The sequence below is a fragment of the Ambystoma mexicanum genome, chromosome 1q (assembly GCF_040938575.1).
Source record: "Ambystoma mexicanum isolate Mex_15411 chromosome 1q, UKY_AmexF1_1, whole genome shotgun sequence".
Lineage (NCBI taxonomy): Eukaryota > Metazoa > Chordata > Amphibia > Caudata > Ambystomatidae > Ambystoma > Ambystoma mexicanum.
Window position 1 is genome coordinate 623,775,122 of NC_090922.1, and position 115,071 is coordinate 623,890,192.

Here is a 115,071-nt window from a genome sequence, read left to right on the forward strand (position 1 = left end):
TAGCAGTCTAGGAAGTTGTAGAGCCCTGAGATTCTGGCCGCTAAAGTGTGAGCTTGAGAGCGTCAAGGTCTCGAGTGCCTCGGTTTTGTCACAGGGGGCTCAGCCAGTGGTGTAAATGAGTATCTGAACTGTTCTCCAGGCAGAGAATAATAATTTGAAGTCTTCAAACATAAGTGGGGGACACTTCCGAAATAGTCTACATTTCCTGCAAACCGCCCTCAGTCTGAGTACAGAAGGCTGTGTACTGCACCCCAGGGGATAATTCCCGATTCCACAGAATGGGAGCCTAGTCCCGGGAAGGTGCCCCACCTCTTGATGGCTATATTCCCAAAGCATGCGCTATGTAGAAGAATGGAGCGAGTGCCCCTTTGGTGCAAGGGTTGATTTGATGAACGGTAGCTGCCTTAGCAAGAGCCAAGGCATGTATTGTTCCAGTTGGATCCAAATAGGAGAATCCCCAGTCTGTGCCCATGAAAAGATGTGTAAAAGTTGGGTGGCTAGGGAGTAGCAGTACACGTCTGGAGCCCCCAGACCACCCGAGGAGGACCTTTTTCACTATTTTAGGTTAACGGTATTGCCAGATGAATGGGAGGATTATTCCCCTGAAGCAAGTGTAACCATTGTGGTGGGGTCCGTATTGGTGCTCTAAAATCCTTGGCATGATTGTCATTTTGATTGCCGTGACCCATCCCAGCCATGAAATGGTTTGTCCCAGTGTTTGAGGTCAGCTTCCACCTGGGCAAGAAGAGGGTGATAGTTTGTACTATATAATGTTGGGGGTGGGGGAAGGAGTGTCTCAGTAGTCTTCTAAAGCGATTTGCCGGCGGGGAGGGGGGGGGGGGTTTGAGGAGGGTGGGCCCAGGGGAGTGGGGGTTTCGGAGGGATGGGAAATTATGCAAAGTATTTATTAACCCAGGCCAATTTATCATGTTCTGTCAGCAGGAGCTATCCCACCCCATCCTGCAGGGCCCTAATGTTATTCCAGGTTTTATGCTTTGCTAAATTGCAAACCAGGATATTGTTAGCCTTGTTGCCCCTGCTGCCCCAGCTGTAGTTATACTGCTTGGCCCTTAGGAGAGCCTGGGCTGTTTTCTCTGTCAAGTGGGCCTCAAGCTTGGCGCTCTAAATTTTCAGGTGGTGCCCCTGCTTTAAGGGAACCCGTATGTTTATGTGCAGTCTCCCTGGTTTTAACCCCCCCTTCCAATTTCTCCCTTAAACATGTTCTCCCTTTGTTATAGAACGAAGTTATGCTCATGAGCGTCCACCCCCACCGCCTTCATTGCATCCCAGACCGCCTGAAAGGCCACCCCCTCGGTGAGGTTGGTCTCAAAATGAGTGTATTATGTTTTTTAGCTCTTAGTTTGGTGGGTGACAGATTCCTTGTGTATTGGGTTATAGAGCCTCAAGGGACTACGAGGAGAGAGGGCCCTGAAACCACAAGGGACATCACCACCAGGGTGTGATCTGAAAGGGCAGCTATATGTATAGTGGAGTACAGGATACTAGGGACCAGCAAACAAGCAAGAAGTGAATAGCCCTTGTGTACATGTGAAAAGTGTGTGAAGTCCCTATGCGCCGGGTTCCTAAATTGCCATGTCAATCAGGTTTAATTCTCAAAGAATTTTAATGAGACCAGATGAGTTCCTGAAATCCCCACTAGAGGTGGGCAGAGTCTTGTCAATATTAGCATCGGGAGCCAAATGGAAGTCCCCACCAATGAGAAGGTCATTCTCTGTGAAGGTCTGAAGTTTGCCAAGGAGATCAGGCTCGTTATTGGGGGCATAGACCAAGACAAAGGTGAAGGCATTCCCCATAAACAGGCCGTTGACCCCTATTATTTATCATTAGGATCCCTGACTTTAAGTGAGTAGCCTGCCATATCCCATCTTTTCACCCTGCTAGAGGCAAAGAAGACAGGCACAAAGCAATTATGGGCAAATACTCCCCCAGGAGGTGGCTCTGCTGTAGGAAGGGGACTGCTGTGGAGAGATCCAACAGTTTGGCTTCACTTGTGAATTCAAGCCCTGGATATTCCATGTAGAGATGGAGAGTACAATCTCAAGTGAGTTGATCTGGCCCCGATATGAAAAAGGTACAAAAAATAAAAGCATAAACAAAGTGAGAAACACAAGCCTGTCCAGCTATCAAGTAAGCATGCAAAGGTCCTGCAAACCTTTCACCTTATGTTTCATCTAACAGACACCCCCCTACCCCCACACCCCTCTCATCGTCCCTGAACCAGGACTACATCACTATAAATCCAAACAAACTAAAACAAGGTCATGGAGTGACCCAACTATAGCCTTAGGGCTAAGAGACATTGCACCGAGTAAGTAGTAGAGATTGCCTGTGTCACTTAAACAAGTGAAAGAAATTGGAGTAGCAGGATGCTTATCAGCAGTACATGTTTCAGACATTGTCTGCTGTGAATGGAAAACAGTGGTCACGCAGGCATACAATCTCACAGAGATCAGCCTGGGAGTCCAGAGCTTTCTTCTTGCAACTCAATCCCCCACCTTGGACCAGAGCCCCACCCTAGCTCCAGGCCTCTTTGGCAGTGCCACAGCCGGATCCGAGTTGGGAGGTGTTACTGCCCAGTTTGACGAGAGTTGATTAGCTTCCTCCAGGGCAGGGTGGTGATCCTCCATGGTTGGGTTCCCACAGGTGAAGGGCTGTGGGAAACCCCATCAGTAGCAGACAAACCTTTCCTACAGCCAGTCCGTGAGGCATAAGAGCTCTGCGTTTGGCCAGGGTGACGCCTGCCACATCTTGATAGAGGGAGCGAGCCAGGTACCAAAAGAGGATTTCATCAAGGTCTGTGGTGAAAGTCAGAATTCTCTCCAAGTTTATAAAAGTTGTCATGAGTGAGGACATCACGGACCAGGCCCTGCCACAGCCGGCCAGGCCCTTTGTGTCCTGTCCAGCTTGATCAGCTCTTTTGATGCAGAACCAACAATGTGATGAGAGGCTGGGGGCATACTCCTCTATCTCCTGGTCAGTTACCACTCCAGACAGATCTCTCCAGATCCCTTTCCTCAGCCACCCCTTACTGGTTTTTTCCTCCCCACACTCCCCCGCCCCCTCCAGCACTATCTGAAATGTCGTCAGGCCTAGTATGAGTCGCTTGTTTTGTTCCTCCCCTACCTTTCTGCACCCCTCTCCCTCACCTCTTGTTTTTCTTCAGCTCTACCAGAAATGTCGTCAGGCCTAGTACAGTAGTCACCTGTCTATTTCCATGTTCTTCCCACTCTCCCCCTCCCTTCCTTATCTATGTCTTAGCTTTTGCACTATCTGAAATGTCGTTAGGCCGAGTACAATAGTTAATTTCACATCCTTACTGTTCATGGCCTGTAAGAATGTCATTGTGTTTTCCCTTGTTCCCTCCCTTGCCTTGAAGTACTTTGAAACACATTGGGTATAGGCGCTATATAAATAAACTATCATATCATATCATTGTTCAGTGGGACTGGTTTTCTGAGCCCTCAAGCATGGTTTCATTAGGCACCCTGTCTTCCAGGGCCTCCATATGATATGGCATTTATAACGTGCCTATACACAAGTGTTTCAAGGCGCGAAGAGGCAAGGAGGGGAACAGAGGGAAGACAAAGACAACGATCTTACTAGGCCACGTGACATTGAGAATGCGCAAGTGCAGGGGAGGGGTAGGCCGTTACATAGGATAAACAGCAATAAATAAAGACAATAAATAAGAAGTGCGGCCAGCTAGTGGCAGGTGCATGGGTAAGTGCAGACATCAGGTGTCAGGTGCCAGTAGGGGGCTGTAGGGATACAGAACAGCCCCACAGTGCAAGGGTTGCCAGGGTGGGGGGGGGGGCAGTGCAGGTGTGCAACTGGCAGGGAGGGGACCTGGGCACGAGAACAGAGGGTAGCCAGGTGACCAGTGCTGTTTCAATTTAGTCAGGAGTTTATCAGGCAAGAGGTGGGGAGAAAGCAGAAGCAAAGAGTAATGTATTGAGGTGCTTCCGGAACCAGAGATAGTTTGCTTAAAGTTGCAGAGAGGCTGTTCCAGAGGGAGGCCCCAGCCGAGGAAAAAGATCTACCACCAACTAGTTGCTTGGAGAAGCAACTGACCTTGAGGGATTTGGAGGCGGATGAGCAAAGAGCTAAAGAAGGAAGAGAGAGTTGAAGGTATTGGGGGGGGAAGGGGGGGGCCTTGTGGACAATGCAGAGGGTTTTGAACTAATCCTCGCAACCTCTGGAACCCATTGCAGAGATGGCAGTCTTGCGAGAGATACAATCCCTGGGCTTGAAGCCAAGGACAAGCCTCACAGTCCTGTTCTGGATGAGTTGCAGAGAGTAGAGGCAGGCAGATTTAGAAAGAGGCTGTTGCAGTAGTCCAGCCTAGAGGGAACCAGAGCTCTGGAGACAGTGAGCTTCTGGGGGAAGGAGAGGAAAGGAAGAATACCTCTGAGGGGGTATAGCTGGTAGTGAGACTTCTTAGAGATGTGTGGAGAAAAGGAGAGTGTGGAGTCGAGGATGACCCTAAGGTCATTTGCCTCACAGGTGGGAGCAGGAAGAGGGCTGAGAGAGGCAGCTAGAGAGACAGGGAAGAGGAGCAGGTGTGCCGAAGGAGAATCTCAGTCTTACTACCATTAAGGCAGATCTGCTATCCAGGAGTGGGCACACCACTCCTGGATAGCAGACAGTCAGAAATGAGAGAATGAGAAGAGGTGGCTGAAGGGAGCCTGAAAATGAGCGGAGTTATCCGCACAGCACTGAAAGTTGGGCCAGAGAGTGGCAATGCAGTGGGCAAGAAGTGCCAGGTATTGGTTGAACAGCCTGGGAGAGAGGTTAGACCCCTGGGGAACACCACAGGTAGAGATAGTGGAGAGGAAGAACCCAAGTTGGACCTGGGAGGGTCGATCAAAGAAGTCAGCCAAGCCAGGCCCTGATCAATGATACCGAGGTTATCAGAGACGGTTGAGCAGTATGGCATGGTTGACCGTGTCAAAGGCAGGAGATCGAGTAAGATAAAGACATGGTGTTAGAATCAAGGTTGGAGAGCAGGTCTTCACAGATGTTCAGGAGAGCAATTTCCATGCTTCTGGCAGCTCTGAAGCCAGACTGATGTTCATGGAGACAACCAACAGATTCAGTATAAAGATTAAGCTGGGAGATGGCCAGCTTTTCCAGGAGTTTGCCCAGGAAGGGAGTGATGGAGTTTGGGCGATAGTTAACCAGGCAGGATGGGTCAGGAGAGGGTTTCAGAAGAGGGTGCACAAGGGAGTGCTTCAGGGGTGGGAGCGGGGGAGGGAAGACTCCCGTGGCAAAGGAGTGGTTGCAGAAGTCAGCCAGAGCAGAGAGACAGGGTGACCATGTGGTCCTTGATGGTTGGAGGAACAGGGGTGAACCCATTTTGATGACATTTATAGATCAGACTGGTCTAGAAACCTAGTTAGGGGAAAACAGGGGAAAGGCTGAGAAGGAGGGAGGCGATGAGGCCAAAGAAGGGCCAGAGGAAGAGCAGGGAGCAGAGGGGGAAGAGGACAGGATGTCCTGAGTTTTAGAGATGAAATGAGAAGCCAGAGCTGTGCAGAGGCCCCGGGAAGGGAAAGGAGAAGTAGAGTGCAGCAGGATTGGCCAGTTCCTTGCAGATTATAAAGAGTTTTGGCCAAGTTGTTAGATGCTGCAGAGATGCTGGCTTGGATGAGAGCTCTCTTCTTGGTGCAGAGCCGGTATTGCCTTTGGAGCAGGCCAGTTTGTCGGAGGATGAACCAGAAGTAGGGCATTTCCTCTCAGCCACCCTGCACTTATGTTTGAGGGTGACTAGGTCTGAGTCGTACCAGGAGTTGCATTTGGCTTTGGGCTTCAGGTGGATCCTCATAACCGGGGCAAGAACATCAAGAGTATCAGATATAGCAGAGTGGAGCATGGACAGAGTTGTGTCAGGGTGTGAGCCAACCAAAGGGGGATTGGGGTGAGAAAGTGGCAGCAAAAGCCTCAACTGCCACACGCTTCATGGGCCAGATAACCGCCAAGGTGGGTGGCAGTGCTGGAGGTGGCTTGACCCAAGGGGTAGAGAGGGTGAGATGGGAGGAAAGTGATCACTCCAGAAGAGAAGAGTGGCAAGGGGAATAGAAAGTGGAAGGTCTGAAGAGATGAGAACATCCAGTGTGCCCTGCAGGGAGAGTCGGGCCAGAGGGGAGAATAGAGAGTCAGAAGTCGTGAAACAGTCCAGAGGAAGGACAGGAAGCATCCAGGTGGATGTTGACGTCTCCAAGAAGGAGGAGTTGAGTGGTTGAGACCAAGAGGGAAGAGGAGCAGTCCGCCCACCCAGAGGAAGGAGAGCTGACCAGGTGGCCGATGCATTGTGCCAACTCACTGACCTAATTTGATGGTTCACACAGAGCTCCTCCATACAGCGTTCATACTCATAAGCGTTTGTCCAAGAAGGATATCATCCCTGGCATTTCAGAGATGCTAGACTGGAGTTACCCCTTGAGCTCAGTCATCCATTGCTGCATATCCTCCTTCGTAGCCAGCTTGGGGTTAGCTGATGTCAACCTGTCCTCATGTATTTGGGCAGCTGTGCTACAGTGACCTCCCCTCACTCAATCCTGGGTCTGTAGCATCAAAGGTATTTCCTCTGATTTCTGTGTTCTCTCTGGCCATGGTGGGTGTCTTGCACTTAGACGCAAACAGGGAAGGGAGGGCCAGCAGCAATCCATTGTGGTCCAAGCATTGAGAAGGCGACAGTACCCTAACCGAGCCAGTCAAGCCAAATATCCTATGCTTCCAGGGGCCTCACAGAGTCAAGACCAGAGCAGCTGTCAAACATATAGGCCATACCCAGGCCAGTTTCTTGGCCCGGGCGAGGCGGGCAGCTGCCCGGGGCGCATTTGCCCCAGTCCCTGCCCCTGGCTGGAGGGCTTCTCATGTCTGGGTTTTTGGATGCAGCGATTGCCGAGGGCAGAGAGTTCGGCTGCGCAGCATTGTAGCAGGTGCTGCCTCTTTTGACTGTAATGTCACGTAGTACACAAGTACTACGTGACATTACGGAAGTCAGAGCAGGCTCCCAGCCCACCCCCTCCCTTGACTCGCGCCACTTGGGGTGGGGGCATAAAAAGGCACCTTTCCTGCTGGCTGCCCACCTTTGCTGCTGGCTTTATCGAGACGGCGTTCTTGGACCCTGCACTCCAAAGACTTCACTGCTTTCCTTGCAGCATTCCTCGAAGAAACATTTATTTGCAGCTCGGACTGGTTTGTGTGCACGCTTCATCAGAAAGAAGGTAGGTGCCTGCCATGTTTATTTTAATTATGCTTTGTGCTTCTAAGTCCTTGACCCCTTTGTTTGTGTTTTCCCTGTCAGAGCTCTCGTGTGCGTGTACTGAGTGTGTGTTTGTGTCAGCGTGAAAGTATGAGTGTGTGTTTTCACTGGTACCCTTTTCCCACTGTGTGCCCCCCCCCGTCTCCCCGTGTCCCAATGTGTGCCACCCTTGTGTCCCCATGTCCCAATGTGTTGTCCCCCCCCCCCGTGTCCCAATGTACTACAGTACACGGATATAGTGGGTTATAAATAGGGCTGCTGTAGTGGCAATGACGCTTCCTACCAAAATGCCAAAGTAGTTATGTAAATAACAAATGTGGCATGTATTAAAGCAGAAACCACTATTACCAATAACGGAACTAGTAATAGTGCTTCATTCGTAATTGGCTGACCATTTTCCTATAATCCATGAGATTTGAGGTGGGTGTGTGTGCCAAAGGGTTTTCCAACACAAAGCCCACCACCTATGCTAGATAGCCCAAGTCCCCCCTGCCCGCCCCACTGCAGAGTATGCAGGGAACACCCCCCAGCACCGAATGGCCTGAGGTCCCATTGCCTGAAGTGATGTGCTCTGACAAACGGAACAGCTCCTTTTTGCATTTTTTTGTGTTACAAATCATTTATTTTACAAAATGTGCTGACCTGAGCGTAATTAGACAAGCCAATCTTACACGTGTGTCATTCATGTGTACATTCCCCGTATGTGTACATTAAAAGAGCCACTTTACTTGGAGACATAAAACCTAAAACCGTTCTATTGGATTACTTTAGATATGATACCTGATGCATAAAGTACCATCATCTTATAGCGGTAGGTTTCTACTTAACCAATAGGAATTGAGAAATGGCAAATGTATTTTTATTGCATACAATATGGAAACTCCCAACTGGCTGTTCAGTCAGTCAGACACAGGGGAGTTATTTACTAGGCACACTTTTTACGGGCCAAAGTTATAACTACACATTTATCAGTGTTATTCACACAGCATTAAATCCAAACAGGACAAACTTACTCACTGCTGAAAGTGTTCATATTTTCTGAAACAACATTTTTAAGAAGGGGCCTTCCATGTGTGTGGTTACACATTAATTAAGTGTCAAAAGATGGTTTCAAAAGTACTACCTTTTGAATTCATGTTTAGAATGTGGCTATTACATGGCCAAAATTGTTCAGTGTACTGCGAGTCTGAAGAGGAGAGGATAGCATTTTAGGATGGATACAAATACTAAAGTGCTTTGACCATATCCACACCTCTTCAACTTCTCTCATGTAGGTACTAACAATCACGTCACAACAAGACAGGGGCGACACCTGATGTTGTTCAATTCATGCTGTTATACAGATTTAGAAAGTACTGAAGAAAGCGGTGTTGAAATTCAACTTTTGTTATCTGATGGTTTAGCTCTTGCTATGCACTGGTTCTTGTGTCCCAATGTGTGCCCCCACTGGTCCCTGTGTCCCAATGTGTGCCCCCACTGGTCCCAGTATCCCAATGTGTGCCCCCACTGGTCCTTGTGTCCCAATGTGTGCCCCAACTGGTCCCAGTGTCCCACTGTATCCCAATGTGTGCCCCCACTGGTCCTTGTGTCCCAATGTGTCCCCCCACTGGTCCCAGTGTCCCAATGTGTGCCCCCACTGGTCCTGGTGTCCCAATATGCACTCAAACTGGTCCCTGTGTCCCAATGTGCGCTCCAACTGGTCCCTGTGTGCCCCCACTGGTCCCTGTGAGACGCTTTGGCTATAGCATCAGGACTAGCAAAATCCTTTACCACCTGAAAGAGCTCCCTTTCTGTTGGCATGTTCATTAATACAGGGGGGGTGGGGGGGGGGGGAACATATGTATTGTGGAAGAGAGTCTGACAGTTATTGTAAAAAACGTGTCCTCCGCAAGATCATTTTTGCACCAGTTAGTATCCAGAGCACAGGTCCTAGATTTCAGTGTGAGTGTACCAAGGCAAGGACCTTTTCTTGGTCTTACAAATCTTCTCAGAGAATAGAACATGGTAGGCATATCCAACTGTCCTATTGTAGAGGTTAGTTATATTCGCGATCTCATTGTTGTGACTCGTCTCATGGCACACTGGAGGTCTTGAGTAACACCTAGAGATAGAGCTTTTCCTGTAGCCTGTCTTCTAAGAGAGCCCCAGAGCTTCTGGTCCTTTCCGTTCTAGCCTCCTAACTTCGACGAGGCCAGAACCATACTACTGATCTCTTGAGAAGAGAACGTTTCATCACATCCAAATATGGGGTCCGATGAGATTTATATGGACAAACTGTTGTATGCATAGTGAGTACGTACCTTACGAATGTGCGTCTATATACACACACACACACACACACACACACACTTAGCGAAAGCCAGCCACATGGGAGAAATAGTTTTTTTTTCATGAATTTTAAACATGAGTAGTGGTAATTGGGAGGCACTGGAAGATAAGGTGTTATACCTGATTGCAGAGTTCGGGCAGGCGGGCAGTCATAACTCATTTCTACAAGATCATCAGCGGACAGCTTAACCATTAGACCCCCAAAGTAGGGAAGAGGAGGAGAAGGTGTGCACGTTGGTTGGTCATGGCCAAAGGGCTGTGGCTCATTCCCCGTGTCCCACTGTTGCAACACACCCCGCACTCGCAGCTCAGTGCCCCCGGAAGTGGCATCTGTAAGCCAGGCTTGGGACCGCTATGCGCTGCTGCAACATGACCTCGTGTGCAGGTGGCAGCACCCGTCAGCGCAGCCCCGTGCAACCTCGCACACTTTCAAATATCAGGCTTACATCGCTCTGCGTGCCCGTAATTCTTTCAAAAGACACCATACAGTGAATCGTAGAATGTGTACACAAGCATCTCAGAACCAGGCACAAGCAGCTGTTGCACTGGAACACTTTCCTTTCCCCAGGTGCAAAGCACTGCGAAAATTCCCCAGAACAGGTTCACGCTACTCATCAAGCAAGTTGGCAAAAGTCAAGCCAACTAAGTTGCTTGGCAATCGATGTATCATTTAAACTGAAAACCCTTTTTAAAAAAAACCAAAGAAAGAATATTGCAACATGTTATAATTGGGCCATATTTTCTGGCTATTTCTTTTACTTTAGGCATTTGAACGTACTGGCAATGTCGAAGCCAATAAGACCTTCGGGAGCGCAGAACCGACAGAGAAAAAAAACAAGAAGTGGCGCAAGGTATCAGAAGTGCCAAAGTACTGGCTTCATTTTTCAGGAGGGAAGAGACTACTTCAAAAGAAGTAGATAAGCGCCCTCCCCAAGGCCAGGCAACAGGTATTCCTGAGGAAACGGTACGGCCTGTTGTCATGCCACAAGTTTCTAGAGATGAGGCAAGAACCCAAGCACTAGAAGGCAATATTGACCAACAGGAACAAGGCACTAAAACATGTTGGTTTGAAGACATTTCCTTATGGCCCAAATCAATGCCTGTATGTGTGCGTGACCAAATTGTAATGGAAGGGCCACAGGCTTTGCCACCTCCTAGTTATGCATACCCAAAGGATGACAAAAATAGGCACTTTTCTAATTCATGTGTGCTCAGGGTGTTACCCAACAAAGAAACAGTCTCCAGGCCATCGTTGCAATATTCTATTTTGACTGATCGAGTCTACTGTTTTTGCTGTATGCTTTTTGACCCTATGCCAAAATCAAAACTTGGTAGTGATGGCATTAATAACTGGAAGCATATTGGTGACTATTTGAAAATGCACGAAGGGTCTCCTGAACATGCCAAATCCAGTGGCAAGTGGGTGGATGCTGAAAGGTGCCGCACCGGACATGTTGGTATTGATTCTCGCATGCAAGATCAAATACAGGCAGAGATCAAGCATTGGCGGGCTGTGCTTGAAAGAATTATGTCAGTTGTTGTCTTTCTGTCCAAAAATAATTTGGCATTTCGTGGCTCTTCAAACACATTACTTACTGCAAACAAAGGACATTTCTTAGGCCTTGTTGTACTACTAGGGAAATTTGATCCGATCATGATGGATCATTTGCATCGAGTGACCTCACAAGAGAGCCACAGTCACTATTGCGGAAATGTCATTCAGAATGAACTTTAGTCTAATGGGGTCGCAAGTAAAGAATGCAATTTTACAAAGGGTGAAGGCTGCAAAATATTTCTCTGTTATTTTGGATTGTACTCCAGGTATCAGCCACACGGAGCAACTGTCGTACACTGTAAGAAATGTGGATATTACAGGCACAGACATTTCTGTGAAAGAATATTTCATAGGGTATCGCCCTGCACAAGAGACATCTGGTGAAGGACTTGCAAACCTGTATTCTGAAATGTCAGAATGCGGTCTAGAGATGGACAACTGCCGTGGTCAGGGGGTATGATAATGGTGCAGACATGATTGTGTCCAAGCACGAGTTCTTGAGCAGTACCCCCGTGCATTGTTTAACCCATGTGGCTGCCACAGTTTAAATTTGGTGGTTGGCGAGGCTTCCAAATCCTCTGTGAAATCTGTCTCTTTTTGGTGTTCTTCAGAGACTCTATAATTTGTCTGCAGCTTCAACCAAACGCTGGAGCAGTGATCATGTAAAAAAATCTTTCCTTGAAAAAGGTCTGTGAAACACGATGGAAATGTAGAATCGAAAGATTGAGAGCTGTGCGGTATCAATTTGTCGAGATACACACAGCACTCATGAGCATTGAGGGGAAAAAGTCAGTGACCCAACATTGTCTTCGGAGGCCAAGTCCCTTGCTTTACACTTGGAACATTTCATTTTTATTTGTACTTTAGATGTGTGGTATGACCTTCTATTTCAGGTGAACATTGTAAGCAAATCCATGCAGTCCAAACAAATTGATTTGCCGGGCTGCAATGGCCTGCTTAAGAACTGCATTGCCTTTGTCAAAAGTTATAGGAGTGATGGTTTTGAGTCTGCTGTAACAGCAAAAGAGATAGCCTTACTTTTAGATGTTGACCCTACTTTTAAGGCATCTAAACGGCATAGGAAAAAAAAGAAAATGTTTGCATATGAGACTCGGGACGAGACCCCTAAGAATGAAGAACTTTTTAAAGTGACCGTTTTTTTAATACCCCGATTGATGCCATAGCTACTTCCCTTGAAAGGCGCTTTTCCCAGTTGTCTGTGCACAATACAAACTGGGGTTTCCTGTACAACATAAAGCTCTTGCCTGGAAAAGAAGAACTTATACAACTGTGCAATCACCTGGAGCAATTGTTGGTAAAGGGTGGTGATAGTGCACCAGAATCTGATCTAGATGGTTTCCAGTTGGCTGAGGAACTGAGACATATCCAGCCATCGCTTCAGAAGAGTTCTATTACGCCCCTTGAGGTTTTGCAGCACATTTATCGTTCAAAAACACATTGGTCGTTTCCAAATGTGTGGGTTGCCATAAGGATCTTACTAACGATTCCAATTACAGTGGCAAGTGGTGAGAGGAGCTTTAGAAAATTGATGCATAAAGACATACTTGCGCTCCACAATGGCAGAGGAAAGGCTATCAGCTTTTGCAATGCTTTCAATTGATAGTGAACTTGTTGAAAACATTGATTATGCAGCAGCAATAAATGCTTTCGCAGCAGCAAAGTCGAGGAGAGAGCCCTTAACATAGACTAAAAATGGACAAAACTTTAAAAAGTAGTATATACGGTTTGTGTACTCTGCTTTGTCCAAGGAGTTACTTCAAAGTTATGGAATCATGATGTAATAAAACCGATTTTTGTTTGGGAGTGGCACGCGGTGGGAGTGTGGTTGGGGGAGAGGGGGCACATTACTAGTGTTTCGCCCTGGGCACCAAATGGGCTAGAAACTGCCCCAGCCATACCTAATACAGGAGGTCACTCACCCAGCCATATCCCGGTTCCATCGGGTACATACTCTTGAAACCAGTCCCTCAATGCTCAAATGTGTATACCAGTACCCCCAAGCAGCTGGGCAATGAAGGCAAGTAGGCTAGGGCCTAACCCCAGCCTCCCACATCAAGGGTTATGAGCCCACACCCGCTGCCCGCTGGGTCCATGTGAACCTCAGGAGCCCTCTCTCCCACCCATATGATTCATAAGCCAAAGAGACTGCTAGGCCCTTTAGCCCAGCGCGGTTCAAGACTCGCAGAGCTGGCGCCCTGGGTGGAGCCACCAGCACCTGTGAGGAGGGCATCAGCAGTACAACCCGATGGAGCCCACCGAGCTGTGGGCCAAGACCATTAAGCATGGCAAAGTGGAGAGAACCTCTCCAACAGGGCAGCAAGCCACATTGCACTAATCTGACCAATCGGCCCTCCAATGGGTTCAGCCAGCAACAGCCCACTCCAGGCATCGAGTCCAGCAGCATTTCACCCCTCACTGTCTTCCCTCACCAATCCTCCACTTTTCTTTCCTGGGGCAGACCTCAAAATCATAACCACATCACTCAAATCCTTCACTTTTATCTCAAGGTTGGAGTTGCACTCTAATCCTTTCAAGGCCATGGCAACACACCACAGCAAACCCTCCGTTTGGCTCCAATTGCTTGTATTATTTCTTACGCCATCCACCATTTGGTAATCAGTCTTCATCCATGCCCGTCACAAAACTGTAGATTTTGGTTATGCACATTGGTGAAGTTTAGTCCGTTCATCCAACAGAGTTCAGCTCATGGTTATAGTATATATCAACCTGGAGGATGGTAGGCGAGTGAGGTAAGAACTACAGCTGGTATGCGTTACCAACCAATAAATGGTAATTGATAACGCCAGTTAATAGAACAAATAATTGAAACCTGCAAGGCACCTCAACAACCCCTGCAAGTTGTTACACTTCCCTTAAGGCATAAAGGGCCAATCACTCCTGCATTGTTTTCATACATAATCGTGGGGGCTCTGCACCGTAGCCAAGACAATCTGGCTCAGCATAATAGTTCAGGGCAACATAGAAGAGCCCAGCAGAACTTTATGGTGTGTACTGGAAACAGCTTGTATCCGGAATCTAGGACATCAACACAATTAGGAATAAGTGCCAGTGAGTACGCCTGGGTGTTTATTCAGCTAAACGGACACATCTGTTTGTTTCCACAATATCCACAGCAGGAGCCCAATGGGTCACTACATGCAAGGTGATAACGCATAGCCATCATAGCATGCAGCACCCAGTCACCTTTTGGTCTTCATAATCTCAGGGAGGCATAGGGGCTGCATTGCAAGTTGCCACAGAAGACCAGTGCCCCGTCAAGCATTAGCATCACAGCTCTGGTAGAGCTGTTCAATACCTTCTCAAGCCGGTCTCAGCACAGAAAGCAACCCAGACTCACTCAGCCCACCAGGTTCTACATCACAGATCACCTTACTGCAGGGGAAACTGCCACAGGGGGCAGGAGGGCATGGTCACTCAGTCATACTTCGATTCCACCACATCTACCATACCAACACTCACCACTGTATCCCAAGCATAGTACCTCAGCATGCAATCTTCCTGAGGCGAGCCACCAATTTGTAGACAGGAAATCATTCCTGGCCTCACGGGGTAAACAGCCTCTTCCAAGGGGTGTCTCCACTTCAGGGGGGCTCCTTCTGGAGCAGGGCTGCATCTAGGCAAGAGGAGCCCAGTAGAACATCAAAATTCAGGATTCAAGTAGCATAGCGATTCAATCTTGGGGAAATGACGTCTAATTGCTGCAGCCGCAGTTCATGTCACCCAGACATACTGTGGATCTACACCTGAATAGTCCAACATTAGCATGCTGTGGCAGTCTATGAGAAAGCTCATAAAATGGGCAATATCTGGGGATCTATCCAATGATCTAACATTTCCATCACTTGCCATATTTGTTCACCACCAACAACTCCCTCTTACCTTGTTTCAGTCATCAGTCTCTTCAACACTTCCCACCCCACAATGACCAACAAACAGGAGGTGGCTCTTGTTAGAACCTTTGATTTTGGCAAAAGTTGGTGCCACTTGCGCTACAAAATTAACTAAAATGTTACACAAGAGGAAATTGGGTTCAGAACTGAGGATATCTGGTTGGCATAGCAGTGGTCAATGCCAAAGGATGAAACTGCCAAATCTTTGAAATCTTTTTTCAAACTCCTGGCTCCAATCAGCAGCTTTGTAAGAAGCAAATAGGGTGCCAGGCTTTCCACTACCCAACTGCGCAGTGATTTCATATTCGGCTATTCTTCGCAGACAATAGAGCTATTTGTGTGCTACTTTGGGCAAATCCATTTGGCCTCCCAAGGTCTTACACAGTTACCCCCACACCCTTTATCACCCCCCCCCCAATTCTCTCTACCCCATCCACCCCCATTACATGTGCTGGTTTTGTTTGGACTATCTTAGCCTATGTTTGACAAGTGCCCCGGAGGCTGATTTGGTCAGGTTTTCTGCCCCCCACCAAATACCATCAACCACCCACATCCTCTCTAACCTCACCGATTCCAACCCACTCCCTCTGCCCCACAGCCAATCCCCACCATCTACCCATACCCACCTAACTCCACCCAGTCTACCACCGTCCACCCAAACTCTCTACCCCCCCGCCCACCCTAACCCCAGCTACCTCTACTTCCACCATAAACCCACACTCTATCCTCACCCAACTCTTACTCCCTCTCCCACTACTCCCAAGCTCAGCCCCCAAATCTTTAGCCTCACACTGCCTCTATCCACTCATTCTTCCTCCCACCTCACTTTATTTCTTACTCTCAACTTTTCTCTCATATTTCCTCTGGTCATCGATGGCACCCTCTCAATGGTTTCCTCCCTTACTCTATCCTCCTTCCTCTCATCCTCTTGCATACAATCACTCCTTATCACAGCCTCCTTTGAAATGATGCACTCTCGCACTTGCACCCTGGTGCCTATAAAATTCAAAGGACCGCAGTAAATGGGTGTTTCTATCAGGAGCCATTTCGTTTTTTAAAATTGTGAAATGTGTTGGTGCTCAGTATGTTGCCTACAGAGCGAAAGACAAAGTATGCTTAGGTACCAATGGTGGCTGCAGTATGTACCAGCTGGCAACAGTGCAGCCTCATGACCAACGTGGTGTATTCAATACTATTATCATAGGTTAGCATGCCAATACCAGCTCGTACAGTCAGTGCCATGGGTGATATTGCCTAAACAATGACGCTATCGAATAGTCTACAAACTTTAGCAGTATTTCCCTACGGTTCAATCGATGTACAAGTAGTTAGGTGTGTGGCATGGTGCTGGGATTGGCAAGGCAGTCAGGATATGTCCTCACACCAAGGAGATTAAAGTCACAAAATATATTTCGAGCACATGGGTACAGTCTTTTAAAAACGCTAGCTCCTCTGAGAGAAAATGTTCATGGCTACTTTTCAATGCTTGCTGCACGGCATTCTTCAACAGTGATGGATGCAAAGAAACTCAATTTTCTTTATGGATTTATTGTTCCATGAGCACCACACACTGGTAATTTAAAAAAAAAAAATTATATAAATAAAACCATTCACGATTTATGCTCAGCCTTCTTAGCTCCAGTTTTGCTTTTACAGCAAGTAGTGCAACAGACACGTTTCCGGCACTTAGAAGGCAACCTGCATGTTAACTGGGATTTTTTTTAATTTGCTTTGAAATGACCCAAATAGAAGCTATTCCGCAAAAGTAATGAAAGTAAGGCATTTGCGATTCTGTCATCTTGGTAAATAAACTCGGCAGGGAGGGCGCTATCCGACCAAAGTGTCTTGCACATTAGGCGGGTGTAGCTGAAATAAGTACGCCAAGCATCCCACAGTGAACGACCCTTAGAGTAGTGCTCGTTTTCCATGTGTTTCCAGATCATGCTAACTACACTCCCACAAACTGGTTGCAGACATCATACAGGCCAATTGTTCTCAGGTTTGGGCCCACCAAATCAAGTATTTTTCTTACGTTCCTGCTGGTTCACCTCCCCTCCCATTTCCCAGCAACAATTGGAAAAAAAAAACATTACATTTCCAAAGTGTCGAGATAAAGTTGGAGTGAATAGCAGAGAGTTCTTGAAATACTACTCAACCAACACCCGTGCCAATGTCCAAGAATGAAAAGCCTGCAGCCAGTGCCTCCTGGGTCTCCACTGTTTTATTTTGGAGGAGCAGTGTAACGGAGATACTTTTTGCCAGAAGGAAGTTCTTTGCTGAAAACTCCACAGGGGAATTTCTTGCTGGCATCCTCCTCGGACATGGTTGGGGGCACCATGACCCTATCACCAGGCTGTAAAAGAGCAAAGACAACATCAACTTTCAGCTAAAGCCACCTTAACTTCTCACCCCACCTACCCCGTTGCAGTGTATTGACCACAAGATGGCATCACTGACGACATCATATGGCATCAGACACATGACTTGACCAATAAAAGCTTTGCTTCCAATAATTAGATACGTTTTAGGACTATTGTATTACAAACATATTTTTTCCCCTTGTAATTCTAAGGTACATTGAATTCTGCCTTCAATTTCTTTAAATATACTAATGGTGTACAGTTTGAAGTACATACACAAATGAGAAACGAAAACGAATATATAAAGATTCATACATATATTAATAGTTTTTAGAATACCATTACAATCCCAATGCATGTACACACTCATGTTTTACAACACTGCTCATTTAGAAAAAACGTTTATACCAAGACGAATGGAAAAAAATAAACCTATACAGTTAACATTCAACATTTTACCAAGCCAAATTCCCCCCAGAACTCCCCCCCCACTCGAAATGCACATTTTTTTGGGGGGGGGGGAGAAAAAAAAACACATTATAAAATAAGTTAAGGAAACAAACCAACACAGTATTCAGCCCAATCATTTTCCCATAGAGAAAACGTGCAGTTTTGGGACAGCTGTGGCGCAAAAAACGCTGGGCAGATTGGACCAAATAAGAAACAACTTGGACAAAGCATTGACTTACATTGGTCTTGTTTGGAGTAAATCCATCCAGTATACACAGTATTTGACACAAGGGAGTGTCCCCAAACCCCCCCACCCCCTCCCATCTTCCCCCCAGCTCCTTAAAACGTGTATATATCAGTCTTGGTGCTTTTTACAGCAGAGGCTCAGTGAGGCTAAGAAGGACTTTCTGGATGGATGGATGGATGGATGAATCTAAACATTGTCAAGAGCCCCACTAAACTGGATATTTTAGTAACAAAAAGTTAACAAATGAAAACAGCTTTCAGCCTACTCTTATTAGTTTTCCCATAGAGATAAAGTGCAGTTTTTTAAAAATGTTATCTTTTTTTTAAAAAAAAGGTAACACCAAACAACATGCAATTCAGCAGACTAAAACCATCCTTAAGTAAATAACAATCAGAATAAAAAAAAAATAGCACATTTGAAGCAAAAAAAGGAATCCAAATAACAATGGCTTTCCAAATAACATGAAAGAGAGAAAAAAAAAGGGGACCAGACACATACACAATACAAACAGCCACCCTACCAGGCGACATCAAGCAAATTCTCATACTCGGTCTAATCTTCAGTCATAAAATTCATAGACATCCTCTATGCTGCTTTTTAAACTTTATCTTCTCAAAATTTGAAAGAAATTGTACATTAACTAACCATTCTGCCACACATGGTTTTTTCCTAGTTTTCCCGAACATTGTCTGGTCGCGACCAAGAGGACTAATAATCCAACCTAACGCTGCACAATCAATAAACCTACAATGTTGTGGGGATTTCAAAAGCACTGTAGATGGGGTTCTCAGAAATACAATATTCCATATCAAATCAATTCTATCCAGCACGTCATTCCAAAAATCCCTCACCCTGACAATTCCACATCATATGTAACAAGGTACCCTTCTCCTTCTGACATCCCCAGCAACTTTGTTTCTAACAACCCCAATCTGTGCATCCGAACCAGCGTCCAATAAAGGCACCCCAATATCTTCTGGTGAATATAACGCAAATTCAAGTCAACTTTCACCCTAACAGGAACTTTCCACAGATTCTCCCATTCCTTCACTGTAATAACCCTACCCCAATTCCTCAGACCAAGTGAGCCTCAATCCTGCCAGATGAGTCTCTAATGGAAAAAGTTTCAAAACAGTTGACACCTAATGTGGTGCAGACGAGGAGGTTGCACCCTTCTGGCCTCTGCATCATTGGAACCCCTAACATGTGTTGTCGTTCTGAGATCAAAGCTACCAACAAACCGTATCTCCTCAACTTCCTCTTATGCAAGCCAAATTTCCCTCTCAAGCGTTCAAAAAAAAGTAGCCATTCTACCATCACACCAGACATCCCAATCAACAACACACCCCTATTAATCCAACTCCTCCAACATGACACTTTATTGATCTGCAAACCTGGATTGTGCCAAATGGAAGCTTTCCTATAAAAGAACAATCTCTGTCCACTTCCCAATATCATTAATGTTACAGTGTGCTTGGTAGAAACCACTGTCTGCAAGCCAGATATAGGTTTAGGTAATCTCTCCAGTGAATACAAACTCTCAATCAGGCATGGCATCATTCTTTGATTTTCTATCTGTGCCCATAATGGAGCCAAGGAATTATCCAAGTTGAAATAAGCAACTGATTTTTTTAAAATAAACCCTTTGCAGTAATTTCAAGGACAGGGTAGCCAAAACCTCCCTCTTGCACACTACGAACCAGTATATAATGAGGTATTTGCGACTTCTTTCCAACGCCCCACACAAATTCCTGGAACACCTTATCAATACGCCCCAAGTTTTTCCTTTGTAAATTTAACAGGGAGCGACTGAATGATATACAGGACGTTCGGTAAAAAGCACCATTTTGATCGCATTAATTTTCGCCCAGATGCTGAGCAGAAGTCTTCCCCATTTGCAGATTTATCTACGAAGAGTCTATCATTTTATCTACATTGTATCCAACCAGCCTCCGCAAGTCTCTCACAAGATATATCCCTAAATATTTCACACTATCATTCTCCCATTTGCAGTTCCAGTCCATCAAACAATTACGAACAGGAGTGTCTCTGGCAGGAAAAAAACAACAGTTTTCTCCAAATTAACCTTATAACCTGAAAGAAAGCCAACCTCCTCAATCATTTGATTCAGAACAGAGTCCCCTCGCCCCTCCCCCCCTCGATTGGATTACCAACAACAATCAGGACATCTGCATAAGCTAGATGCTTAATTTCCTCTTCCAACTTTCAAACCCTTCAGAAGCTGAGATGTAAATCAAGAAGGGTTACAGCGCCAGATTAAAGAGGTAAGGAGACAGTGGGCACCCTTGTCGCGTGACTCTGAATAGTTTAAACGAGGCTGACCATTCCCCATTCACCCAGACTTTGGCATTAATGTCCAACTGTAAAGCCCCCACCGCGTTAACAAGGGTCCAAAGCCTATTTTCAACAACGTATAGTTCAGAAAGGTCCAGTTAACCCTATCGAAGGCTTTTTCGGCATCTAAAAGAGGAAACACCAACTTCTCAATTTCTGACTTTGTTAAATTCAAAACATCCAGGGGTGTTCTAATATTATATCCATAACGTTGTTTCATAAAACCAACTTGTGTTTTGTCAATTAGATCCCCAATGTGCCTATCCAATCTGTTGGCCAGAATTTTCATAAAGATCTTCACTTCCACATTAAGCAATGAAATAGGACGGTAGTTACAGCAATTTGATGTGTCTTGTCTTGGGGATCACTGTAATTATAGCATCTTTCATAGAGGGACATAAAGATACCTCTACAAAAAAGCTATTGTAAAGAGCACATCATTCTGGCACCAAATGCCAGAAATAATTCTGTTGGTAATCCATCCGACCCGGCAGAATCCTCAATTAAGACCCTTAATAGCCTGCAAAACCTCTGCAACAGAAATGGGGGCATCTAGAAATAAACAACCTTCAGTAGAAGGCATGGAACATCAATTTTCCCCAGTGTTTCCCCCCCCCCCCCCCAATATCGCCGTTTCAGGTAAAAAGCAACCCTATCCGCTTGAGTATCAATCTCACATCTCAACAATTCCCTAGCCTTGTCAGTCTGAATGTGATCTGCTGCAGACCTCGTTTGAGCATACATTTTCTGCAAGACTTCTAACGCCAATTCAAGTTCACTCAATTTAATTCTTCCCTTTTCATTATTCTAGGGGTCCAATTAATTCCCTCTAAAAAAAGCTTTGAATGAGTCCCATACCATCATGCTATCTGCCAAGCCACGATTCTCCTCAAAGAAGTTCACAACAGAATTACATAGAGCCTTCAAGGCATCTTCCGCTTTCAGGATGAAAGGTTTAAGTCTCCACCTGCCAAAGTCCTTTCTGCTCGACTCCCTTTTTTAAACTTAATCCCAACCAATGATTGATCCGAGAGATGTCGTTCACCAATATCTACCTCAATTACAGCTTCAACTGGTGTATCAGAAACAAGAACATTATCTAACCGAGAAAAAGAGTAATGAACCGGAGAGTAAAACAAAAAGCCCTTCTCCCCATGGTGTGGATATCGCCAGGCATCAACCAAGTCAAACATGTCAAGAAATTCCCGAAACTCCTTACTTGATTTATGTCCAGTGAAGGAACATGTCGAAGATCTATCAAGCTTATAGTTTAATACACAATTGAAGTCCCCCCCCCCCCCACCCGAAGACCACGACATCACCATTCATAGCATTCAACATTTTAACCAAGCTCGCAAAGAAATTAGCTCCTCCGATACAGGGACCATACATAGAACCAAAAGTCTGCCCTCATAAAGAAAGTCAATTAAAATGACCCGCCCCTCCTCATCCATAGCTACCTTATCCACATTGAGACCTAGCCCACTCGCACCAAAATTCCTGCCCCCTCTCGATTTTGACGAATGGCAATTTAACCACTGCTTTGAGTATTTCAAGTTAGAAAAGAAAAAAAAAGATTCCCGGAACCTACGTCCAAATGAGTTTCCTGCAAAAGAACCCCATCAATTCTAGCTCTCCAAAGTTTGGCCAATACTTACTTTTTTTACCGGGCAATTCAAACCTTTTACAGTCCATGTACCTAATGATAACCCCATCTTACCTTACAAATCCATAATAGTAAACCTCTATTTTGAGTCAAACATTATAACCGCACGTGGACTGACTTCCCTCAGCATTTGCAGCATGGAGCAGAGCAGTAGAACAACCCAACACAAGAAACGATGAATTTATACTCATCTTAGATCCAGTTTTGAGACACGAGTTCAGAGTCATCTGAAGTAGGATATTTTCCCCAACAAAAACGAACACAAAACATAGACATACAAAAATCTGACATAAGTCAGACCTAGTCAAAATACTATTATATACAAATAGAAAAACATTCTTAACCATACCCCCCCAGCTGCCTATGCCCTTATAAGAAAAAAAAAAAAGAACACTAGCCTTCCCTCCATATGTATGAACAATTGTGCTCTATGTCTACAAACGCCTAAGCAGCATAGATGACTAATTAATTCATAGTGTCATAGAAGTGTACGCAACTATGCCTGCAACTAGGCTATACCAACAAGAACCGACTAGTGAACAGTGATGCAGCATACTATTGCGCCAATTCTTTCGAAATCACATAAAATAGCAACAGAAGTTATAGCGTGAAAGCCATACCATATATACAGGAATACAAATTGTCAATGTCTGAAATCACTTGCAAGCCTAGGCTAACAAAGACTGTAAAAGTAATGTACACGTGTGGCGCATGTCTAACACCATGGTACTACTCACCCTTACAGAATGTAGGATGCTGTATTCAAACCAACCACCCTGAGTGCAGTTTTTGAATAGCCGTAGCGTGAAAAACACTTGGGAAGATTTGGACCAAACAATTTTGGGACTAAGCGTTAATAGTTTAGGGTAAATCCATCCAGTAGTTTTAACAGACAAGGCCTCTTGCTCCTTAAAATCTTCGATCTTGGCGCTTTGTAGCATAGAGACTACTAAAATGTCCAGGAGGGGTCTGGTTATTCCGTCCAGTAGTTTGACGGAGAAGGGTGTGCACCCTTCTCCCAAAATGCATCAGCAAGACTTTACAGAAATGAAAGACACCATTATTTGCTAGATACAAGAGATACCTGGGGTTAGCAAAAAACGAAAAGTAAAACATTTGATGGAGGAAAAAGCATGAAATGGCACCAGGCTACAGGTGGGGAGAAGAAGACACCATGCGAAATTGCTGAGAGGGTGGGGCGACAGGAGACCAAATGCTCAGATGAAAGGACGTGTTGAGGAAAGAAACTTAACTTTAATTCGGGGGTGTGTGGCACGAGAAGGTGGCACTTGCCGAGTGCATGGGAGGGAATGGAAGAGTTGGGATTTTGCACGCTTTTTGGCAGATAAGTGCGGCCATCTAATACATTCATAATTATTAAAGGGGCAATTTCACAGCTACAGTGAGGTGGGTGGTAATGGTTTGGTCGAAAGCTATGGCTGTTTTACTTTAGGGAAATGGGGCAATATGGAAAGTGGCCAAGGGCCATGGCTAGTGGGACCAGAAAGTTATTGGGGCACCATGTACAGGGACAACGGCCAAAGGCCGGGGCCAATGGTAATAGGTGTAGGCCATGGTTAGCGAGTGGGAAAGAAGGTAGCATTTTAAAAAGGTAGGCATGGCTGAAGGCCCAGCCTAGTGGCCGGAAAATGAAAAGCTATGGTATAACAAAACCCTTGCAATTCACTGAAAAACTTCTAGTTGCAGTGTAGTTCAGTTGAGCAGATTTAGCACAAAAAAAAAAAAAAAAACCTTGAAAGTCCAAGCATGTGGGAAGTCATGACCAGTTTAACTCGGCACATTACAGTTGATGTCCCCATAATGTCATTTTGTAGGCCATAGTGACTCCCTTCTAATACATATGTGTTCATGGCCCGTGCAGAGTTAAGCTGGTATATAGACACACACGTGGACTTTAAAAAAATGAAGTGGCTAAGAGGAGCACTATATCAATATACAAAAATACATCGAGTCACTGGAGGCGGTAGGGAGGATGGGGAGCTCCCAGTTTAGCAAGTAAATGAAGTCGAGCTTCGAAGAAATCCACAGTTGGGCTGCTGGCTTTCATGTTATGGGCAGTGGGTTCAAATGAAGCAGGGCGATTAGGGAGCAAGAGCAGAAGTGAGAGGAGGCACACTGAGGGAAGGGGATAGTGAGTAAAAGGAGAATCAGACATGTACTGAGGAGCAAGACCAACAATCGCTTTGTAGAATAGGAGAACTTGAAAAGATGTGCCTGGAGAGGCAACCAGCAAAGGTAGGAGGAGGATCTGGGTAGTTTGTAGGGACTATCATCAAAGTTGCGTTTAGATGGAAGCAAGAGTAGATCAGAAGGCAAAGGAGTAGGCTTGAGCAGTAGAGAATACTAACCACCTAGAAGTTATCCTGGTACCATTACTGAGCACATGCAGAATATAACATCCAGCAAGGGAGTACAGTCTCAAGAGATGGAGGTCATTAATTCCTTACAAACATAAGATGGATGTTTTTAAAATTAGGGCAAGTGCTATACATTCAATATCTGAGACCAATCAGAAATAGAAGTTTGGAACAATGAGGGCCAAAGGTGGAAACTCGTGTGGAGCCACAAGCACAGATAAGCAGGTATTGCTGGGCTCATTTAGTATGGAGGCACTACATTGTAGTAGGCCCTTTGCATAACAGGGTTGAAATTTTATATTTTCAGCAATTGGTAACAAATTATATTTTTGAATCTAAGAGGTTTAGAGTCTATGGGATTTGAAGGACAAGGCCCATTCAAATCGCTTCACTGGGCAGCCTAAATAGAGAGATTAGATTAGTCCAATAGCGTGGCAACTATGGTTGACTGCTCAGAGTGGTGGTAAGAAGAGGAAAAGGGCACATGGGAAGATAAGCCATTTCAGTAGAAGCATTTTTAAGCAAGGTTATGGAGACTGATCTGTGGAATCTTGCAGCCATCAAACCCTAAATTGCAAACATGGATTGAAATCGGGCCAACCCCCGTCTGGGCCTGTCCGGGGACGCACAGCCCTTCAGCACCAAAACCGGATACCCTACATCATTTTGATTTCCTCTACTAAACATGTGCATTTCACCTTGAGCAATGGCTTTTGTGATGTTTAGCACTCTGATGCAAGGTGACGAAAGCCATACCCCACTCACCCGCCCGCACGTTGCCAGATCAACCTATTCACCTAACTGCGTCCTGCATGATCTGCCACATACCAATTAATGCTGCCCGTTTTAGGGACACCTACAACCCTAGCTATCACCCCTGGACTACTCATGCGATGCATGCCTCTGTACGCACATTACGTCCACTACCCAGCAACACTCTGCTTCGTCAACATTATAGTCTTGTGCAACCAGCATAGCCGCCTCCACCTCTCAGGCAAGGCTTTCCCCAATTTGTATAGGATGACCCACAATATCACGGTTACCTGTGGCTTGTTTATCTTACTCCTAGCGAATGGGCATTGTGACATCATTGACTCTCCTATGGACTGTAACTTGGATCTATGCTGCTTCCCTCATCATGAGAAGAGTCCTTGCCAGGCACTGTCTTGCGTGCTTGTTTGCACGTCAGTAGCAGCCGTGTACCATGAGATGAGGCTTCCCAGACTGCTTAAGGTTTGCATTTCAACCTTTATTTCTATCGGACTGGTCTTATCCCTGTGCTGTGCTTGCAATTTAACCTACCTAAATCTACTGGTTTTGACTTCTACCCTTATGTAGAGCACGCCCCCATACCCCAATACCATGATGCATGGCTTTTCCATACTGTACTTACCCTTACCTGTCTTCTATGCATATATGTACAAGTAGCGCCCCACCCCCATACCATGAAGCGTGGCCTGGCCAGATTATGTTCTCAAGATCCATCTGTATGTTGTAACCCTTATGCGCGATCTTGCACTTTGTAAAATGTCACTTAGCACTTACTGTGACTAGCACCTAGATGGCTGAAGGTTTTATGCGCCACTATAAATGCAATCAACAACGGCAGTCTGGCCAGGGTTTCACATCTCTTGAGCAGACAATTTGTGGTTTGGTCACGCAAGGAATGAATGGTGTAGCAGAGACACGCTTTCCATGCAATATAAAGGATCCCTAGGTGTTCTCCTTTTAGATTAAATAGCAAGAGGCCAAGATGGTTACCAAACGAGTCCCAACATGAGAATTTCCCTTGATTGACTAAAGAGCTTTTTTTTAATAATAAAAATAAAAAATATATTATATATATATATATATAAAGCAATGAGGAAAAAAGGTACTGCACTGAAAATGGTGTAGTATCAGAAAAAGGCAACACAAAACCCAAAAGCAAGCATGAAAATGGAGATCTGCCAAAGAAGTCACAGCAGATGGAAGCATCTGCGCACATACTACCAAATTGGAAGCAAACGATTAAGCCACAGAACATGGTTGTGCACCACTTCAAATTACGCAGGTTACATCTGCAATAGGTTCATAGAGGGAGCCTAGACCTGCAGGGCAGCGCTTTGAAACGTGAATTAACCCTAATTTTACAAGTCCATCGTATGATGCTCAGCCCATCTGTTTACTTGGACGTTACTATGAAGCTACACAGCCAAAACCATGGATGCAACTAGTGCCACATGCATTTCATCTCCATCCACCGTTGTGGTCATTGCCCGGGTTTCTTTTTTGAATGCAAACTCAAAAGATTGTTTGGAACTCGTCTGAGCTTTTCCATGATGGAGGGTCCTTTCAGTTTGAGCTTTACTATATGCTGTGCAACAATCAGTAAACCTGTAGTGCCAATGCGACAGTCAGCCAGAATAATCTGACTGATTAGACCTTGTACAATTGGAAAAGCCTCAATGCAACCTGGCCTTCACACTACAAACACCATTGTTAATGGTCTCTACAGCCAGCTTTACACGCTAAAGCACAAAACACTACATGATTTGCCATCATGTAAAGTTCAAAGTCTATAGGTAATACGAACAGTGCACAATGAAATTAAGGAATGTGATGCTTCATAAATATGAATATTTTCAGTTAATGGGCAGACTTCACACTTGTGTTTCACTATTAAGTTTGGTTGCTTAGAGTAGAATAGTGGAACAGTTAAGCATCAGAGCCAATATGCGTGGCCGGTTTAAAGTGTTCTCAGATAGAACAGTAGTCATTAACACATTGGAACACTAGCACCTATGCCTACAGTGGCAGGTGACAGATAATAGGACTTTGGGTCAAGTAGATATCAATGGGTGGGCGAGAAATGGGGAGGGGAATGTTGCTGCTCCAAATCTGCATGATACTCCTGTAAGTGGCTGCGGCTTAAGGGAGAGGAAATGGGACAGCCCCTACCTGATATGCCACTCTCAGAAGCACCTGAACCTAGAGTATCTGTGCACCACTGCAATGAGGCGAAGGGATGTTGGGCACACTGCCCCCAGAGTTCTGAACCTGTGCTGGAGATCTACCAGTTGCAGTAGGATTGTGATCCAGTCCATCTGCCCATTTTCTACAGAAGGGTTGGATTCCCAACCCCTACTCTGGTAAGACAACCACATTTCAGGTCCACTAGTGTACAGAGTGTCCCACTTAGTGTTGCTAGATCTGTCCAAGCATTCTAGAGCTAGCAGGCTGCATGACTGAATTTCTGCACATCGAGTTCGGTTATCACACTAAACTCTAGGCCAAACCCTGGATATCCAACACCACTCAGCAAACAGGCCTCTGAGATTTAACTGCCTTTTCTGCACACATCCATCCTTTCAAGCCCATGAAACGGCTTCATGTAGATGCTGTAACCCCATGTTCTGCAAGTGGAAAACGTATCCTCATAGGCCTGGATTTCATCAATAAAGACAATATTTAGCGGACACATTCTCCAACATTCAAAATTAGTTAGTTATTTGGAATTGCTCCAAATGCCATTCACCAGATTAAGAATTGAAGTCATTTTGCCTGGGGTTTAAAACATTTTTTTTTAAAAAAATAAATAAAAAAAAAACAATTTCTGCAGTTATGCTCCTCCCAACCCACTCTGCCTTCTGCTTGCTCACACAACCCGGCTCAGGGAAGGCAAAACCACCTGCGAGAAAATACTGCTCTAGCTACGCTTACCTGCCAATCGACTGGTGTGGCCACACTGTGGTTGGCGGTTAACTGTAGAGAGTCGACCACTCTGAGGATTTCATCAAAGTTCCTGCCAGTCGTAGCTGGGTACAAGATGGACAGCTTCATCTTCTTGTCTGGGCCAATGATGAAAACCTAAATGAGAAAGATAGCATTATGACTGGGTTTCATTTGAAAGTAAACAGTTATATAGGTTTTACAGCAGTAACCTAGCTCAGGAGCAATGGAGCACTGTACAGCTTAGATTAAAACATTGGTAGTGAAACGTTGTCAACATTAGAACCCTGGTGGACAGGAGGGTCGGAGAGCCTCCCAGCCAATCAGGAAACTCAGAATGGGGGGGAAATGTACCTCCTGATAAAGCCCCCACTACGAACCTCCTCAGAAGGGAGGTCGCCAACATGGCTGCCGTGATGAAGATAAATTAGTCCTGGGCCTCCAAGTCCCCTTTCCCCCAACAGACCTACCCACCCATCCCCAATTCCCACAGCCCTAAACTATCCCCAACCCACTAACCTGGCACTCCCTTGTCCCTCACTGGGGCATCCCTGCCGTGGTAATGGCCACAATGGAAATGGAGAAGAGACCACATGTAGTTCCCTCTCCCCTCCATGTTTTATGGCAGCCATCTTGGTTTGTAGGCTTGGTCAGCAGGGGGGGGGTATGCTGCCTTTAGCCTTTTTACTCGCTAGGTTGATTTGTTTCATATTTTTGCAGCTCAATTTTATTGCGCATTTTGGTTTACCGGGAAAGAATTGTCTTTAGACGACAACTGTGGTTCCTACGCATCAAGAAAATGAGATAAAGGACTGAAACACTGAACTTCCCATGCCGATTATTCATGTACACGCCTTTCATTAAAGCCTGTGCAGCTTCAATTAATGCTAGATCGTCAGTAATTCAGAAGCATGGTTTGATTTTAATAGCTGCAATACAGAAACCGGTTAACACTAGGTTTCATAGTCTGGCCCCTCCCAACTTTTTGATCAAGTGGGTGAAGCAGAGGAGTCAAGATTCATAAATCTGTTGGACCCTCAGATTGTACTTGTGGTCCATTACCCTAAATTTGCCCATTTTACTTACCGTAAGGAACAATTAGCCGAAAATCACTATCACCTTGCACATAGCTTGTTATAGTCTTAATGACTTGTTGGCATCTACAATCCTTGGACAGTGATTTTAATTGGTATGATGTTCCAGATAACCTAGAATTGCAGGATAATCCGGATCTTCTTTGGTAACTTCCTCATCCCACCGATTAGGACACAGTCTTGATTAAACTCTCCGTATGGGCACAGGTGTTGAATATTTTAATACCATGCCTCTTGCCTGGTTCTCTCATTTTGCCAGGTTATTTTCATTTGGTCGTGATCCCACCTTTTACTTTGTACTTCAATCTTGATCTGTAGTCAATGAAAGATTCTACTATGTGAACTTACTTGGATATGCGCATGGATTAAGGAAAAAGGGTGGGAATCAAGATCAAAAAGAAAAGTGTCAACACCCAAGCCCAACTCATTTGTGAAAATGAAAGTGATCTCCTCTCCCCCTCCACCCACCCCCCCACTACCCCGCGGTTGATAAAAACCTGTTCCACTCCATTAATCCAAAATCTGCAGAGTGAATACTGTAGTTGTGGGAACATCTGGAATAAACATGGGGCTATTCTCTCTACGGCCAAATCGTCATGGAACAATAACAAAATGCATTTAGAAAGTCAGTGATAACGCTGCCAACAATTCACGAGAGCTTTTTAAATACCAAGAAACCTCTAATCCTTCTGAAGTGCCTGCAGCCAAACTGGCAAATGATCTAACAACATTTTCATAAATAGATAATCCATTCAGCATGACTTGGACAAAGCCTCTCAGGTCTTGCCATCTAATCAGATTATCCTTATATCCAAGCCAAGTCTTAACTTTTCAGTCTCCTCAGAAATTAGATCGCTCCACCAATTCGTGCTTTTTTTAACCCTTTCAAGCCTAATTTGGCCTGCAGGCATTCTGCTGCTCTAGTTGATTTTGTAACCTTTGTCAACGTCTTTATTCTTGGTGTGATCACTAGATGTCTCAAAAAAGCATCTCTTGAGCTTCTGCCAAATTAGTGACCAATTGCGCATCTTCCATATCATAGCCCACAAAGATTTTTTAAAAAGGTGGTTACTACTCCACTCCCGAATCATGTTGAGGAACACCCAAGATATTTTGAAGTCTGCCGAAAACACCTGCACAATGCTTGTTAAGTTGCATCTTTCTGCAGCATTCAAAACAGTGGACTATGATCTTACACTGCACAGGCTTAAAGTAGCAGGCATTTCACAGCAAGCAGTAGCCTTGTTTCAATACAGTACACAAATCAATTTTGGGGGGGGGGTCCTTCTGATTTACTCGGTTCACTGTGGTGTACCTCAGGGCTCCTTGCTGCTGCTCATTTACCTTAGACCTTTGATTCTCAGCTTTTCCTATTTCTAACTACATTACCACTCTTCCACGGATGACCGGTTTACATGCATTAACGCCCCTGACCCTTTAAAAAACATTTTGGACTGAATGAAATTAAACGATGGAGGATCTTTAATAGATTAAAACTGAATCCACAGAAAACTGACATTGTGTTTTTCCCAAAAAGTGACCAATTAAAATCCTTTGCCACCTCTTTGTGGACTCCCATAAGCTTTTCCTCCAAGGTCAAGACCCTTGGCTGTTTGTGGCAATCAAATCTTGGTTGTGAGGCCCAAGTTGGCCTGTCTGGCCATATGTTGCACCTGCCCATCACTGTAGTAGTTTTATTTATTGTTTGCTTGTTAGGCACTTATACAGGAAATAAATTCAGTTTCAAATCACCCACATAGCAGCAGGGAGTGAACATGGGCTAGCAATACAACGAAACAAAAATTAAAGGGAAAGGGACCTCTAAACCTACTATGCCTTGTGAGTATTCAGAACGTGCAAGTGCAGGGAGGAAGGGGTAGTGCAGTGGGTGCTGTGGTGTCCATACTCAAGGGTGAGCCACAGATGAAGTGCAAGGTATGGTAAGTGCTATGCGGCCAGGAGCCACGTTGGGTGGAAAGTGCGAATCTCCAGTGCTGAAGGAAGACGGGTGCTGGGGAGATTGGGTGTGAAAGTAAAAGGCCCAGAGGATGCACAAGGGTCCAAGACACCAATCACAGCAACTGTGGTATTAGCAGAGGAAGTAAGGTGGGGTGCGGGAGAGGAAAATGAGTCTTGAGGTGTTTTCGGAACCTCAGAAGGTCCTGCTTAACATGCAGCTGGAGGGGGAGGCTGTTCCAGAGGACGGATGCAGCTGAGGAAGGCGAGCAGCCTCCTGCTCGGTTTAGTGAAAAGCTTTACACAGAGTTGGTGCCAGAGGAGCGTAGAGTTTAGCAGGAGAGTATTTGGTAAGAGATAGTTGCAGATAGTGTGGTCCCTGGCCCCAGACAGCCTTGCGGATGATACTGAGTGATTTGAATTCGATCCGTGCAGGAGTCAGTGGAAGCTTTTATGGGTAGGAGAGATGGGGTCCCTGGGCTAAAGGCCAAGGATAAGTCTTGCTGCTCTATTTGGGATTAGTTAAAGAGGTTGGGTGTTGCAGAGTGGAAAAAGGTAGATTGAGGAGGCTGTTGCAATAGTCAAGCCTAGAGAAAACCAGGGATCTGGAAACATTGAGCTTCTGGGGGAACGTGAGAAATGGGAGAATTCCTTTGAGACGGAAGAGTTGGAAGTGGGACTTCTTGGCAATGTCCTGTCTGTGAGGAAGGAAGAATAAAGAGGAGTCAAAGATGATGCAAAGGCTTCTGGCTTCCGAAGATGGAGCGGGCAGCAAGCCAAAGGTGGGAGGCAAGAGAGAAGGGAAGGAGGGCGCAGGGGTCCCAATCGGAAGGATCTCAGTTTTGCTAGCATTTAGGCAGAGATCATTGGAGAGCACCAAGCCGGGATGGCAGTCAGGGATGAAGGAAGGTGCGAGTGAGTCAGTGTCGTCTGCATAACACTGGAAGTTAGGGGAGCAGGAGGAGACGAGGTGTGCCAACTGTGCAAGGTAGATGTTAAAGAGCCAGGGGGAGAGGATAGATCACTAGGGACACCACAAGTGGGGAAGGAAGGAGAGAAGGTTCCCAGGATGACATTGGAAGAGCGGTCAGTTAGGAAAGAAGTCATTCAAGTGCCCGCTCCAAGATAGCAAGGATATTGTGGAGCCTTTGTATGAGGATATAATGGTTGCCAGTGTCAAAGGCAGATGAGAGATCAAGTAGAATGAGGACAGCTGGGGAGTGGAGTCCAGGAATGCAAGCAGTTCTTCCAGAGTGTTCAGAAGGGCAGTTTACATTCCCCTGGATGCTCAGAATCCAGACGATTGATGATTGTGGAGAACACCAACCAATTCAGTGTGCGAGTTGAGTTGGGGCAACGCCAGCTCCTCCAGCAGTATCCCCAGGAATGGGGTGGTTGGAATAGGGCGGTAGTTGGATGGACAGGTAGGGTCTACTGAAGGCCTTTTCAAAGGTGGGCACACAATGGGGTGCTTGAGAAAGGGGGGGGGGGGGGCGAAGAGCCAGTGGAAAAAGGGTGGTTGCAAAAAATCAGCGAGTGTGGGGCCAAGAGAGCCAATGTGGTCCTTAAAGTTGTGCACTAGCAGTGGGGGGCGGGGGAACTGGTTTGGAAGAAGCCTTCATAGAGCAAACAACTCTGGTAACTTCTTCAAGGGTGAAGGCGGAAGGATGGGGGGGGGGCAGGGACCAAGGAGAAAGAGGGTGTGGAATGGGTTAGGTCAGTGAGTAACAAGTGTGTTCAGGAAGTCCTGAGTTTGGATGGCAACGTGTGGGGCCAGTGCACCAGTGCATTGAAGAGGGCCTGGGAAGGAAGAAGGGAGGATGAGACTGCAGATTTTGAAATTTCAGCTGGGTTATTGGATGCACCCGATACCCGTGCCTGAATGTGCGCCCTTTTCTTGGCACAGATGGCGAGTATTGTCTTTGGAGCAGGCCGCAGGCCAGTTTGTCAGAGGATGAACCTGAGGTTTTCTACTTCCATTCGGCTGTACTTTTCGTTTCAGGGCTGCAAGTTATGAGTCATACCATGTGTTACGCTTGGAGGCAGGTTTCATGTAGATTTTCATGACTGGGGCAAGGATCAAGGGTATTGCCAATTGCATAGTGAAGATGGCGAGGTAGAGTCCGAGGTTGAAGGGAAGGGGGGTGAAGGTAGAGGCAAAGGCCGCGGCGGACACTCGTTTCATCGGGCGAATGTTCAAGAATTTGGTTGGCCGGGCTTTTGTGGGTGCGGAAGGAGGGCTGAAGGGACCCAGGTGGTAGGAAAGGAGAGCATGGTCTGACCAAGAGAGGGGTGACCGGAGCGGGGAGAGAGGCCAGAGTGGATGATGGTGTCCAGCCGAGTGGCATGGACCGGTGGGAGGGGGTATGGGGGGGTGAGAGAGGTGCAGAGGTCAATGAAAAAGTCACCCAAGAGGAGGAGGTTGAAAGTGGATGAAGTTAAGGAGGAGCAGAAAATAGCCCATGCCCAAAATAAAATAATGTAGAATCTTAAATTATTCTGATAGGAAAAAAAAAACACAAACAAAACTGCCCACCAAAGATAACAGGAGCATGCTAGTATCACATTAAAACAGGACGCAAAATGTGCACTCACTAGCCGCTGGCTAGTACATGGGCTCCTGGCGACTAATAAATGGTGGGTGTGTATCAGAATTCAGGTTGCAAATGACTTCATGGCTGGCTAGTAGCTTACAGCTTGACATGTTGACCCCTGGTCAAACTAATGTGCAGGCGTCAAAAAAAAAGAATTCTCCCAACAGTGCCCGTGGTTGCAAACTAGACAACCATGCATGAGCACACATTTGCCCTACTTTCTGCAGTAAACTGGCACCCGGGTGGAGAGTTGGATATGGTCAGTGCTTAAGATGGGCACATGTGCCACACTAAGAAAACGAGCACAAACGGGTCATGAAGGGTGCGGGGAGTAGAAAATTGCACAACAGAAGAATGGCCCGAGCTAGGGAACCTGTAGGCAAGAGAAGGAGCACTGGAGCGTCAAAAATAAAACGCCACAACTGATGCAGCAATGAGGCGACATTCCCATAATTGTGGAAGTGTCGGTACATTTAGGATGCGTTAAAAGTCGCAGTATTCCTTGCAAGGGAGGGGACATCTCAAAGTCACGATACACTTTCCCAAGCAATGTGCAGTGGAATCTCTGCTACAGTGGGGAGCTAAAGAGGAGGGATTGGGCAGCCAGACAGCAGATTACAGAATGTTGGGGGTGTAGGCAGTGTCTGAAGGCGCCCCCTGTAACCTCAGTGGCAGATTCTCCAAAGACCCTCTCCGATCTCCTTGTCCTGATCAGTGTTTAGCATGTAGCTAGACAACAGAATATCCAAATCAAAAATAAAATAGAACTCTCACCTTCACTGCATCGCCCATTTTTCGGAAAAGTATTTTACCCAGATATAAAAAACGTCCATGCCTAGTGCTGCAATTTAGTAAGCCATTTTCTGAGCCCTTCATGAAGAGTAAAGACCCACAGAAAATAGCATGCTAAGCATAAGAGCAGTCGGCCTATCCTGGGATCCAGTATCTGCACCTAGGCAGTGTAGCACTGACCAAAGGACCGAAATGGGGTTAAAAGGACAAAGATGAAACTTTGAGAGGCCAGCAAGTACACTACAAAATCCGATGGAAGTGTGAAATGTGTCACCTAGCTGCACAGTCTGAACACACAAGTCTTGCTCTCCCACATTAATTGAAGGTGCAAGATGGCAGAAACGCCGTTAGTTGGGCTCAAAGACACTTGCCCTTGGGAGATAGTGAGAACAATGTATTTTCTCACTAGGTCTCATTGAAAGGTTATGGAGATTCACAGATGAGTACGCCTAATGAAGGAAAGTGAATATTCTGCCTTTACTCACGAAGAAATGCATTATAAATGATTATATAGAAATCCCCTGGCAAGTAAACGCTTAGCTTGGTGCACAAAACTCTGCACGGTCGTTCCCCTGGTTCTCAAATAGGCAATTCATCCTCACTAGCAAGATTAAAGAAAAGAAAAATAACAGCCATGATTTCAGGTGCTGCTTCAAACATATGGCACCACTGGGGGACTTCAGGAAGCGGAGGCTCTAGTAAGGACTAGAGACTGTATAGCCCTAGGGACTGAAGTCTTTGACCTTTACACCAGTCACCCCGCCTCCCACACAAACATTCTTCCCTTGAATGCAGCCTCCCACCACAGTGGGCACTAAACAAAGACAAGACCAGAACCAGATCATGCCACAAAAGTGATCTTTAAAGACTCAGGCTGGTTCTGGAATAAGCTAACTTCTCTCCCAGACTGCCTCAAGTTTGGATAGGCTCCATAAACTATCTAGCAAACTCTTCTATATCAGATCAGGATCAAGGATTGGAGGAGCAAGTGTGGCCTTTGGCCGTTACATTGCAACGGCAGAAAATGTGCATGCTGGAAACACAATTTGATGAAAGGAAATGTAGAAAATGTAGGCTCTGTGAAATCACTATGTGGATATCTATGGATCCCAAAAAGCCTCTTCCTCTTGGTCTAAGAGGACTGAGTTTAAGATGACAAGGTTGGACCTCAGTCACCACACACTTTAATGCCGTCATTGTTAGTGGCTTGCACCTAAAGATACCCATGCAGGAGAATAAAAAGCCACTTGCTTGCAAGAATGGGCGACACTCCCATTACGTAATCTCCAAATACTTCAGATTCCCCATCTCCATGATACAGGGTGGGTGCCAGAATGCTTGAAAGGAGTTACAATGAGATTGAAGCAAAACGATAATTGGTGGTTCATCAGAACCTAATGAGGCTTAAATGCAATTAGTGGAAAAACATGTCATTCTTACAGTCAACATTAAGTTAAACACTACATTAGAACTACATTCTGTAAATTTGGGAGAGCGAGTAACAGGGAAGATATGGTTGACCTTACCCATAGTTCTGTGTAAATGGATTTCAAAGAATTCACATGTTGGGGTGTCCAAGTCAGACTCCTATTGAACACTTGCCAGCAAAAAAAGAAAACCCAAGCGTGGTCTATTGTGCTCGTTCACCAAAGGCAACATGGTCATTCTATTTGACAAATTCGGGTGGCAGTCGGTGATTAGCTAGCAACAGCAGTCAGAAAGAACCACTACTTCATAATTAGAAATTAGGCTACTTTTTTCACAATCTTCGTAATCTGAGCCGTGTGGCTCACACACTAAAATTACATTCATGGATATACAACCCTATGGAATAATTTCTTATAATTCGCCCTGAATATACCATACAGGTCAACTGGCGAAATTAATGCACAGACAATTCGACAGAACGACATATACAAGAAGATTAACGAAATGAGAGGCCGCAATCAAAAAACTTAATGCAACCATGGAACTAAAGTGCTGCAAAAGTGCAATACAAGTGCTAATGGCTCGCTAGGAAGCGTCATCAGAATTCAAAGCACAAGCGTCTAGTATGCGGACAGTACAGTAACGGGCAGGTCAACTGGTGACAGCATAAAGCATAGACACAGAATACCCTTATACAGTTTAGTCCAAAATGCCAGATTAATACATAAAACTCCAGTGGGGTCCAAATTGAACTGTACAGCGCCTCATACGAGCCTGAACCTGCAAATCTTTTGTATTTTTTGGATATTTAGTACGTTTTTTTCTTAAACGCCTTTCCCTGATGGACTATTCGACCTTTTGGCAATGGTCCTTTCAACATCTCGACAAATATTTAACGGAGAAGGCCTTCGTGTGGTTAAGTAACCAAATAGCTCAATTTTCACTATCAAACGAATACAAGTAGTAGAGTGATTACCTAACCTGCGTCAGTGTCCCCTAGCCCAGCCAACCATATGCCCAAAAGACTAACTACTCCTCTTAATGAAAGGCACCAAAGTGAGGAGTCGAAAGTACTCACGCAGCGAGCAGTCACCGGCATGCCCTCCAGGTCCTTCTCATCAGGGTCAAGCATGCCCAGCAGGACAGCCAGCACTCGTTTGGGGTCCGCAATAATGGGGAAGGGAAGCTTGTCATTGGGTTCCGCCTCGCCATTGTATGCATTGATGTCCTGAAAGTAAAAAGAAAAGGAAAAACTGCATTAGCAAAAATTTGCAACATCCATCACCCGGCAGATACAGCATAACAGCATAAGTCAAGGAGGGGTGGTTGTGGGGAGGGGGCAGAGTTGAGTTTTTGCCTCATTACTCCACTTAAAACATGATCAGCCAAATGAAAGCAGCATCATCTAGTTCTAGTTTATATGGTGCGTTTCATAGTGCGCCTTCCGTTGAAATCAAGACGATACCAAAGGTAAGGTTCCGTCCAGTGGTGAAAATGACAAATTGTAAATGGGATGCCATAAGGGGAGGTACGAGGGGGGGAGCTGGCAGTTGAAATTTTCACATAGTTTAAAAATTATGCAATCTTTCATGCTGCTTCTTTCCAAACTCGACACTGTAAATCAATTCCACTATTAAATCACTTCCATAGCAGTGGTGCACCCAAAATACAGCGATTTGTAGTACATTTAAGGGATCCAAAGATACGCTCTAGCTCAGCTGGTTGAGAGACATTGCTGAGAGGTTATTAAAATTAAGATGTTATTGCTGGACTACTGTAACAGCCTCTATCTTAATCTGCCTTCCTCCACTCTCCGCCCTCTGCAACTCATCCAGAACAGGACTGCGAGACTTGTCCTTGGCCTCAAGCCCAGGGACCATATCTCTCCAAGACTGAAATCTCTACACTGGCTCCCAGTGGCTGCGAGGATTAAGTTCAAAACCCTCTGCATTGTCCACAAGGCCTTCTGGGGCCTAAATACCTTCAACTCTTTCTTCCTAAATATCTTCCTTCCCGAGCCCTCCGCTCATCTGTCTCCAACTCCCTCAGGGTGAGGCGGTTCTCGAAGGAACGAGCTGGGGGGAGATCTCCCTCTGCGGCAGGGGCCTCTCTCTGGAACAGCCTTCCTGCCTCCCTGAAACGAACCATCTTCGGTTCCGGAAGCACCTCAAAACCTTCCTCTTTACTTCTGCGTTTTCTCCCCCTCTCCCCTGCTAAATTCTTCACTGAAACTGCACTGAACCTGCACCTGGGCCACTCTCACCGACCTCGGTCCTTGGCCCAGCCACTCTCCACTTGCACTGCCTCCCTGGCAACCCCTGCACTGCGGGGCTGTCTCTGCATCCCTACAGCTCCCCCCTCCTAGCACTTGTCTGCACTTACCTTGCACTTGCCACCACCTGGCCCTACTTATTTATTATTTATTTTATTCTACTTATCCTGATCAGCACGTCCCCCCCCTCCCCTTCCCCTTGCTCTTGCTCTTTTTCCCCTTCCCCCTACCCCTGCACTTGCGCGATCTGAATGACACCTGGTCTAGTAGGATCGTTGTCCGTCTTCCCCTTGTTCCCCCCTCCCTGCCTCGTCGCGCCTTGAAACACTTGTGTATAGGCGCGTTACAAATGCCATATCATATCAAAACTGGTTGTTAATCTATGACTTTTTTCAAGTGCAATACAATGTGTTTGACCAGGGACTGGGCTGGTCGCTTGCTTATATTCAGGGCGCAGGTGGGGGTATTTCTGCCCCTGTAGTGAAAAATCAAAAGTGGTCACCCGTGATCCCATTCAATTTCCTGATAACTGCGGTCAGCACAACAGAAGTATTTGAGATCAAGCAGTGACAATAACATCTTTATAAATATAACCTGTGATAAAACACAAAAGGATGGGGCACACACATTCCAAAGTATTTGTGTGGTAGTCCGACAAAAAAGAAACCCAAAGAGAACTAGTGAATGCAAGTTTAAGCAGCATTTTGAGTTTGGAAAGGACTTTTCTGTGAAAGTGCAAAATGCACATTTGGGAAACAATAGTGTGTCAAGCATGTAGCCTGCTTTTAACAGTGGTGGCTGCCACCCCAGTGATGGTCAGGGCCCATTGATTCCGGTGGTGTCCCTTTCAGGCAAGAAGAAAACGGGCTGAGCAAGAGTATGCAAAGGCGCGATTGATGGCTGGGGAAAGGAGGAAGGCAGAGAAGATCAGCGAGCCCCCAGCTTCCCTCAGCGAAGCTGGGGACTCGGTAAAGCCTGGTCAGGGCCGAGTCAGGCTGGAGCGAGATCCAGCATCAGATGTTTGGCCGGATCTCTGACCGGGCAAGAGCCGGCCCATTGACCAGCAATGGTTTTACCAGAGTCAACTTGAGAAAATCATAAACTGCCCCATTTTCAACTACACAGCTGATGCCAACTAGAATGATGAGGATTTAGCATTATTTAGGTCCTAAATGAATCCACTGAACACAGTTACGTAATTTGAAACATCCATAACCACTGAAAACAAACCACCAAGTCCCTAAAAATGCATAATTGGATGCACAAGAGTAATAGATTGCTAACAGCTTAAAATGCTGTAACTGAAAGACCCATTCTACCAGCTTCTTCCCACTTCAAATTAAAGACCTTGCCAAAGAATAAAATGCTAAGCGAACATTTTATGGTCCACAAAAATATGTTACAATTTGTATGGCGTTTTACTTCAGCCTTTAACTTCAGTTGGTACCAATTACCTTCTTCACTAACGTGTGGCCTTTGCTATTCTGGTGAATCACTTTCCAGGTCATGAATCGTATGCCAGTCCACCATCTACTACAGTTAGTAGATGTTTCACAAGGTACGACTGTGCATCTTCCGAGGAGGTTTTCTAGTGAACCAGAAAAGTGATATCTGATTACTAAAGTAGACACACCTTGGGTTTAAGTTCATGAGCGTCCACCAATAGATATTCTTGAGGCTTATTTAGGAATCCAAACCTATCACGTGTCAAGCCGATGGTGTGTGTAATCTTCTGCCTCTGCAGAGGCATGGTTGCGATGCTCTTGCAAGGTCATTGGATGGTCTACTGCCATCTTCAACAGATGGCATCTGCCACACCCTTGATCGGGCAATGAGGGTCATTTGGGATTCCTGCATCTTTTGGTTAACCTTAGGTATCAATCTAATAGAGGAAAAGCACATGCCGCCAGCTATACCATAGGGTGCTGCCCCGAGGTCTGTGCTGTGAGATTGAGATCTATTTGCAAGACCCTGCAAAATGCCAAGTCAGGTGAATCCCGCCCTTCGAACACGCCCAGGAATGCATCGATTTCCCACTTATGATCTGGATGCATTTCTCTGTGCACAATATCTGCTAGACAATGGCCAACCTGGTATGCTTTGTGACAATCGGGTGCCTGCTTCTATGGGCCACTGCCAAACTGAACTGCTTTCTTAGAACGGTTTGTCGAAAGTCTGCCTGTTGGATGCGAAACATTGGAGTGTCGTGGTTGGTCCTGGCAGAAATGCATTGCCCCTTGGGCTGCTTCTGGCACCTTAGAGGGGTTGCTCGATTTATCTACTCTAAATGCCCTATACTTTGAAGGGTTCAAGGGAGGCTCACCCTCCTATTCGTGGTGCATCCTTTATGCTCACGCGTAGACTCAGGGTTATGCAACAGTTAATCCTTTCAGTTTGTAGGCCTTGACAAAGCTTTAAAATCCTGCCAGACCTGCAGGCCAAGTCACTTCGTTTATCTACGTGACTTACGAGAAATGAAACAGACCATGAACTTGAAGGTATGAATATTTAATGATGATGTGTTTCCTCAATCGCCTCGTGGAGCACAATTTCCCTATTGACCAGAGATTAGAAGATCACCCACATGCGAAGTACCATGAAGGTACTATTACTCTTGGGCGACGGGCATAGAGTTGACATCAGCTCGTTGTAATACATTTAAAAGTTGAGATTTCAGTTGGGGTTGGGATAAATGTCACTGCCCATTAAGTGAGACATAGGAATGGGTTGGAGCGAGTTAGTGTTTGGACGACTCAAACTGAAAGGAGCACTAAACCGTGCAGGATGGGGCACAGAAACACAAATGAGTAACAGTGCATGTGTTGTTCCTTTGTACCTCACAGTGCAGCTGCTCACCAATCACTGTTGCATAATACAGTGGTTAGGGGCATGTGGGGCAACAGGCTCATGTCACAGATGGCTCAGGAACTCTGAAGATAAAGGGTTTTATTTTTAAAAAGTTGGACTTGGTCTGGTTCGCCTTGGTCCCGGATACCACACCCCCAACCCCACCCGACCCCGCAACGGCCAGTCTTTGCACTTGCCTCCAGGCCACTGCACTATGTGCAGCCCTACTACACTTTCAGCTTGTGCTCCATGAGTGAGGCAACCTCTCAACTTAATGCAGGGCTATGTTGGACTGGACGAGTTGGTCTCTCACCCCCCTACGCCACCCACTCTTCCTCGCACCTCCGTCTGTACGCATGCATGACCTACATGTACTAGGACTAGTAATGTTTTCTGTTTCGCCCCCGTACCCTCTCCTGTCCCCCTCAACCCCCTAGTTTAGTCTAAACTGATGCACTTACACTAGGAGAAATGCCGTTTAACTTCAAGGCCTAAGGAGGATTACTGCGTTCCTGTGTTCCCCTTCCGCCTTGAAGCACTCCACCTGTGTATAAGCGCTGTATACATTAACAATTACAAATGTTTACATGTCAATAGCTGGTCTCGCTCGTTAACATGCGGGTAGTAATGAGATCATTCGAGGATGCCATGGTCCTTTGAAAATTGCCAGTCCGGAAGATAAAACCCCAAACGTGCTGGGATGACTGGTCGGTCCCTCATTGGTCTGATATTTCCTGGAGCACATTAAATATGTTATCAACACTTCTTGGCAGTCAGTCAGCAAGACAATCAGCCAATTCCTTAGCTCTTCACTCCCAACAAGCGAACCTAAACCCTGCTCAGCACGCTTTCAAATAAAGTGCAAGTTCAATTTCCATATTTGAACCTTGCCTCCTGTCCATTCACTATTCTGTGCCCTTCAAAGCCATCTTTCCACATTTCTCTTGTATTAATATAACGTACCTGCACTGGGAAAAGTGGTCTAGCTCACTCCCTGCACCAAATCCCCGAAAACAACCTACTAAAAAAGGCACTGCCCAGTGCTCTTGATAACTTCCACCCTCAGAGTGTCAGCAGGGTCGGCGCCTTCCAACCTACATAATAGTGCACAAAAAGACACCCACCCATCCCCGCCCCCAAACCACTTATGCCGTCAAAGGGGACTCATGAATTGAAAGGTGCCGCCCGTTTCTGGGACCCTAAAGGTTCTGCAGAACATGGCAATTATTGCTCCATAAAGCGAGCGTTACTTCACTGCATCAGTGACAGTTGTTGCATTAGACTCCAAGCAAATGCAGAACCGTGATGCAAGTCACTACAAAATTGTGATGCATGCGAGGACCTTAAATCTTGATCTGGCAGCATAGCCTCCACTGAGGCCAATTGGTGCTGAAAGTTTGCTCCTAGACCACAAAGGCCTCTTCATCCATCGCTCTCCCTGCCAGTCTCTGGCTGGAGTGTCGCCCCCATACTCATTCTGAAAGGTGAGAAAAACAATCCTCCTTTACCCATGCGCCATGCAGTTTGCCTTCCTTACTAATGGTTAGAGGTAGCCGTGTACCGGAGTGTGAGCCACCATCAGTGTGTTCCGCGAGTCCATTTGTGCAGGTGTTTTGGCAGGGGGGGGGGGTGCTCAAGTGCTACGGTGGCTCAATGGCATACATAGAGCACAGGCAGCATGGTAGAGAGCAAAGTATGGAACCCGCCACACCTCTGGGGGCACCTAGCATTGCAGAAGATTGGGGGGCCACCAATGCGCTTTCCACATGATCATATGGTGTACCAGAACGCCAGATAATGTGCCGGAGCTACCCAATAATACCGTTCTATGTCTGGCAAAGCCAGGCCCCCCTGTTGTATGACTGCATAGCATATGCTGGCCAGTTTTCCAGCCCAGATTAAGTTTATAATGATCCCTCTCAGGTGGAGAAAGAAGCCGGGGGACAGGAACAGGGGAAGGTCCAGAAACAGATAAAGGAATTTAAGCAAGACAATCATTGGAGAGGCAGCCTGGTCCTGAGGAGAATTGATGGCATGACCATAATTCTTGCAGAACACATACAGGCAACGCGAAATCACCACTCCCATGTAACATGTACGGTCGGGCTGCCAGGTGAATTAAAAATTGCAAATGCCTCAGTCCCACTAGTGAGTGGGAAAACCACGGATTTGCTTTGGCCGATCTTCAACCCAGAAAGTTCTCTGAATTTAACACCTGGCGCATCACAGGAGGAAGATTCTGAATGGGGTCACTGAGGAATAAGACCACGTCATTGGCATAGAGAGAGCTGATCAATCTGTGCCGACCAAACTGCAGGCCTCACTGATAGGTTGTTCCCACAAGATAGCCGCCAATGGCTACATTGCAAGAGCAAAAAGGAGCAGGACTAGAGGGTATCCTTGTCCTGCGTCCCATCTCCACAATCTCAGACTGGTGCCGCGCCACAGCTATCCTGGCCACCGGAGCAGCATAAAGATACCACAGAAAAACACGTCAACCAGTCTTCATTTTTTCAAATGACAGCAAAGAGCTGCAGCCATTCAATAGTCAAATGCCTTTTCAGCATCCAATAATACTGCCACAGCCTGAGAGGCAGACTTCGTATCTCAGACACGGCGTAGGCCATACAGCGTGTTAATCCCTGGTATGAAGCCCGATTGATCCGCCAACACTAGCCCAGGCAGCAATGGGAGAAGATAATTTTGACAAAGATCTCGTTGTCCATGTTGCTTAAGGAGATCGGCCAGTAGGAGGCACAATCTATGGGTGCTTCCCAAGGCAGAACTTGGGTTCCAAAAATTGATTAGCAGAGTTTGCCAATTGAAATATTTTTGATTAGCAATGTACTAATTTTGGATGTCACCAGAAAATATTTCTACCTGTGACAAAATTAGCAACAGTAAGACATAAGTGAGAGGAGTGTAAAATATAAAGGTTTGCTGCATGAATGGACACTGGTTTGCTAATTGAAAAAGAACTTTTCATGCTGGCACTCACACAGGTCTTTGGCACTGTTAAGAGTAGAGATGATTACTGCTGTACTCCCTCCATACTGTTGTACTTCCTTCATTAGCCCCTTTGAACACAGTGAACAAAAAAAACAAAAAAAACAAAATGGTGGCAAGGGCAAGAGAGGAATGCAGGGTGACCTGTGCTTTTATTGAACAGGGCAATTTAAATAGCTAGGTTTGCTACACTAACGTCCAATTAGCAAACCTACAGAATTGCCTAGCAAATTGCTACGCGACACTGTTTATTTTATGCCTTGCTTCCCTTTTTATGTAGTAGGGTAATCGTTGCTTCATGCAGCAAGGGATGCAAGAACCCCATCCTGGCTGCTTCAGCATATACCTGTAGGGAAGTATGGTATCAAGGAGGGGTGATTAAGCTTTATAAAACTCCCCGGAGAGGCCCCTTGATAACCACCAGAACCTCTCCCAGCACCACCTGCCCATTGAGAACCTCCTAGAGTAATGGGTCCAGCCAACATAATTATTATCTAGGTATTGCTGCATACTTTTAGCTTCCTGTGTATCCCTAGAAACGTAAAGGAGACCGTAAAAGTCCTGTAATGCTGCTGCAATGTCTTTCTAGCTAGGTTCCCTAATTGCAGCAATTTACTTTAATATATTTGTATAGCGCGGCCATGAACCCGAAGGCGTAAGGGCACTACAAAACACATAAAACAGAAAAACAAAAGACTGTCATGAAGCAGGGCCGAGCGAGAATATCACAGGCAAAAAGGTTGTTTAATGGAACAGATATGTCTTTATAGTCTTTTTTTAAAGATTTCTAAAGATTCGATAGATCTTAGCTCCAGCGGCAGAGCATTCCAAGCTCTGGGACCAACAGAAAAGAAGGCTGAATCGGTTGCTCTGACAGTGTTGCACTTGGGTCCAATTACTTGTTCTTCTTATCTGAACCTAAGTGCTCTTGTGTTGATTCTTATGGGTAATAGTTGTTGTAAGTAGCCCGGCATTTTCCCAGATCTGCACTTATGGACAATAGTCAGGGTATGAAATAGAACTCTAGTGGCCACAGGCAACCAGTGTATCTCACGTCTCGCTAGAGTAACATGATCTCTGTGTTTGAGTTTCATAACGGCTCTAATAGCCCCATTTTGACAGATTTGTAGCCTGTTACTTTTAGATTTGTTAATTCCCATAAGAAGGCTCGAGCAGTAGTCTATTTTAGAGCCTACTATTGCTCTCGCAATAGTTTCTGCATTATCCTGAGAAATGAGAGGCCTTAGATGTGTTTAATGTAGTATGCACAGGAAGAAACAATACTACTAACATGCTGTTTCATCGACAGATGTTGATCAAAGGTTACTCCTAGAGTTTTTACTTTTTTCAAAGGTTTGATGGATTCATCACCCAGCTGGAAATTGTCGTACTGTGAGCCAAGTTTAATAATTGTATGCGGTGAGCCAACTACCAATAGTTCGGTCTTGGATTTGTTTAGTGCCAGCTTGTTATGAACCATCCAGGTTTCAATTATGGTGTGTTCCTTTTGCTGCTAGTAACCTGGACAGTAAAGCACCAGACTGCTGCCCCTCTCCATGCTGCCTCACCATGTACCCCCCCTCCTACACTGGTACCAGACCTCCCTCTGTGCATTTGCGTGGAGGTAATTCAGCTCCTGCCTCAACTGCCAGAACCTCCTACACTGGTACCCGACCTCCCTCTGTGCATTTGCGTGGAGGTAATTCAGCTCCTGCCTCAACTGCCAGAACCTTGGGGTCCACTGAGGAGGCGTACTCAGTTTCATTGTTAGTTCATCCCAGATCAGTCGAAGTAACCAGTTTTCCTTGGCTAAGCAGACTCCCACAAATATTACATTTGACACATTCCGAAAGAACCCCTGCAGAGGTGACGAAGCCCACATTGCGATAAAAAAAATGCTAGGATTTTGTAGTGATTTCTTGCCGGAAATCAGGGCATTGGATTTCAAACGCCAGACCGTCCTTCCCGCTAGTCCCACCACAATATCACAAGCCAAGACAACCAGGGAATGATCGGACAGAGTTCTGGGAAGAATCTGACAGCCATCTAGGGGAACCCCTCCCCAGTTACGGGACACCAGCAGATAAGAGTATGGAACTCAACCCATGAGTGGAAAGTATAATCCCGATCGTCCCAGTGGTGTACCCTCCAAGCATCCACCAGATCGTGGGTTTCACAGGGATTGGTAGATCACTTTTGCCACATATCTGGGGGTGGATTTAGGGCAATAAGGTAGAGGATTTAAGGGAGTTGTGGGGGCAGGGAGGGTGTCTCCCCCTGCATATATATGTGGCAAAACTCCCAGGACCAAATGTTTGATCAAATCAACCCAAACCGGTTTCACAAATATCCCAAAGTCGCCTTGGAGTAAGATCCCCTATTACTACCAGATCCGTTGCCAACAAGGGTCAATCACCATATTCATGTCTGCACGCAACACCGTCGTGGCTTCAGGGTATGTAGCTCTTGTCATCACCCAGTCAAAGAAAGCCCACAGCATCCACATTAGGTCCGCAAGTATTAACTAATGCTACTTTCACACCCTCCAAGATTCCACATACCATCGAGGCCCTCCTTTCATCCTTCAGTGTCGTTTGCAATCAGAATTTCACATAAGAGCAAGAATACCACCTGTGGCAGCCCCAACGAGAAGCCCAGTTAGATTCCCCGGAGCGGGCAAGATTCTGTCTCCTGGCAAAATAGTGTAAAATCTTCCTAGTCTTAGAGGGCTGGTTGCGCCCCCTAATATTCCATGTAGGTACCTTGAAGGTCATCCAACTTTGCTAGAGGCTTGTACCACGTGAAAGCATCATTGCCATCCTTTGTAAAGAAAATCCCAAGCTGGTACACATGAGACCGTGCTGGTTCTTGGATGCTGAAAAAACAACCCCCCTGACACCCCACCGACAACCCCAATCCACCTGGAACACTCCCACCTCCCCAAAATCCACCTTAGAACAAATGCTGTACTTGGGGCGCTGGTGCCCAGTCCAATGCAGACCAGCCCCAACAAACAGATGAATAAGTATCAGAGCAGCTTCTGATCATGCCATCCAAGCTCTACAAATAGAACGTCAGATGTGGCGGCCTGCACTGCAATGACCGTGCAAGCTGCATGGCAGACGGAGAGGTCTGACCCAGCTCCCCAGGTATGTTACCTTCATGTTTTTTCAATTCCCTTGCTACTCCAACCACCCGTTTCCTAGCCCTCACTCTTGGACCAACAGGTCCTGCTGCGGCTTTAACCTCACCAGGCCCCTGCACGATCTGATCCATACCACGCTTTAAATGACTTCCTACTTTAGCAGCTTCCACTAACCAGCAAGCTTATAAGCCTGCGACTGCCACAATGTCATTTCACCTCGCCGCCTCTGGCAAACCCGCACACGACTAGTCCAGACTTCGGCTACTAGCATTGACACCAACGCAAAAACCTAGCATACTCCCACAAGCCACTAGATTAATCTTCCTCACATGGATCTATAAATTGCCTTGACAATGACCCAGGAGGGTCGAAACACGTGTCACGACTAAAATATAGACCAACCCTTAGTTCGCCACTAGATATCGCAGATCAACCCAAACACCTAGCGCATGTGCCAAGAGTTTCACTTCATGAATTGTCATGATCTCCTTGATGTCCGTGTCACACACCAGGAACCATCTCCCAAGGGTCTGACCCAGCAAGTCCCTGGTGTCGAGGAGATGCAAGGCATCCTGGTAGCCGCGCTGGCTTCCAGCAAGAGCTTTTTCTGCGTTCTGTCTTCACCATTTCTGGAAGTTCCAGCGACCAGAGGACAAATATGAGGAAATGTACACAGGCCCAAAGGGGCTACTGCTTAGCACAGGTCACTCACAAGCTGCCCCCCAGTGAGACACAGTAACGTTTCCTTGGGCGGCCCTGCACAGGTACTCCACCAAGGGCAGTCACCCCCTACCTCGAACAAACAGGGGCTTTATTCTAGGTGCTACCAGCCCAATGAGGATTCTTCAGGGTTCCAGCTACACCAGGGATCCCGCCAGCAGCCCCACGAACACCAAGGCCATTGTTGTCTGCAAAGGTAGAGGCAAACATTTGCCAGCACCCGGCCTCAATGTTTGTAGGAGATGGTTTCCCCAGTAAGGGGGCCGAGAGGAGTTAGCCCAGTGCTCATCCAGCCACCGCCTACTGTGGGCAGGACAGATTCTGTGGCTCACACACTCCATCTGAGGGGCCGGCCCCAGCAGTCAGCAGGCACCAGGCACCAGGCATCCCCTTCCTTCATGCTCACACAGTTTACGCTGGGCGCACTGTCAGGGGCCTAGGATGTTAACCGCCCCAACTGCGCCAACCAGGCCAGCCTTGCAGCTATGTGCCCGATCCACTTCTCTGCACCAGCTCAAGGAAGCAGCTTCCACGAGGCCACTCTCCACCACCGGACGGCGCAGTGCACCGCTCCTGCATCTGCTGGGCGGGCCAGCTGAGCGCAACAGTCAGCCCCTTCAACCGCTCCCCAGGGTCCACTCCAATATGGACGTTGGCCTCTGATGGACCGAGCAGAAACTTCACCCTTGGTCTCTCGACACCCTCCAGATTCAGCAGGCCCGTTACAGGAGCACGGCCGACTCAGCCATGATTTAGCAGGATTTATAAAGTCTGGTCCACAGAGCTCACAGGGAGCCCATGCTCGGTTGGGCTCAGTAGCGCCAACACCAGGGTTTTAATTGGGCACAGTAATGGCCGTGTCCCCAGCCCGCGCCATCTTGGTTGTAGCTATTAAGTGATAAAGTGTCCACCTTACAAAAACTACCAGTCCCTGCAATGTACAAGAGCACTGCAAAAGCCTCCCCTCTCAAGTGGAACTCTAATGAAAAGCCTGCAGCACATTCTCTTAAAACCTGTGAAATTTAAAAGCCACCTTTGGCAGAAAGCCAGGATCACACGAATGCCTCTTTACATCAAAGTGTGCCCATTCTTCCCATCCTGCGTGCCAAAGTTACGGCCACAAAGAAGACAGACTTGAGTCACAGTTTCAAGTAAATTTCTTCCATGGCTCAAAAACAGGCCTCTGGATAAATTGAAATACTGACGGAAAATCTGAAGGTAGAGTGGTAGAAGTCCCCCTGCAGGTAATCCACAGGCATGGAAAGGGCAATGCTCCCCAACATGCCCCTATGAGATTATCCACTTCAGAAATGCTCCCTCCCGAGACGCCTTCACTGCCACCCAAACACCACCAAAGTAGATGCAGCTAGGCCTTTCCCACAACCAACAGACCGAAATTGTAGTATATCTGCCATGCCACAGGACATGGCCTGGACCCCATTCCAAACACCAGACGACAAAATGGTTCCAGTGCCAATTGTAGCACTGGAGATTGTTGCGTTTCGTAGGGAGAGCGCCAGTCCGTCATTGCAGAAGAGTGAACAGGTACATGCAAATCAATCTGTTAACTCCCCATGACTGGGTTTGCTTTTGGGATGAGACCTAGCAGTTCGAGCTTTAGGGTGGGAACGTCTGCTTTGCACATTATCTTTCCCCTTCAGGCTGAAAAACAATGGTCATGAAAGTTGCCCAGAACAGTGCCAGTGGTCGAGTCATTCAAAACATTTCATATATTGTGCCAAGCCTTGTGGTTTTACAGCGACAATACAGGCATATATTGGGCCAATGAGCATAATGGTTTGCAAAATGCTCCTGCATAGTGTTGGTGCTCTAGTATTCACTGCTGATTTTCATGTGGTGCCACTAGAAAATAGGAACTGTACGCTTTAAAATAAATGCAATTTTAACACATCAGACAATACTTAAAAGCATATTTCATCACTCCCTCCACATGCCCCCCGCACCCATAAGTGCGATAACATTCACACCCCTCAACAGGTTATTTCACGGGTGTATTGAGAATGACTTGCATATTGCACAGCTTTAACACATTTTGACCCCTGTACTACCGATTAACCACTCCTTCCCACCTATTAAAATTACATTGTGGAGGGTCTAAGATGGCGAGAGAGGTTAAATAGATCCCCAAAGAAAATCAGGGAGCGTGTTGCGGGTTTGTGGTGGCCCCCGCACAAGGCAATACCGCACCGGAGGCACAATCTCATGCGGAATCGAGGGAAGAAACAGATGAAGGGAAACTCCCCCGACCTTGCACCTCAGAGAACCTATGGCATGAGCAAAAACCAGGCTGCCACAGCAGGGAACGGCATCAGGCACTCCTCCAGAATAGTTAGTTTGGGGGAAATTTCATAGGAAGGCACAACGCAAGACCTTACGAAACAAGACTTGCTCAGCTCTAGGAGGAACCTAAATGACGACATAGGGAGGCGATTCACAGAGGGGCTGCAAACCATCACGCACACAATCTCTGCCAAGCTATTGCAACAAGAGTGGACGCCAGTCTAATGGCTATACAGGCTTTAAAGGGTAGCTCATCCAATGGCAAGCAAAGGTAAGAACAAAACGACCAAAATGATAATGGGAAGGATTGAGGAGCTCAAATACATATTGGAGAGAAATCCTCCGAGTGACGGGCCCAACTGAAGCAATAGAGGGGGCGATCTAGCCACATGGATCCATCAGCTTTGAGCACTCACAGCTCCTGAAGATCAGGCAAAGGACATCACCAGGCCAGAGACATTTGTGATGAGTCACTTGTACATATTGAAAGAACAGGACATGAAACAGGCCAAGGAGCTGGACGTGATTGCCGATCAGGGCAAACACTATGGATACAAGATCACCGGTGACGCTCACGAAAAATAGCATTCAGGCGGATTAACGGAAAATTGTGATGCAAAAGTTGGTATCGATTGACATTCCCATTCATGCGGAATGCCAAGAACCAAAGGGTAACCATTGATAAGGCAAGTAACCTCTTTGGAGTACCTCTGGATGAGAGCCTCCCCGATGGATCTCCAGTTACAGCTAACATCCAAGCTTGAGTGACAGTCAGGGCAGACTACACTGAAATGCAAGCCCACAACACTAGCCTCAATCTACTGCCCCAACACGGGTCAAAAGGACATCCAGCGATCCTTCCCCCTTCAGTCAATAGAGGAAGGGCAAATAATGTTGATGGGTCATTTGATCTTAAGGGGACGATCGCTCCAGGGAGGATAGATGGGGATAGACGCAAGTGGCAGCAGATGTTACAAAGGCTATTGCAAATGAAATGGAGAGCCCTGTGGAGGGAGGAGAACCCAGGAGAAAAGGAATTCTACATATTACTTGTGTGCATGATTTGCACTTGCCGCTTGAGCACATGCTTGCTTTGTAGAGGTTAAACAACAAGAGCCATGTCCACAATCATGGAAATTAAGCCTACACATACCCCGATATTCACTAGAGGTAAAAGACTTCTTCCAAGAAAACCAGAGCAAAACCGACCCAACTAGTTGGAGACACCTTGAGGCCAACAAGCAGACTTATTGGGAAAGTGGCTCTGCTTAAAACACTCAAACAGAAGATACCAATCTATGGGAATTCAAAGACCTAAAATGGGCACATAAGAGGAGTAACAATAAAAAAACAGATGGCTACAAGATGCTAGGAAACGACCAACAGCCCCACAATCGAACCATACAGAGTTCCTAATACATGGGACGGGCAATGCATTCTATGAAATGGGAAACAAAACCCACTAAACTGCTGGTCTATCAATTAAAAGGGAGACAAAATAATAAGTACGGTAATGGCAAGTTGCACCAAGAAGCAGACAAACTGGCTACATAGGTCCTTCTATGAAAGCCTCTGGACAAGGAGGCAGGAATATTCTTGGGATAAGTGAAGAGAGAAGAGCTTGAAGGCTGCATCACAAAAGGTTCTGGAGGCAGAGGGGGCAAAAAAAAACTAGTGAAATCCCCATCGCCATCTATAAAAAAAGAAAAATCCAAAAAAGTACTGATCCAGCCCTTTGCGGATACCTACAACCCTTGCATGAATCGGGTGTCTCAGCTACAATGGGCGAGGCAATAATCTGTCCACAGGGGAACATCGTGAACTCTGCGCTTCGTACCGTCCAATCACTCTTCAATGTAGTGAAAATCATGGAGACCATTATTGCCAAAAGAATAGAGCGAAGAATGGTAAAAATGACGGAGACCAATGTAGTTTCATTACAGGTCGCCAGGCAGCCGATAACGTCCATGAGGTGCTGGACAGTGTAGATTTCGTCCATAAACGGAGGACCCCTCCACACTAATCTCCATAGATGCCAAGAAAGCTTTCGGCAGGGTGGAGTGGGATGTTGAGTGTAATGGCCTTCAGGACGCAAATAACTAAGGCCATTATGGAGAGTTATGTAGCTCCTACAGTCAGAATGTGTCCCTATGAACAAATCTATGAAGCCTTTCGCTTGAACAGAGGACGCAGACATTTCCTCTGTACCCCCAAAACCCAATATTTGCATCAATGACAACCTTTACTCCAATATGCAAGGGATTGGCAAGAAATATCAGGAGTTAGATATGGATATCAAACACCAACAAACCCAGACACATCCCTACCTGCACTCCAGCAAGTTGCAAAATAATTTCAGAATGAAGGTTGACTTTGAAACCTAACACTACTTAGAACTGAACATCAACATAGCAGAGAATAGGTGGCACGACATAGCCACTAACGGATCTAGCAGCCATAACAAGGCTTAAGGAAGACTTAAGCCCTTAGCGATTTCATGGATCAGCACACAACTCATTTTTCCAAATCTTTACATTTTCCAGACACTGCCTTTATACATCCAAGATCTTGCCCGTCTACAAAGTGATAATGCAGTTTACATGGCTGGGGAAGAGGCCGAGGGTCAGAGCATACTCTACCTTCCCTAGAAATTTGCGGGCAGGACGTGTCCAGACCTCCTACGCCATTATCAGGCTTCAGCTGCACATTCTTAATGAGTGGCTTTGTCCCTCAATAAATAATGCATGGACACAAGAGGAGGATGTGGCTGAGCACCCGCTCAGCTATGGTTTTTTTATGGTTTTTCCTCCCAGAGATAGAACACTAGCTGTAAGGGGCAAGGGAACGCCAAACTGCATCCACAATAGGAATTTGGGATACATTTGCAAACTGGGGCTTACATCCTTTCCAAGCGCACCTACTCCGATACTTGGAAAACCCCAGTTACACCAGCACACAGTAATCCCTGCTTCCAGAACTGAGAGGCAAGGGGTGCAAGTTTTTTGGCCACTTATTCGTGGGACTCTGATCTTTTCTGCCACATTGTCAACATTCTCCTCTCCCACTCAACACTAGAGGCCTCACGCACTAGACCGTGGCAGAGACTTAGGGCAGACCCTTCCCCCCGAAAGAGTGGGAATTAATGTGGAAGCGAGCTCTTACACCTCAGTTTGCATCCGACACAGGAGCAATCTTATAAGATGCTATATAGGGGGTATCAATCACCAGTCAAGCAATATTTATCGCAAAGAGCTGGAAAGACACTGGCAGAGCAGGGACCTACATGCACGCTTGGTGACCTGCCCAAAATTTCAATATTGAACCTCGTGTTTAAAGAAATAAGGGCTATCCACCAGGATGCAGAGACTTTATACTAGGTCTGTTGTGGTACACAACTCCAAAATAGTCAGACATCAGCTGAACTAGTGGGGAATGTGCTTTTAGCAGCCAGGTTAATCACACAGCTCAGCTGTGGAAGAACCAGAATTGTCCAGACTCAGACTGGTAAAGCAAGGTGTGGAGCATTAAAAAACGTTCCCATTCACTGAAGGGAGAGCAACGTTTCTAACGGTTTGGTGGCCGCTATTAGAGCACATACAATAAAGCTACTACATGGCACACCAGATGAATACTGGGCCTTCTTGATATTTGAAACAATGGTCCGACCTTGGTGAATGATCGCCGACAATAAGCCGTGTGTGAAAAACGCCTAGTCAGTTGAATCTGCAGCATACATGTGACAGCTGAACTGGCTTTCTCTTGAAGCTGAAGCAAGTCTTGTAAATCAACTACCTCACTTCTGGGCAGAGGCGTTGCTGGGGGGACGGTAAGGGGGCTGAGGGTGCTATAGCCCCGGGACTTTTGGTTGTAGCCCCGGATAGAAGCTCAGGGGCTACAACCAAAAGGCAATAGCTAGCCCCAGAGTCCGCCAATTCCAACGTTAGCTTAGCCCCTGATCTTTTGCAGACCTAACACCTCTGGCTCTGGGTGAGTGAAGGGTTTACATGCAGACACATGGGTCAAGGTGTCCATTCAGGCTTGCAATTCTAGCCACCTTGATTGAACCCCTTATTGGATCTAGGTCACCTGGCCTAAGCACCACCCACCTTCTTAGCCCTGCATCTTTCTTCCTGCTCTTAACTCTTAGATCAAGGGCGTCTCTCGCCCGGGCGTCCAAAGTGAAGGGCAGTCAAAGAAAAGGGCAATTCCTGTTCGGACCAGGAGGATCCAGAGTCCGACCCCCCTGCTAAAACAGCAGGTAAGCATGCACCAACATGTGTTTACACCCTCTGTCCCCACAGGCCAACCCCACCCTCTGGTTGCCCCCCCCCCCTTCCTGCACACAGGAGTCTGTCCTGATACATTCTGGTTTCACCATCAGTGTCTTGTGGCCAATGCTAGATTTTACTTTTATGGACTTCATTGATTCACTGTATGTTACCCTTTCTCAACTCTCATGCTGGACATCCTTTGCATCTTGTACTCATGGTGACCCTGAATCATGCTGTTCCCAACTTCATCTTGTATCCAGACTTGCAACATTGTGTTACTACTGACTTCTGCTATTGTATTCTCTCTCCCCTCTTGCTTCTCCACTCTTTTTGACCGCTTACTCTGTTCTGTCCTCCCCTCCCCTCCCCTCTTTCCTATCTCCTACCCTTACTTTCTTCTATGCACTTTATAAGAATTGTTCCTGGACCTAGTATGATAGCAACTTCGTCTGTCGCTCCCCTATCCCCTTACTGTTCCCCCTCCCTCCAGCACTATCTGAAACGTTGTCAGGCCTAGTACAATAGTCGTTTGTTTTGTTCTTCTCCTCCCTTTCTGCACCCCTCTCCCTCACCTTTTGTTTTCCTCCGGCTCTACCAGAAATGTCGTCAGGCCGAGTACGATAGTGAATTTCACATTCTTACTGTTCATGGCCTGTAAGAATGTCGTATTTTCCCTTGTTACCTCCCTTGCCTTGAAGTGCTTTGAAACACATTTGTGTATAGGCGCTATATAAATAAACTATCATATCATAACCACCTTATCCGTCTGTTCATTGCCCTCCCTCCGATCCCCAATTACACCTTGCTGAATCTTCTTAGCTCAGGTATAAGCACTGCTGTACACAATGTCTTACCACAATGTAATAAGGCACTGCACACATAAGGAGCCATCATTTCCCCCAAATATTCCATCTGCATTAGCAAAACAGTTTTTCCATGCATTTCTACGGACATCCCTCCACCCACCCAATTCATACCTAGATTATGAACACTCGGCGGAAAAAACAAATGTACATTTTGTACGACAAGTTGCACCCCATTCCCCACACCAAATACCTTGCTCCATCCGAGATGGTCCTCAACACTATCGATGGAGAGGGCAATCATCTTTACACCACGTTTTTCAAATTCTGGTGCCAACCGCACAGCCCTTCCAAGTTCTGTGGTGCACACAGGTGTGTAGTCCCTCGGATGGGAGAACAAAACACCCCATCTAGAAAGAGCAGCAAAGGCAGCATTAGAAAAAGAGTACTCCAGAATCGGAGGTTAAAAAAAAAAGGCAGTCAATACATTTGCAACTGTGTGACAAGACGCATCAGTGAAGGCAAACCAAAATCTGTGGTCTAGTCTATGGTAAACGAATGAAGGCTGTGGATGTTGCTCAGAGGTTGGTAGACCCCATGTTAAAAACTACCAGCATTGCTTGCCCCATTACAACGAACAAAGCCAGCATTTTACACGCCTGCTGTTCACCAGAAGGGACTCTGCAAATGTGCTGCAATGTTACGCTATTCCTGCATCTGGTACCATTGTACAGAGTGTTGGGGTTGGGGGGAGGGGGGGGGTGTGAGTGGAAAAGCCACTGGTTTGAAATGCAGTACCTCCCCTAGACTGAGCGAGGAGGCTAAACACCAAGGCAGACTATTGAAAAATAAAGTGCAAGTCACCCAAAAGCCATCATTAGCATGGTTTGTTATTCAGAAGACTTGGAGAGGCCTACAAATCAGAGATGCTCCCCAATTTAGTATGTTGTTCTGGTGGGCTTGAAGAGTACTGATGGGCGATTCCCACACAATACAAGAAACCAGCATGGTTTAAAGTGGGAATAGTCAATTTCTCATTCCCACCCCAACACAAAAAAAGCTTTTGCAATAGATCTATCCATCCATACTTCAGGGCCACCACTATGTGCAAGAACCATGGGTTCACCATACACGCGACCCTGGAGATGCAGATGACTGGAGCTACCAATACAGTGCCTAGTGAGCAGGACAAACTTTTTTGCAAGTGAAGGGGGTCTTCATGAACGGTTCCGGAGGCTTTTCTATAGAAAGCATGCTGCCCATTGGCCAACCCTTACTTTCTGCATTTACGTTAAAAATAGCTAGTTACTTGCCCAGCAGGCCAACCCTTTGGATTAAGAGAACCCTTTCTAAAATGGAGGTTGTCTGCAGGAGTACTTCTGCAAATAATAAAGGCCTGAAAGGTGTGGGTTTTGGCTGACTCCGCAAAAAGAACCACAATCGTCAGTGCCCCAGATCGACAGGTCAAGGCAGTAGTCATCAAAACCACAACTGAGGAGCAGCGCAGGTTTGCCAAAGAGAAAGTTAGAGGCCTTGTCACACCACAGTACGTGTTTGAGGACATAGAACTACTCTGGCTCGAACCGCTATGGAAGAACAAGTGCAAGACAAGCCATAGCATGGGTCAGCAGCAGCGCAAGCAGTCAATACAGTATTTATGAGCTGGTGCAAGTGGATATAGGTCATGTGGCCCCCAGCCACCTGGTTAACCCAGCCCTGTCGCCCAGTGCAAAGGAGGTGGGGAAAGGGGCAATTCCTGTTGGAAACCAATATTAGAGCAGCAAGTATAGTTCATACAAGTGCCACAACCTCCCCAAGAATGAGACTTCCATTTGTCTCAAATAAAGTCTACAAAACAAAAACATGGAATATCTAAGGTATTGGCTGCACCAAGTTCTTGGAAATTCAAGATCATTTTATGCATTTGTGATATACTGGGATTCTGATCTTATTCCATGCCCAACGTGTCTTTTGAGAGTCGCGCTCTTCAGGGCTCAATTCAAAAATAATCCTTTGCTGTAGTAAACAAATCATTCATTAAATCCAATGAAAAATAAAAAAAACTGAAATAAAAAAATAATTTAAAAAAGTTCCAAACACCAAAAAGTGCACTCTAAATCGGTGCATGCTAAAACAAAAACAATTTTTCACTTCATTAAATCTCACATCGATTGGCATACCCATGTCATTTTGAAAATCTTTTAATCACATAAGAAAATGCCCATCGTTGGTTGCATTATAATCCACTCTATAATAGAATGCCTTGTTTGGCAAAACTATAGCAGTTGTGTAAATCGTATATGCAAGACAAACACAAAATCACTAGTCAGCGAATTGTGGCCTCAGCTCATGAGAAAAATCGATTACTTAAGATATTATTGCCTGTGTCCACAAACGCGAGTAAAGTTAGACTGAATTTCTGGATGCATTATGTCAGTGCTGTTATTGATAACAGTACAAGGTCATTTCTTTATTTTTCTGGAAATCTCAGTGGACGTTGTATTATTTAACGAACTGCATTGCCACTGCCAATGCTTGTTTTAAGGAAGTCAATGAGGACATGCGCAGTATGTTGCAGAATACAGTGCAAGGATCGGAAGTTTAGGAGCAGTGGATGAAGGCCACTGATTCGCTTTTTTTGGACTATACCGGTTATGCCCAGACTGAACAATGGAACTTTGAATATAAGCGTAGGTAGTTGGTGGACCAATACCCCTATCCTGAGGATGGGACTGATGGCAGCCATGACTAGTTGACCTGGAAATAAATGGTTAAGTGATTAGGGCAGTACGCACTGACGAAAGACTAAGATTGAATATGCATACTTCTGGGTGGGGGAAATCAAATGTAGAAGTTACAAACAGTGGCAGAAGGTCTAGACTTTGCGGAAGGTTTTATGAGAGGAGATGGAAGATGGTTTGGGATGGCCAAGGTAGCAGGGTGGCGTGTTATGCGGTCTGAAACTTGAGAGTAAGTTGCTGGTTCAGAAGACCAATTGAGTGATAATTTCTGCATTTGTTGACACCAGTGCATAAATGGAAATGCAGCATTTAAACCTTCCACTTAGCATTCAATATACCATGTTAGCTTTTCTCTGTGCTACGTTATAACGTATGAGCATTCTGGGTTTATATAGAAGCTGGGGTTACCCCAAACGTGTTAATGTGTTCTCCTACAAAGAAAAAGAATTTATTTTATCAGTGATGGGTACCACAACTATACATTAAAATGAAAAGTTGCCTCTGGTTTAATCATTTTCTGTTGTCGCCGTATGGATATTGTGCAACACAATTCGGTCGTTTCGACAGTTTCTCTTCTTGCAAGATTGTTTTATCCATAATATTGTGCTTCATATGGTGGTTCCCCTACAAGCATGCAGAAAGATCCCTCACCAATTGTTTCTCTACAGCCTCACAGCGTTGAATAAATACCTAGCTCTGTAGAGCAAGTGACGTATCGTGCCAGTTACATTACTCCAGTGATCTCTTAGCTTCACACTATTGATCCCATTGTTAACGTGGTCCACGTGTTCACAAGCGCCCGGGAACCATATTAGTTATGTATGCTGGAGAAACCAATGGAGATATTCATTTATTCATTTTTCCATTTATTACACGCCCAAACCCTGGGGTATCCCGGCATGGTTACAGACAGCTTAGGAATTATTCATACAAGCGGAGAGTGTGCATAATACATTACAGCAAGCAATGACAATTACAATGACGCCTTCTTTGCTTTCTACCATAGTGTCGGGAGGATAGCTCAGCGGCAATGTGCTCGCCTTGGAAGCAAGACGTCACGGAGCAACACAAGTTCGATTCCCAGGTTCGCGCTTAGAAAGCTCTGGGTATTAAGCGTGCTATAAATAACCCATCATATCATGGAAGGACTGGAATGTTAAGTGCCTAAACACTTGATAACACTTCTATGGTGGTGCCATCTTGAAACCAGGTTTCAGCCTTGGAGTATCTTTCTTGTTATCAGTGTTGCAAATGACCCCCGATCCCCCATAATACAAATACATTAAAGTAATGCCATTACAAGGCAATGTAATGCAGGCTACAGTAAACATTTAGAATATATTGGTATGTGTATATTTATCACACGCTAATCCCTAGGGAACCAGACAGGAGACGCTGTATATGGGCGCATATTTCAGAACCAAGAACCAGACAAGACAAACATTAAGTGATCAGTAGAAGAGCACTTTTTTCCAAGACGACAACATGTCAACCTTGCTTTGTGGGACTAATGGGTCTATCGCTCCTGGAACAGCGAGTGTGAGAAATTACCAGGAGGTTGCTGTGCATGGACCTCAATCACCTTACTGGCTGATGCCACTTCAACTGCACAGCATCAGCAGCGCAATCAGGTAAGGCGGAGCCTTGCCAAACTTGCTCTTAAAGACTAACCAGAGGATTTTAAGCTACATCCTCTGCTGGACTGGAAGCCAATGAATTTCTTACTGAAATAAAATGGTGTACTTTAGAAAGCTGAAGGGAAAAAAAATATATAAATAAAGGCACTGTCGAATTTGTAATCTTTTGAAGCCTTCATACTTTGGAAGACCAGCATATTAAGTGCTACCGTAATGAATGTACAAGTTATTAGGGTATCAGTAACCAGTTGCCACTATTTTTGGGGACCAAAGACAGAGTCCTTTCCAGTAGCCAAAGGCGACAGCTCTAGAGACTTCTATGAGGAGAACATTATGTCCCTATACTACATAATCCCCAGATATCTCACCTTTAATGCATCGGGAGCCCTAAGAGTAAAGGAGGGCTAGGAACACAACGAGGGTTATCTAGCAACAATCTCGGGCCAGTCAAGACATTCATTTTGCTTGACTTGAGCTGTAGGCCATTATCAGTCAGACACTCATGACCCTTGGTTAAACCTACTACCAAGGGAGGGAATGGGTCAGAGGGGTCAGACATGCATCTGTACCTTCTGCATAGGAGTGATTATTTTAACTGAAACCTTTTCAATCTGTATTTCCAACCTTTGATCTTAAAAGTGAAGGCGACAGCAGTGACGCCTGTGATACACCACAAGCAAACCTAAAGAGTTCTGCATAAGGACTAATATGGACCTTTAGCTCACCGTCTTAAACCTATTAAGGACCAGATCAGTCATCCTTGTTAGAATATGGAGAGAAGAATGTCATGACAATGTCATGCTTCAGTGTCAAAGGACGCACTGAACTAAACGAAAAGAAAAAACAAAAAAATAGAATCCCAATTTCTTTTTTAAGTCAAAATATGCACGCCAGCACCCCTACCAACCACTCCTTCATAGACAGGCCAGCCCAGAGTATCAGACTTGTGTGGTGCATCCGTGCTCTTGAGGCTCACCATACAGTACTAACATTTTCAAGCAATTTCAGAAAAGAAATGCAATAGAAAAGACAATCTAGGCAGGAACTACACACCCAAGCGGAGCAGTCAAAGAGCATTTGTTACTCCTATTAAAACAAAGTTCTGGCTCAATACTGCAGAGAACTATGTGAATCAACTATTTTTTTACATACCAATTCAGCATTTCATTAGAAAAATCTTTAAATACGTGTGTACCATCTAAAACTGCTTTTTTAGTGACAGGGAACGGCATTATTACATTTTTCTTAATAAAAAAAAGCTCAAGTATATAAAACCTCATCAATTCGAAAATAATTTTGCTTGCGTAGATTGGGAACCTCACTGTTACGTTTCGGTGTTCCTAGTTCTACCAATCTCTTAGACACTGGTCCTCGAAGCGTGCAGTGCGCAATCAAAGCTCTGCCCTAGTATGGGTAATCGATCCACATATCACATCACATAGCTATCACCCAAGTCGACAATTGTTTCGGCCACCTCCTTGGGTAGAGTCATGTAAATGCTGTCCCCTATCAGTAATCATATCAGGACAAAGCTGTAAACGGCTACATGGGCACCCCTCTTGTTCTTCCAAAATTGCCAATTTTTTTAATTACTGTACCCAAGGCGGTGGCCAAAACAATTGTGCCGATATAGGCGATAGCCCTCTATTCTTTCCCACAGATTTTCCAACCATATCTGAACTAGCTGCCAAACAGCAGTTTTGTGCAGAACATGTTTTACTACACTTTCCACACACCTACTATAAAAGAAACTGAATTCTGGTAACGAATTTGATCTTTATAATAGATCTTTCGCCTATCTGTGTGGTGTAGTGTTGCATCCTGCAAACAAGTGCTGCTGCAATGAATACTAGGCCTGCGGTTACCAAGGTCAATGCAGGAGTGAAAATTCCACAAGAAGTCAGTAGGTGACGGGGATCTGAATGATTGCCAGTTGAGGCTCTCCCCGTCCTGTATTGTGCCAGCCTAAACCTACAACATGTGCCAGAATAAAGTGTCCACAAGAAGAACATTGAACCCCCCCCCTGCGCCATCACCCAACCCCTGCAAGAGTCTGGTCATGGACCAGCCCTCTAAATTTGATGACAAGCTTGATAAGGACCCATCTGTACAATCAGCACTGCAAGGGGCAGCCAGAGACACCACCCCGCAACCAACAAACACCATCTACAAACAACCAGGAAACACTATCCAACACCCCCAAACAGCAAAGCACATCAGCATCATTTAGTTCTTCATGTGGCACCTACTCGGGTCATGTTAGAAAGCTGCCCCCTAGAAGGGCCAGGCAAAGAACCCACCCCAATCAACGTGAGCAAGCATCTAGGAGAAGAGGGCAATGGGAGTGCACACACCCTTCTTGATTTATGTGGTTAGTCAGCCCCCACCACAAAACACTGAGGTGCACGGATTGGAAGAGTCCACCCCACTCTAAATAAGAGAAGCCTTCAACTGGGGCACAAGGAACAACCACTCCAATGTCAAGCGGGGAGCATGTAGCGGCTGAAGGCCGAGGGAACAAGTTGGCTCAGACAAAACAAGTGAAAATCAAAAATACCTGTTGCTGCCGAACAGCAGTACAATAAGGGCAACATCAAGGGAACTAAAGGCCAAGGGATTGCCTTTTTTCAAATTTGCTCAGTCCCACCGTTACTAAAAGGCCAGTTGAGCCCACTTCCGAATAGGGACAAATTCAGCAATAGGAGGGACAGGGGAAACAAACTCATTCATAGAGGACGGAAAACAACAACTACCAGAAACTTCTTTGGGCTCTCCAGTCCCTCTGGTGTTTTCCAAACAGCACGAGACTGAGTATTTCAGAGCATTACATATTTTTCATTTTATGCGTTTTGGCTCGTTTAGCCTTTTGCATTTTAGCGCATAAGAGATACAGTTTATAATTCTAAAAATCAACATTTCTAAAATCTTCCAATCTCATTTCAAATCATTTCGTTGTCTCTTTTCTATAGTTCTTAATTCTTGCAATTGTAATTTCTCAAAGCTAATAGTCGCCAGATTTAAAACAAAATGGTCAACATTGATTCTTTGAAGCCACATTTCCTTTTGGTCTAATATGCGATAGCTTTAATGAAACTTATGGTAAATTTCAGTTTGCAATTGGATTAGGCTTTCGCAATATACTAATAAGATGTTTTAGTGATTCATTGGCTGATCCAGAGCTGCATTATCTGCATTTCGAGTTCGGAGTATCTTCTTGTCGTTTTGCAGTAACTCTCGACGGCCAAGGATCCAGCCGTATTCTCAGTATTTTTGCAATGCGTTTGTCTGGATATTTCGTACTTGGTACATTTTTTTTGGAGGGAAGATGGTGGCATCCCAAATTTTATAGTTTTGAAATTTTTCGCGTGTGCCGATCCAATCATAGTTCCACAGTTTTCTTTTAGCTCTGTGTGGGTTTGTTAGGAGAGTGTTTGTATCAATGTCGGTGCTTTTCATTATTGCAGGATTCGCCCTATTCCAATATCTTTGTGAGCATTGTTCGCAATGGCCTCCACGATCATAGGGATTTTGATGTTAACGAATTTTAGTTTCAGGATGTTTGTTTTATCCACATTTATTTCAAGTTTGTTTTCTATGGCATATGTCTGTAAAGCTGATAGTCGTGCAGACCAATGGGGGTTTTATCAGCAAGTCATCTGCTTATAGTAGCCACGCGATTGGTTGGGATCCGATTTTCAGAGGGAAGGATCCAACTACCCAGAGTTATTTACCTATGTTGCGAATATAGAAATGACTTATGTCGCGGATACAGAAATAAGTTGGCAAGTACACAGCCTTGCTTTAGGCCGTGATAGGTCCGAATTGGCTGTGACAGCAGACCTTTCTGGTCCAGTTTCACTCTTACATATGTATTGGAGTATAGCCGATATATTTAATATATGTGTTTTGGGCAGTCTGCTTTTTCTAGTTTATGCCACAGTCTGCAACGTGGGATGGAAACAAAAGCTGGTCTGAAGTTGGCAAAGGCAAGAAACAGGTCATGTCGTCTGGCTTGTTTTAGTACAGCAATAGTTAGTAAATTAGAGGCTGTTCCCACGCCGGGGATTAAGCCCGACTGTAGGGTGTCATTCCTTTTGGTTTGGTTGAGCCATTTATGCGTGTCACAGAACTATCTTTGCATCCAACAAAGACAATGGTCTATAATTGAAAGGATTTAAAAAAAAAAAAGATAAAAACCCCAGAATTGCAATAAGTATGGATTGGTGCTATGCCTGGGGTATGGTTCCTGTATATTCTATCATTTTGTAAATCATGCTTAGAATTTCAGACCATACTTCAGTGTGCCCTTTTAGAGCAGCATTATTATCCCGTCTGGGCCCGAGGCACGGGATGAGCTAAGTTTTCTCATTTGTTTCAGGATGTCCATCAGCATCACATTTGAGGTCGGATGTTATTTTCCTCTTTGATCTTTTTTACCCAGACTCTGCAAATAAGGTCATAATGATTTATCCACGTAGCCTTGTTAATGGCATTCATTAGCAAGGATGAGTTTTCATTGTTTGCATTCTTTAATAGATGCCACATTTGTGCATTCGATTTGGTGGATAAAGTTCTGAACATTATCATCAGACGGCATTTTCGCTGCCTTGTACTGCTCTATCCGGTGTCCGTATTGTTTATTTTGGGAGAGGAATTTGCTCCTCTATCGTGGTGGTTCTAATTTTCTTAAGTTCAGTTCAAATGTCAATCTTAATCTGTTTAATAGTCGGGTCATATGAAGGTTTATGCATTCTCAGAGAGCAGAGACCTTTTAGTGGGTTCTCTTGGAACATGATCAGGAGAGGTTTGTACAAAGAATTTTGCGTCTATTGTCCCCCTTTGTAGAGGTATGAGCAATTAGCCATTACCTTTTTCTTTAGCAATTGCAGTTTGGTTTCTGTTCATTTAATTCTAATTCGTCCGTTATTTAGTGTCCAGTCATTTTGGTAATAGTCTGGGTATATGAGGCTTTCCGTGGCATGTGATCTCTAGTAGATTAGGATCGCTATCCTTGGTAGAGATTACTTTCGTGTCTTGGGAAGATACAAACACACAATTATAGTAGTTAACATATCCCTTTTGCAGGTTGGTTTTGGGGGATAGAGGGGGTTGGTGTCATCTTGTATGGTGCCGTTCAGAATTGTGAAATTCTTTTTCATCCATCTGCCGGCATTAGTCGATTTTGATGCTTTGCCAGTATTAAACCACTGCAGATTGAGGTTGCCTGCTAGGATTATTGTTGAGTAGATAGGATCCATATCCACAACCTCTAGTAAAGAGGAGATGCGTTGGAGGAAGTCATCTGATATAGCAGCAAAATTCCAGCATAGATTCAGAATCGCTATTTGTTTGGACGATGAATCCATTGTGGGTGGCAATTCCAATCTAACAAGTTGAATACATGGATGAGGATTTAGCCGTGCTGCAAGTTTGCCTCCGTTAGAAGTCCCGCCATTGGTCTTCCTTTATGTAGTTTAATGGATGAAACTACATCATACCATAATTTAGTTATGATAGGAGCTGAAGTTATCCAGGTTTCTTGTAGCAATATAAGATCAGATCTGTTTAGTGGTAAATCAGGCTTTATGGTTAGTAATGGTTGCAGCCACGAATGTTCCATACAGCTAGTTTGAGCAAGTGATTGGCTGCAGCAACATGGCTCTAGTAAAGAGCATAGTGGTTGGTTTTTTGATTGCCTTTTTTAGCCAGGACCATTTTGTTGTGTGGAGTTCGGTTAGTCGCAGAAGACGTCACGATTGAGATTGCCTTTTGATCCTTTGCAGTTTATTAGGAGTTCACGAAATGCATATTTGTTTTTACTATCATCTTTCTTCTTGCCGTATGGTAGTTATTGTGTATGCATGTTTATTGTTTAACAAAGTCATGTTCCGCTAAAAGATAGTCCGAGTTCCATATTCTTGCTTTCACAATTAGAGGTCACAATTAGGGTGGTGGTATCCATTTTACTAGTATTATTAATTTGTATTGCCTGGATATCTCTGGTTGCGATTAATCTTAGATTCTGGATGGTTTGAAAAGTTGTGAGAATAGATGTCTTGTTTGGATATGGAGTCTTTCTCCGTCTATCATCGTTATGTCAAGATTGTCGTAGTGATCAAGGTTTACAGGATTTGGTTCCTTTGCTGTGCACCTTCCTTTTTGTGGAATGAGATTAGGTTGTTCAGTAGGTTTAATATATGAACGGGAGCTGCAGTATCTTGTCTTGCTTTAGCTTTGGGATTTCTTTTTTCTTCTAAGAGCCTGTCATTTTGAGACTCATCCAGAGCTAGTGATCTCGCTTAGATGAGATTTATTAGGTTCATGGTTATCAGTTGGTTCTGGATCTTCATTGGATTGTAGTGTCGTTAAGAGTACGTGGAGAGATTCATTGGGCCTCATTACGAGGTTGGAGGTAAGGGGTTACCGGCACCGGTAAGGATGCCGGTAACCCCTTACCTCAGTATTCCGAGGTCACTTAGCGGGAGCTGCTAAGGAACCATGGAGCTACTAATGGGCCCGCTATTTGCGGGCCAGTTAATACTCCTTCCCCATTGTGCCCTATGGGGGCTCGAATGGGCATGGGGAATGGTTTTCAGAATGGGGACTTACCCGGGTAAGTCCCTATTCCGACAGCCCAGACCCGAAATGCGGTAAGGGGGTAGCCATGGTTCTAGTAGCACCATGGCTACCTCCTACCTCGTAATGAGGCCCATTGTTTCCTGGTCCATTTTGTCATACTGGGTTGGAGGCTGATTTTTGCAGAGGCTTATTCCTGTGTGTGTTCATTACATCTTTTCGGGTATTTTGCTGTAGATCATAGATCTAGGTTTCCTGACCAATTGCAGGTATTGACAGGGCATTTATACATTTGAGGTATTGTGTTTTTTTTCATTAGTTTGTTTTTTCCTTTTTTGTTTAGTTTAAGTTTGTGGTTTTCTTTTGTTTCGGCCTAGTGAATACTTCAAATACTGAGTCTTTCAGGCTGTCGGTTGTATTCAGAGCTCCATTAGGGACTTGGTCGTCATCTATTACCAATATAGCATTGTCTTGTACATCCTTGGAGTGTGGTAAACTCAATCTGCATCGGGGTGATTGAGAGAGTCATTCAATTCCTGGTGGGCTGGTCATAGTGAGCTTCATTCTTATCACTTCTGATCTTGTAATCCTGGAAGAAGTTTTCATATAGCCTAGACAAGCTATTTAGACCATTGTTCATAGCGGATAATGTAATTTCAAAAAGGCAAGAGGGGGAGGTGGTCTTGGGACGAAAGAAGGTCTCTGGATGGCTTAATAAATGATGTGTTGGATGCAATTGAAGAGTTTGGGCTACATATTGACTTTATTTGGCTGGATTATCGGGGAGTGAGAGAGTGGATGTGTGGTATCGGAGAGCATAGCTGTGTTTCTGGCACAATCCAATCTATGATCAGTTCATTTGAAGCTATTTGTTCAATGGGGCAGACTTCCTGAAACCGCGATCCGGGTGATCTTTGGTGGCAAGTGGATCAGTTTCCTGATTGTTAATTGCAGGATCCTTAAGCAGAGTGGGATCTTCGGTTATTAATCGCCAGTTTTGCATTTCACAGCTTGCGAGTATAGCAAGGGCATAGTAAGGTTAACTGCGTGTATCATAACCGCCGTTCTCATTGCGTCGCAGTGTCATTCCGTTCAGCTGGTTGTTGAATTTCAGGTTGCTTCATAGTGAGGTAGGGGCCATCTTGTGATGGGCATGCAAGAAACTCTTCTTCAGATAAATGATGCGCGGTGGGATTCGTTGAGTTCATGCTAAACCTTTTCTCAATCGAGAAAGCAGAGGAATGGAGGTATTTATCATGTGAGGGATAATATTTCTTTCAATTTGATCGCAAGGCGATTTCAACTGAGGAAGCCACATAGATCTTAAATTAGATCGAGATTTTGAGCGAGAGGTCTTCTTTAGTTTAGATTTCTGTGCTAATTTGGCTGCTTTTTGTTCAAAAATAGCAATCGCTGCTGGTTTACAAAAAGGCGGCATGTTTGTAAAGTGTATGCAGACATGGTAACAAACGCCTCCTGTGATTTTACATAAGCAAAGTTATAAGGTTCTGGGGTGGTGTGCAGGGGAGATGCTGTATGCTGCCCAGCGGAACAGCACTCGCCCGATGCGCGCCGCCCTTTGAATTTATAGGGCTGGTGGGTATTAGGAGGCAGGGCTATACCAAGTCTGCATAAAAAATACAGAAGAGTCTTTTTAGACGTTTTGAAGTAATGTTAGTCACAGTAGAGGTACACAGTATATTGAAAGGGCACAGTACCAAGAAAGTCATACTGGTGAAGTGAATAATGTCCTTCTTTGGGCTGGAGAAACGCATAGTTCGTAGCAGGGATCAAGAGGTGGGGTGAGCGAAACAGCACTCACCTGAGCACTTACCCGATGTGTTAATAAAAATGTGTTAAAGAATTAGAACACTTCTAGTGCACATTTAAACAGAACGGTTCATACATAAGAGCAAAAACGAAGTTACATCTAAAGTTGAACTTGGATCGACATTTACTTGCTCCTGGTTCCTCTGTGGAAGATCCTGCGTACTGGGTGATGCCTGATGCACACGAGATGGTTTTAGCTCCTGCTCATTGAATCTTAGTTTGGAACCCTGATCTGGTTCAACTGTAACAAGTAATTTAATCACTGATCCCGTTATGAACATAAAGTGCATGGAGGTGACAGACAACTAGGGAATGTTAATAAGCAACAGGAGATGGCGCTTTCTATACTTGCTTGCCAGATGCCTTTGCCACCATGTAGTGAGAAAGACTTCAGCTAGCCCGAGACTGTCCCTTCTGTAAAATGTATCATCATTTCACAGTATGTGCACTCACGGTGTAAGTGGGAGAGTCGATTTTGTTCAGCTTGCAATTGCAGCCATGTTGATCTTTGTGCTATGCTTAAATCGTGCGTAAGCAACCGCCTACAGTTTTGCATCATGTGCCGCGAAGCACTAGTGACTTTCCGCCTCGCATGTGGTCCCAATGAGGCCAACCCTGTGTGCAGGTGTTGCATCCTGTCCCCAGTCTAAATGTGAACGACTGCTGCATAGGCTTGCAGGGAGCTAAATGGAATGTTGAATGGTTGCCTGAATGAAATGTTCCATGGGAGTCAAATTGGTGCATGGGAAATGAACGAGATTCTGCGCCTCGCCCTTCAAAGCCTTGCTAATACACCCCCTCCTTCCTATATTTCAATGCACACCCCTCTCTGGGCCCCATCTTAGAATTACAGTGCCAACGGGTTGTACACTCCTGGACCAGGCTGGTATTGAAGATGTTAATTTAGGGCCATCCGGCTTTTGCTTATGGGTACAACATGCAGGCCAAATCACCATGCGTGCAGCCAATAAAACCCAGACCAACTCTTGGTTCCTTCACGTAACTAACATCCGTATGAACTACAAGTAACCCCAATTCCCACCCAAGATAAAGAGGCCTGATCACTTGGATATTTAACTACCAAAACAGAGGTGCTCTTCCCCGACTCTTCCCCAGCCTATCCAGTTCCAACCAGACTCTCCCCGGCTCCTTGTACAAACCTCTGCATCAGCTATGACCCGTCTCACACCTACTCTACTTTAATCATCAAAACTGCAACAGTATCACCTCAACTTCCTAAATATGCCGAAAATCAGGTACCTCCATCCTTGCAACACCGCAAAGCATCTCTTAACCATTCTTGTATTCTCTAAACTGGACTACTTTGCCTGCATCCTTTTAGGTCGGCCCAACCAGGCTAGTGTGTCCTCGTGACAAGATAAAAATCACTTCGCTACTCCTACACTTCACACCTACTTCCTCGTACTGTCACCATGCTGGATGGCCGACGATGCAAACTAAGGCCAGATTGAAATGTTTTCTCCCAGCTCTCAAATGTATCCACGGTAAGGCACCACTGTATCCATTTCCTTTATTATTGGGCATTTATAATGCACCTTTAAAACCTTTTGCTGTATAGGTGAAAGGCAAAAGAACGTGGGGGAGGGAACAGGGATGAATACAACCAAAACGGTCCTACTAGGCCTTGTGTCCTTCGGATCATGCAAGTGTAGAAGAAAGGAGGGAGATTGGGGCAAGCAGGAGGGGGTGCTGGTTAAGGCAAAAAAGGCCCATGGCTTAGAGGAGTGCTAAGGCCAGGTGGACAAGTGCCAGGGGGGAATACAGAGTGCATGGGAAAAAAGGTCCACGTGCCAAGTGCAAGGGATGGGGCTGGAAGGGATCAATGCGGTGCAGGCCCAGCCAGGCAAGTGCAGGTTTGGGGGTAAGGGACACGAAAGGTAGAGCAAGTGCAGGGGTAGAGGAGGGCCTGGAGCTCTAACCAGAAGGAACCAGGCAGCCAGTCAAAAAAGAGGCAGAGGGGGGCATTAGCAGGGGAGGGGAGAAAGGAGGTAAGGAACAGGGAAGGAGTTAGAGAAAAGGAGGGTATTGAGAAGCTTACCGAACGTAAGGAGATTCAGCTCAAGTCTGAGACGCAGGAAGGCCATTCCAGAGGGAGGCACCTGCAGTGGAGAGAGATCTACCCACCACTCTTCTTGGAAAAGCATCTGATCTGCAAAGAGATGGAGCTAGAAGACCAAGGGGCTCTAGCAGGCCAGAATTTAGGGAGAGTTGATGTAGCGGGTTCCCAGGCCCCAGAAAGCCTTTGGACTGGATCCTTACAGCAGCCGGGAGCCAGTGGAGAGATTTTAGGTGTGGAGAGATGCAGTCCCTGGGCTTGAGGCCAAGGATAAATCTTGCAGTCCTATTCTGAATTAGTTGAAGGGAGGAATTAGGCAGATTGTGGAGAGGCTGTTGCAGTAGTCCAGCCTGGAGAGGAACAGAGCTCTTGAGACAATGAATTTCTGGGGGAAGGTGAGGACAAGGAGAATGCCTCCAAGTAGGTTGAAAGTGGGTCTTCTTGGCAAGGTCTGATGGGAGGAGAGAATGCGGAGTCGGAGATGAAATGTGGTGACAAAAGATTCGGTGAAGTGGATAAGCTGGGAGATGGCCAGCTTCTCTAAGGGTTTGCCCAGGAAGGGGTTAATGGAGATAGGGCAGTAGTTAGTTAGCCGGACAGGAGGGGTCGGCAGAAGGCTTTTTGAGGTGAGGGTGCACAATAGAGTGCTTGAGGAGAAGCGGGAAGGAGCCAGTGGCAAAGAAGTGATTGAAGAAATCGGCCACGGCTGGAGCAAGGGAGGCAATGTTGTCCTTGAAAGTATGGAGGAGCAGGGAGTACCTGTTTGGATGAGACTTTAAAGCAAACTTGTCGAGACCTCATCAGGTGATATGGGAGGAAGGGTAGAGGGGGGCCAAGGGAGGCCTGAGAGCAGGTGAAGCAGAAGGGTGTGGTGTAGAGGAGAGCAAGGACAATGTCCTGAGGTTTAGTAATGAAGTGAGAGGCCAGTGCAGAGGAGAAATGGAGACTGCAGTAGGATTGGAAAATGCCTTGCAGATGTTGAACAGTTCAGTGTGTTAGTGGCCCCAGAGATGGTGCCAAGAAATAGTCCTTACAAAACATTACTACATATTTGTACTTGCTTATTAAAAAGATACTACTGGAATGGGACTTTAATCCCTAAAAATAATTTTCCTTCCAACTTTAAAAAAATAGGGAGTAAAATACTCCCACTTCAAAATCCTATCTGGAGTAATGCCTGGATAGGTTTTCCTGGAGAGAGGTAAACCAGCCTAGGTTTCAACATACAGCAGAAAAAGCAACCAAAAAATAAAAAATTTAAAAAGGCCTTTCTGGATAGGGCTTAAGTGCCCGATATGGACAGCATAAAATTGTGGGGGACGTGCAGCAGATCCAAGAATTTTGGTAAAAGGAATATTAGAAGGTGGGACAGTTTAATAGGGAGCATGAATGGCTGTTCCCCTACCAGCACCTTGCTTACCTGGTCAGTCGCTGCTGGTTGACTGCTGTGCTGCAGGCTCCACCGGTGAACACTGGCAAACAATCTGGAGCCGCTACTGCCATCCTCCAGCCTATGCTACAAGCCTTCCCCTCGCCTCCGCTTGCTCTCCTCTCGATCCACTTGCCTGGAATTCTCCCCCCCCAGATATCCAACAAACCATCCACATCAATTTGTTCAAAACCAAACTAAAGCCTACCTCTCATCTGCCTTCTATCTAACGTTTCCCGACCCTCACCTTCAACCTGCCTCTATCCCAGACTTTAAAACTTCAGTCATGGCCACTTCCCCCAACAGCTGGCCGTAATGCTAACCTTAACTTCAAAAATGTCTAATGTTGACTGTACTATGTACGCCCCTTCCCCAAAAAAAGTACTGTTCCATTTACTCCATAAAATGGTCAGAAAGTGATTAACTCACTGCATAGTAAGAAGCTCACTGCTCCCTGGCAAATCGGAGTTCCTATCCATTGCAAGTTATTTTGTGTTCAAAGAGCATTGTTCCTCCCTGTATAAAAAAAAGGGATAAGCTGCCAAATGTGATCGCTCCCTCCTACATTCCACATGTCCACATTCTCTAGTCCAGATAACTGCCCCAGTCGTCACACTCCAAATGTGTTTTTGTAGGGTTCTGGCTACATCAATTGAAAGCAATTGTGATGCAGCGGACCCTCCGTTTAGCACTTGTAAAGTGCCCTTTCATCTCCACATAGACCGAATAATGTAAGCCATATGACTGGCCACGCCCATGCTGCCACCCCTCCACCAACCCTTTATCTGACCCCCCCCACCTTTACCCAAAAATACTTGCACTCAAATACTTCTAGCGTGAAGAAAATTACTCCATGTTAGGTAGAGGATGAACACTCAGGGGATTCCCGATTGTGTGTTACCATGCCCAATTTAGCACAAACTCGATCCACAATCTTCATTGTGAACTTTGTGCTCATTCAGGGGTGCAGTTCCACGGACTACTTTCCCTATAAATGCTGGAAAGGGCCAATAAAGGGAAACACTTGGGCAAATAATGAAAGTACACGTGAACCGGGTTGCAAAGCTTGGCATGTGGGCTGTGGTGAAAAACCCTGACCATCTGAGGATATCGTTGCAATTGAAAACGAAAGGGTAGTTTCATCTAGACGTGACCGCATACAAAAAGAAAAATCATGACTTCGTCAATTACACATTAACTGAAGATCCAGGTCAGCACGTAAATGACAAGACAGTCCGCAGTCCTAGCCAGTCCATGCCGCAAGTCATTCACTGCATGCAGTCGGAACGTGACCACTCGAACACGCCCGATTACGTAATAACAAGCCTTGCCAGGAAGTCACAATTTCCATACATTGACTGATATTGCAATCACTGCGTGCAAATGGTCAACGTGCTAAGATTGCCTAATTTGTCAAGTACAGAGACCAAAGTCTGAGTATTACTCACTTGAACGATTTCCTAGCCGTTTAGGGGAGGGACAAAGGTTTTTTTTTTTTGTTTTTTTTTTTTTAAGTAGCCTACGATAGCCATTAACTGGTTCCTGGGAGCAAGTTAAGTGAACGGTGTGCCAGATAGTGCTTCGCAATTCACATTGGTGTACAATTATTGGTTACGACTGCAAGCTGCACAGGACACCAACTTATCAAACCGACCCACACTGGTCAGTTGGTAATAGTCCAGCTCACGTTTACTTCAATCAGGGCAACATAGTTCATAGAAAACCCTTATCAGGTTCCTTATAAGGCACGCCAAGCTTCAGTGGAAGGAAGGGCACGCACAGTACAAAAGTAAATTACGTACGGTCTAATCATTTGAGCAAACGTCTGGTCTGGTGATCAGGTTAAACATTTCCAAAGCAGACTGAGCATTGCAAACTACTATCAAGGATAGTATTAGACGCCCCACTGGTAACCGAGCAGTGTGGCACTTGCTCCAGTCCTGGCCTGTCAATTCATGTTGTGCCTTGGTTCTCTGCAATCTAACTTCATCAGCACCAAGTAAGAGGCCAGAAATGAAACATGGTGTCCTTGCTTTCATAAGCAATTACGTGGGATCTCAAACATTAATATGGATTAGCCAACACCCAAGGTGTTGCTCCCGCACAAGGATAATAAGTGTGGGAGCCACCAAAGAGGGACATGCAAGGACACGCTGGCCTAGGTGCTTGAAATGGGGCCTCATGTCTCCCGCCTGCCCTCAAGCCTGGGCAGGGAAAGCACTGCTTCGGAGGAGAGGCTGTGCAGGGGAATATCTGGGTCAAACAGGATACTACACAATCAAATCTTGGGGGAAGCACTGCACTTGTGGGGAGCCATTGAGCTCACGTCGAAGCCGCCAAACCTGCTGAGAGCTTTCTTTCCTTTTGCAGCCTTGATGTCAGTGGCATAGTCCCATTAATGGCGTGTCCTGTTGGCCAGAGGCTGCTCTTGCAACCAGGGATTCCCACCCACTATGTAAAGAGCTACCTGTCAGTAAACCGGTGAGGGCAGGTACTGTCTCCACCAATTAAGAAACGGCCCGGTACTGTGGCTTTCCTTAAACAGTGGCCTTCTCCCCAAACTCCTAGGACCTTGGTGTGAATGGGTAATGAAATACAGAGTGGCTGTAAACGTTACTTCTAGCTGTGCACATAATCCACATCATCCAGTCACACCCCCTCCCAACTGCCAGGGGCTCAGCCCACAGACTGAAGCCTACTCGTTTCTGTACACCTTACAATAAAAACAATACAGCGTGTTAAGAGGGCCAGGTGGAAGTGAGTGACTTGTTAGAAGGAGCAGAGAAGATTTCAGTCAAGCAAAAACTGCAAAATACAAAAGGAATTCATGAAGAGACGGTGATCGGATAGCTATGGATGAGCATTCGAGTGCTTAGAAGCATAAAGAGGGGACAATAGATTGGCATGAGATGGGATTTGGGAACAGAAAGGAGATGTTGAGATTGGGAACAAACGGGAGAGTAAAGGGATCAACGGGAAAGTAAAGGGATCAAAGACTAAAGTGGAATACCATGAACCTGTAAAAGAATTGGAAGATAAGGATGTGAGTCAAACAGAAGGAAAAAAAAAAAAATAAGTGTCAGGAAGTCAGAACATAAAGTGCGAAAAAGAAACCCGGTGGTAGCTAGACAGAGCAGAGGAAGGGAGCAGTGGGAGGCAGGGTGCCCAAGCAAGAGTGCAGATCAATAGTCCAGACGAGGGATATTAGCACGACTGATATTGAAAAGAAAAGCAATAGACAATTACTGGAAATATGCGGGGCGAATGAAAGAATTTACACCAAGAGTATGGGCACAGGAACAGCAAGAACGCAAAGAGGGTGGAAAACAAAGGAGAGAGTATAGTGGTGATAGAAAAGCAGTTTTTTGTGGGATTAAGAAGCATCCAAAGACAGTTCAAAGTATTGGATTGAAGCGCATCAGCAAAGGAAAAGAAATATGGCAGTCATCCTCAAGTGTCATGACAGATGCATGAAGTAATGAGCAGAGAGGAACAGGTTAAACCGAAAACAGCAGGATACCGAGCCTTGCGGAGGAGCCATTTTGGGTCCACGATACAGAGTAGCATTGTCAGAAAGATAGGAGCGGAACCAAAACCACTGGAGGATTAAAATGAGTCCAAGAGAGACCAGTGCAGAAATAGAGTAGGACGAGTGTCGCAGATACATCAAGAATGATCAGTATCGAGGATAGTTGGCATGATGAGCATAGAGGGCGTTTGAAAGCGGAAAAACGGTTTCAGTAAGTAGAGCAAGATGGACAGAAGCTGGACTGATGGGGTAGCAAACTACTATTGCTCATGTATCTTAAAAAGAAAGCCGAGAAAAGAAATGGGGTGGACATTCCCCAGGAGCATGGGGTCAAGTCTTTTTTACTGCAGGAATAATCAACAAATGCTTGAACGAGGAGGGAAAAGGGGTGGAGAGATCTTAAAGAAGGCAAGTGCAACTGAAGTAAGGGATATGTTGGGGTAAATGGGATACGGGAGGATGGAAAGGGGTCAAATGAGAAGCAGCTGGGAAGGCAGTCAGAATCAATAAGTAAATAGAAGGAGGATAGAAAAGAAAGGCAGGGGAGATGATAGGTATTTAAGTGAAAGGTCACAAGACAAAAGACAGGGAACAAAGGGAAGCTGGTGGGTCGGAAGAGTGGGAAGGCGGGAAAAAAATATGATACAGCAACAACATGAGTTAGAAGGAAGAAAACATGATAACAGCACTGAAAGAGTGCCTTGCTCTCTCCCATCCACAGCCGCTGTGGATGCGGCCTGCTTCTGGCAGCCTCCCAGTGGACATGGAGAGAGGTGGTTCAAAAGAGTCCGACTTATATTACTCACTCAAATTTCTTGCTCAATCAGACTGGTTTCACATTTGAAATTGTTGACTTTCTAATGTTCCCATAATGCGCTTTGCTTTTATGCAAATAAAAGACATTGGATTCTACAAAGAGATACGATGATGTGCGACTTGGCCTGGAGCCACACCCCTGCCCCCAACCCCAAAACAAGGGTAGGGTTCTCCCAATACATTCTCCCCTCAAGCCCGACCATTTACAACACTGAGTGCACCAAGTGCCTGAAGCCCCCACGCTTGCTTCATTCAGGACCTTAAATGGGGCTTCCAGCCACCCAATGACTGGCACCTGCTTTGGCTGACTTCTGCAACCACTCCTTCGTCAATGGAGTTTCCCCTTCCCCGTGAAGCACTCCCTTGAGCACCCTCCTCTTAAGAAACCCTCTGCTGACCCCTCTTGCCCTGTTAACTACTGCCCAATCTCAATCACTCCTTTCCTGGGCAAACTCCTGGAAAATCTGGCCATCTCCCAGCTTAATCTTCACAGTGAATCTGTTTGCTGTCTCCAGGACCATCACTTTGGCTTCAGAGCTGCCAGAAGCATGGAAACTGCTCTCCTGAACTACCGTGAAGACCTGCTCTCCAACCTAGACTCCAATACCCCCTGTGCCCTCATCCTACTTGATCTCTCTTCTGCTTTTGACATGGTCAACCATGCCATCCTGTTCAACTGTCTGTGAACCTGGGCATCACCAATCAGGCCCTGGCCTGGCTGACCTCTCCTCTCCGATCAACCCTCCCAGGTCTAACTTGGGTCCTTCCTTGAACCTCTCTCCCTGGCTGTTCAACCAATACCTGGCACTTCTTGCCCACCGCATTGGCGCTCTATGCCCCAACTTTCAGTGCTAGGAGTAGGACACTCAATTTTCAGGCTCCCTTCCACCACCTCTTCGCTCATCTGTCTGTCCGCTATCCAGGAGTGGTGTGCCACCAATGATCTCTGCCTTAATGCCAGTATGACATTCTCCTCATTGGCACACCTGCTCCCTGGCCGGCCTCTTGGCTCTCTTCCTGCTCCGACCCGTGAGGCCAAAAACCCTGGGACATCTTCGACTCCACACTCCTCCCCCCACATCTGATTTCTCCAAAAAAAGTCACAATATCAGCTACACCTCCTCAAAGGTATTCTTCCCTTCCTCTCCTTCCCCCCAGAAGCTCACTGTCTCCAGAACTCTGGCTCTCTCTAGGCTGGACTACTGCAACAGCCCCTTTCTAAATTTGCCGTTTCTACTCTCCGCCCTCTGCAACTCATCCAGAACAGGACTGCAATCAGGGATCATCTCTACAGGACTGAAATCCCTGCACTGGCTCCCAGTGGCTGCGAGGATTAAGTTGAAAACCCTCTGCATTGTCCACAAGGCCTTCAACTCTTCCAAAATATCTTCCCTCAAGCTCTTCGCAGTTCCGCCTCCAATCCCCTCAGAGTGAATCACTTTTCCAAGCAACGAGTTGGTGGTAGATCCCTTTCTTTGGCTGGGGCCTCCCTCTGGAACAACCTCCCGGCCTTCCTGAAACGAGGAGAACCATCTCTGGTTCTGTAAGCACCTCAAGGCTTCCTCTTTGCTTCTGCCTTCTCTCCTCCCCCTGCTGAGCTCACTGAAACTGCACTGTCACCTGCCTACCCTCTGATCTCGGGCCCAGGTCCCCTCCCCCACCAGCTGCACACATGCACTGCCTCCCGGACAATCCCTGCACTTGGGGACCGTTTCTGTATCCCTACAGTTCCCACCAGCTCTTGACACTTGATGTCTGCACTTACCCCTACAATTGCCAGAAGCTGCCTGCACTTTACCGTTTTATTTATTCTATTTATTTTACTATTGATCCTATGTATTGCACTGCCCCCTCCTCCTTCCCCCTGCACTTTCCCTTTCCCACCTCCCCTGCACTTGCGCAATCTTAATGTCACCTGGCCTAGTAAGATCGTTGTCTTTGTTCTTCCTCTTGGTACCCCCTCCCTTGCCTCATCACGCCTTGGATGTGTATAGGCGCGTTATAAATGCCATATCGTATCAATTCCACCCCTCACGTTAAGCATGCCAAGGCCGTAATGGGCAACAAATTGCCTTTGGTGAATTTGTTTTAGGTTCGTATTTTAGATCAGTTTATGTTGGCATATTGTGTGAATGGATAGTTTGCCATAGATCTGCCACTAGTGTTTGAACCCACTGAAAGTGATGTTAAAATCGAATCCGAGTACTGGAGGCAGAGGCAGCGCTGGTGATTGTGCAGGCTCTCGCCAGATCTGAGATCTGTCACCAGATGTGTAGCCAGATCTCGGGATCCGGCCAGAGTCAGCAATGGGAGGGGGCCGGGGGAGAAAGAAAGCACCGGCGAGCAAACTTAATTTCCTCTGGTGACCCCATGCAAGAGGTCACAAGAGAAGTCCTCAGCCACGACCCGGTTTATTAAGTTTATTTATTTATGCAATGTTTGTCGGGACACATGGACCCGGATTATTTATTCATGCAATGTTTGTCGGATACCTGTATTGACAAACATTGCATAAATAAATACCCCTATTAACATTGAAACTATCACACACGATGCAGCCACCAAACTGCTTCCAGAGGGGAGCTGCAGGAGTTGTGCCGAGTGTGGTTCAAGTAAAAGAAAACGGTACTTATAGCAAACAGAAATCTCCCTATTTCAATAGTACCTAAGGGGGAGGTTGTTATAAAATGGGATGCAAATTGTGCATTTTGAAGAATATTTACTCAGCAACACTAGTCAAAACCATTATCCGAATAGTGAAGTAACTCATCACCAGTGCCATGGAAGTGGTTTAAAGTGGAACTGATATATAATTTGGAAAAGCAGCATGAAATAAATAGCGCCGTTTTAAACTATTATTTTGGGCATTTCCTTTGATAGGAGGTCAACTGCCAGCTCCACCCCACCTAAACCCTGCCTCTTAGGGAACCACCCCCCAAAACTCTACCCCCACCCCGGCCTTTGTGGGATCCCCCACCAATTTCTTTTGCCATTTCCACCAATGGGCAGAGGGGTTGGGCCGGGTATATAAAATATGAAGTCCAATACCGTCGTCAGCAACAGTTTTGATGCAGAAAGTAAACAATCTACACTTCTGAACTGCTTAGGGGAGGAGCAGTATTATGGAAGACATTACAGCTCATATTACTGGCGAGGGTACTGGCAATGGACTGCATGTGTTCCAGGCAGCCTTGGCACCCTAGTGGTGGACAGTGGAATGACATCCATTCTTTAGTGCTGAACAAAGCTAGAGGGGACAGCGTATGTAGCACCAGGGACTAGCGAGTTGTGGGACAGATACTGGAGTACTTAGCACGATCGAGGGTTCAAATAACACTGTTGAAAAAAGGGTGAAAATCTTGTAGTTAATAAGATGTGCCCAGTTCCTCGTGCTGCAAGAAACTGAGTGAGGATTTGAAATAGTAAGACAAAATGGGAACATTGAGAATGTGTAATCAGCAGAGCTGATCTCACTTTTACTGTTGCCAAGGGGAATGGCCAAATTGGGCTCTTTGTGGACGTCGGAACTTTTGTTTAAAGGACTTTGGTGTATGGGCATCACCTGCACAGGGATCAAGATGCGAGCCATGTTAGAAAGAGCACGGTGATTTCCAGTCTTGTTCTTTCCAATACATACCACTGGGCGTGACTTTGTTCAGAGTGCAAGCCCCCTGGCTTCCCTCAATTCTAGTATGGGTGTTCAGAGGACACTTCTTGGACTAACTTCAGGGTTTGGTGTTATGAAGGAGTGGTCAATTAAACACATTCAGGGTGACATTCTGATTTCTGCTAGCAATATGTAGCACCATGAAGCAAGTTCAACATTTTAAGGGGGGGTAGAGGTGGGGCAGCCAGATTTATGAAAAAAGGAGACAGCTGAGAGTGAGAAGAGACCTCTTGGTCATGTGGTTAGTGCAATGGAAATTATTCTGAAGGGGAGCTTGTTTGAAGCCGTCCAAAAGTGCCTGTTTTGAAACTACATTTATGGGCTGTTATAGGGCTTCAAGGACCATTACAAAATCTGAAATACTACCTCAAAGAACAGCCCTTTGAGGGACTTGTTAAAACACACCAAAATATTTGAACAGTTAGCAAAACGCAAGCAACGTTGTATTAGAGGCATGACGTGGTCTTTGCGTTGCGCAGGCTCTAGGGTGCTTAGAAGAATCTCCACAGTGGAAAGAGGCTTGTGGGCAGGTAGTTTCCTTCCTGCGGCGCATTCCATTCAAAAATAAGACTGACGACACGGCTCTGGTCAATGCCGCCTGTTAGGTTAGGTCATGGTGTGTCACTCAGGAGGCAGAAAGCAATAATTGGGGGAGTGATTGCCCAGGATGCAGCTCAGATGGACTGCATAGTGTGGAACTCCAATCTCATTGACAGTTGGTAAAAGATATGACAGGGAGTTGGCCGGGTCATGGACAGTTTGCTCTGAAAAAGGCGTCTTTTTGGGAGATTGAGAAATTGTGTGTTAGGTAAATTACAGTATAGGGCGGAGGGGTCTGCTACCTGCGTATCTAGATACTTTGAACTACGACTCCCATCATCCCTCAGCATTGAGTGATAGCTGGGGCCGATGTGAGTTGTAGTCCAAAACCCATAGGTTGCAGACCCCTGGTCTATGGGCAAGAGAGTTATCCTCTGAGGGGAACCAGGGCTCACTTAGGAAGGAGCCTGAAGTAGTGTGCGGGTGGTAGCAAAGCCTAGACCAAGAGGTGAAGGAAACTGACTTGCATTTGCCAGCACCCAAAACAATAGGTCTCGTGTGAGAAGGGAGCCTCCATTGACCAGTAGTTTATTCCTGATGGAGCTTATGAAAAAAGGTTTTAAGAAACTGGGCTCACAGGCTGGGTCGAGGAGTTGGAGGGTTGAGCTGTGTTTTCCGCCTCCCCTGGAAACAAATAAACTATTCCTCACCTTTCCCACCTCGCAACAGGTCAATCACCCTAAGCAAAGACAACGAACAATACAGTTCAAAAGTATTTGTTTCAGCAGCATTTCTGAAATGAAGGTTACTCCTAATGCATTAAGCCCAGATCAAAGAGGAATTTCCGAACCAAAACATGACTAAAGGAATAACGGTAATTTGAAGCCATCTCACCCATGGTACTTTTTTTGTGGGTGGGGCGAGTGAAGCAAAATAAATAAAAAACAATGTGCACCAAAACCCATACATTAGTCAAACAAATAAAAAAATAATTAAATATATATATATATATCCTTAAACGTACTCTGCAAGTAAGAGTGCAGCAATTGTTTGGAATCAGGATACTGGTGGATCTAAACTGCAGTTGCATTTTGGTGCTGTTTGCATACTTTAGAGGCTCCAGTGGGCAAGTGGTCAATGGGGATTTCACAAAGAAATCCTAGTGCAAGTCAAGCCAGCCTAGAACCGAACACGAGAAGATAAGAGATCAGGAAATGGCACAGTGATACAATGGCCTGGTGGGAATAGCTTAACAAACCTAGGAGGTGGAAGAAACTTCTGTGAGAAAGACAATTGGAGAGGACATTTTCATAATTTCATCCTTTACCCTGCATCCAAAACACAGTTCTACCCACCATCCCTAGGCAAAATGATTAAAAAATGTTCAACCTGCATAATATTTGTGAGAAAATCCATAAAATGATAGCTGCTCCAATCACAAATGCCACAGATGCATGCATTAACATTGAAAGCACGAGCAAGACTCAATAGCAGGTGTGCATTTCACTCCGCAGAAATACGCCCCCTTACTGGCCACCCACAGTCCCAAGGGCTTTGTTGCGGGTTTGAAAGTCCCAATACACCCAAACAGGTAGTTACCATTTCGCGTCTGGTGCGTTTCTCCATTCCTTTCTGCAGTCGCAATGGACCTCATTGGGGAAGGGAGGCAATACCTCGATGCAAATGTAGGTGGCTTTACACAGTTGTGTTCACCACCCAGAATCTTGCACAGGACATTTGCAGAATAGTGGGGCATTGTGCCCCCAAGACCACAGGGTCTACCCTCCACTCACTAGCATAGCATGGGGCATTGCCTCGACAGGGGTTCACGCAATTTCCCTGGAAGGAAAAAATGACAACCCCTAACAGGACGACTGATTAATTTCTGCCCAATACAGTTGAATGGCAGTAAAAACATACAAGCTTGAGTACAGATTGGGACTAGAGAAAAAGAGAAATGTGTTGGTAATATCAAAGTGCCAGTCGTCCAGGACCGAACCCTGCAAGCTGGTATGGCCATTTTTCCTCGGGAATAGCAAGCTCTCCAGATGCCATCTGAAATCAAGGTGGTAGGGTGTGGGGCCCATTTACGACGCATACAAAACCCTACAGGTTTTTTGTGCAATTTCTTTTGAGCTAGTGGTCTACAGGGTCATCAGGATGTAACTGCCCAGTAGCATGTATTGAGCACTGCTTACTGCTGTTCAGCCTCCCTGCACGCCCTTCACACTTGGAACCCATCTGCACGTTCCTAATACGACATTGCCTCAATCACCCCACACCAAGATGCCCAAAAGTAAGTTTTAATGCACCCTGATCAAATGCCACAATCTTGCCATTTAAGGAGTATTTGCAACCAAGCCTGCACAGAAACCTTCATACAACTTGCAATAAAAAAAAAAAAAAAAAACACAAGACATCCAAAAGCAAACCCTCTGCCATACAACCTTTAGTTTGTCCCAGCATTAGCAAGTTATGGCCCTTTCCAACCATCCATGGGCCTTAAGACACTATTCCATCTATCAAGGGTAAGGACATGTACATAATGACTGCCACGCTCGTCGGTCATTAACAAGTAAAAATTCCAAGTTTCAAGGTACTAGTCAGACACAGTCACTCAGCCCTTCAGATGTCCACATACACAGCACATTTCCTACTTGCCAAGAGTCAATCAATAGCCAATGGCGAGAGCAGGTTTTGAGGCCTGAATTTAGCACCCACTCCTCAAGGACTAGTCCCCAAAAACACATGCCGTCCCCCTACCTCATTTCTGACTGCACAAATATCACACAGCATACTGAAACTTAGAAACCACTGGAAAAGGGGTTAACGGCTTCAGGAAGTCATGATGTCCAACACCCACAAATCGGGCTTCAGGTTTGCAACAGCCCTAGTCGTCATATGGGACAACAACCTAGCCAACACCTGGCTGAAGTTTATACATAAGCCATGCATTGTTCTGCTACAGGCAATGCACAAAGTCACTGGTGCCACCATGGAATGTATATGCCTCCTAGCAGATGGAGCAAGACGCACAGCTGGAGCCTTGAACCAGAAACCGCCCAGTCATCAGCGGCACCAGCGCCATTAACTCTGCACAAGCATGCTGCACACAAATGAGCTAACTGGTGATCCCCCAACCTTGAACTGAAGCCATTGCCTCAAAAAGGCAGCCATTTCTGCCAATTTCAGTACTGCTTTATGCAATCCCAGCTCCTCGAGCTGCAGCATTGGCAAAGCCCAAAATAGAAGGAAGCAACTGCCCGGGATTATATTGTGTCCAATTAAACTCTTCCAGAAAAGCTGGACTTCATATGCTACTTTAAGGATCAAGTAGCCGAAGTGTGAGCTTATTGCCCCAATTCTAATTAGACAGCATCGTGGTAATCTCATCAGCAAGCATATCCTTTCAGGGTTCAGAGTTTGGAACCCTTGTCCGTGGATATTCAGTATCCCTTCTGTACTTCATTAGATTTAAAATCTTGTGTTGCACAAGCGAGTACACTTAGCCCAGATCAAAGCTGCAAGCTTCAAGGTGCACCGATTTTAAGTGCTTTGACTAGGATCAAATTTAGTCAAAAATGTAATTGGAATTTGAGGCTAGGTTTCCTAGTTTGCAGTGCGGCAGAAAACCCTGCCAGATAGAATACAATTGCTTAGATTACCTATGGTAATGCGGATTACTGTTCGTAATCTAAACAATACCTCCAGGGTCGTTCCTTAGCCCAGTACTTACTTTTGACGAATACCAAATATAGAGATGGGGCCACACATTAACACCAGCTTCCCTCAGTCCGAGCCACAACTCGGAACACCAATACCAAAAGCACATGCTGCCTGGCTGGCCACATTCAGCTGAAAGTGTCTGATGAATGGGTTATGAGTCAACCTAAATAACAGTCCTACAACTGTCCTGCAGAACGACTCCCTGTGCATACCCCCAGTATGTCAACATGCCCAGAGTCAACCACACCTGAATCTTAACCCTCTTCACAGCACCACAGATCATGCAGTTCATCTCCATTAACAAGTGGATTTGGATGGCCAATGGGGCCTTCCTGCCTGCCACAGTCTCCAAATGTCAAACTGGTTTCTACAATGTACAAAGTACTGCCCTCCCAACATCCAACGCATGTCCACTCGTCTTCTGGGGAGGAAGTATTCTTATGGAAGGCTGGAAGCACAACATCCTGTGAGCAAGGGAACTTGCGCTCCACCTTCAGGAGAAAAGCAAGGTCACAGTCGTCACCAACGCCTCGGTTAGATCCTTATACTCCCTACACAAAAGCCCCATCTGCCGGGTAGTAATTATGGCAACCAAAAATACAAATAGTTTGATATCAATCTCATCAATCTCCTCTGGTTCAAAAGTGAGAACGCCAGAGACAACCCAAGCAGAGCACTCGAATAGTCCACTGACCCAGAATGGGACTTCACAAGAGACATTATTAGATTCTCTTTCAGGGGTCAACCTGATGCCCTGGGTTGCTTAGAGATCTTCACAGCAGACAACTATGGCCTCAAAGTAGAGATTCCAATCACTTCTTGAAACCATCCGAAAACGCCAGAAGCAGAATGCCATACATCAGCCCCCCATTCCTGGTGCACCCGACACAAAACTATACCAATGCCACTTATAACACTTGAGGGTTTCCTGCATCGCTGAAGGCACTTGAGGAGCAAGGATCAAGTGCTGCCACCCTTGCCACTCAACCACACAGACCAGGGACAACCCCAGATCCTCAATCACCTGAGCAGCAATTGGTACCCGACCAACATTCATACTGGAGCAGCCACCAAAAGGGGGAATGCAGGATTTCCTTGGCTAATGGGGCACCACCAAAATCCTCTCCTATCTGCTTTCCTCGAGTTTGCACAAGAATGCTGGAAGCAGTGAAGTGAATGGGAAGAAATGCTAACAGAAGACTCTCCCACCCTCCCCCATCCCTCTGCCTGCACACTCGAGGTAACATTGTATCAAACCCAACTTGCTTGAGAACCCAGAGCAGAAAAAAAGGGAACTGGGCATTTTACAGAGTGTCCAAGAGATCCAGGTAGAGGGAACCAAACCTTGCCCCAAACCTCCGGAAAACCCCTGGCTTAAGTAACATCACCTGGAACAATGGAAAAAACGACTTTGTTTTCCACACCGTTAACTGTCTTCAGGGACTCCAGATGTCACTATGTCCATTCCCACCCCTGCCCCGCCTCCCAAGACCATGGCCAACTCCTCCAGTGACAGACAGAGTGCCTCCTTGCCGGCTGACAGACTACTGCTGTTGCACTGCGCTTCTGGATCACTACTTCGTAACCCAGCACACAGATCCAAAAGGATTATCAGAGCCATGGCACTCTGTTTAGGACGTTTTTCCCGCATATAAAGGTTTGAACCTTTGGTAGTAGCATAACATTTTTTTAAAAAACCTCCGCAGCCCTCCGTTACAAAATAAAATTTTAAAAAAGAAAAGAAAAGGACCGTGCAGCACCAGTTCCCAATCACGGAACTGAAAGGGAACTGGCGCTGCAGGAACCAGCGTGAAGATGAAGGTAAGTGGGGTTTATGTTGGGGGTGTGTAATGGGTGTGTTGTGGGGGTGAGAATGTATGTGTGTTCGCATGAGAAAGGTGCAAACTTGTGGTAGTTCGCACCTTTCTCATGCAAAGGATTTTCCCGCGGTACTTTCAGCCGCGGGCAAATCACTTGGATTCATGGCACTCACTGCCAACATCTTCCAATTGGAGGAACACCTCTTTTCAGGTCCACCTGATGCATGAACTCTGATCTCTGAACACCGTGTGCCACTGGCAGTTGTAAGAATGAGCCACAGATTACACCAGTGAGACTTTAGCAGCATGCCCAAATACAATTACCAATGAAAACTGTCCCCCACTACTAGTCACAGGCACTAGCAGCTCAAACTCAAGAGGCTGGACACCACAAAGTTGATTCAGGTGGCACACCAGAGGCCTTAGGTCCGACCTTGCCCACTGCGCCATGAACGCACAAGATGCCATACGCACCTGCACCTGGAGCAGTATTGTGGCTATGCCACTTCGCATACTGGCCAATCTCCACCACAAGTCCTGAACACTTAATACCCGGCTCATTGGGAGCAGACCCTCATCAGGTCTGTCTGAAACGCTAGACCCCAAGAAGGCAAGTGATGATCATGAGACTGCTCCCCACACACCTTCCCTCAGCAGACTGGATCCTAGGAGAGCATGCATTCTCCAGGACGTTTTCAGCAGCCAATCCTCCAGGCAAGAAAAACTGCCTTGAGGGGATGTGAAGCCACCGAGGGAGCCAAGACCATCACAGCCCCATCAAAATCTGAGAACCCAGAAATGAAGTGGCAATTCCCCACTGCAAACCCAATGGTTTGATGGGATCCCCCGATCGAGATGTGAAAGTATACATCGTGAAGTTCAAAGAAAGCCCAGGCAATCCTCACCCACCAGGACAATGATTCTCTGCAGTGTCCATCTAGAAACGAGTACACCCACATAGCGCTGGAGAGTCCTTAAGTCCAGCAACTGACATCTGCCCAAGCCTTTGGGAACTAGAGAAATAGACTAAAACTCGGGAGCCACCCTGCCCTTGGGCACTCGTCAGATGGCCGCACTTGTCCAGCATCTCCTGTAGATCCCGAAGAAGTACCAATCCCAAGTGTGCCCTTGGGTCATGGAGTGGAAAAAAAATAAAAATAAATCGGTCCCAACTGCAGGGTTGGGAGTAACAGTACCACACTGAGTAGAACTTGGCTGGACCGGGATCAACCCTATCCTTCACTTCATGCCAGCGCCCAGGTTTTGGGGAAGGTGGGCTTGCCAGACTTGCCAAAAACCAGTGTGCAGAGATAAAGAACATGCCAGGACCCCACTGGAGTTTCTCTACTTTAAAGACCCTATACACCTGGTCCCCCAGTGAGTCACCAAACAACGTATCACCTTCGAGATACTTCAATATGCCAATGCATGAGGTGCAGATGACCCCTGGCAGATGTCATTGCACCCACAGCTCAACACGCCATCAAAGGCACACCCGATAAGAACTTCCCCTGAAGCTGCATGCCCCGCACAATAGGAACACAATCAGACATTGCCGTAATTGACTGGGCAAACACCTGAAAGACCGATCCACCTCGCAACACCCCAACAGTGTGCACAGCATTTAGCAAATATGAACTCTCCCCTCCAAGAAAATCGGCCCCAGTATAAGATTTCTTCAAGGCTCCATCAGATCATATCACATGCAGTTGCCCCTTTAGGCACCATGGACGACCCACCCACCAAACTGGGCAATATAGGGTAACTCGCTACAGTCTGGAAAAGACATACCAAGGGATACAATTTGGCCATAATTGAAAGGTGATCGCTATGGGTTCTTCCATTCTGATAATGCTCATTTCCAAAAGCAAGGGCAGTTTTAAGTCCAGTTTAAGGGACATCATAAATTGCCCTACCTTCCGATCTCACGTTGCCCCACGAACATCCTTAGAGGAGAAACCCATGCCACCAGCCACCTGATGCAGATCCCATGCCAGTGCTTTCTTTTCCCAGGTATGTGCCCATGGTCTCCAGGGCTGAAAACCAAGCACTTAACCATTGCAGTTTCTGCCTTCTGGTACCAAAACCCCTCCTCGCCTCTTCCCGGACGAAGTGCGGCTCTGTCGCATAATAGCGCCAAGCACACAGCTCCTGCTCCATAACCGCTAAACTGCCTAGTGTCTACAGTACACAGACCTTTCTGGTTATCCCATACTCGCCCACGCGCAAAGTATTGTACTCCCTGAGGCCCCCAACGAGGTGCCCGTGAAAGCCCAGCAGCAGGAGGTGATCGTGTTCCTTTGATAGGGCCTTTCTTACCGGGAAGCGCGCGCGAGAGAGAGAGCCGCATGGAGGGTAGGGCACTCAAAAGTACTGGGATGAGGAAAAGGACATGGAAGTACTACCCAACTGCCATGTGAAAAGTGCTGCTGCATCAGCACCCCTTCCATGCACAAACCCCAAACAAACACATCTAGATAATTCTAGCCCGCTTACGTACAGACTGGACTATATTTAAAGCCATTTCCTAAACCGCTTGGGGGTGGTGGGGGGGACAAAGAACGCAAATGCAGAGCACAGCTAAGTCAAAACAGGAGCCGCATGCGCTACACAAAACACCCTTCGTACGGATCTACTTCAAGTGCTTGCAAATATACGCACGCCAGTCCTACTGCACAATGACAGCATCAGTTGTCATATACTTTAGTCATCCACTCGAACCTCGGAAGCAACTTAAAGTATGGTTATTACTCACCGCCAAAAGCTGCACCAGGAGTGTAATGAGACCACGGCCCTGTAATGACAACTTTATTTCTGTTGGCATGCTGTAAAACACCTTTCGGTTTTAAGCAGTCAGCAGAACCCCAATGGGACATTGCACACCCGCGCGATCATTTGTTCCACATGTTTAAAACAATTTTACAAAAACTTTTTTTTTTAATTCGACTGTTCTCCATACACGTAAGTATACATAGGCTCAATAGCTGCCCTAAGGGGGTGCAGGGGTGGGGTCTGCGGCGGGCTGGGGATAGCTATTCCGATTCTTGCAAGTCCGGCTCAGCCTTTCATTTTAGAACAGTAGTGAGATGGTTTATCCAAGTTGACTAAGAATAATTATGCCCTTACTCACAACGTGTGATCGATGCTACCATTTTAGCAGAACGCCAGTTTACGGTATACGAGTAATACCGCTTTAGATTATAACTGGGAGAGGTACAAGAGAGGCTCGCGCTTCCTAGAGCTCAACTTTTACAAGGTGATGAATATGAGCAAGTTGTTCGGCGATTCCCCACATATTCTGCAAACGTGGAGTCTTAAGCCTAGGGGCTCCATCGAGATTACTAGGACTGGCTGCGTGTCCACGAGAACCTGCATTCAACATCCTCCATTGCACAAAGGCGAGGCACACTTTGGAACACATCTTTCTAATTGGCTGAACGCAGTTGCACCCACTTATACCCAGCACCAGCGGGTCTACTCACGAGTCTCCGAGAAAAGTATGAAAACTGATCGGGCCGACGGTTGTTTCCGCCTGAAAGTTGGGGATCTCTTCGCCGAGCAGGATACCATGCATTGTGGCGCGAGTCGTGAACTTGGCAGCTAAAGGATTCTTTTCTGTCTCAGCAAAGGCACCCCCAAAAGCAAAATGTCGAGTCTTCCGCAGTGACAGGTGAAAAAGACTTCCCCTTTGCCGTGCAGCGCCCTTATAGGCAAAGAGAGGAGGAGGAGGAGAATGGGAGGGTTCTCTAGAGAAGGCTGCTTCGAAAGTAAGCCCAAAACCCAATCAAAATAAGCCCAAAACAAGAAAAGTGGTCTAGAAAAGTGACCTCCTCTGTCAATAATGTTGCCTCGCTGAGTGTGCTATGGCTTTGACAACAAGCAATGGCAATGCTATCAGTTTGGGCTTTTGTGCAGAGGGGGAAATGGCAAAAAATATGAAGGGGATCCCACTAGGGCCGGGGTGGGGGGCGGAATTTGGAGGTGGGGTTCTTAGGAAGTGGAGCTCAGAGGGGGTGGAGCTGGCAGTTGAACTCTGCTCAAAGCAAATGTTGAAAATAATAGTTTAAAAATGGTACAATTTCTTTCATGCTGCTTTCTTTCCAGTAACTACGATGGCAAAATATAAAAGGTGCTCACCTTTTAAACTCAGCAGTCTATAGTGCAATATTCCATGGAAAACAAAATATCCAAATATGAGACGTGCTTTGATGACAATTTTGGGTGGTCTTGTGGGTAAGCGTCAACACTGGGTATAGTATTAATCACAGTAAAACTGCTGCAGTGGAGTCAATGATTTCATGCTCCTGCTGTAGAGGTCGGTGTTAATCTGCAACCCACAGGCTACAACTGTGCTAAGATAGCTCATGGGATTCCTGCACCTATTGTAAACAGGGCTGGAGATAGCACCATGAGTTCTGCCCCCCCCCCCCGCATACCTTCCCCCTACAGCAAATAGCAGGTGCTATGCCTACAGCTGATGTCATTCAAACTTAAGTATCGTGTACTGATACTTAAGTTTGCATGATAGTGAGCTGGAGGCAATGCGCCCTTTATTTGCTATCGGGCAAGAACAGCAGGGGGCTCAATTGACACAAACACTCTCAGCAACTGAGCCCCCTGCTGTTTTTGTATTGTGTATGCGCAGCAGCAAAACATTTCTCCCTGTCCCTCGGTTCACTGAGAAATGTTTTTTCAGTACACCCCGCCACCTGAACGAAAAATGTGGGGATCTTTGCTGGGGCTGAGGCAGAGGCAAGCTGGATCCCGGGATCTGGCTAGAGATCTGATGCCAGATCCCGGATCCAGCGAGAGCTGGCCCATTGGCCAGCGCTGCATTTGTGGGCTTCTAATAGCAGTGACTGCAAAATGCCTAATACTTTATACAAATGGTCAATCATTGGGTGGGCAAATAACCAAACACCTACAAGCTTTTTGTCGTCTCCAACATATGTTACTCACACAATCCAAAGAGATGCAACAAAATGCACCAAAACGGAAGCGCCCGCAACTTCAAGTAATCAGTTCTCGGCTCTGCTTGGCTGCAAGATAAGCTAGCAGCCAAAGAGCGCGTGCCGCTGCGCCTGCAAGAAAAACATAGGTTTCAAAACGTGATTATACTAATTTTGGTCTGTCACAGATGGATGAAATCCTGATTTCACCTCAATTGGATTCAAACATGTGACCTATAGATTGCATTCTGTGCTCAGTTAGCAGCATTCGCTCAACCCAGCCATCTATCCTAGCTAGCAAAGCTAACATTTTTCCCTCCCCTCTAACCGGCCTCTGTCCCTCACTTCCTCTGCCTCCAGTCTAGCACTTCACCCATCATGGTCACATCCTTAGCGCAGCTGACCGTACTGCCTACCTGCACTTAAAAATGTCCATTGTTGGTTGTCCTTAAAGGGGAAGTTCGCTCAAAAATGTAATTGTCCCGATCGATCGGGCATGTATTTTTAAGCATACTGTAATCAATCTTAACATTTTTTCCTATGCATCTTTGCTAAGTTTTCCTCACTTTTACACATGCGAAACCAACGGGTTTGGGCGCCACCATTTTGTGCTAATTTTATCCGTTGATGCTTCGCCCTAAGTTCAAGTGCCCTCTGTTAGGGAGAATTCTCATAAATGGCTGATTTCCCTAACCTAAAGAGTCCCCCAGCAGCTTTGCTGGATTTCTAGGATTAATTTTTTTCACCTGGTAAGAGTATGAGCCCTTTTCCCACTCTTACATGTGTTTTACTGTGTGTGTTTTCACTTTTTGTTTGATCTTGGGCACTGGAGCCTCACCTACTCCATGTGCACCACTTTTTGTGTGTGTTACACAGCACCTTCAGTGCAGTGACACAGGATTGTCTTTGAGACTTCCCACTGACTCCATTTTTCTGGGGCTGACTACTGTCCCCCCAGGTAAAGTTGCCATTAACTTTATATAGTTACTTTAAACCACAGACCCAGTACACCCCATCTTACATGGAGTATTGGAAAGGGTTAACTCTTATCCCGTTTTTGTCTGTACCTCTTGGAGCCTTGTTTCGCTCCCTTAACATTAAGACTTGGCTGGTGGCAGTGGTAACTACCCTAACTTTTCTACCGCGATTATATTATATAAATGTGGTATTGTTTCAGGCTATTATTTAGCCTCGAACATAAACCCGCTTGACCAAATACATTTTATTTTGGTTCCGGCTGCATTTATTCGCCATTTCTTTTTGTTAAAGTTTTTCTCGTGTTTTTCTCTGCACGCCAAACCGGGAATGACTCCTTTGTTGCCTGTCTTTTCGCGGGCTTCTGCACAGAAGCCCCCCTTAAGGCGCCTGATAGTCTAGGTAGGCTGGATGTGAGGAAGGGATCTTCAGACCCCTGCCATAGGTTCCCTTGGTAACCCAAGTCGCATTATTGTCTGATTGGCTAAGGGGACTGGTCTTGCCAGGCCAGCCACCCTGCTGTGTGATTGACAGCCAGGCTGTACGAATGGGGGAAAACTGCATAAAAAGCAGGTCTCCTGGACTGGAAAGACAGAGTCGCCACTGGAACGAAAGAACCAACGAGGAAGTGGTAGAAGAGGACCCCTACCACGACTGAACCGCCCGGTGAAGCCCTGCTGCAGGTCCGAATTGCCAGAATCCGACAACAGACAAGATCTTCCCGGAAACTTCTTACCTTGAGCTCGTGGGACCAACCAGTTCTCCCAAACTACAAGCCAGGACCCCTCCTCAGGTCAAATTCGCTGTACAGAGCTGCAGTGGGCCGGATAGCCAGGAAGGTTGGACCCTGCTTGGGTTTTAAGGAGCGCACCTTATATTCGTTGTTTTTCTCTGCTGCTGGTTTCTTCCCTGGGTGGCGCAGGAGCCTCCAGTCTTCCTATTTCATGTCAGTCTGACAGTCGCTTCAGGAACCGTGAGCCTGCAGGAACCACCAGTAACATCCGCCTCAGCTACAGCTCCCTCTCCGTTTTAAGGTACTGTGCAAATCCGGTTGTCCGTTTCGGTCAGCCGCGGTGTAAGTGTCTCCAATCTTTCTCCAATCCGAGGGCTTGTCCTTCTCTTCTCTTTGACCTAACTTTTCTACCAACCAACCTCGTCTGGAATCTGTGCCACAAACTTTACCGCAAACTACCTTGAACTGTGTGATATTGAGCAAAAGACGTTTGACCCATTGACTTTGGCCCTAAGCCTTTTCTAGCGGATCTCCTCACTGTAGTCTCACTTGTTCAATTGCCCTGAGTACTTACCTGTTGGTTTTGCCTAATTTCTAATAACTTTGACTTTCCCTCTGTAACGCTCACCTGGTTCCCACGGAGGCGCGGCGTCGAAGGCGCAGAACTCTGAAGATGGACAGGAAGGGCCCCTCTATTCTGGCTTCCCTGGCTCGTTGGATACCCTCCTGTGCGTGAAAAGGGAGTATTACCAACTGTGGAACAATGCTCGAGCCTCCCACTCCCTTCCAACCCTCCACGATACCTCCTCCACGATTCCCGGTGAAGCCTCACCTTAGGGTTTGGAAGGATGAGCTCTCCATCCTGCTTCTGATGCAGGGGCGCGTTGAAACCCAGTTACTTCACTGGATTGAGGATTGATGGGAGTTCAGGTAAGCTTGACTGTTCAGGTAAGGCGCTGTAAAAGTTCTGTTCAAAAGTTCAAGCTTAATAATAATCTTCGTTGTCTAATTGCAGCAAGCGCTTCTGCTTATTTCTTTTTCCCCTTAGGGGCCGGGGTTCGGAGTGCCGGAGATATGGCGCCGACCCGAAGTGAAACAGTTCTGGATGAGCGCTCAGGTAATGTCTTTGCATTCGCTCATTCAATGTCTTTGTGTTTTTTCCCCATAGGGGCCGGGGTCCGGAGATGCCAGGAAGCGGCAGGACCCGAAATGCAGTGGGAATAATCCAACAGGTAAGACTTAAAAGGAAACTGAGCTTTCCTTATTCCTTTTCTCCCTCTCACCTTTGTTCTTTTCTTTTTTCCTCTAGGCGCCGGGGCGTAGCTGAATCCGGAAGATCGCTGCTGAAGATGGAAGCGCCTTGCAAAGGTGAGTAAAATGCAGCGCTGCAGCGATCGAAACAAAACGCCTTTAAAATGATGTCTTCCTTTTCAGGGCCGTTGGAGAAATGACTCCGGGATGCAGATTTAGCAGGTAAGGGCTTTTCTTCTCCTATTCTCTTCCTTTCTCCCCTTGCAGGTGTTCCAGGGTGCTGGCAGGCATGGCTGAAGTCAGGATGCAGGAGCTGACACGGTGAGCGTCCAGCTGCTAGGTGTAGAACAACGCGAAGCACGTGTGGCTGTTCGGGTGGGGTTTAAATAGCCTTGGAAGAAGTTCCTGGTATGTATCCTTCCACCAATCAGGTATGTATCCTTCCCCGACCACACCCGGGTGGTGAAGTAGTCCTACAGGTAAAGTAGTCCCATTCAGGCCTCAAGAGGGCCTGGATGAAGCAGCAAGGTCTGCATCAGGAAGGTGTGCACCCAAGCACTTAAACACATATCCTCTTCTATGAGCCTGGCGCCTAAGGCGCCAGGACTGGGGTCCGCTATGAGCCTGGCGCCTAAGGCGCCAGGACTGAGTCCAAAGGGCCCCGACTTGGGCCCGCTGAGACTTCCCTGGGGAAAATTATGTCTGCCTCTGGGGTTGCTGGGCCCGGCCTGGCTCCTTGGAGGTAGGCATCATGACAGTACCCCCCCTCAAGGCCCCTCCCAAGGTCTTTTCCTCCGGGGGTTTTGGTTTGTGCGGGAATCTTCGATGGGATCGTTGAATTAATCGTGGTGCGTGAACATAGTTACTGGGTTCCCAAGATCTTTCCTGAGGTCCATATCCTTTCCAATCAACAAGATAGAAGAGTTTCGACTTAACTATCTTGGAATCTAAAATGTCTTTCACTTCGAATTCTAATTCTCCATCAATTTGGACAGGGCCTGGGGGCTCAGACAGTCTGGTTCCAGGTTGTACTGGTTTTAGAAGAGATGCGTGAAAAACGGGATGAATCCGCATGTTGGATGGTAAATCGAGTTTAAAGGCCACTGGGTTGATAATAGCTTTGATGCGGTAAGGCCCAATGAATCTGGAATTAAAAGTTCGCTGACCCTTGAGGGGTAGATGTTTAGTTGCTAGCCATACCTGATCTCCTACTTGGTAAGGAGGAGTTTTACTTCGGTGCAAATCAGCGTTTTCTTTATACTTTTTCTTGGCTTGCTGTAAGTGGGTTGTAGCTTCTTTGAAGGCTTGGGTTATTGTGGAATGTAGGTGATTTACTGCAGGCATCTCCAGGGTCAGAGGTGGATCTAGGTCAGAGGTCCGAGGATGGTGACCATACAGGGTATAAAAAGGAGTCTGTCCGGTTCCAGAATGCACTGAATTGTTGTATGCATATTCTGCAATCCAAAGGATGTCTTTCCAATTTAACTCGGATTGGTGTAACATGCACCGCAGATATTGCTCGAGAGTCTGATTGGTTCTCTCGGTTTGTCCGTCGGTCTGGGGGTGGTGGCTGGTGGATAACCGCACGTCTATTTGTGCTAGTTGGCAACATTTCTTCCAAAAGTGGGAGATAAATTGACTTCCACGGTCTGAGACTAATATGGAAGGGAAACCATGTAACCGCACTATATTTTCCATAAATTCCTTGGCCAAGGTGGAAGCTGACGGCAATCCTTTTAAAGGGATAAAATGGGCCATTTTGGAGAATAGATCCACTATTACGAGAATCGTGTTGTAACCACCACAAGGAGCCAGGTCAGTTATAAAGTCCATTGACAAGGTGTGCCAAGGTGCTGGTGGAATGTCCAAAGGTTGAAGTAGGCCGGCTGGCCTTTTCTTTTGACTCTTATTTTGGGCACAGATTCCGCAAGACAACACAAATGACTTTATGTCTTTTCTCCAAGAAGGCCACCAGAAGTGGCGTTTGATCTTTTCTTCTGTTTTCGCGATACCGGGGTGTCCTTCCATTAATGATTCATGATGACGGGTAATGACAAGTTCCTGCAATTCTTTACTTGGCAGAAATAACCGCTCTTGGAAGTAAGGTAAATCATCCTTAACGGTGTAGTGAGGACCCTTTTGACTCCATTCCAGTAAGGCAGAAGAGTCAAAAAGCTGTTTTACTTGAGCTTGGATGTCCTCAATGGTTTGCAATGAAGTCAAGCCCAGAATTCTTTGTTCCGGTATGATTGGCACAGGTTCTAAACTCGAATTGGGTTCTTCCATGCCTATCCGGGATAAGGCATCTGCCTTACCATTCTTGCAGCCAGGGCGATAGGTAATTACAAAATCAAATTCCGCAAAGAATAAAGCCCATCGGAGTTGTCGCGAAGATTGAGCTTTGGCCGTCTTTAAATACTGCAAATTTCTGTGGTCCGTAATTACGGTGATGGTGTGTCTTGCACCGAGAAGATAGTGACGCCAAGCCTTGAAAGCTGATTTAATAGCCAGTAGTTCTTTGTCGGTAATTGCGTAATTGAGTTCAGGTGGAGAGAATTTTCTGGACCAAAAGGCTACAGGGTGTAGTTGGTTAGTTTCTGGGTCTCTTTGCGACAGGACAGCTCCCATGGCCGAACTGGATGCATCGGTTTCCACGATGTAAGGGAGATCTGGGCGCGGATGCTTCAATACAGGTGCAGAGGTGAATTTGGTTTTCAGGTCCTGAAAGGCTTGTTCAGCCTCAAGAGTCCATTCAAAGCGTTTATTTTTCTTTAGGAGAGCTGTGATGGGTTGAACAGTTCGAGAAAATTCCGGGATGAACCTTCGATAGAAATTGGCAAAGCCAAGCATGCTTTGCACTCCCTTCACAGAGCTAGGAGATGGCCATTTGAGAATGGCGTCCACTTTCCGCGAGTCCATTCGGATTCCTTGAGGTGTCAGGATGAATCCGAGAAACTCCACTTCTGTGGTATGAAAAACACATTTTTTCGAGCTTGGCAAATAATTTGTGCTGGCGCAATTTCTCAAGAGCTGCCCTAACATGGTTTCTGTGATCAGATTCTGAGGAGGAATACACCAGGATGTCGTCAATATAAACGATGACACAAACATCGATAAGTTCCCGAAGAACATCATTCATGAAGAACTGAAAGGCGGCAGGTGCGTTGCACAAACAGAAGGGCATTACTTGATATTCGAAGAGCCCAAATTTGGTGCGGAATGCAGTCTTCCACTCGTCACCCTCTTTTATACGTACCAAGTGGTAAGCTCCTCGGAGATCTAGCTTGGTGTACACACGAGCATCTTTTACTTGGTCGATAAGCTCAGGTATCAGGGGCAAAGGGTAACGATTCTTAATCGTTATCTGATTTAGGGCGCGGTAGTCAATACAGGCCCTAAGGTCTCCTTCCTTTTTAGGTACGAAGAACAAAGCGGAAGAGACTGGTGACTTTGATGGGCGAATGAAGCCATTGGCCAGGTATTGATCCAAATACTGGCGCAAATGCAGGTTCTCAGGTTCAGTAAGAGCATAAATCCTACTACAAGGTAGTTGTGCATTGGGTACCAAGTCGATTTGGCAATCGTAAGATCGATGGGGAGGTAAGGTGTTAGCCTGCTCTTTCTGAAAAACGTCTTGGAATTCTTGGTATTCAGATGGTAGCTGTACAGGGGTGGAAGTTACAGAGGCTAGACCCATAACTGGATTCCTTGGGTAACAGGTTGGTTCACAATCAGGAAAAGTTATCTTCTTTGCTCGCCAGTCTATTCTCGGATTATGTGTTTCTAACCAAGGGATACCAAGAAGTACTTGAAATTGTGGGGCCTTGATCACATCAAACACGATTGCTTCCCGATGTCCGTCCTGACCCACCAGAGTGATTTCAACTGTGGAATGCGTTACAGGCCCTGAGGCTATTTCGGTTCCATCAACTGTAGTAATTACATCTTGGGTTACTTTCGGGCGGAGAGGAAGCTTAATCCTGGAAGCCAATTCACGGTCTATGTAATTTCCAATAGCTCCACTGTCTATGTATGCTTTTATAGCATGCAACTGCTCAGGCTGTTTTGGGTTCACAAGCACCATTGGCATGACAAAATGCGAGGTCAAAGAGTTTGTTTTCAAGCTCGGCAAGCGGACCACTACGCTTGTCGGGCTAGGTCGTTTCCCGAACCAGGTGTCAATAACTCGTTATCAGTGGCTCCAACCACCTTCTTGGGTGGTTTAAATGGACAATTTTGAAGAAAGTGACCGGAAGTTCTGCAATACAGACAAAGTTGCATTTGTCGCCTTCTCTCTCGTTCCTTCTGCGTTAATGGTCCTTTAACACTGCCAATTTGCATAGGTTCGGAAACGTCAGTACTCTTGGAGTTAACGTGGGTCTTGATAGGTACTCTGGTTTCATACTTGAGCCGATCTGCTTTTCTATTTTGAAGTCTGTGATCAAGTTGAACCACTAAGTCTATGTAGTCTGCGCAGGCCTGGGGTGGATCTACTATCTGAGCTATAACATCTTTAAGCTCTCCGCGCAGGCCTCGATGAAACAATGTGATCCTTTTATTTTCAGGCCATCCGGTTTCCACAACTAGTCTATTAAAGGTGGCGATATAGGACAAAAGATCCTGATTACCTTGTCGTAAGGATAGCAGTTCGTTGTCAAGGGCCTGTCCCTGCGAGTGTCGAGCGAACAATCTTTCCATGCTGGCCTGGAAGCCCTGGAAATCCCGGAGAATGGGATCATCTTGATTTACCAATGGAATAGACCAATCGGCAGCACAGCCACTGAGGTAAGATAGTACAAAGGCTACTTTGGTCTGGTCGTTGGGGAAGGCCCCTGGCCTGCATGAAAAGTGTAAACGGCATTGGTTCATAAAAACGGCATATTTCTTGGGATCCCCCGCAAAACGTTCCGGCGGGGCCAAAGGCATGTGTCCAGGTAGATTGATTTGTACCGGGTTATTCGAACCCATTGTTGTAGAAATATCTCCGGAAACAGGTAAAGGAGTGTGCTCTGCCTGGCCCTGCAATAACCTTTTGGCCAGATCATCAGTTCTTTCCTTGGATAGGATTAGTTCCCTTCTGAGAGCATTAGTCTCCAGGCGGGCTGAGTGCACTTCTGCCCGTAATTCCCCTAAAAGATGGGCCAGCTGATCTGTCTCGGAAGTCTCCATAGCGCCCAGGTGGGAAATTGTGGTAAGGCTTCGCGTTCTGTAATGCTCCCCTGGTTCCCACGGAGGCGCGGCGTCGAAGGCGCAGAACTCTGAAGATGGACAGGAAGGGCCCCTCTATTCTGGCTTCCCTGGCTCGTTGGATACCCTCCTGTGCGTGAAAAGGGAGTATTACCAACTGTGGAACAATGCTTGAGCCTCCCACTCCCTTCCAACCCTCCACGATACCTCCTCCACGATTCCCCGTGAAGCCTCACCTTAGGGTTTGGAAGGATGAGCTCTCCATCCTGCTTCTGATGCAGGGGCGCGTTGAAACCCAGTTACTTCACTGGATTGAGGATTGATGGGAGTTCAGGTAAGCTTGACTGTTCAGGTAAGGCGCTGTAAAAGTTCTGTTCAAAAGTTCAAGCTTAATAATAATGTTCGGTGTCTAATTGCAGCAAGCGCTACTGCTTATGTCTTTTTCCCCTTAGGGGCCGGGGTTCGGAGTGCCGGAGATATGGCGCCGACCCGAAGTGAAACAGTTCTGGATGAGCGCTCAGGTAATGTCTTTGCATTCGCTCATTCAATGTCTTTGTCTTTTTTCCCCATAGGGGCCGGGGTCCGGAGATGCCAGGAAGCGGCAGGACCCGAAATGCAGTGGGAATAATCCAACAGGTAAGACTTAAAAGGAAACTGAGCTTTCCTTATTCCTTTTCTCCCTCTCACCTTTGTTCTTGTCTTTTTTCCTCTAGGCGCCGGGGCGTAGCTGAATCCGGAAGATCGCTGCTGAAGATGGAAGCGCCTTGCAAAGGTGAGTAAAATGCAGCGCTGCAGCGATCGAAACAAAACGCCTTTAAAATGATGTCTTCCTTTTCAGGGCCGTTGGAGAAATGACTCCGGGATGCAGATTTAGCAGGTAAGGGCTTTTCTTCTCCTATTCTCTTCCTTTCTCCCCTTGCAGGTGTTCCAGGGTGCTGGCAGGCGTGGCTGAAGTCAGGATGCAGGAGCTTACACGGTGAGCGTCCAGCTGCTAGGTGCAGAACAACGCGAAGCACGTGTGGCTGTTCGGGTGGGGTTTAAATAGCCTTGGAAGAAGTTCTTGGTATGTATCCTTCCACCAATCAGGTATGTATCCTTCCCTGACCACACCCGGGTGGTGAAGTAGTCCTACAGGTAAAGTAGTCCCATTCAGGCCTCAAGAGGGCCTGGATGAAGCAGCAAGGTCTGGATCAGGTAAGTGTGCACCCAAGCACTTAAACACATATCCTCTTCTATGAGCCTGGCGCCTAAGGCGCCAGGACTGGGGTCCGCTATGAGCCTGGCGCCTAAGGCGCCAGGACTGAGTCCAAAGGGCCCCGACTTGGGCCCGCTGAGACTTCCCTGGGGAAAATGATGTCTGCCTCTGGGGTTGCTGGGCCCGGCCTGGCTCCTTGGAGGTAGGCATCATGACACCCTCCCTTTTAAATTGCTGGAGTGCCATTTTGCTCCCACTTCATTTTGGGAGCTTAACTTGTCTGGAATTTAAGGGAAGTGGTGTGGTGTATTTATGATTGTGATTTTTAACTTGCTTATAATAGTGAAATGTTATACAACTGTTGAGTAAATAAATATATATTCTTTTACTTAGAAATTTTGAGTCAGTGTTTGCCTGAATCATAGTAATTCCTGTTTGTGTAACTATTTGTACTGCTTACTTACTCTTGAGATAAGTCTGGCTGCTCCGCTACTGCTACCACTATAACTGTGTAGTACAGGCTTGTACCAAAGGTGAAATTGTACTGTCACTTGTAGTCTTAATTGTGTCTAGTGTTCCCAAAGGGTACTGCATATAATTCTGCCTAACACTGGTATACAGCAGTGAGGATAAAAGTATAGTTATTACACTTAGAGTGCTGCTATTACCTTGGATCAACTAACCATAAGGCTAACATCACTAAAAAGCAATATTAATCTTGTCTGATATGGAAAGCCACAGTCAGGAGACCCTCCTGAGTTACACTGCTGATTATTTAAGAAACATGTGTAAAGAAAGGAAACTCTCTGCCAAAGGCAAAAAGATTGAATTAGTTGAAAAGTTGTTAAAGAACCAAAGTCTAGGGAGTGGGTCTGAAATACCTGACTCTCTGGGAAATGTGGAAAGTATTGAGGATGATACTATGTCTATTAATGATGAGTTGGAAGAGGTAGATGTGTCTCTTAATGTAGGCCTCCCTGGCCCCTTGCCTGCTCAGCAACCTCAACCCTTGTCCACTGGGACCGCCACAGGACCTACACTCAGTCCTGAATTCATGGCTCTAGAGAAATGAGGCTTGAACTAGAATTCAAACGGTTAAATGCTCAGACTGAACACAAAAATCAAGAACTGAAACTCAGAGAAATGGAGTTGAATCATGAACTTGAAATGAAAAGATTGTCTCTTGAAAATGCTTCTCTCTCAGAGTCTTCTAGGTCTTCCAGTCCTAAGAGGCCACATATGCCTAAAGAAATTGTGGGTATGTATGAGGTTAAGCTTGATATTTTAGATTGGTTGGCAAAGTCTGAATATAAACATGGTATTCAAGGTCTCACAGGGAATCAATTGCTTCCCTGTCTCTTCTCTAGGCTACCCACTGTTGCATCTGATGTTGTAATGGAGTTGGGGGAGGTGGATAGGATGGATTATGAGTGTGTGAAGCTAGCTTTAATTTCTAGATTTGGGAAGACCCCCTCCCAGTACCTTAAGAGGTTTAGGACCCTCAAAAAGCATGATGGTACCCCTTGGGCTACCTGGGTATGTGAGTGTTTGAAAAACTTAGATGGTTGGATTAAGGGTTATAGAGTAAACACTTATGAAGGAATGAGAAATCATGTTATGTTGGAGTCTATTTTTGATGTCTGCTCTCCTGAGCTCAGACAGCACTTGGATGATTCTAAGGAGATAGTTCCAAAGAAGCTAGCTAAGGCTGCTGACTTGTGGGTTGCCAACAGGGCTACTCACAAGGATTCTGGGGCTACTCAGAAAAAGGATGAGGGGAAACAGCCAAAGAAAGACAACAAAGATAATTCTAATACCTCCAATCCAAAAGAGGGCCACAAACAGCAACATAAGGGTAAACCACAAGGGAAACCAAATCAGGCTAGTGCACCATCTGGACCCAAACCAGATGGAGGTCAGAACAAACCCCTATTCATCAAAACAGTTGGGAAATGTTATGTTTGTGGGTCAACTGACCATGTGAAAGGGTATCCCAGATGTAAGGGTAAACCTTCAGGGGTCCACACTGTCTCCTTAGCCTTCTTCCCAGAGGAAGAAGTACCTATGGCAAGTGGAAACTTTCACCTACTGGCTGAGGAACCCATGAGAGTCTCAGCCAGTGTTTCTTTAGTGTCCCTGGGCTTGTGGGAACAACAGAATTTAGATGTCTATAATTCCATGCCAGATAATACTAAAGAGTATTATAAAGATAGTGTTCTTGTGAATGGTCAGGAAACCCCTGCCATCAGAGACACTGGAGCCAGCATAACTGTGGTGGATGAATCATTTTTCAAGGTGGAGGATGTTGCTAAGGCACCCAAACGCCTCACCAAGTTAGCTGTAGGCCCTGTGCAAATGCTTCCCCAGTTACCAGCTCTCATCCAGTGTAATAATATGACTGTCAAGATACCTGTTAGTGTGCCGAGTGAAGTGCCTGGGACAGTCCTGTTAGTTAATGACCTTAAAACCCTTGGAGTTGGGTCAAGCACCCCCAGGCCTCCCAGTAAAAGGAAAAAGGAGCTCACAAAGTCTGCAAGGTAGAGAACCTTGAGAGGCTCTCCAGAGGTGATGATAGAGGAAAATATCACTCCCACTCCACAGGAGTTGCTCACTGCCATTTCAAGAAAAACAGAGGCAAAGGGGAAACCCAAGACCTCAAGGAAAAAGTCAGACAGCACCCCTGTGCTACCAACAAGGACATCACCAAGGTGGTCCAAAGTCACCCCTGTGACTACTCCACCTGCTGAGGCAGAGTGTGAGGTGCAACCCTATGTGGTTGACCCAGCATCTGAAGAGTCAGATCTGGAGGAAGACACTGCCTTAGTTGGAGATCTTGACACTGTTGAACATCCTGAGCTGCAGTCTTTACTGGCAGAAGGGGGACCCAACAGGGCAGACCTTAGCAAAGGACAGAGAGAGTGTCCTACTCTTGAAGGTCTTCGACAACAGGCTGCTAACCAACTTGATGGGCAAGAAGTTGGAAAGCACAGGTTAGCTGGGAAGATGGCCTCTTCTACAGTGAACCGACTGAGTCTTTCCCTGGGGACTGCAAAATAATTGTAGTGCCCCTTGCTAACAGACTCCAGTTCCTACAGTTAGCCCATGAGATACCTATGGCTGGTCACTTGAGTTTCAAGAAGGCCAAGGAAAGGCTCACTCTCTACTTCTACTGGCCAAATATGGGTTCAGAAGTGGACAAATTCTGTAGGAGCTGTCACACTTGCCAAACCTCTGGCAAGAGTGGAGCCAAGAATGTGGCACCCCTGGTGCCTCTCCCAGTGGTGGGAGTTCCTTTTGAGAGGGTGGGCATTGACATTGTCGGTCCCCTTGACCCTCCCACATCTTGAGGGAACAGGTTTATCCTGGTTGTAATAGACTTTGCTACAAGATACCCAGAAGCCATACCTATGAGAACTGTTATGGCTCCGGCTGTGGCTAAGGCTCTACTTGGTATTTCTACCAGAGTAGGGTTTCCTAAGGAAGTGATATCCGACAGGGGATCCAATTTTATGTCCCACTAGATGCAAGCCATGTGGAAAAACTGTGGTGTCACTTACACGTTCTCTACACCCTACCATCCCCAGACAAATGGACTGGTAGAGAGGTTTAATCGTACTGTGAAGAGCATGATAGGTGCTTTAGAAGAACCCCTTAAGAAAAAGTGGGACCTTCTACTGCCATGCCTTCTCTTTACATATAGAGAAGTCCCTCAGGAGGGAGTTGGTTACAGTCCCTAAGAACTTCTCTATGGCCATCCAGTCAGAGGTCCATTGGCCCTGATCAAGGAGGGGTTGGAGAGTGCTCCTTCCCCCAAGCCAGTCAGAGTGACTGACTATGTGATAGGTCTCCGGAGGAGAATGTCACACATGATGGCAGAAGCAAGTGATAACCTGAAAGCAGGTCAGGCTCTGGTCAAACATTGGCATGACCAGAAAGCCAACATGGTTGAGTTTACTCAAGACCAGCTTGTACTAGTTATGGTGCCAACAAGGCAGAGGGCCTTGCAGGACAAATGGATAGGGCCATTCAAGGTTGTGGGCAAACCTGGAGAGGTGAACTATTTGGTGGACTTAGGCAGACCTAAGGAGGCTCCCAGGGTCTTTCCCACCAACCGTTTAAAGGCTTATGTCTCGAGACCAGAAGTAGGAGCTTTGCTTCTAGCTTCAGCTCAAGAGGAAGAGGAGAGTGAACCTCTACCTGACCTCCTCAGAGGCCAACCTTTAGATGAGCAGATAGAAGGAGTTAATCTCTCTTCTTGGCTGACTTCTGAACAACAAGAGGAGTGCAAAATTCTGTTGAATCAGTTTGCCTCCCTGTTATCACTATCACCAGGCTTGACCCCTTGGGGCCAGCAAGATATTCTCACAGGTGACTGTTTACCTGTCAAAAGCAGGGGGTACAGAATGTCAGAAAATGTGAGATCACACATCAAAGGAGAGGTCAACAAGACGCTTGATCTCGAGGTTATAGAGACGTCTACAAGTCCATGGTCTAGTCCAATTGTTCTAGTACCAAAGGCAGGATCCAAGGAGTTCACATTCTGTGTGGACTATAGAGCTCTAAATGCAGTCACTAAGACTGATGCCCATCCTTTGCCCAGGACAGATGAACTGGTGGATAGACTTGGTTCAGCCAAGTACCTCAGTACATTTGACCTAACCTCAGGCTATTGGCAAACAGCACTGACAGACCATGCCAAGGAGAAAACTACATTCTCCACCCTAGCAGGCCTCTGCCAGTTTAAGGTAAAGCCTTTTGGACTAAAGAATGCACCTGCTACATTTCAAAGGATGTGTAATCAAGTTCTGAATGGGATGGAGGACTTCTGCATGGCATATTTGGATGACATTTCAGTGTTCAGCCCTGCATGGAAAGAACATATTGATCACCTGGGATATGTTTTGCAGGCTCTTGAGCAGGCCCATCTGACCATAAAGGCAAGCAAATGTCAAATTGGTCAGAGTAAAGTGGTCTATCTTGGTCATGAGGTAGGAGGAGGTGCGATAAAGCCATTGCCAAGCAAAGTACAAGCTGTGCAACACTGGGCCACCCCTACTACTCAAACCCAAGTGAGAGCTTTCCTAGGTCTCACTGGGTACTACAGGAATTTCATTGAGAACTATGGGACCATAGCTTCTCCTTTGAATGTGATCTCCTCTCCAAAATTCCCTAAAAAGGTTAGATGAAAAGAGGAGTGCACTCAAGCCCTTGAAAGCCTGAAGAAAGCCCGTTGTCAAGCTCCAGTGCTTAGAGCTCATGATTATCACCAACCCTTCATTGTCCAGACAGATGCCTCCAATATAGGTATAGGTGCAGTCCTTAGTCAACTGGATGAGAAAGGTAGGGTGCACCCCATTTGCTTCATCAGTAGGAAACTGAAGGAACCAGAAACAAGGTGGGCAACCATAGAGCGTGAATGTTTTGCCATTGTGTGGTCTTTGAAGAAATTTAGGCCATACTTGTATGGATCTACTTTTGTGATTCAAACTGACCACCAACCCTTGAGATGGTTAATGCAAATGAAAGGGGAGAACCCAAAACTTCTGAGATGGTCAATCTGCCTGCAAGGGTTTGATTTCACCATTGAGCACAGAGCAGGATGTCACCACCAAAATGCTGATGGTCTCTCTAGGATGTTTATAACCGACTAGACATAGAGATTCATCCAGGAGTGGATTAAATCCTCCTGTCCCTTAGTCTGGGGGTGGGGGGGTGCAGGTGTTAGGGAGAAATCTCATAAATGGCTGATTTCCTTACCTAAAGAGTCCGCCAGCAGATTTGCTGGATTTCTAGGATTTATTTTTTTCACCTGGTAAGAGTGAGCCTTTTCCCCCACTCTTACATGTGTTTTGCTGTATGTGTTTTCACTTTTGTGTGATCTTGGGCACTGGAGCCTCACCTACTCCATGTGCACGACTTTTTGTGTGTGTTACACAGCACCTTCAGTGCAGTGACACAGGGTTGTCTTTGAGACTTCCCACTGACTCCTTTTTTTTGGGGCTGACTACTGTCCCCCAGAAACAGGTAAAGTTGCCATTAACTTTATACAGTCACTTTAAACCACAGACCCAGTACACCCCATCTTACATGGAGTATTGGAAAGGGTTAACTCTTATCCCTTTTTGTCTGTACCTCTTGGAGCCTTGTTTCGCTCCCTTAACATTAAGACTTGGCTGGTGGCAGTGGTAACTACCCTAACATTCCTACCACGATTATATTATATAAACAGGGTATTGTTTCAGGCTATTATATTAGCCTCGAACATAAACCCGCATGACCAAATACATTTTATTTTGGTTCCGGCTGGGTTTATTCGCCATTTATTTTTGTTAAAGTCTTTCTCGTGTTTTTCTCTGCGCGCCAAACCGGTGATGGCTCCTTTGTTCGCTGTCTTTTCGCAGGCTTCTGCGCAGAAGCCCTCCTTAAGGCGCCTGATAGTCTAGGTAGGCAGGATGTGAGGGAGGGATCTTCGGACCGCTGCCATGGGTTCCCTTGGTAACTCAAGTCGCACTCTTGTCTGATTGGCTAAGGGAACTCGCCTTGCCAGGCCAGCCACCCTGCTGTGTGATTGACAGCCAGGCTGTATGAATGGGGGAAAACTGCATAAAAAGCAGGTCTCTGGGACTGGAAAGACAGAGTTGCCACTGGAACGAAAGAACCAACGAGGAACTGGAAGAAGAGGACCCCTACCACGACTGAACCGCCCGGTGAAGCCCTGCTTCAGGTCCGAATCGCCAGAATCCGATGACAGAGAAGATCCTCCAGGAAACCTCTTCCCTTGAGCTGGTGGGACCAACCAGATCGCCCAAACTACAAGCCAGGACCCCTCCTCTGGTCGAATTTGCTGTATAGAGCTACAGTGGGCCGGATAGCCAGGAAGGTCGGACCCTGCTTGCGTTTTAAGGAGCGCACCTTTTATTTGTTGTTTTTCTCTGCTGCTGGTTTCTTCCCTGAGTTGCGCAGGACCCTCCAGTCGCCCTACTTCATGTCAGTCCGACAATCGCTTCAGGAACTGTGAGCCTGCAGGGACCACCAGGAACGTAAGCCTCAGGTACAGCTCCCTCTCCGTTTTAAGGTACTGTGCAAATCTGGTTGTCCGTTTCGGTCAGCCGCGGTGAAAGTGTTTGAAATCTTTCTCCAAACAGAGGGCTCGTCCTTCTCTTCTCTTTGACCTAACTTTTCTACCAACCAACCTCGTCTGGAATCTGTGCCACGAACTTTACCGCAAACTACCTTGAACTGTGTGGTATTAAGCAAAAGACTTTTGACCCATTGACTTTGGCCCTAAGCCTTTTCTAGCTGATCTCCTCACTGTAGTCTCTCTTGTTCAATTGCCCTGAGTACTTACCTGTTGGTTTTGCCTAATTTCTAATAACTTTGACTTTCCCTCCCTTTTAAATTGCTGGAGTGCCATTTTGCTTCCACTTCATTTTGTGAGCTTAGCTTGTCTGGAATTTAAGGGAAGTGGTGTGGTATATTTATGATTGTGATTTTTAACTTGCTTATAATAGTGAAATGTTATACAACTGTTGAGTAAATAAATATATACTCTTTTACTTAGAAACCTTGAGTCAGTGTTTGCCTGAATCATAGTAATTGCTGTCCTTTTGTGTAACTATTTGTACTGCTCACTTACTCTTGAGATAAGTCTGTCTGCTCTGCTACTGCTACCACTATAACTGTGTAGTACAGGCTTGTACCAAAGGTGAAATTGTACTGTCACTTGTAGTCTTAATTGTGTGTAGTGTTCCCAAAGGGTCCTGCATATAATTCTGCCTAACACCCTTGAAGCAAGAATACAGATCGCCCGCCCCTCAAACTGACATCACTACTCCAAACGATATGCTCCACCTATTTTCATGAAGTTCGTGGCCAGCATAGCCAAACGTGCCCCGTCATCACCCACGCCAAAACGTTACTTAACGCAGAACAAAAAAGATAAACACACACATCCTCTCACAGAGCATAACCTTTCTTTCGTGTCCCAAATAGGAGAGCAAAGCATTTATTTTTCAGAAAACATCAATAGTCTGCAATGTAGCAAGTGCTTTTATTTTGCAGAGAACGCTCACAATAGAAGATTAAGTCACGAAATGAACAATATCTTTTTGCAATACAAGTTATAGCTTGCGAACATCGCATGCTTCGAATGTTCTTTATAACTTCCAGTGATATGCCGATTGCGATCACCGATCGATCAATCCCTGTATTCCAATTCTTGTGTGTCGAAATGTTACACCAGCAAAACGTTCTAATGACGCACATGGTATTCTGTTAGTGAGAAGATATGGGTTCTTTGCACTTTCAAGCGCAACACTTTCGCTTCAGCACGTTTTAACATCATAAACGCTGACAGGTTGCTCCTTATTGCTGGTACCACCAAAGGGCAGATTGGTCCCTGTCGGTCATTCCACTTAACGGTTATAAAATCAGCACCGTTTATGATTATCCTCCAATGTTCATTGAAGAATCCATCCGATGGTAGCTCGAAACTATGGCATGCACAGAACGGTGCAATATAGCTATGTAGATAACAGAATAAAAGAATATATTTTAGTAGCCGTTCAGTAATCGAATATAACAAGTTACCATATAATTCAGAACCGGATTAAACCTAATCATAAGCACAAACCACATAGAATGAACACAGACATGACAACATGGGGGAGTAGTTGAGACCACAACGTGCATGAAAGTCTAGCGCTGTGAAGTAGGTGTAGCTCCCAATGGGATAGAGAACCAGATGCACCCGCTTCACACAGCGGGCCCGACCATAAAATAAGGACAGAGATAGTAACGTTTTATGTTGAACCACCGACAGGTGGCATTATAATGGAAGTGTTAAGATTAGTGTTCGAAAAGAGAACCAAGTGCCCACAGAAAAGGTTCAACCCCCCTTCACTCTACCTCCACTTTATGGTGCACAATGATGGAACGGTGACAGCACACCAGGATATCCCACGGGACAAAGTGGTGTTGATATCATTAGCCTGCATACAGGTTGTGGCTGCGGGTCTTTGAGGAATAATCATCACAATATGGTCCATCTAACAACCCATACCTCTACACATAATATATTGGTGTGCAAGGCCAGTAAGCAATATGTCCAAAAAAACTCATACCTCTATTCATTACTCTTTAAACTATACACAAATAGCAATCATTACTAGATAGATAAACCGCGAGTTAAGCACTCGGTTTTTTATAGTGCGCAGTATAAATATCATTCAACATAACATAACGTAATGTGCCAATTCTTTTGGTCAAATCAAACATTTGCACGTTGCTGAATCATTCATTATGCATACAGAACACTTGCTGTTTTTAATCGCAGAAATATTATGTATAGTTGAGGTTATGTAATTTCAGGAAGTTCCATTCTCTCGTTGTCACGCTGAGTAACCGCTCTGAACAACAGATCGCAGAAATGGAAACTAAATGTTTGTATGTCCACTTTATATATAGTGTCCTTCAAACAGTTGCTGACTTTCATTCAATGCCAAATAACAATAGCAGCCTGTTTTCAGTGATTGAAGCCAGAGATGGGTAGGTTTCGATTTTGTGAAAGAATGTCACAAAAAAAAAATGTAGAAGACGCTGCTGCTAGTGGTTCAAAAAACCAAGGACAGTTAAAAACACTATGTAAAATATGTTTCGTGACAGGAATGTAAGAACAATTCAGAAACTTCTGTGTTGCTGTTACCTCCGGAGATATATCATCTCTGTAAGAAAATTAAATTGAAACCCCACATCTCCCTCGTCCAGCACTGTTTCATGGTACACAGCATACCCCTACTCCTAGTGTGCTATACACCTACCGCCCATCATTACTATATCCCTGTTCCACTCTTTGCACTTCTGGCATATATTGCACAGGTTTTACTATATTCATGCATGTCCGTTAATGCTCCCTTGCACATCTGAAGCAGCCCTCTTTATGCTCCGACTAGGCCTTGTGCCAATCAGCTCTGCTATTGCATAGGGGATGGAATGATGAGCCTATAAGTCTGCAAGTGCGGGAGGAGGGTGTTAAGATGGATTTCTAAACTCTGACCTGATGGACAGAGGCTTAGGAGGCCACCATCGGTTTAGTGAAACAGGGGAACTTTCTGGACAAGTCAGACCAATATAGGTAGCTTGGCAGGCAGTCAAGACTAGGGATCTCATCACGAGTTGGGTGGTATCCTGGTGGTATTACCACCGGGATGCCGCCGGGGCTAATAGCATTACTGTTAAACCCCCGGCGCTATTAGCGCTGGATCACGGGTTTGGCGGAACGTGTATTCCCCATTGGGCCCATTCGGGAACTCCCCATTCCCCATTGGGCCCAATGGGGGATTTTCGGCGGGATTACCATTGGCGGTATTACCATGTGGTAATAATGCAGAAAATCTGCAATTTCGCTGCAGATTTACCCCCCAGCTCAGAGCTGGGGGTAAATGCTGCCAAACCCATGATTTGGCAGACCCTTTTTCATGGCAGTAATAGCGTTACCGCCACATTTAAGGGTTAATGCCAAACTCATGATGACCCCGAAAGTCTCAGGAGGGGTGATAGTGATCGGAAGCACACAATGAGCACATACATCAACGAACCACAAAATACTCTTAGACAAGTGTATATGAAAGATATCTATACATGTATTGTTTACCAGACCAATAGACACCAGTAAACTTCAGTTATGTGAAAACAGTGACCACACACAATACTCTACTATACAGCATATAGACAATACGTTTCCTAATGCGACAAATGAGGAAAACACAGCCACAACCTGTAAAGAGATGGGTTGGTGAACACACTAGGAGTATTAGACAATTCTTCAGAGTCGTTCCCTAACTTTCTAATCCAGCCCTAAGAAGTGGGGAGCCTTGTGCTCAACAGTACAGTTGTGCGTAAAAGCGCACAATCGCGCAGTTGAAGCAAAAAGCGGGTCTTCTTGGGAAGGCTGTAGTAAGTCAGGAAAGGGCTCGAGGCGATGAAGAATTGGTTCCCACTATTCGAGTAGGATGTGCCCTCGGTGGCAGAACAGTTTTCAAAAGGTGAGAATAGCTAGGGAGCGCAGGCTAACCCAGCCAAGATTGAACAACTTCATGGGATATTTGTGCGTAAGAGGGATCGGTTGTGCCAGGGGAAAAGCGGCAAATGATGCAAATACTCACTGACCCTCAGCACAATCCGGACCAAACTTTTCCAGTTTGGCCGAGATTGCTAGTAGGTTTGAATAGTATTGACTCGGAGGATGGGCCAGGTAACCTGTGAGACTCATGAGGATCTGACCATCGGTAACTGTAGCAGTTGGCTCATTTCCGGTGAAGGGAAAGCGGTGTAGAAGGGTACAGTTTTTACCAGTTTGCGGAACTGTAGAGGGTGCTCCATAAGTCTGACAAGGGCATGGATCCTTTTGGGAAGACAGACACCTGCAGGGGAGAGAGACCTGCCACCCACTCTCAGATTGGAGAAGTATTTGACTGTCATGGACTAGGAATTAGAGGAGCATACGGCTGTATGAGGGTACTATTTAGGGAAGGTAAGTAGGAGATTGCGTGGTCTCAGGGTCAAGAACGGTTTGTGATTGTTGCTGAGGGTCTTGATTTTGATCCATGTAGCCAACTAGAGCCATAGGATAGATTTTATGTCTGCCATTACATGCTTTTTACCCCTTTCCATTGACCTTTCAGCAAATTTATAGTGTCCACGGGACGCACCTCCACTTCGTCCATATAAAAAACATATCCCTTATTGGAACGACTTATTGCATCTGCTAAAGGGAGGCCATCAGCGCAAGTGCCATGGATTGCATGTGTGCATGGGGTTTGGGTCTAGCAGAGGGTTTGACAGACACCAAGCCTCAGTGTACTTTTCACAGATGGGAAATATCCATTTGTATATCAGTCTTTCTCCCACGCAAATGGCCAGTCCAGCATGAAATGCTCGGGCAATTCTCTTCTGAACAAGAGTACCAATAGCAATCCCAGACACGTCTTCTAGACAGAGGATAAGCAATATAAATGAAGGAAAGGTAAAAGATATACATTAATGCATCATAAACCCGATTATATAGTTGTAAATAAATACTTTTGATACATTATCTAGCATTGAAATTGCAAGTGTAATACCATTAGATTGTTTCTGTACAATGTCCAAACATTGGGAAACATATGGAAAATGTGATTTCGAGCAGATTTTAAAGACATCTACAAATCATTTAAATCTGAAAGTCAACATTTCAACAAGTTCCAATTTTGGAGGACAAGGCTCGTTTGCAATTTTCTGTGGCATTGTATGTGTCCTGGGAACAAAATCAGGAGCCATTCCATGAATATCCATGGCTAACACAGTCAATGTCAGATCTTTCACAAATTCAAACTCCATTTCCTGGTAGATTGGCTTGGCCACCCATTGCTTTCTTTGTTTTGTAAAGGCCATGAGGTAATGAAGCATCCCGAAAGTTCCTGCTGATTTCGCTTGTTCCCTCCCAATGTTCTCATTGTGCGCAAGTACAGCTAGTCAGATAGCCTGAGACCACTTCAAAGGGTTTTCCAAACCTCTTTTTTTTACCACCAGCTACAATTTTCTTATTGATTGATTTGGCAACGTACCATACATCAAATTGATGCTGAATGTGTGGAAACTGCTCTCGCATGGCCTTAGCTATTGAAACGTGCCTGTCAGTGGCTATCAGGTCTATTTGCATTCCCCTGGATTCCTGATGTTCCATGGATTTAATGAAACCATGTTTCTCCATGGCCACAGAAGATGTACATTCAGGCACCTGCACGATGACCGAACTCACAATTATTTTACTTTCCATGTCTTGAAAGTGGTAAGTGCAGCACTTGTCGGAAAATCCTGGACTGTCACAATGTCCGTCGCCAGCTAGCCTGACACTTTTGCCAGAGAATGCACTGTCCATTGACATTTGTTTGAGTTTCCAGGCATGACTAATAGTGGGGAATAAGAATTCCCTCTGATATTTATAGTACTGGGTTTTAGCAAGGAAATCAAGCCCACAAATTGGCAGAAACTGGAAATCTTACTGAAAGTCGATCCGCTGAACAGTAAAGCTGCTGAATGAAGTCAATTTCCTGCCGGCACTTTGCCGAGCATCAGTTGAGCAGGCCATGAAAATGCGTTATGGAGGTGGACACAGCTGGCCTGGATTTTCAGGTTGGTGCCTTGTAATACATGAGAGAAATTCACCAATGGCTCCCTGCATATACTCCCTCTTAATTTACGATCAAATGTAATCATTTGTACAAGCTCTAGCAGGCAGCAGTCAAATACAATGTATTTTTGCTCTTTGAATAGCCAATCATCCTGCAGTACTGTGTTTTATGACTCGACGGTGGTGGACAAGTCCCCCAAACTAGGCATACTGAAGTCGAGATCTTGAGCAGATTTGTCAGTCAATTATGTTGATGCTTCAGCCTCTGTTAGTTCTGGCTGTGATATTGCCGCATGAATTGGAGAAACAGGTAACATTGAATGTTTGGTGGGTGCAACATTTTTAGAGGGTGTAGATTGTGTCAATGGGTCTGCAAGCAATTGCAATGCATCTTCTGTGTCTTCAGTTTCATCTGGGGACTTTTCACAAAGTAGCAATGGTCCATGGTAACTTTATATGGTTCGCAGGTGAGATTCCATTTATTTTCCGGCCACTGTACATATGGATCACGACTCTGAATATTAACTGGACCAAGCTGTGCCTCAAAGAGTAGTTGCTACATTGTGACATCCATTTGCTAAGCAACATCTTGCGTTTCAGTTGTTGTCTAAGTGTTTATACTCCACTTCCTCCTGGGCCTCTAACAGATTTATAGAAAAACATGCTCAATGTATAGCACACATACATAAGATACAATTTTACAACTAAAAACATAATATGACTAATACATCCGCTTGAAAAATTCTCCAAAACAAACTGGTTTGTTCTTTACCCTTGTTTTCTTAATTCTCTTCGAAACCGTGGACTTCACTTTGCCGACCACAACACCAAACTGAAAAAGAGCGTTTATATATGGTTTAAATCAAGCAAATTTCTTTTCGACTAAAAGAAACATATATACATATCTACAAACAGCACCAACTTAAGCACATCAAAACATTACAACATTTTAAAGATTGTCATCCCAATCCGATGTGGTGCTCAATTGTATTTCATATTATGTTATGTATACCTCTGGTCCACGTGTCTCTTCAATTTCGACATCTTCAGTGGTACATTCCTTGGACATAAGAATCATACAAAAAAGTTAAATGTCATACAAAAAAGTTAAATGTCAATCGAACTTAAAAGTTAAATCTTTCATCTCACAGAACACTTCTCCAAAAGGTACTCTAAAATGATTGCAAATCTTATACTATAAGGTTTGTTGTTGCAACACAAATAGAACATTCTTACGAACATAACCACGAAAACTGTGTACGCGATTTGGTCATAATATACATTTCACATTTCACCTGATAACCTTCAGAGATGACACATGCACTTGATCTGAGATCACCCTGCAAAACATAGTGATTATAATGTTGCCTTCAAAAGTAGTTTGCTTTGTAATGTTTTCTTTCGAATCTACTCTGCATTAGGGAGGAAGTGTAATGTTAGAACCAAAATCAGAGAAGTTTCAAACAGTGCAAGGTTACATCATCTGCATAATTTGTCCTGAGAAAGTGAGGTAGAGTACAAAGCCAATAGGTAGAACAAACAGTGCACAATGAAATTAAGGAATGCTACACTTCGTAACTTTGAATAATTTTATTTACTGGGCAGACTTCACACTTGTGTTTCAATATTAAGTTTGGTTGCTTCAGTATAATAGGTGAACAGTTAAGCATCGGAGTCCATACGTGTGACTGGTTTAAATTGTTTGTTCTCAGGCAGAACAATAGTG

General features: G+C 45.8%; 1 protein-coding gene across 1 annotated transcript; it reads right to left on the reverse strand.

Annotated features, from left to right (window-relative positions):
• Nucleotides 1–16,631: 16,631 nt before the first annotated feature.
• On the reverse strand, nt 16,632–89,599 carry PRDX6 (peroxiredoxin 6). The gene is made up of 5 exons (XM_069641189.1): nt 89,370–89,599; nt 55,753–55,909; nt 37,213–37,362; nt 28,262–28,408; nt 16,632–17,456 (listed from the first exon to the last, which is right to left on the reverse strand). The coding sequence occupies exons 1-5, from the start codon at nt 89,459–89,461 to the stop codon at nt 17,325–17,327; spliced, it is 678 nt and encodes a 225-aa protein (XP_069497290.1). The 5' UTR covers nt 89,462–89,599; the 3' UTR covers nt 16,632–17,324.
• Between the last annotated feature and the right edge of the window lie 25,472 nt (nt 89,600–115,071).

What these genes read in the sequence shown, in the direction of transcription:
- PRDX6 (XM_069641189.1), bottom strand. Translation starts at nt 89,461, where the DNA reads ATGCATGGTATCCTGCTCGGCGAAGAGATCCCCAACTTTCAGGCGGAA. An exon ending in CATACTTTTCTCGGAGACTC is followed by an intron (nt 55,910 to 89,369) that starts GTGAGTAGACCC and finishes TGCTCTTTCTAG; the next exon opens with ATGGGGTGTTTTGTTCTCCC. An exon ending in CCACACCAGTCGATTGGCAG is followed by an intron (nt 17,457 to 28,261) that starts GTAAGCGTAGCT and finishes GCTCTTTTACAG; the next exon opens with CCTGGTGATAGGGTCATGGT.